This window comes from Falco biarmicus, chromosome 4, assembly GCF_023638135.1.
Source record: "Falco biarmicus isolate bFalBia1 chromosome 4, bFalBia1.pri, whole genome shotgun sequence".
Classification (NCBI taxonomy): domain Eukaryota; kingdom Metazoa; phylum Chordata; class Aves; order Falconiformes; family Falconidae; genus Falco; species Falco biarmicus.
In genome coordinates this window covers 44756797-44871867 of record NC_079291.1, presented here as the reverse complement: position 1 = coordinate 44871867, position 115071 = coordinate 44756797, and the positions used below count along the sequence as shown (strand labels likewise).

Sequence of the window (115071 nt, the reverse complement as noted above, 5' to 3'; positions counted from 1 at the left end):
GAAAAGACCTGCGCTGGACAATGAATCATTGCGTAGTAAAAACAAGCGTGCTCTGTGGAATCTGTACTTTCTTTGTTGCAGCCATTGGAAGTATGTAGTGAATGAAGCAGACGACTGTAGAGAGGAGAACACGTTTTCATGATTAAGGCATGACTGGAGCCCTGGGGAACTGAATCGTATCCCTGCCTTTGCCACAGATTTCCTGTGTGATACTAGTCACTTTGCACATGTGGTTGTTAATTGTGTTTTTCTTGGTGCTCGGTACAGTGGAGTGTAATTTGTAGAAGTGCTGAGCATTTGCAACTGCAGGCTGTAGGCAGCGGGAGCTGTGCTGTGACTGTAAGCACTGCTGTGCAATGAATACTGAGAAATCAGGCACCATGCATCTCAATGAGGCATCAAGAAAAGCGGAGGCAGGGATTACAACGATAAATCTTCATGAGTTCAATTTTTATGGCTGGAGAACAGCTTGATGGGGCTTTTCCTTCTTAAACTTGTCCTTCCTTGTACCTAAAATAAGAACAGCAAATTTCTAGCTAAAGAGAAATTTGAGTATTTGAGAAAAATTGCTGAGTTTAAGATACTTCTGCTAATGCAAGAATTAGACAAGTGCTAAACGGTAACTTCACTGTCCTTCATCTGTCTTGCTTTTTTAATCTATTTAAACGGCGATATTATAGTATCACTGAGCAGCCACTGAAGAGCCCACTAATAAAGCAAGATTGTGAGTACACGTATGTTTTTACTGACTATATGCAAAGCAATTGTTAGGGATTCAATAGGCTCTGTGTGTCTTCTCATAGTCTTAATATTGTACAGCAAATAAACTTTAAAAATACTACACTGTTCTGTTGGTAAAAGCTGAAAAAGACACGTTAAGACACTTTATGGGAAGATACTTAAGAATACATCTGCTTACTCTCAAAATAAAACATGATGGTCTGTGTAATGTGTCTCTTATAAATAAAAAAATACATGAAAAAATGTATCGCATGTAAATAAACAGCTATCCTTACATCAAGATGGGCAAACAAAAAATTAAGTAGCTTTCCTATGAGAAATGGAATGAGAACAGGAAAGCACATAACTTCAGAGATTTCTGTAGTATCAATAGATTTGTCAGCTTAAATATATTATGTCACTCCTTGATGCTGTAATCCAGTTCCAAGGACAATTACAATTTATTTTTTAAGTGCCATTTATTTAGCATGTTTATCATATTTTATTAGAAAACTCAACTATTCTCCCATTAGTTAATCACAGCTTTGTAAAACACTAAATGTGCAAGTGTCTGCTTTATGTAACTAGAAGAGGCCCACTCAGTTCCACCAGAGGTGTTAGTTACATAGGTGACTAGAAAATTACAGGAATTTTTTTTACTTTAGTAATTGCAAACACATACAAAAATGGAAAACCAATTATCTTCTAAATTTTGTTTATTTGAGATGTAGCCTATATTTTTGTTGGAACACTGGGCCATACACTCAGAATGCATACAAGGCACTGGAAGTGGAATTCAGAGAATGCAAATCCACCAAAGCAGTTCAGAAAACCTCTGCTTCACAGACTTCAAAATCTGAATTTACTGGGCTCTCTTGTTTTGGTCCTGTCAGTCTCGTAAGTGCCACAGCTTAGGTTTCTGTGAGTACACCAAACTCCGAACTTCTTGCCACAGCTTCTTGCAGCTCCACTAAAAGACTAACATTTGAAGTCTGCACTATGTTCTGTGAGGGGTTCACTTCAATCCAGGTGCCCTGAGCACATCTACCACTTACTGACGCTTCCGCTTCCAGGAATGATCTCACTCATATCTTGAGCTTGTGGCTACTTGGCAACTGCCTGTGAAGTTGTCTAGTAAAGTGGTGAGTTATGGAGAAATTGGGTTCCTGCATGCTTCAGAGTCCCCACCTTACCCCTTTTAAGTTTCAGCCTGTTTTATAGAAGGGCATCCCATCAGACGGGGACTGTGGCTCCAAGAGGTGCCCTGGGAGAGTGCTTCAAAGCCCTGAACCTGCACGGGCACCCCCAGGCTCCCAAGAGCAGCGGAGGGGTTCAGAAATGCCCCTGCACTCATCATTCCTGTTTGGCAGACTAAAGAGCCAAGCACAGCATGTCTGTATGTGCACCATGGTGTGCTCATGTAATCAAAAAGCAGTAAAAAGTTCTGAGATTCATTTGAATATGGCCTGCTCTCAGTCTCAAATGCAGCATACTCAATTAACACCAAAAGTGGAGATGAAAAAAATCACCAGATCATCCTTGACTGTTATCAGTGTGGCGGACAACACCAAGTATTTTTAATTACTATATTCTAGTTTTATATAGAATAAAATCAACCAGAATTTCATTGTATAGTCTCAATACAGTGAGATTGTAAATCATTTCCCCTCCTGAAGATTCTACTCCATCCTTTAACATGTGGAGTAGTTAATTCCAGTTTTCCTTACTTTAAACTGAATGGAATTTTTGTACCAAATTAGGACAGCTAAGTCCTTCCACGCAGAAAACTACTGAGCTCACTGGATATTTTGCTGTCATGGTGCCAAACCACACAGCAATCATGCTGCAGAAGAGACGCTGCTCTGCACAGTAATTCCATATAGGAATCACTATTGATTACAGCAAGGATACTTTATGGGTAGTGGTAAATTATGAGGTTTCTCTTGTAAGTGAGAACATTGATTTACATGAGTAATGCAAACGCTCACACGTAAGCTGAACTCGAACTTTAACCGTCAGCCGTAACACATCTATTTATACCACAGATCAGTGCTTAGCCACTTATATTTAATTATAATCAGTTGTGGTGCCTCCATTTTCTGTGTTTACTCAGAAAATCACATTTCTGAGGTCAAATGCAATGACATTTATACCATACTTATTTGAAGACATGCTTATTTGTACATTCTGAATGTATCTAAGGACAGAATTTCTGGAGAAGAAAGGATGGGTATGATTCGTCAGTCCTTAGATGAATAAAATTTCACATACATCAATTTTAGTCAGGGCATGTCTGTGCTACACAACACAGTGCTGTGGATAGATAGCCAAAGCAGCTCAAAAGAAGCCAGCCTGGGTAACTGGAAGCAGTTTAACCACATCGGTTAATGCTGCACACTGTCTAATTTACTCTGTTTTTTAGCAAAGTAAATTAGCTTTGGCAAAGCACTGCACAAATAGGCTAGCCTGCTTTTCCCGCCCATGAGCTAGCTTTGGCACCAATTTCTACATTGCACTTATTGTGCAGTATAGCATATCTAGTAGGAGAAACAAAGGACTGCTTGCATAAAAAATCTGCAGATTCGGATCCCCAATTTTTATTTTGCACTTACTCATTTTAATGGCACAAAACTTTTATTAACTCTTAAATGTCACTGCTTCAAGTTTAGTGGTGTTTCTGAACTAAAATATCAAAATAATAAAATACCACTATAAATGAATCACTAAATCATGTAATTTTGGGCTTACCATGCTTAAATATGCTGATATTTACTTGACAGCAGTAGCAAACTGGTAATTGGTAGTAGATTTCTTCAGACTCTTAAGCCTAATTCCTTCTGACCCCTGGCATGATACAAAGACTATCCTTATTTCCAGTATGAAGGCTTTACTAAAATCAGAACAAATCACAAACCTTTTACATTGAAATCTTAGCAGAAAAATGTCATTAACATAACTAACTTACATTTTAGAATGTCACAGGGACTAGATTTTTTGAAACAGTCTGGTAAAAATTAAGTTTAACTGTCTGCTGTCTGACAGTATTGTTGAGGGACCAATTTTTCCTCCCATGAGATCGATGACGGAATTCCATTGATAACAATGGCAGCAGATACTAAAGTCTTGCCATGTATGATTTTCCAGTAGGGACAGAATCCCCCTCCATGTCTGAGAAATTATTTCAAACTACCCAGTAAGACAGTCTTTATGCATCACAATCAGTAACCTTTTAAATACCAAAGCAATAGATGCTAACTTGATATTCCAGGAAAAATTACATTCAAACTATTCAGTCTTACTCTTCCCAAATATAAACAGAGCACACAGGCATGTATTTTGAAAAATTTGCCTGCTTCGCTCCCCAGATTTTACATTCAGATTTGAAGGCTTGCTGGAAATCAACAGCTCTTGTAATAAACTAAAATATTAATTTATGCATAAAGTGGATGCAATAAGAATAGTTTTTTAAAGTAGATAGTTTTGATCTCCATCTTTGCTTGAACTAAAAAATAAATGAAGATCTAACAGGTAGATGCAACCCTTTCTACAATAAAATAACTAACTACCAAAACACAGAAGAGCTTCAGATCCTCTAGAACAACCTTAATGATTCTAAATTTCAACTAAAACGCTTGATTTTCTACAGTTATTACCAGAAGAAGAAATGGAAAAAATCAGAGGAAAAATGTACCCATATGGAGGACTCTAATATCCATGGCACAGATCTTGAGAATAATACCAGAAAATTGGCTGAATTAACTGTATCAGAATGTACACTATGCAAGAAGACATGTATATGTAACACGCATTTCTGCTTCTCTCAATAAAAATAATTTTGATAAAAAGGCAACTTTCCTCCCCAATTGGAAGTTCTACTGTAAAACGATTTGTAATGGAGCTATAATCCCTATTCTCGTCCACACAGGACTTATTTTTCATCCAAGCTGAGTGCAGATGTCAGTAAGATCAAATACATTCTATATACTTAAATAAAACAAAATAAAAAAGCAACTTTCCTTTAATAGCTCACAGAGTACAACCACTATGAAACAGAAATTTCAGTAAGTTATTTTTCTACCAGGCACTGGACTAATGCTCAACCTTGCAACATCCAACTGTTGCTCCACACTAATTTTACAGCCAATTGCTGCTAAACCCTGTAGCGATTTGGCTTTATTCTGATCTCCACTCCTCTCACAATTTCACATTTTCCCATATAATATTACCACACCACCATAAATGATAGAAGCAGTCTCTTCAAAACCAGTGATTGCTCCAAGGTGTTTGAATTTCTGCCTTAAAATGACCTACAAGGAAGAGAAAACGCCCTGATGTCAGTCTTGGCTTTCTTTCTGATTATATAACAGGGAAAAATGATTTGGTGGTTGGTGCTTTTTTTTTTTATTTTTATGTCATTTTTCATAAAAACTATGTAGGGAATTACCCAGAATTACTACTGATAATTGCCTAAGTAGTGAAATGGGACTAGCACAGTAATAACTGGAAGCTGGATACCTCAAAAGAAAAGGATTTTAAATTCTCTTAACTATGTAGTGTCTTCTGCATGTTTGTATTAGCACCTAGTCTGAGAATCCAGTCTTCATGAAACAGCCAGACTCCCTTTCCCGATTAATATCACCATGTTACAGTCCAAAATACTTTCCACCAATACCTCTCATTTTTCCTCTAGGAGAAGAAATCCATAAATGGAGACTACTTATGAAATTCTAATTTTAAAACAATCTCCCTTTCACACTCGCACCCAAAAACAAACAGCCCAATTCTTTCTTCCCTTTTCCCCTTGAAAAAGGAGGCAATTTTTAGAAACCACTAAGAAAGCAAAAGGCATTCGGGCTTGTCAGTAGCATTCACTTGCAAACGGTCTACGTCTGAAAGCTAAAAACACTGTCTTCAATCACAGTACAAGATATACTGTCTGCAGTATTACCTTTATTATCAAGTTATTTCAAATGTTTAGCACCACGGGCTAAATGTATAACTAATGCGTGTAGCTGGCAGTTTTTCTTCCTACATTTCAAAATAATTCTCCAATTTTTGTTTTACTAGCCAGAAAGTCAAAATCTTTCCTAAGTTGCAAAGGTCAAAAGTGGTTCTGGACACAGCAGACTCAAGAGTACGGTGCTCTAATTTGCGAAGTTACCAATCTGTCCATTCCACTTGGCACACAATATTTTGGATAAGTATTCAGTTGTTTATGTTTTGTTTTATTTTAATTGAATCTCTGCTACTAAATACCACTGCTGAAGTTCCATTGGCTTTTATAATATAAATCAGAATGCCTGATTTCCACTGAAGCCTTAAAAGGTTTATGTATCTTTCTGATGGCTGTAGGGAAACAGTTATTAACTTTGTAGTTATAATCCACCTATAAAACTAATTCAACTAACCAATAAGCAAGTTTTAAAAGACATTCTGTAGCTTCTATGAATACTGAATTGCTATACTATTCAAGTCAGAATAATAAACCAGCTCTAGAAAAAAACATTTTATATAAACATCAAAATACACAGACATTCTTTCTCCCTGGAAAAATGTATGCAAAATCTGTAATTTATGCAGGGAAGAATCAGTAAGAAAAATAAAGGGAATCAGCGATTAGTCCCTTCTGCGTGTAAGGGGTTGTACCCATACATGAACAAATTAAGGTGGCTAATGGAGTCAATACTTTGGTGACTCCACCTGTAAAAGTCAGCATTTTAAAACAATTCAAACTTTATTCATATACTCAAATAACTCTACTCCAGAATATCTTTCTCTGAAGCTTCCTCTTTCAGTGTTATTATGTACATGTATTTGAATAGTAGACATCTCAAGACAAAATATTACATGAAGAGGGAACTGAGGTTGAAGATGCAGAAAGATAATGTGGGATTCAAAAAGAAAAATCCTTGAATGGAATTATCCCCCACTAAAGTATTACAAATCCAGGAAAAACAGCCAAGTTTCACTGAGAAGATACCCACCATGTTAAGGCCCCTGATACTATGACCTGTATCTTGTTCTGATGCTACAAAGAAAAAATGTAAATGAATTTACTACATCTTTCAAAATCACTATCTTCTAACCTGGTACTTCAAATATTGTTATGACATAGTCACAGCATCTGGTTACTACACCACACTGATTATTTCTTTCAAATTATACTCAGAAGTAGTCAAGAGACCTAGCAGTAACATAAACAGAAATTAACAAAAGGGAATAAACAACCACCTACAAATAGAGGGAAGCACAGTATAGTAACACAGTTTGTATTCTGAAATATTATATTATTTTGTTAATCTATAACTTATTAACCAGAATATTTTCCTGCTTTATTTTCCTTTAAGAACTCTGAAGTAACTGTCTCTGCCAGACACCCATGCACAACACTGCATACCTCTTTGTCTCTTGCATTGAGTCACATTTGAAAAAAAGTCTTTTCTATTTTTTAATTTCTAGAGCCAAGACAGTGTATTGTACAATGTCCAATCTTTAAAACTCCTCACTTCAGATCATTTGGAATTTTTTAAAGTACCTAATTGCTCAGAAAACAAGATGTAAGTAGGAGGTCACAACAGAGAAATCAGAGACTCAGTGAAAAATTAGTAGTCATTTGCTTTCTAAGGATTAGGTTTTGAACATAGGTTTTCCATCAAATCATGCTTAAAGATTCAAAACATCAACAGGTTCATCATGTCCACTCCCTCTTTTTACCTCATGTAGGTTGCCTCTTGAGCTGAAACCCTGCCTTTCCACAAACAGTACTCCCTAATTAAAAAAAAGACAAACAACAACAAACAATTGATTACAAGAATTTAAGATGCATAAAACTGTTAGTTAACAGCTCTAGGCACCTAAATAGTTCATTTGTACTGATACAAAAATCAAATAAATGCAACACAACTGGATTTTTTAATTTCTCTAGCTAAGCCCTTTTCACCAAACAGTGGTGACTTTTGTTCCTTTTGTGAATGCCAAAAATATGTAAGTTTTGCAACAAAAGCAAGCTAATAAACAATAAAAGGAAATTGACAAATACTATCTTGTTTTCTCCTGATTTCCAGCTTGTCTGACAGATTACCCATGAAGCCAATCAGCTAAACTGCTATGTAACAGAAGGAATAGCTGGTATTATTTACCTTGAATGGCTTTTTTTATATTATGTAAGCCTCTACAACTGTTTTTTACAACTTCTATTACTATTCTACTTCAACAGTCATAATCTACACCCTACTCTACAATAATGTGAGGAAAAATATAAAAGAAAAATGGCTTACACATTCTGGCTGCAACCTTGAGATTGTAAAAAATATTTCCTATTGCCCTTCTCTCCATGTTGACAAATTCTTCATAACCCCCATTTCTTTGTGCCAGTAACAAATGATCTCATCTTTGACTACACTCAGGCACACATTTCACCTACTGTTTTATAAAATGTCTTTTACATGAAAAATGTAAAAGTAACTTACAGTATGCAGTCACTAGTACATAAATGTACTACTACAAATTTACAGAATTAGCCAAATATGGTGCAAATGTTATTTCTGAGTAAGTTCCTCAGTAAGCTACTTTTGAGAACATGACTTTATAGACTAGAACTTTCTGCATGCTGATCTTGAGTTACCAAGAGAATACTTTCATAATTCTTTAAGTGATTACTTTCCCTAACACTTTAGCTTTCAGACAAGATTTTCTAAGACATACATCCATTTATATCTTGTACTAGGAGTATTACTGCTAGGAGGTATTAATAGCATTGATCAATCAAATGTGGTAGAAGTAAAAGGTGGTAGTAAATAACCTTCAGCCTGGCGAAGTAAGGGAGTTACTAAGTGCTTATTTTTTAGTGATAGCTGATGTAAGAATGCATGACTTCCCGTCATCCAGCAAGACAAGCCTGAAAGTAACAGAGGGAATCACCTAGAGCTTAACTACTGATGGAAGAAGTAATGACTTGCCACAGCCAGTATGTGTATGAAAATGTGCAAAAGACCATAGAGCACAGAGACTATGAGCAGACAGCAGGAACAGTTTATATCACATAAGGGAATGAGTGAAAAGTTTTAGCACTGAAGAACGCAGTTCATAGAACCTAGCAGGGCGTAGGACAGGCATGGCAAAGTACTTGTGTGTGAACAGGCATTATCTGGAAGTCCCTGCACCTACCAACTCTGCCCTAGGCTCACTAACCTCATCTGACTTGAAGGTCAGGGAAAGATTTCACGAGCAGTAACAAGATCTGAGTTCTTACAGAATTATGTGCTTTCCCCCTCAATCTGCTGCTGTCCACCTTCTCCATAAAACACCCACTGGGCAAGGCTAAGGTTACTCATGTTATAATTAGCCAGCACGGTGTGAACAAAACACTTGGCTGTCTGGTTGCTACAGATGTGACATGCAGTTCATATGCCTGCCTTTAACTCAGCAAGGTCATTAATTTTGTCTCAATTTAACTACAACAGGTTTTACAAAACTTGTAGGAGCTTCATTACTTCCAAGAGCACAACCCTCTGTGAAACATGGTTCAAATTTTCTATCAGGTTCAAAAATTACTTTGGAAAGAGGAAGAGGATGGGGACCAAAATATAGAGACTGCATGCTATGTATTTTTTTCTTTAGAAATGGAATTTAATTTTATAACAGCAAACTGCAACACTATATGTTTAAATCCTGCAGAAAGCTACAAACTCATCAACTAAAAATAAAAGTAATGGGTTAAAAACTGGCTGTATTACTCAGTTGCAAGGTGACAACAATCCCTAATATGACCTGAAAAACAAGTGCAATCCTAGAATGTGGTAGTTAAGGAACTTCCAAAAGAGATAATATTAATGTTGATGTAATGGGTCCTGGTGAAATGACCTTAGAAACAGAGTCAAATCTATTTAAGAAAAACAAGCTCAGATTAGAACACAGGCAAATAAGGAATACTGTGACAGCAAAAGAAATGAAGTTGCAGGCTGAAACTAGAGGAACCGAATTTGTTTAGACTAGCAAAGTGAAGTCTAAGAGAAAATATCTCAGAAATGGTGTAGAACTGGGGAGGAAAAGTAGCCATTGAAAATAAGGTAAAGGACCAGTGTTGGTGCAAGAACAGACACAAACTAGTCATACAAATCGAGGTTAGACATTAAACCCAATGGTTTTAGTCTTCAGAAGAGTTAGAGCAGTTTTCCTATGAGTACAGCTGAGCTACAAATTCAGTATTTGCCTGCCACAAAGAAGAAAGGGGAAAAGCACCTCCAACCTCTGGACTGCCTATAGGCCTTTAGCTTCTAATACCAGATCCCAGCAGCATTCCTCACTACTGGCTTGCAGAACTTGTTCTGCTTTTTCATTTTTTGAAATCTGTCCCCACGGGAAGTTCTACTGGTAACTAAGCCTCAGCTAGTTATCAAAGCTCCTTTCATGGCCAGTGGAGATGTGTACTCTTCAAGGGCAAATCATCCCATTTATCTTCACCACTGAGATGTCTTTCCTTCTTGCTGTTCACTGGAACAGAGTGATCTCGTTTAGGAATTCTATTTCTTACTCCACCGACTTCTTGCTTAAAATACTCAGCTCTGTGTGAAAACCCACTGTCCTCACTCCCCACCACCCATGGTGGGGGGATACTTTTACTCCCTTTCACATTTTGCTGTTTGCACATTCTGCCCATCAAATTCCACTTTTTAGTAGTCATTATTACAGTAAAAAGAAGAGATTTAATCCCTTCTGGAAATGCCTTCATACACAGTATTCCATAAAGAAAAGAGGAATTAAGCATTAAGTCTTTAGCAAGGCTTTTTACTAAAAATGCTCTTTCATTTTCACCTCATCAAATGATTCATTTTCTGTCTTCACAAAGTTATGCAGTGAAACAAGAAAAACCAATGCTATTCTTAAGTCATTATTGCGCAGACTGCATGTACTTACCCATAGTTACTGCTTGAAAGTTTCAGTAAGTAAAACGTATATGGACAATCATCTTTGTGGGGGAAAAAAAAAAGAAAAAGGTATTAATCCCACACTGTTATTCTTTCAGATACATCCCACATATGTTCCATAGCCTTCCTTGTTATTACAGGGTTTTTTATCCAGCTGAGTTCTCAGTAAAGTAACTCTTGGCTATGTTAACTCTATGGTGTTAAGACAACTGGGTGCTTCTGTTGGACTGCTCTTGAAAGGGTTATTTTCCTTTGCCTTCAGAAGTAACTTCTGCTAGTATGCAACAGGTAACTATTCCTTCCCAGGTCGAATCCAAGTCCAATTTTTACCATCTGATAGGTATTTTGCTGGGCCCAGATAACTGGGCTGGAAGGGGGGTTTACAGGGGGCAGTCTGGGCATGGAGCCCTCGCTGCCCCAGTGGTACAGATGAGACAGGCAGGTGTGCAGTGGCAACTTTATAACTTAAAAACTTATGCAGAGTGATGGCTCATTCACGTTATGACTCAACAATAGGACTGGGGAAATAGTATTTGTTTCCATTCCGTGTCTGGGGTGCTTTATTTGTGTATTTGTAGTGTTGTGTTGTCCTCAGTCTGTTAAAGGACTTTGTTCACTGGCTGTGCCCATACATATTTCCTTTACTTCTTCCAAGAAACACTGATTTCGCATTACATTTTCTTTAACAAAAAACATTTAAAGCATAATCTGTCACGTTGCCTCAAGAACGAAAAGCTGCCAATGTTAACCTTATTAATTAAAGCTGTTTTCTTGCACTGACTGAAAGCTAGTGAAAGGTTTAAGCTATACTGAATAAAATTCAAGCTAAAAAGTATTTGGTGGTCTTCCTTTAAACTCTAGTGTAAAGTAACTCTAATCAGCAGATTATTTCCACGCCAAAAACATATCACATGGTTTATTATTTTAAATATAGCTCCTCTTACCTTCTAACGAGAAACGCGCCGCCCTTTAGCCTCAGCGTCACTCTCCCCACCAGCCCCGCTGCCCAGCTCGAAGTGCCACAGGCCTGACCCCTCCGCCGGCTTCCCGCCTCCTTTCCCGAGTGGGAAACGCGCGTTTCCCACCGTGGAAGCCACGTCAGGGTGCCCCTGCCTCAGCGCCGCCGGGTCTCGGGGGACGTTGTGGGGAGCGGCCGCCGCAGCGGCCCCGCCGCGCTCACCCACCTGCTCTGCCGGGCTCCGGCCTCCCCCGCAGCGCGTCACCTCCCGGGGCGCTCCGCCGCCTGCCGCCACCGGGCCGCCCGTCCCGCGGGGCTGCGCCCTTCCCGCCGCCGGGCGCCGCCTGTGTTTACCCGCTTCTCCCGGTAACGGCTGCCGCCAGGCCCGTCCCCATAGCAACACCATCGGCCTCGGCCCCAGCGGCTATGGCGGGGTCCGGCGCGGCTCTCCCGGGGCAAGGTACGGGGGCTAGCGGTGAGGGGCGGCCATCCGCCGGGCTGCCGGTGTCCCGGGGGGGGGGGGGGCGGGGGCAGGGCCCCTCCCGCCTCCTGCAGCAGCCCAGGCACCGGCCCGGGCTCTCCTCAGGGGCGAGCCCTCCCTATGCCCCGCTCGTCTGGGGGCTCCGGCCTCTGGCTTGGCGGTGGGCCCGACACACCTCTTTCCTCCATTTAAAGAAAGTGGCTGAGGGAGGGGTGCCGTTGCTGGGGGCAGCACGTGTTTGTCGACTTGCACATATGGTTTTTAACAGTGGGGTCAACTTTACAAGAACCAGAGCACCTTTTGTTAATGGCCACAACAGAGGCCCTTGCTGTCAGCTCCCTCAGTTCCTAATAGAGCCAGGAATGAAATAAGATGGAAAAACCTGTGTTTTCACCTGATTTCCCTGTTTAAAACTTGTGAGTTGTCATCCTAAATTCCCTCTTTCTCACTCTGGGAATTTAAACGAGTTAAAAGAACCTAACCATTCCTAGATATATTTATTTCAAATTATAGCAGGCACAGCATATTGCATTTATCATTTTGGAGCTCAGTTTGGTCATTCTCTGACTGTTTCTTTGCTAAGGTGTACACCTTTGATACTAGTGAGGACCATGGGAGCGGCGCTGGCAAGAGCAGCTCAGTGGACAGCTGCTGGTTCTGGACCCGGCACACTTGAAATCACCCCTTTGAACGAATCTCTTTTAAATCAAATTATTAAGTTTGCAGAGGGCTTCAGTACTAGACATCCTCAGGAAGCAGCATTTGTCTTCAGAGAGCCCCTTGAGTGGAAAACACAATTGAACTGTTCAGTATTCGGAGAGGGTTATGATCTCAAGTAAGTCCGAATTGTGATGTGCTTTGAAATGTTGAAGGTGGACCACAAAGCAAAACTGCTCATTTAGCATAAAGAAAGCCTTAGTGGTTTTGGGAGGTTGAAATGGGTGGGGTTTTTACTGATATGTATTGAAAATTTTGAGTTAAAATTTGTAGGGTTTTTTGAGAGTTTCAGGCTACTGATATCTTGGTTGTGATTCAGGCCTGTTTATTGATTTCTACAACTTGCACTGTCTATTCCTAAGACTTTCCACAACGTGTGTCTAACAGTGATTAACGCTGTAACTTCTTTTAGTGTTAGAAGTGGCTCCTGCCTGGTGGGTTGACCCTGGCTGGCTGCCAGGTGCCCACCAAGCTGCTCTATCACTCCCCTCCTCAACTGGTCAGGGGAGAAAAATATGATGAAAGGCTCATGGGCCAAGATAAGGACTGAGAGATCACTCACCTGTTACTGTCATGGGCAGACCAGACTCAACTCATGGAAATTAATTTATTGCCAACGAAAAGTTGGAGTAGGATAACGAGAAATAAAACAACTCTTGAAACACCTTCCCACCACCCCTCCCTTCTTCCTGAGCTCAACTTCACTCCCAGTTTTCCCGACCTCCTCACCCCCAAGCATCACAGGAAGATGGGGAATAGGTGTTGCAGTCAGTTCATTGTGTTGTCTCTGATGCTTCTTCCTCCTCACAGTCTTCCCCTGCTCCAGGGTAGGCTCCCTCCCATGGGAGACAGCCCTCCACAAACTTCTCCAATGTGGGTCCTTTCCATGGGCTGCAGTTCTTCGTGAACTGCTCTAGTATGGGTCCCTTCCACAGGGTGCAGTCCTTCAGGAACAGACTGCTCCAGCATGGGTCCCCCACAGGGTCACAAGTCCTGCCAGCAAGCCTTCTCTGTGTGGGCTCCTCTTCATGGGAACACAGGTCCTGCCAGGAGCCTGCTGCAGTGCAGGCTCTCCACAGGGTCCCAGCCTGCTTTGGGCACATCCATCTACTGATTTGCAGTGGATAAATTGGTTTACCTCAGAAGTTTTCTGAAATACAGCTTAAAGAAATTATATTTGCTTTGTCATATGAAGCTTGAGTAACATTCAGAATTATGCTCTAACACTTGCTGTTTATTTAAGTTCTTATTTTAAAAATATATAATTTTATTTTTCTAGTGGAGCAACTGTTCAGTCTGAAGCCAAAGGTAAAGATGGCCAACCATTGCTTCTCCTCACGGCATCAACTCTCAGAGTTCGGAGTTTTGACCAGCTGTGCTGTTTGCTACAAATTGCTATGGAAAAAAAGTTGAAGGAAGCACAGGCATGCCTTGAAGGTTTTCTTTCTTTATTTATTTTAACTTTCCTCTCTCTTAAAAAAGTGTGTCTTCTCTTTCAATTCATGTTTATGAAATGTGAAGAAAAAAAATTTATGCCTTCATTTTAAGGGTATGAGAAGTTGCTAATTCATGAAGGTGGCTAAGGTGCTGATCCAGAACTTAATGAAATTTCTATTTCTTCTTTTATTTTCACAGAAATCAATAACAGAGAAATCTGTAATAAAGTTAAAATATTCTCATACAAATTCATATATGTTGAGTAATATCCCAGCTATTGCAACAGACAGTAGATTTAAATTTCTGAAAACAAATGTCTTATTGGAGGCTAATAGCAGTTTTTCACATATTTGTAGTTAAATTCTCTTTTAAAATGTTACGTTCTTAAAAAATAGGTGTGTCCCCCCCTTATATGCTTAAGATATTCTTACCTGCACAAGGTTCACCATGAGCACTTTCAGGTCCTTCTCACAACAGCTTTTCAAATGCAGATATGAGTACTTCTGCTGTGTCATATTCAAGTCCTAGATTTTCAAACTGACAAGAAGACCCGTCATAGACTAAACTAGCTGTCCTCCTCTCGTTGGAACTAGGAGGGATGAGGAATGTTCTTTGGTAGAATTACTAGAAATTGCATCTGCAATACTAAGATGTAAATGCTGTGGATCAAACTTCAGGTCCATCTAATCCAGGGTCCTGTCACTGACAGTGATCAACCAGGAATATTGGGGAAGAATAATATGGACAGTATATCATGCAGAGGCTTTCACAGATGTATGGGACTTCATTTGCAGTAACAGAGCAAAATGTTTTTTGTAAAACCCACTGACATGCAGTTATGTCACTGTTTACCAAAAAAACCACAGCTGGCATAGCTGAAGAAGTAATGGGTCCATTGGGAATGCTGCTAGGAAACTTTAAAGGTGTTCTTTAACCCTAAATAATATTTCCAAAATGATCAATTTTCAATGAGTTGAACCCATTGATTTCCTGTTTTGGTGATCAGCCAGGCCTATTTTATGGAAAGGGGCTATTGATAAAGGGAATTATTTAATATTCACCTCTTGGTTGAATAAATCTTAACCTTTGTTGTGAAAAGCAATTTTGTTCGTATGAAAAATTTCTTCTTAATGTTTTCATATTTTTAAAAGTGCATTTCAAATTATAAGAGAGATATGAAAGAATACATAATACAGTAGTACTTGATGAATGTGCACATCATTAAAGTTCTTATTGTAAATTAATAGCATCAAAATTAATTGGCAATTGAGATAAAAAGCGTTTGTCTTGCCTAACAGTTTTTAACATAGTATCACGTTATATTATTCTGTTTCATGTTCACAGCTAACAGAGATCCAATAGTGAAAATTCTTGGCCCTGAATATGGTACTGTTGAAGGAGAAGATATGTCCATGTTGCATTTACTTGACAAAGTGAAAAAAGATGATGACCCTGAAACAGAGGTGAAAATGAAAATCTTTCTTCTTCTTCGTCAGCTGGATTTGCAACTGCTTAATAGTTCTTTGAAACACATTTCACAGTAAGTGCATTTCAAATGGAAGGTAAGCATGGCAACCAATGCATTTATTGTGTTATGGTTAAATTGGATTGGTTTCAACCCACAACATGTGCTTTTGGTGTGACATAAATAAATTTATTGAAATAGCTTTCACTGTTCACTAAGTTATTGAAAAAACATTTTTTTTCTGAAGATTTTGCTGTAGGTGTGGGTATGCAAGAGTGTGCCTGAGAGTGTGTGGGGGTTTATTGCATATATTTTGTGTTTTGGTAGGAAATTGAAGTTATTTGGACAGACAACAAAGTTACAGTTACATATTTTCAAGGAAATTTGTATTTCTTCATGGAAGCATATTAATTACTACATTGAGTCTGGTTTAGAGTTACAAAGACTTCATATCAGCTATGGAACTAAAATTACATTGAACTAACAGAAAAAATTAAGAAAAACAATGGCAAATGACCCATTTCCAGATCTCTGTTGCTACTATTAACACTCAATGTAAAAGAAAAAAATAATGTAATATTCTCTTCTTATTTCTCTGAGTACATCCTTTTGATGAATACATTTTAGACCATTTTCTGTTAATTGCAGAGACGTAAGACTAAATCCAGCTGCTATAGATAATGAAGTGAATCTTCTCAAGAATTTTTCTGGGAAAGGAGAAGATACAGTACTGGAATCACTGGAATATACATCAGGTGCAGATCTGATCATATCTCACATTTATTTATACCCTTATTTGAAGTCCTTGAGTTCTGTGTGAAATTTGCTAAATTAATTTCAGTAATGAAGTGTTTATTTCTACTTTAAAGTTATGAAGTAAAATAAAAAATATTTTCAAGTATGGAATGCTGTTCTTCAGCCTTTACTTACAGAAATAATCTCCCAATTATATGAGTATCTTCAGTGGAAGTAGAGGAAGTGAGTGGAGTCCCTGATCCTAAAAAGTGCTAAGCACAGTTGCAGTTTTTGGTTGGATCAGACCGTGGGTCACAGAACTTTGTATGATAAATTCCTAACAGCAGGAATTCTTACGAGTAAGGCATTGTTTTGGGAATTTGATTTGTATACATGTTATATTAATTATTGAGCTTAATTATTAAAACCTACTTTTAAACTGGTTAAAAATACTAATGCTAATTGGTTACAGATTACATGTTCTCTAATGGATGTCGAGCTCCTCCCTGGAGACAAGTGCATGGCGAAATTTGTTATTTAGTCATCAAACCGCATGATACTGATCCCTTGTATATCACTTGCAGCACAGCAGGAGTCTTTTTAAATGGAGTAAGTAGTAATAAAGGATACCATGGAGTAATGAATATTTTTATGTGCTAAAATCAAAAAATCAATCAGGTTTAGTGTAGTGGTATTGAGGCTGTAAGACCTGCAGAGCTAGTTTATTGGGACAGAAGAAGATGACAAGAGTCATAAATGTATGATAGTTTTCTGTATGTTTTGAGTGCTTTTTCTCTAATTTTTATAGTAGGAGTGTATTCTGTACTGTTTGCTAGCAATGTTTGTTTAGTCTTTAAAAGTACCCTAACAGTCCCTCATACTATTCCTATTCAAAGGTAGTGTAGGACTAGATTCCTCTCTCATGTCTCATTGCTCTTGATCTGAGGTGTAATATTATTGCGTGTGACTAATAGAGCTTGCTTTTGTGTTTTTATAAATGATAAGCAGGTTTTTGTTTTCTTTTCAGTGGAAGCCTTTTAGAACTTATCTATCCTTTTCTACTTTTCATTTTGATTACCTCTTTCGTTACAGATAGCTTTTATTTAGGCATAATAGTCCCTTGTGTGTGTTAAGCAGTGACTGGAGCTCTTCGATTCATTTTGAAGAGAGTCTGATGTCTGTCAGGCGTGACCCACAAATTGTTTTCCTTAGAGTTAAAAACGCCAGGGAAGTTTTGACTTAGCACATTTTTAATGGATGAAGCTCATAAGGCTTATGCTAGTGAGGTCACATTATTTTCTGATCCTTTTAGACATCTGCCATACTGCAGTGGAAGCTCATATTTACTTGGTTGTTTGCCATAAGCCAGAAATTCTTTTCAGTGGAACTACACAATTAACTCATAGTAATTACTTGCAGATTCTATATAAGATCTTGATTATCTGTTGGGATCCATGGAGATGATCCCATGCATCTTTACAAAACATTATTGAGGTTTGATGATCTCTGCTGAGCATGAGACTTCTGTATCTAATTCATGACAATATGACCTCTGTGCTCTTTTAGCATTATTTTGTGATGCAGATTAAATTACATGTGTAAGGCAATACTGTTAATAATGTTAAATTTATTTTTAAGGGTCAGCTAAAGGGTAAAGATGACATTGACTATGAAAGAAAAAGTGATGTATATAAAGATATTGTCACATTTTTAAGGGAGAGGTCACCTAGATTTCTAGAAAATATGGCTAAACAGGTATGTATTTACTGATATCGGGTGTGTTTTCTACTTTGTACAAATGTGCATTTGGATTTATATCAATTTCTACTAAATATGTTCCTTTCATAAACACCAAATACACTATTTCACATATCATTCTATCATACCTTACTATAAGGTTTGATCCAACATGTGAGGTCAGCTTCTAATTTTGCATAAAAAATTTTGCTCATCTTCTGGTGTTATTCTTTATGGAGCACTGGAAATGTTGGAGCAGGGAATTATGATATACTTGTGGAAGAGGTCGAGTTTTTGTGACAATATTTTTCTTGATCAAAACTACTTAAATTTTTATCTTCATTCTTTGTAGCCCAAATATAAATAATAGCCCAACTTTTTTACGGGAGCTGCCTGTTTTAAATATCAGAGCTGAGAGTTAAGCATCCAGCTTACACACTATGTATTGCTTCAGCCCCTGTGAAATGCAAGCAGTTTGGCTTTTATTTAGAGCTTTACATTAGCTAGAATTACACAGTGCCACTACAGTATTAGTTATTTTATCATTCCTGATAAAAACTTTTTTTTTTTCAAATTTCTAATGTGATTATTACAGATTAATAACTTGTTGGTAAAATTCATTACAGACTAAAACCTGTCAGAAGTTTTATTGTGGATATTTATATGCAATTTTAATTATTGCAAGAACTAAGTAATTAAGAGGGAAATTTTCTTATGCTTTAGTTCTGATTTTCTGGAATGTAGGGCTGTAGGGGTTTTTTTGGTGATACAGATTTTTGACAGTTCTTAAAGAGCATTTCAAGTTGTATACATAAATACGGCAGCTTAAATTAACAGTAATGAAATTAAATTTTTAAGTTGTTCTGTTTGAAAGTACAGTAAGTTCCAAACTGTCTTTTATTTATCCCATAGGGAAGTATTTTTTTAATGTTATATCTACCTATTGGTTTATATTTCACAAATGTGGCAATATATGAATGGTTTTAGACATAATTGCTGTATTTTCAAAGTGATTTGGCTTCATTTGATGGTCATGAAAGGTAAAATATGGTAATATTTTAATATTTTTAAATAGTTCAAATCCTAAATGTTAAATAGATTAATGTTAATATTGATAATAGATATAATATAACTTTCTTTACTGATTTTCTGCTCTTATAAAGGTACTGTAGCTAATGAAGAAATTCTACACTTATGAAATAAGAGTAAATAAATACAATTTATCCTATTTTCTTTCAATTGTCATATAAATCACTTGGTATTCCCTGACTGTGTAAATAAGTTTATGCTGAAGAGTATAAATTATACCATTTTAATGGTTTAGAAATATCATATCATATTGTCTTGCTGAAGAGCTGGTTTCGTACGTTCTGCATTCTAAAACTAGAATTTAAATGCTTGAACTCTGAAGAGCAGAGAGAAGCTGTATTTCCAAAGTTGTCTACATGAAATACATTATGACTGGGAATAGTTTTGATTTATTTTCTGAAGAGAGGAGAGCTTCAAAAAGCTCATTACATACACATTTATTGCAAAACCAATTTTATAGTATCTTCTTGGCCTTGTTTAAGCTAGCATTTAGAGTTGCTGTGTTGGCATATAGTGCTGTAGGAAACGTACTTCATAACATGTGCTTAGCTGGTCAAGCTACAGCATCAATTCCCCTGTGATTTGTCTAGTTTATCATGTGTTAAATCGTCTTGTCTAGAGTACACTCTCAGAATGAGAGTATTAGCATGAGTTTATGGTTAGACAGTTGGGTCAGCAAGCCTGGAACAGCTGATTCACATAAGGGACTAGTCAAAAACAGACCATACTGTGACAGTCTCCTTAAAACTGCCTTGAATCAGATACATAAAGGAATGTCTTCACCTATTTGGTAGTGACAGCTGCAATAATAATAATAATAATACTAAGTAATGATCATATGCTGTCTTTCCTGTAAAAATTGAATATGTTCCAATAGAGAATAAGAGTTGACAAGAGTCCTTTCTGTTCTGGGTATTTTTAATCAGCCATGGTACTAGACACAGACAGCTGAAGGATTGGTGGGTGCCACTCAGCTCCATTCTTGTGTGTGACTTGTTCAACAATGTTTTGTCCTGAGAGATGAAAAAAATCGAATGGAATGTGTTTATATTAATTCCAAACTATATCAAATTACTTGGAACTGAAATCTAGCAGTTTATCATAGCCTATTTTCAGGTTTATGTTATTTTTTTTTGTGGGAATTTTTTGTAAATCCTTTATGCAGGGAAATAAATAGTCTTATATAAATGATCCATTGAAAGCAGAATGACTGACTTTGCAATTCTAGATCTTAAAGCTCATTTGGAATTAGGTTCTGTAAAAGTGCTTGTGCCACAAATTATTTAACATATTAGAAATTGAACAACACCCAATATTTAGTATGTTCAGAAAGTTCCCAATTTAGCTAGTTCACCTATTTCAAAAACTTTAAATTGCACACGATAACAGCTACTTTCCAGATTAATGTTTCATTCTTTTAAAGGCCATCTGATTTTGTGCTTATAATCTAATTCTACATTTGATACATACAATTGTTAAGCACAGCATCCTGGAATTGTGCTTATAACTGACAGTTTTAATATGCATTATTCATATAGCAATATGACTGACAAACCATGTCTCCTTCTTTTATTAGGAATATAGGTTTTTTAAAGAACCAACACATGAGAATAATTATCAGCGTATGGAAATAGTTGAATCTAAGGTCTCTGGCCAATCCCAGGACCTTTATAATATTACAGAAAAGAATGTATGTGAGAAAATGAAAAGTTCTGCAGCAAGGAGATCCATGGACAAGAAGAAATTAGAAATGTCTATGAAGTGGAGGAGTATGGGGCTTGCTGCTTCCCACAGATAAGTAGTTATCTGTATAATTGAATTTTCCTATAGATCTCTCTAAACTGTGCTAATGATTGGATTGCATGTTATAGATTTGCATTATTATCTTGTTAGGAGCAATAAAGCAAGATGTACTACATGTTAATTTCTAAGAAGAAAGTATGGACTACCAAAGAGATTTCTCAGTCTTCTTCTGTCACGCAACAATTTTGATGATGCTACATCATTTCCACAGCAAGGCATGGAAATACCCTGCAACAGTCTGCATTATTGGTTCTCCAGGACTGTGATATTATCATATTTTTGGTGTAAAATGCTCTTTAAAGTAAGACAGAGCAGACAGTCTAATCTAAACCACACTTACTGAGAGAGGCGAAAGAGAATCCAGCATGGAAAATCAGGATGACTCTTACTTATACTACGAATTTTTAATGATCTCCTATTATATGAGCCACTCTTCTAGCTCTGCTTAGCAACAGTCTTCACTAATTAGATTATCTCAAAGTTTGGACACCCAGAAATAGAGTATACATAGATTGGATTTTGTTGGATTTGTCATGCTTCCTGATTCTGTGTTAATAGAGGAAGAAGTATCTGAAAGAAAGGTTTTGATTGCCATCCTACAAAAAAAAGTATCTTCTCAAGTCTGCCAGTATGACATGTTGCAAGAAACATTTTCAGGGATTTTTGGATGTGACCTGCAGTCATTAGGTAAAAAAAAATATGACTTTCCAGGGACAAGAGCTTAATGTTTTTCCACAGTCATTGTTGGAGTCTAGATGTAGTGAAATTGGCTGTAATCATGAGTAGTATTCTCTTTTATTGTCATGACTGTGGTAGTATGACCAGTCCAGGCTCAAAAGTACATTTTGTTTTCACAGCATTGTAAACTTGGGACAAAAAAGCACCAGAGATTGTGCCCAGCTAAGCCTAGGAGTCTTCTTGGAATATGAGGAAAGCAAGTTGTGTTGTTGTTGTAGTCAGTGTGAGCAAAGCTGTGGAACAGCTCAGTGTATGTAAGAACTGAATAGACTAGAAGTCTCTGGAAAAAAGATGACTGAGAGACAATAAGACATCCAAAAACTGGAGATAGTCACTGTCCATTTTAATACAAGAATAAAGGGCATCAAAGGAAAATGAGTCAGTGAGACCAGTTCAAAACAAAGGGTACAACACTGCTAAACTCTCAAATTCTTTGTCACAGTATGGTAGAGGCCATTTGTTTTTGTGAGTTCAAGAAGCATCCAGACATATTCATGGAAGAAAAATCCATCCAAAACTGTTAATGCAAGAACATTCAAGTTCACTGAATCACAATTTGCTGAAGAATATTCTGGAAAAAAATAATTTCCGTGTTCTTCCATTGTTCTTCTACCGTTACCTAGATAGCTCCTAGATAGATCCTAGTTAGAGGCGGTATCCTAGAATAAATGGACCTGTGGCCTGTGTGCATATACTCGTTCTTTGTTCTTGTGTCACATACAGCTCAACATAATATAATTTTTATAATATCCTACTATTTTATTAAAGCAAAATTAGTTAAGACACAGCATCCTTTAATTTTAATTAAGTTTATTGTGTAGATTCATAAACTCATATGCACTGATACAATATGTGTCTAACCATAGCTTTTTGGTTCTATGTACATATATATATATTTATTTTTCTTTTAATAAACCCAAATATTTTAGTGACAAGGCCACCAAAAAAGACATTGAAGAAGAAGGCAGAAGTAGTACTGTGTCTCTGAAAACCAAAAAGAAAGCCAGTGGCATTTCTTCTGGATCCGTTAAAATACAACCAGCTTCAAGATGGTATGGGATACTTATTTTTCTTCCTTCAATTGTTTTATTTTGATTTTCTATACCTACAGTAATTACTTAGTATCTGGTAATGTCAATTATATTTTTCTAATTCTGTTATTTAGCAGTGTTGTCATACCTGTTTAAAATATGCATGTTCATATTAGTTTATAGCTGTTTAAAATGGGTGACGCTGTTTATTTATTTTTAGTAAAACATCAGGGAGGTTTGAAGACATTAGTGAAAGTTCCTCAGAGCCTGAGGAAGATGAAGAACAGCCTGTACGTCATCAGGAACGAAGCACTGATTTGCCATCAGAATACTGGGGAATTCAGAAACTCGCAAAGTATTTAAAGGTAAATAAGAAGCTTTGATAATTTTTATATAAAAGCTACTCATTACCTTCTGCATCTGAGGACACCAAACCAGCTCCTCATCCTTTCCACCTTCCATATATTTTTGAATAGCCCTTCCATGTAGTATGTTCAAAAGCTGAAACTGGGACTTTCCTTTCCTATCATGCACGCGTTTCTCCTGCATGTTTTTTTATCTGCTATTTTTGGCTTATATAAACCCTTAGATTAAACCATCTGTTCAGTGTTATTTAAAACTTAAGATGGTATAATTTCTTTATTAATTATTGGGTTTCTGTTTTGCTTTTTGGGTGAAACTTTCCAAGATAATTCTTTATGTGGATAATAACTTTCAAGAGTTTTTATTAAAACTGAATACTTGCCTAAAGTCTTTCATCAGCTATGATTAATGCATGGCTGAAGTAATTCTAACGTGTTCTTGTGTCTGGATAGATGCTGTTAGTGGACAAGAAAATGTATGCTAAACAGACATCCTCTAAAACAAAAAAAAATGTTTTTTTTCACGCACTTGTTGAAAATCTTTTGGAACCTATTAATATAGATATTTAGAACTCTGTGTATGTCTGAAACACATAAAACCCCCAACAACCCTCTACTATTCTGGAAAACTCTAAAACTAATTATACTTTTCCCTCAGGAGAAATTCCTTTACAAGTTTGTGCTGGAATTTATGTACTCTAAGTTGCTAATAAAAGTGCTGGTTTATTTGTTTTTTTGAGTACAGCTACAGAGTATACACATCCGACTGATAAAATGATGGTGCTGGCATTTGGTACAGCAGAAATACTTGTGAAGAATAAGCAAAGCTTTGGCTCCTTCCAGCCCTTTAGCCGCTGTAGAAGAGTAACTCAGTCTTTTGAACAGTTTTCAGTGCACTCACACTGTTTGTTCTCTGTTCATGTATGTGGGACCTATGCTAGTGGTTGCAGCCAGACACAGGAAAGCATGGATAATACAAGTCTCTTTACAATTCTTTGTGCCTTATCTTCTCTAGGCTGAACCTCTATATTATTCTCATTTTGACTATGCTAAAAGAACCCTTTGCAAGTGTAATCTGGCCTATAATTCAGCATGTAACTTGCTCAGCTATCTACTCATGCTGAACACACAATATATACATTTTGCATGATAGCTATTTCTATTTGCATGGAATTACAGTTCGAGGTGATGTTTTCAAATCTTCCAGTCTACTAATAGCTTGCTTTTGCCTGTCTGACAGACCACCTCTGTACTTCTCTGAGAGCTCAGAGAAATAAACATGCGACTTTAGTAAAGACCCAAGGTCCTCCTGGAGAGGATACTTGAAATTCATTACTATTGATGAACTTCCAGAAATCTTTTCATTGGCCCATTTATGCACCACCCTCTTTACCAACAAGGCTCTTCTGGTTAAGTAATTCTCAAACTCCCTTTCCTTTCTAAATCCTTCATTTAGACGTTTAGGTTTTAGTATTGGACTTGATTCAGTACCAAAACATACCTACACTTGCATGAACCCCTTCTGAATAAAGAGTGAGGGTGGCAAATAGGAAAATATTTTTTCATGCTACTCTGTTTTAGAAATGAGTATATTTTGTTCCAGCTGTCAACAAGCAAGAATACTTAATGGCTTAGAACTAGAAAAAGGAAGGGGAGCATTTCTGATCAAATTGTGGGTACTGTTAAGAAGTGTATGTAATACAAAACTTCGTGATAGCAAAAGGTTCTGTTATGAAAACTCAGATGTTCACTTATTCATGTATTCATGCACACCTGAGTCTTACAATAGTTCTTTAAATTAGATATAAATTTAAAAAGTACTTGAAGATATACTTAGAATAGTTCTCTGTTGATTCTTAGCTATGTAAAGCAAGAAATCCCTAGTGTCAGATAAAGCTGAAAAGAGATGCCTCAGTGCCATACCACAGACAGTGGTTGAAATGTTTTATTGATGGAGTGCTGCTTTAGCTTGCACATGGAATTCATTTTAATTCAAGTATAAATACTGCACTTCTGGCCAGACTTAGGAGATTTTTTGGCATTCTTGTTGTTCATGTAGGCAAGTGTTCATGACACATACAACGTAAGAGAAAATAAATTTATGACTATGATATTTTAGTATCTACAAGCGTATTTCTATAGAAGCACAAATTTCAGAGGGTTTGTGTGTCTTCAAAGGGTGTAAACATTGTTTTCACATCTTAAAATATTAATAAAATGCCTTAAATAATAGATGTTTGAGATCCCGAGTTAGAAAATACGATAATTTGTAGGTGCAACCATTTTTTGAATGTCTGCTGAAATATTAATCACAATTCAACAACACTATTAAAGATGAATTTGCAAACACAAAAAACTTCCATAAAACCTGAAAGGTGATAGTTTTTATCCCAATGTTAGATTGTTATTAAAACTTAAAAAGACATTTGCTTCCTGTATAGAGCAAACATGCTAGGTCCTGTGAATTGTGCCTGTAGGCTACGTGTTTGTATACCTTTTCATGGAGAGAAAATTCCAGGGCAGGGGAAATTCCCTTCTGACTTTTTGCCCTTCTCCATTCCCCCTCCTTTCTGGGAAAAAGCAGCCATATTGGAATTGCTCCACTGGGAAGCAGCTGCTTCTGTGGTCTGGCTCTTTGTCCTACCTTCAAGCTTCCCAGGGCTGTGAAACAGAAGATAGAGCATGTGTGCTTTTGCCATGTCTCCCCATCAACTTAAGAATGGGCAGTGACAATAGATGAGTGAGCTTGGTGATGGCATTGTGTTAGGCATCTTTTGGGGGCTAGATAGATAGAATTAGAATGAAGTGTTCTGTTGATGTTTGTAACAGTGAGATTTTCTCAAAAAAGCCTGTTTCAGATTTCACATAATTTATTAAAGTAAATTTATTAGTGCTTCTGAAGTATTAGATTTCCAGGGGAAGGGCTACAGTTTACATGTGAAAAATTTTAGGAATAGGGTGAAGGGGTCACATTTTGCAATGATCCTTTTACTAGAAATGGGGGACATCAGGTAGAAATGCAGAATCTTTGTGGCAGAACTGGGGCTGTTCGCTTGGGAAAAAAAAAAGAGGAAAAAAATGGTGAGAGCTGGGCACAATGCTTTGTGCTGCGGGCTGTTGAGCACTGTTTATTGCCCGTTTTAAGATAAAATTGAGATGTTGAGAGGTGAATTGGGGCTGATGACTGATCCTGGAATAGCTCCAATCTCCAGAATAAGTCTTTTAATTCCTTAAGCCCTGGTGCTGCTTGGTTTTGGTTCCCTGTAAGGGTGTGATTTATATGTACACCTATGCCAGGGTGAGCTCTGGATAGAGTTATGCAGGACCATGCCAGTTACAGTATTCTTCCTTCAGTTTTCTACCTGGAAAGTCATTCTACTTTTGGCTATATTTCAGGGCTACATTAGTGAAACCAGTCAAGTCTCACACTTCATGTAAAATATCCCCTACTTTCCTATCTGTTTTGAATTACTCCAGTTTGAACGACCTCATTCCCAGAACAGCATTATATTTCTTTTCTCCTTTGGAATCATAGGTGGACAAACATGCTGTCTTTCCCCAGCTGTTTTTATGTCTTGTGCCAGGTCCAGGAGTCAGGGAAAGGCTGTGGTACTGCTCAGGAGCTAGGGAGTATGTGCCCTGAGTATGGCCTTCAACTCCAGCTGCCAGGTGCCCGTGTACCCTGGTGCTGCATAGCAGTGGATGGCTGGGAAGGGAGGCCGTCTGTCACGTGTCTTAGTGAAATCTCATTCACTGGACAAGGAGAAGGTTGAAAGAACTGCAGGATACATGGAGTGTATTCAGGTCTGCTCCACAGCTGCATTTTGGCAGGACCTTTGGAAGACTGCTGCGTTCAAGCAACATTTCTGTAGCTGGCAGGGGGGCCCTCTGTATTTGGCTTACATTACATAAAAGTGGCAAACAGACTAGGGAGGCAGGTATGTAGAAGAATATTTCTTCTGGTCTTTGCATCTTTCCTTTTCTTCCTTTCCAGCTCCCTCTACAAGTCCTCACTTATTTCTAGGCAATTAGGTCAAGGAAATGAAAGTCTTAAGAGATCAAAGCTATGGGTGTAGTTCCTACAGTGCATGTGTTGCAGTGAGTATTGGCTGGGCAAGACCTAATGCCCATCACTTCTGCTTCCCGTTTGCAGTGCAAACAGAGCTGAACCAGGAGGATGTAGTGTTGTTGCTGCACCACAGGCAGAGTTTATTTCCTCTTCTCAGGAAGCTCAAATTTATCAGTCAGGGAGATGCAACCGTGTATTGCCTTGCAGGAAAGAATAGTGGATCCCCAGCTGAGCTCTTTGCAAATGGAAAGCACTAGCATTCATGAGGAAGAAGGGCACAGCTTAGAAATGCAGAAAGTCAAATACACAGTGAAATGATGGAGGGAGACTGCCAGGAGCTATGATGCAGGATCTCAAGTGAGATGTTCATGTAGATATTGTTCATAAACAGTATGGGATAGTTTTATTCCCTAGGAAAAGACAGGGAGACATCTGAAGGCTGGAACTCAGGGGCTTGGGGCAAACCAGGGTACAGGAAATCCATGTATGCATAAAGGGCAGGAATGTCCAAACCATTACAGAAACAGGGAACCTATTGCAGAACGTTTGAGGACCAAATTTAAAATGACAGGGGTGTGTGTGTGTGGTTGTGGACTTCTTTTGCACTCTATATACAAGGTTTGCAACATGACATTTCTCTACTTGGAGGGGAAGAAGTAGGAAGTCAGCAACTGCTTGCACACCTTACCTACTATGCATTAATATAAAGTAATGCGCAGTTTATCTCTGAGATGAGACTTGCCATATCTGAGGTCTCAGATTTTAGATATCTGAAAAATAGATACCTTCCTCATAAAATTTAGTGATAGAAAACATCCAGCTTTTCAAAATAAATTATTACTTTCTTTTGGAAACAAAAATTGTGTAGCCATCTCAGCTCTCCTGTGGTTTAACAGGTGGTGTACACAGCAACTCTTTTTATATGAACCAATTATAAATTTATGGCACTTGCAAAGACATTGATATGGCTTGTAGATTTTTCTCAAAATTTGTATGAAATAGAGGATAGATGCAGTGTTTTTTAACTGCGTAATAGCAAATTATAGCTTTCTTAAGTTATAGTGGTGTTGGAAATGTTCCAAATTATTGAGATAGTACTCATTATAGAAATGTAAATCAGCTTAATAAACTGTGCATAGATTAAGAAATTAATTATATTTGGGGATTAGCATAAAAGTAATCCTGTTTTATTCTAAAATGCAGAACCTCAAAAGAGAAATGGACATATTAGACTAAGGAATAAAATGGTCTTCAAATACTAATTTATTTAAAGTGAAACTATACAAGAAGTAATTTTAAACTTTGTAAGACAAGAGAAAATTGTATCAGTGTTACAGTGTACCCACTAAAGTACCAATCATTTGTTTAATTGTATTTTAACACTGCTCAAAAGTTTTGTGGTGGTCATAGAAAAAGTCTAAAATCTATGGTATTTATGGATATTCCTGAACAATAAACTGCACAGAAAACTGCAGATGCAAATTCTGAGAAACTAACTCTGTTTCTTGACTCTGCTTCCATTTCCCCAGGAAGAGTTACTGGTGGGTGGAACTTTAAAACCATAATCAAATACTTAGATAATTAACATGGAAGTTACAAATCTGATCAGATACATAACCAAATTTAAAATTATATTCTGTGCAAAGTTATCGAAGAAATTTATCTGTAATCTCAAAATCTGCCCCTAGACGTGGAAGAGATGGAAATATTAGAATTTTATAGCAGGAACAAAAATATCTAATCTGTGTAGGAAATATATTGCACATTATTTTTTTCTACAATCTGTAAGTAAGAGTTAACTTTTTGTACTGTCACATTAGCAAGGCTTGCATGAGATTTTGGCTATTAAATACAAAATAAGCGTATATAAGTGCATATAAAATATTTTCACGTATAATATAATTTTGCCACTGTGTAATGCATTTTTCACAACTGACCAACTTTGCAGATGATTTACCTGACCTTATTAGTAGAGTGCCTAACAGTAAATCTTTCCTTTTCCCTTCTGGAAGTATATTATGGCGTAATATGAAGGAGGTTATTCAACTGAACTGAAAGATCAAGATGAAAAATAAATTTTGCTGTAGTTTGACTAAATGATAGAGTGCTATTTTTTAGAAAATACCAAATGTATGAGACATAATCATGTGCCACCTGCTAGTGTTTCTAGGCACATGTTTGGCTAACCTGTCAGCCTTGGCAAACCTGTCAGCCTTCATATCACTCTCTTCTCCACTGTTCATGAACATTTCTTGTTTCCATCTTCCAGTACTAGCCAAGATATTTTTTTTATTTCAGTAAAGAATATGATTACTAAAAAAAAAAGGCAATAAAAATATGGGAAAACTGTGTTTTATAGTTAAGATAATGTATTTGTTAACAACCTAGCCAGTGCTGCTGATGAAGAAGAAATCTTTTTATGATAAATTTACTGGGTAGGAAATATTGGCAAATAGTGAACTCTGGAATTATTATTATAATTGGCAACTCTGAAGCACTTGCATAGCTCTCTCCTCAAAATACTGTACAAACAATAATTCCTCATCACAAGAGACATATAAAATTCATAACAGCCAGTTGATTCTTGACCATTAACACCAACTCTGATGAATTTCTGTGTAGTGGAGGTTTCATTAATGTTCTGAGGGTCATCCATTCCTAAGAGTTTCATAGGTGATGAGGTGAAAGACAAGACAGAAATTTAAAAAAAAGGCAGAAAAAAGTAGGAATTCAACAAAAAAAACTGATAAAGAAGAGCTGGTATGTCAGTAATTAAGGGGTGAAGAAAAGATTGTAAAATAACTTATGTTTGATGCTTCTCTTTCTACAGGATTTTATTCTATTGTAAAAGCAGGTAATTAAATTGAGCTACTGTTTTGACACTGTAACTACTGTACCTCTCAAATAATTGTGAATTGCCACAGCTGTCTCAATCTGACTTAAGGCTTTACAATCATGAAGTAGATAATCAAATTGTTGGCTTTCCTGAAGAATTAGAACATGATTGTGTCTGAAAGCTACCAAGTTTTAAGAAGTGAGAACAGCATTCTTCATTGGTTTTAAGTGTTCCACATTGGATGTAAACTTAATTTAATCATAGTTTACTCAACACACAGTTATTTCAGAAGCATGTCTGTGCTTCAGCCATGTCTTCATCTATATTTGTTTTTCATATGCTTTCGCTAAGCTCAGTGTTTAAGTTTGTTTTGTTTCTCCAGAAAACATTTGTCTCTTAATTTCTCATAAAATATTGGTATAATTTTGCTTTTCTTGCAAAATCTTTTTGGCTGGTTTCAAACGACAGTGCCTTTTCTGTCTGCTCAGTGCTTGTGAAGCTTCAACAGTGTGCTAGCTCTGCGATACAGAGGCACAGGTCCTTCCTGGTTGAACCTTACTCAGTTTTCTCCACAGATTCATTTCCACTGGTTTCCCAAATGAGTTGGATCCATTAAAATAAAATAGCTGTAATAACATTAAGGCTTTTATTCTGTTTGTGAGCCAAGTGTTAGGCAAAATCAAAATTGCTTAGGCAGGCCTGACAGAGTCACACAAAGTCAGTAGTGCACCTGTATTATGGGCAGCATATGGCACATCTCCAAGTCTGCAGTCAGGATTTACAAGTATCAATGTTAAATTAAAAAACAGTAGTGCTATTTGTAGACTTTTTTTCTTTGTTTAGTTTAGTTAATCCTGGGCCCTTTTCTCTTTCTCATTCAGTCCTCATTTTCTGCTAAATTCTGCATGTTCTTTCAAAAAATATATACTTTTATTTTCCTCTGATGAAGTGGCCAAAGACAGAGAGAGGCTGTATCGTTGTTCTAGTGCCAAGACATAGAAGTTAATACCTAAACTGGGATTCATCTCACCTAGTTCTAGATGTAAACAGAGAGGTGTTTGTAGATGATCTGGGCATTCAAGTCTACCTTTACGATAAGTGGAAAAAATAAACGCTACCTTCATGATAAGTGGAAAAAAATAGGCACTTTAAGGATATGATTCATCTGGTATTTTAAGCATCTAATTCAGAGTGAGATGGATCACGTTTTCAGCATCATTGTTGACTTGTTCTCAATTAACAGGAATGTAGGATGGCTATAGATGACTCGGTCTTAATTATCAAGGATGTAGGATGGCTGTAGATGAGTGAATTTAGACAGATGACTCTCCCATAGTCTTGTGCATTTGAAGTCATTGGTGAGTGTAATGTGATCTTTTGAAGGCCTACTCTTATTGCAGATTCTTTATGTATTTGGAAATAAGGTTTTATGTGCTTTCTGGCCTTTTTCTTTGGAGTACTTTGTAAAGATCAGTCTTTTTTGTAACAGCCTTAGAAACTAATTGGCAGACCTCAGTTAATGGGAGAATTAATTGATTGGCATCTGCTAGATACCTATGCTCTACCTTTGGCCTAGCCAGCTTGGTGAGTGTGCTTGAGCTTTGTTTACATAGACAATATGTGTGCGATCAGGATCCTATACGTTTATCTTGCTTCTAGTTCTTTAGGCAGATTTCAGTAGACCAGACTTACTGGCCATGCAGAGCTCTTTACTTTCTTATCACCATATGCTGCACTGTATTTGGAGCTGCAAAGTATCCTCACATTTTTAGGTGTTATTCTGACACTATGTTTGTGAACAAAGAGAGAGGCTGTCGGGTTTCTGGCAGAAAAGCAGGAGTAGATAAATACCTGAAAGGAATTTGCAAGGATTAGCTAACCAAAAGAACAGCAGCATGTGGCAGTTTTGTGCTACCTGACTGAGATTGATGTCGTCTGGCAATCAGAAAAGCAAAGTAAAAAATCCAGTAATTTCCACACAGATACAAAAGACCTTATCTGCCTTCTGGTCACTAAAACATACGTATTCCTTTCTTCGAGGAATCATATGAACCTAAGTTACACACTGTTCTGAGAAACAGCATTTTTGTTCTCTTTATCCAAGAATCACCTTTAAGGTTGTATCTTGACCTTCTGAGTTACTTTTGCCTACATTAGCCCAGCTAGCTGTTCTTACCTATCTGTACTGTCACATAATACATCCGAGAGCTTGTTTGCTTGTTCTTCCTGCAAAACAAATTTAGCAATATTTAGTACTTTTGCTGAAAGAACATTTTTTGTTCAGTTGGTATCTTTTAGGAGGGAGACTGCATAGGCAGCATAAAGGGCATCTATATGGGATGTGAGGGGAGCATTGCTCAAGGACACCATGAGCCCCAAATGTTCATTGCTCATGTCAGAGACATTTTGAAGGTGGTTGAAGGATTACTGTGGGGTAAGTTTTGTCTCCAGGGCTTGTGATATGTAGCATCACATACAACTTCAGCCAGAGGCTGAAGGCAGAAAGGGAGGAGAGAACACTAATAAAGACTAACATCAGGTGGAAGCCTATGTAAAAAAATGTTTGCAGGTAACTGCACTCAGATATGTAAATGTAAGGAGATAGCCCATTTGTAACAGGACAGCACAGGACTGCAGCAGTTTTAGAGTGAACAAAGTTAGTCCTGAATGCCATGCTCTGATTTCATTGAACTTGATAAAAGTGCTTTTTTCCAGCCTTGCAGAGGTTTTAAAGTCTTCACCAGCTTTGTTGAGGACACAGTATCCAGATACTTGTATAAAATCGGTCATCTCATGGTGAAACGCCTGACCATAACTCTATTCAGTCTGCAAGAGCTGGAGGCATTGTATTGTTTGTATAGGCACTATAGACTCATGACAGTATAGGGTATTCAGACATGCCAATAGCACAGGTATCTTACCAGCACTGATGTCCTCTATGCCTGATGAAGACCTGGGTGTGGTGCACACACTCAGTGTGTCCTGTCTTAGTGTCCCATGATGATCCTCCAGGCTCTGAGTTACTACAGAGAGGCTAGTCTTTTTGTATACATAGTTACTATTCCTTTAGAGCAGGCAGCAAGTCTTCTTTAACCTCAGAATTTAAGATGTTTTGTCAAGCTGAGTGGCATTGGCCATTTCTGATGCTGGTCAGGCAGGCCGAGTATGATGACGTTGCACGCTACTATTACAGTTACTGTGGCAGTGGAGTTCCCACCCCAAAAAGATCGTTACTTGGTGGTAGAAGTTAGCATGACTATTGCTAGAGGAAGTTTCTGACCTTTTGGCCACAGATGTAGGCATGCAGAAAGCTTTGCATTTCAAGACCAGAGAGCACTGAATGAAAATACTCTCCTACTGTGTGGGACTTACCAAGTGTGTTAAGTCTCTGTCCTCCAAAGCAACCTCTTCTGAAAGTGAGGAGAGGGAACAACAGTGACAATTTCAGTATGTCATGATCCAAACAAACAAGTGAGCAACCTTCCTTCAGCTAAGGCTGAAGAAATGTACAGCCTGTCCTTTTCAAGAACATGGCCCTGTCATCAAGGGTGCTGAGGTAAATTCCCTCTTCAGAGAACCCGTCTGTTTTGGTGATAGTGGCAGCTGAAATCAGTGTACTGCTGGAGAGGTAAGATGGTGCCATGGAGGGTGGCTTCTCTTTAACAGGGAATGCTGGAAGGTCACGGTTTGTGCATTAAGTAAAGCATTTTGCAGATGCTAAAAGGGCCTGTCATGGCGGGCAGAGGAAGTCTGGGATAGTTGCTGAAGCTGAGTTCATTCATGCTGGAGTGTCATTGGGAGACTGCGATGTGAGTTGAAGACAATCTAAGACTTGCTCTTTAAATACAGCTACTTCAAGGCACTTTGCCAAATGAGCTGATGTCTGAACTCCAGCACAGCTACCAAAGGTACTACAGGTGGCCTGTGGTAACTAAAACCAAAGCCAGAGCTAAAACTCAGAATGACCTCAGTGCTCACACATTCTCTTGAATGGTAATGTTTTGCAGTAACAGTAGTTTCTAATGGATCAAATAGATTAAATCTCAAATTAACATCTGTTGCAGTGATCTGATCTAGAAATCACAGTGGGATCGTGAGTTTATCGTGCATATTACAATCTTTATTTTTCTCTCCAGATTTATCTAAGGTTGAAAAGATTGTGGTTCATTGTCTTTACAAAATTGTCCAGATGCAAACAGGGAACAAACACACTCCTAAACTGAAAATTTCACAAATAATAAGAAGATAAACTTGCACTGTTAAATATTTGTACTACCTTGGCTGGGGTTTCTGTGGCTTTTTGGGTCAGCATTTCACTTCTTTCGAGGTTTGAGGTTTGTGAAGTTAGGGGGAAGAATATGTCTGTGCATGAACTACATTGACTCTTACCTCCTTGCTAGTAGAGTCCAATTACCATGAATCGGAAAAGGAAAACTAACAGAACTGATACATGTCTTGGGAAAGTTTTCAAGAGAGAATCAACAGTGCCTAACAAAACCTTCTGGATCACTCAGAAAATAATAGACTTATTCTTTTGTTTAGAAACTAATTTATTTTCAATTTCATAAAATATGGTGACAATTTAAACTCTGTGTCAGGGTCATAACATATATGTCACTTCTGCCGTTGTGAAGGGTCAGGGTCAAGGTATTAATCTGCAAGTAAAGCTATGCACCTTCTGTACATGGTATTAGTCCAATGTGAACATTTTGGATCTTGTGATGCCTGTGATTTTCCATTGGTTTTACTTGTATTAATCTGTATGGTTTACATACTGCTAGGCTGTAGCCAAAGAACACCAGAAGATTCAGGAAATGGGGCAGGGAGTTATTCCATAACTCAGTTGTACTTGTCCATAATTCATCTCTTAACAAGTTGCAGCTTGTATGTTTTATAAACTAAAATGAAAAATTTCAACTCATATTTAAACCAAAACTCAGAGTGTTTAGAGGTTTACTAGCATAGAAAAATTGCCTTGCTGAAGATATTATACTGCAATAGTTAGTCTTTCATTAAGTTTTATCAAAATTTATTTAAATTCTGAAGTATTCCAGCAGAATATTACAAAATGGCCCGTGATCTGAGAGAGTTAAATAAAACAGAAAATCAAAAGTCACAAAGGTGTAAATTAAGAATTCTGCCTTTTTATACTTTACCACTTGGTTTGGCTTTTTTGTTTTATAAAAATAGCAATACTTTAATAATATTTTGGGCTGGGACTTAAATAGGTTTTTTTTCTAGGAGTTTTTGCATTCCATTAATGAATTTTAATGAAATAATTTCTGGTATAACAATAAAGGTTTCTATAATTTGACATACTTTCTTTTGCATATCACATAAAACTGTTTTGTTCATTCAGTATTTTCTAAAAATACATTGGCTTGGTATGTATGGCCTTAATTTGGTCAAGTATGTTGTGATTGCCATTCAGATTATGTATACTCATAATCAAAAGTAAGGTATTACTGTACATAAGAAGTACAAAATTGCTCACAAGCAGCAACTTTCTTTTCTGTTATTCAGTCATAGGCTTACTACCATAGACATGCACATTAAGTTATCTATCCAGGACTTGCTTAATACAGTAAATAAAATGAACTTTTACTATGGCAAAATAAATTTCAGTCATAGGTCTAAAAAGAAAAAAAATTATCATTGACATTGCCATGCAGAGTAAAACAATATTTCATTTTCTGGATACATTCAGTTATATTCACTCTAAATACAAATACAAATTAAATAAATTAATTTAAAAAACTCTAAATAGGTACCATATTTATAGAGATGTTTGTGAGCCAAAAGCTGTATAATTTTCATTTTGTTTAGTCTTGATTTCTCTTAGGAAACTTAAATGCACTGTAACTTTATTAATAAAGTTTTATCTTTTTCTATGCATGTGCATGCATTTTACTACAAATTGGGCAACATGTTTGGAATAATCTTCTTTACAGTCTTGTTAGTACTTTTATTACTTCTACTCCAATAATGCCTTTGCATTTCAGTTGAAAGTGGGGAACAAAGATACTGGGAAAAGGCATGTGGCCAACAGCAGGCAGGAATTTCGTCAAAGGACTCAAGGACAGCTGGTATCCTGAGTCCAGCTATGGTGCCTATCCCATAAAACCATCCTTTCTCTAGTGTTAATTGTGACAGGTGTCTGATACAGGTCTTTGCTGTAGGAAGATCAGTCAAAGTGGCATAATTATGCCATATATGATGTCAGAGCATTCAAGCAAAAGGAACAGGGTAATGCATACCATAAAGTGGACTGTACCAAGTTAGATATTCCATAGGTCTCCTGTATAGCTCCTGTACAGTCTCAGTTGTCTGATAAATTAATGTTTCCACCTTCTGACAGATCATCTGCAAAAATTTTAATGGTGTTTATCCTTTCCAGAGATGAGTCCAGAGGAAATGTTGTGTCTTTTTTTCCTAGCCTACTCAACTGACATCATAGTTTCAAAATTTAAAGCATTGTATTGACTAGGAAGGGTTTTATTTAGGAGGAGACATGGGATATTGAAATCTTAAGCCTGTATATTTTATTATCTGTTACCTGTACCTATGATCTTATTTATCTATTATGGATCATTCCTTCTTTTTTTTTTTTTAAATTTTAAATTTAAATTTTATTTTTTTTTAAAAAAAGAAGGAAATATCTAATCAAAACCATTTCATATTTACAAAATTTCATGGTAACAAAAGTTCACAATACCCAAATAACAGATAACAGAGCTAGAGCAGAATGCAGGAAGTTATTTACCCTATCTGCCTTTCTCCAAAATAGCATTGTAACTTTTCTTTCCTGTGATGGAGATTTAATAACTGCTGTAAGCTGTGTATTCCAAAATTCAGATATTCTTACCATTAAAAAAATGTTTCTAATACCTAGAACCCCATTATTTCCTGTCTTACTCACAATGGACCTGGAGAACAGATGATTGTCTCTGTAGCTGTTCTTTAAACCACCTTCTTAGTCTCTTCATCTTTGGAGTAAACACCTCCAGTTCCTTCCTTTTACCATGTAGATTATGCTTTTGAGATATTTTGCTGTCCTCTGGTCTTCAAGTTGGTCAGTGTCTTTTTTGAAGTATGATACTTAAATTGAACTTAGTACTTAATGTGTTTTTTTCAGTACCAACTGAAGAAGGATGATTTCTTGCATCTTACAGGTAACAAATCTGGTTATAAACCTCTCTGTAAAGTTTGCTTTTTTGTCTGACAACACTGTGATACTGATAGGTAATACGTATGTTGTGTTCCATTGTTAACACCAGGTCAGATTTTTTTCTGCAAATCTGCCAACTAAGCATGGTCTTTGGCATCAGCCAATTCTCTCAGCACCATAGAGCAGATTCCATTAAGCTCAGCTAGTATGAAAACAGCTAAGTTATCTAAGTACTTATTGACTAGTTATGTCCTTAGCATAAGCAGAGTGTTGACTATGTCATCATTGACATTAAGTATATGTTACTAGTACATGGTAAAGACTAATGCAAAAAAAAGGGCTCATTAGCACTTCTAGCTTTCTTGGTTTCATTTGTTGAAAGCTTGCCATCGACTAACAGTTTTTTCTGCTTGATTATTATGGAAGTATCAAATAAAATGTTTGGTTTAACTTGTATGTCCCTTGGTAGTTACATTTTGGGTTTGGTCCTTCTGTGGTTCTTTTTTTTTTTCATTCTTAGTAGTTATTTGATATTGTCCTCACTCTTTGTATGCTCCCTAAGTGTTAGCCAACTGAAGAGCTCATGATTTTGCCTGATTAATCTCTTTCTATACTTCCTGTTCTTCATCCTCGGTGAGATTTTTGCTTTTGTACCTGATAAATATTTTTTTAAAGGCACCGATGACTCTTCTGAGCTTTATCTTTCCTTCTTTCCCATTATATCATACCTTCTGGTTTCCTGAATTTACAAAACAACAATGGATGAATTTCTGGCCTCCTGCTAGCTTTGATTTAATTGCTATTTGATACACTGCCGTTTAAAGTCATTGGTGTATCTGTGCAATGACCTGGGCAACTGACCTTCAAGCTGTTGTGACTTATGTTGGGAATCAAGGTGGTTTCAGCTGCTTTAGGAGGTAGTGGTTGCAAAATAAGCACAAAGCCATCTTTGCCAGTTCTTTTCACTGTAAAATTCATTTAAGAAACTTACAGAGAAAAAAAGGAAATGCTTAAGAATATTAAAATATGTCCCTATAGCTAATTTTGGTTTTTTCTTCCCACTGGAACTCTCTTGTGGCCTAGGAAGCCCTAGGATGACCTTGAATACTAATTTTACTAAGTAATAGCACCAGTAACTAAGTGGTTAGCTGTTTTCTGTCACTGTTGTTGTTACGGAGCCACTGTAACTTGAGATTATAGAATCATGGAATGGTTTGGGTTGGAGGGGACCTTTAAAGATCATCTAGTTCCAAATGCCCTGCCATGGGCTGGGACATCTTTCACTAGATCTTTGAGCAGTGTGTGTCACGCATGCTGTATCTGAATGTTTTTCTGCCAGAAGGTGTCAGACGGTACTTGAATACTTCAGAAACAGTATCCAGCATTCCCTGTGATCGTAAGGAAGAATTTCTGAAGGCCCAAAGATTTTTAAATAGACAAAGACAGGACACTAAGCAAGCCAGTGAAAAGGGGCTCTGGATGCAGCCAAAAGTTAGCGCATCTTTCATCTTGCTGCGCATTCAGAATGGACTAGCTGATGCATGTAGTCATATATGGAGAAAATAAAGATGTTTCTAATATAGTGGTGACTAAACCTGTGAGATTGGACTGACAGATACCAAATTTACATACAATCTTATAGTCATCTAAAACAACTGCCTCTGTATACATACATGAAAAGTTTTAACTATATTAATCTGTGCATTATTTTATTATAAAAGTGGTCTGTTAAACACCTCAAAAGTAAAAGCAAAAGAAAGCCAGGCTTTGCTACACATTATAGTTCTGTAATTCTCATCAGTGAGCTCTGAGTATCATTATAGAGACATTACACATACGTTGCAGAGAAGATGTTTTACTGATAGTGTAGCAGTGGTACTGTTTTATTTTCATTTAATTTGTGGATATATATGTTATACCACTATATAGGAAGAGGCACATATTAATCTAAGTCTGTGTTTAATTTCAAGCCTTAAAATTGGTTGTTGATCTGCCAGTAGAGTTTATTTTGCATCCAGCATATCAGATTTCAGATGGTATAACAACTTGATGTAGATTTTATGTCAACTTAATGGAGAGATAACTACTTCCATGCATGTTAAAATCTGTGCTGTAAGTACTGCAAGACTTACTGTAATAATAACCTCAAGAAGCAAAAAATAATTGTTGAAACCATCGGTAATAGTTCTTATTTTGTAGAACTGATGCTTCAGCACATATGAAAAATATTTTATTGTGGTTTTACTTTAAAAACACTTAGTGTGCATTTTTTAAGCTGAAAAAATTAAATGAGTGTATATTTTATATACAGCTTTATTTTTTATTGAATATAAGACAATTAAAAGTTGTTTATTTTTTAAAAACCTGGTCTCTATTAAATGTCATATGCCAGTCATTATCCATGTTGCACATGTATTGTTATACATGTAAAATAAGTGAATTATGAATTACTATGTTATGTATAAATGTAGTTTCACTGTAGGAGAAGCACTCCTCAAAAGAAGAGACATTGCTTGTCAGGTTAGCAATATACTTCTTACATTTATATAAAATAATAAAAAGACAAGTTTTCTCTTTAAAGACCCATTGCAAAATTTTTATAATACAAAGCAAAGTAAATCTCAAAGACTAAGCTATATGAAGAGACCACAAACTTCATAAAATGACAGCTGTTAGTCCTTTTGAGCTACAGAATATCCTGTGTAAGTTTGTAATTATATTGTATAGATTTTTTTAAAAAAGTTTAGATTTTGATATGTGTGGATAAACTGATTTCTCTAGGAAAAAATTGAGAAATATATAAAAATATTTTATTAACTAGGACATATTTTCAAAATAGATCAAATTATGTTCTTAAAGCAAGACATGTTTCATTTTCTTCTGAAGTCAAGGTGGTAACAATGATTTAAAAAAGGCAACATAAAAAATTGTAGGAATCTTCCTTTAGGACATTGTATGTTACAGATGTTAAAAAATTATATTTAACAGTTTTCTGTGGGGAAATTATGTGAATATCTATTGTTACAAGACATTTTAAGTAAAAAATCTCTATGAAGCACCATCTACATACACTTTGTTGATTAGCAGGTGCATAAGGTGCAAGTTACTGATCTGAAACTATATGAAGTGTTTTTCTCACATTCCTTTTGGATGTATTTTCTCACTTGCAATTCTCTACTACATTTATGGTATCTGTTGTAGAGCATGTTAAAGACATTTTTACTTTGTCTTAGTGTTTCTGTTTACCTCTAAGAAATATGCTGCTAAATTTGTGGATCTGTTAGATCTACTTATTAGCAGACATTACTCAGTTTTTCAGTATTCTGTATTTCAATATGATGTGCAGAATTTACCAAAATATTTTCCTCTGGAAAGGGTTGACTCAAAGTCCTTTACAGTTTCAAAACTGTTATTTGAAAGAGATGGACGTGGGCAGTACAATTCAGATCTGGGTGAGAGCCAAAGCCTCCTTGGAATTCAGAGGCATGTGGGAGGTGGATACTGTAGTTTGATCTGCTGGGTGAGCTAAGTTGTAACTTCCACACTAGCACCAGTTGGCATCGCTCAAGCATGCTAGCTTCTGTCGCAGCTACATGGTAGCTCAGCACTTCTAATTTCTGTGCAGCTGGGTCCATCCTTGATTTGATTAATAGTAAATCTGGACTATAGGTTCAAAAGAATCCTTTGTTATCATACGGTTTAACTTTCTGCATACCATAGGGTGTATTCTTTGATCTCTTTCTTGCTTTCAGTCTAGTAGCTGTGACTGAAATAGAGCTTATCTTTTAGTAAAACATCCAATCTTGACTGAAAAAATTTCCACTGCTGGAAAACTTATCATCACTCTGAGTAATTTCTTCCAAAGGATAATTAACCACACAATGGAGATCTTGCACTTTATTCCTCATCTAAATTTTAGTACCTTTAATTTCAAACGAAACCTCTGTGCTAGACTGTAGAGCTCTCGTGATCACATTCCTATTCCTCACAGAGAGATATTCACTATGAATAAATCATACCTTAATTTACTTTTTAATAAATTAAACAGTGCTTTTCATTTCTGTCTTAATGCAACTATTTTCCAGGCTTGCAGTCATTTTTATTTCTTTCCTCTGAATCATCTCCATATTTTCACTTTCCTTCTAGAACTGTGAAAAGGAAAATTAGACACAGAATTTCAGTAGTAGTTGAACGAGTGCCTAAAAAGACAATACCTATGTTCCTATACAGTACTTTGAATTCTACATCCCAAAGTTCATCCTTTTAATCAAATTTTACACTGTAGTCTCAAATTCCTATTCAACATCCCAAGTCTATATGCTCTGATTTCCAGGACAGAACTCCTACATTGAGCTATATCCTGTTTTCATTGTTTTTAAGTGTATGACTTTAATTTTAGACATAAAAGAAACTGTATTGGGCAGATCAAAAGACTGTATTGCAATAACCTTACTGCAACAGGAGGGAGACATGATGATTGGGATGGGTTTTTTTCTGTGGTTAATCTTTTGCAGTTCAGATGTCCTGACCTCTAATTTACATGGATGTCGGAAACTTGACGGCATAACTTACAGTAGTGTGAAACTCTGTTCATATTCTATCAAGACAGAAGAAACCCAGAACCATAAATGAATACGCAGGCAAAGTAAGAACAGGGCAAACACACAGCTTTCTAATACTTTCCAAGCTACCACTTGTTTTTAGCCCAGGGATCTGAAAATTGAATGAGATATTTACGTTTTTACTGACCTTCAGTGACAACTTAATTTCGCAGAATCCTTTCACAACTAGTTCCACTAGTCTGTTACTTCATTTGAAGAATCAACTCCCTTTATTTATTTTAACCTAAATCCTATTATACTTCATTATTAAAAGGGATTATATCCGTATTAAAAAAGAGATATTGGGCAGTCAATCCCTATCTATTGTGCTCAGTGCCATCCCTAATACTGTAAACAGGTGGTGGCTTTAAACTAAAAGAGGGTAGATTTAAATCAAGTATTAGAAAGAAATTCTTCACTGTGAAGGTGGTGAGACTGGAACAGGTTGCCCAGAGAAGCAGTAGATGCCCCATCCCTGGAAGCATCCAAGGCCAGGCTGGATGGGGCTTTGAGCAACCTGGTCTAGTGGAAGGTGTCCCTGCACATGGCAGGGAGGTTGGAACTGGATGATCTTAAAGATCTCTTCCAAGCCAAACCATTCTATGAGTCTATCATATCCCTCAAGCATCCCTTTTCTAAATTAAGATACCTTGGGTTATCTTTGCTGCTCTTTGCTGAAGGTTTTTGAGTGCTATAGTGACCTTCCTGAAACTAAGGCTGCAAAACTGCATGAAGGTTACTATGGATTTATACTGTTGTATAGTGACATTCTCTGTTCACAGTTTTTCCCAATGAAGTCCTAATATTTCATTTGTTTTTTGATTACCATCTACCCTAACCTCCAGATACCATTTCTGATTTGTAATGGTCAGCTGAAAAACTTATCATTTCATCTATGGAGTTAGGATTGTTTTTTCTGATGCGCATGACTTCTCATTTTCTCATTTGCTGTTTTATTGCCCTCTCAATCTTAGAAAGTTCTTTAGCGGTTTGTCACAACTGGCCCTGAATCATAATATCATCAGCAAACTTTGTCACATAACTACTCCTTTCATATTTCAGGGTATTTACGAGTATGTTGAATTGCTTAACTTCCACACAGATCTGTGGAACTCCACGAAATCACATCCCTTTATTGAACTGACTTCTTGCTCCCATCCTCAGTTTCCTATCCTTTAGTCATTCTTTTCAATCAATGCAATAACCTTTCCTCTTATAATATAGTGGCTTGGTTTCTTTAAAAGCTATCAGGGAGGGACATTGTCAGAATCCTTATGGAGTCCAGTTAGACATAACAACTAAATCTCCATTACCACAAGCTTGGTAAATTCTGTGAGGTAGGGCTTCTCTTAACAGATCCACAGTGACTCTAAGTATATCATACTGTTGCAAGAATATAATATTTAGACAGATATCTGCTAATTCTATTCTTTATTGCAGTCTACCAATTTGTCCAGCACAGATATTTGGCTAAAAGGCCTTGGATAACTGTTGAACTCTTTTCAGAGTTGACACCACATTCCCAGGACACTGGTAACAGGACGGTTTGAAGCAAGAAGATACATGCCACTTCTACTGAATCAACTATTTTATCCTGTTTCCTTTATAACTCAGTTGAAAACCTTCTAATCATGGCAATTTGTTACTGTTCATAATGTCAGAGTTTTTTTACACTGGCTTCAGTTTCAGAAAAATCCTCTGAAATGTCCACAATGGAAGATTCCCATCAGAATCAATTTGGTTTCTTCCAGAGTGAATATGAATGCAAAGAATGCAGATAGCTTCTCTGAAATGTCTGTGTCTTCACTGTGTGTTCTTCTGCTAACTGCAAACACTCATTACAAAACTCATAATACTTGACTGCCCAGTTTACTGGTCCGTTCACAGCAGGCCATGTTAGTCGTTTGTCACCTGTGCTGTTCACTCTCATGTCAATCTTTACGCCATTTGCAGACTTTATCAATAATTCTGTTTCTTACTATGTCTGCATTATTTAACACCATAGAGTCAAAATAATCTTAACATGTTTCTTTTTTAGTAGTAGTTCTGCTAGTATTGAAGAAGAGATTGTTTTGTATTAAATGCACTTTACACATTTGTTAATGACTTGCTTTATTTTAGGGAGGTAATCCTACAGCTACTGTAATTGCATTGTGTTTGATGAGAGATTTCAATCTGGCTCAAGAAACTTGTCAGTTGGCCATCAAAGACCTTGGATGTCTTGAAGTGTTAATTAATTTACTCGATACAGAAGAAATTAAATGCCAAGTAAGTAGCTTTGTCAAATAGAGAAACGAATATGCTTTTTCTATTAGAATATTTTTTCAGTTTTCAAAGTTATATAGTATAATGCAAATTGATTTCTCATTTCTGTATTTTCTTGATTTCAAGGATTTTTTAGATAAACATAAATTTCCTTGATTTTCAGTTTCCTTCTTCTGATTCAATTTAAAAGATAAAATGATTTGGATAAACCAGCATGTTAAATACTTTTATGTATACTTAAATAATGTTTAACTTCTATTATTTTCCATTATTTAGATTGGTTCATTAAAAATCCTGAAGGAAATTAGTCAAAATATACTGATCAGACATGCAATTGCAGATCTTGGGGGCTTACAGATCATGGTGAAAATACTGGACTCTCCAGATAAAGATCTAAAATGTTTGGCAGCTGAAACGATTGCTAATGTTGCTAGATTTAAACTAGCACGAAGGACAGTAAGGCAGCATGGAGGAATCAAGAGATTGGTAAGCAGACATTAAAATTTGTACCCTTGTCTTATTTTTGTCAAAAATACACATCACGTGTTGTGTACATGATTCTTGCAGTAGTGTTTACCATCATTAAAAAGCAGTATAATACCTAATCCCTTCAGATAATGAAAAAAAAAGTGGTTTTTTTTCAGGTTGGGCTGTTGGAAGGTATTTCAGTGGGATCAACCAGTCCAACACTATACCAAGCAAATGATACTGAAATAGCACGCTGTGGGGCTTTGGCGCTCTGGAGCTGCAGCAAAAGCACCAAAAATAAAGAAGCAATCCGTAAAGCTGGTGGCATTCCATTGTTAGCTAGATGGCTCAAATGTTCACATGCAAACATCTTAACCCCAGTAGTGGGGACACTACAAGAATGTGCCTCAGAGGTAAGTAAACACCTATAGCTAAGTAAACACATATAGCTAAGTTATTTCTAATCATTAAAACAATTGGCTACTAAAAGGAAGCATCACATTTGTCTGTCATTTAAATCAGGGCCATTATCACATCAGGAGGTGGATGCTTTGTGTGGTCAAAGTATTTTTGAGGTCACATCTTGTAAGGAAGTACAGACCAGCATGTTTTATTTAAAAGACTAGGGGTAGTTTGTGAAAGAAGATATATAGAAATGAAATCCCTAGTCAGTTTCATTTTTTTTCTCATTTTTTTTTCATCATACTTGACAAATTTGGCAACTTCAGATGCTATATTCTGGTTAATCAGTACAATTAAATTCTACAAAACTAACCTACAGGTGTGGCCAAGGTGTTCCAATACAGTGCAGGGCAGTGTGGTTTACAATGTCCTTGTGAATTGCGTAAGATGGTGTCTGATCAACTGCAAAAAGATGAATATATGTGATTCCGTTTTTAAATTTGAATACAAGTATTTTTTACCACTGCATATAAGATGAGAGGTTATTTCTCCGTTTGTAGAATCATATTTGAAGTTAAAGTGTATTGCATTATGGCCAAAAATATACATAAATTCTCTTGGTGAATTTAAGACATGTAAGACATGATTTTTCAAAAGATTTTACGTTATAAAATACTTTGTATTTTCAAAATTAGCTTCTTGAACTACACAAGTTTATGCATGCTCCACGAGACAGCAACCCAGCAGGTTTTAGCTTCAGTAAGTCTATATTGAGAAGGTGATGTTTTTGAGGTTTTCTCATATGGCCAGATTTGGAAATAACACTAAATGGATCTCTTACACAGATGTTTCCCATCTCTTAAATAATGGTCCCCTGTTACAATGCCTTTGGGTTAAAATTTGGAAGAAAAGATCACTAAAAAATTTCAATTCTTAGAACATGTTTTTCTAACTTTGTTCTAGGAACAGATCTGTTGTTTTGGCTGCTGGCTCTTGATGAAATGAGTGGGTACTTCTTGATCCCATTCTGAAGCACCTTTTTTTTCCTTGGCTCTGAGCAGGGAGTCTGGACACAGTTCAGAATATACTGAATTCTGTTTAAGCCAGGTGGCTACAAAATAGAAATTGCAGCACCTGGTTTTACAGGTGATTTGAAGAGCACTGCAGAGAATTTATGTATCTGATTAACTTTGAGAACATCAATAGTATTTTCAAGGCAATGCAGATTACTTGTTCTTAAAGTACGAAGATTCCCAATATCAAAGCCTAGAATTGTGACTGGTGTTATTTGTTAATAGATAGGATTTAAAAGATTCAGTTTATCTTTTTAGCCAAGTTACAGACTTGCAATAAGGACAGAAGGAATGATTGAGAACCTTGTCAAAAATCTGAGTAGTGAACATGAGGAGCTTCAGATGCATTGTGCAAGTGCCATATTTAAGGTAATTGTATTATTATAATCAGTAGATCACAGCCAGGATTAGCCCTTTGGTTTTATGTGGTTGTCATTTTTAATATTTCTTAGTTTTACTAGTTCTCTAATGTGTAAGAAATTACTTCATGAAAATGTTGATGGTCTTTGGATAAATCTTATTAGAATATTTTAGCTGCATATTTAATACTGTAATTAAGTTTGTACTTGCTGTTCTTGTGTGCAAGCCCTGAATTGCACAGGTAACCAACAGAGAGAGGCGAGGTGTACTGTGCAAAGAGCTACTTTGGGTTTTTATGTTTGTTTGCCGACAAGGTGGACAATGTGACAGTATAAGCACTGCTGCATATACAGCAATGGTTTACTGTCTACCTCTGAGTTGTTAGCATATTCAGATACTTTAATAAAATACTTATGTTTTCTTCTGTATTAGCTTTTACTAGTTATAACATAATACACCTAGCTTTTGAAGACATAATTTTGCACATTTTGCATTGTACATATGTTTAATTTTTTTGTATAGTGTGCAGAAGATAAGGAAACACGTGACCTTGTTAGACAGCACGGAGGTCTACAACCATTATCTGTTCTGCTTGGTAACTCTGAAAACAAACAACTTTTAGCAGCTGTGACAGGAGCAATCTGGAAATGCGCAATCAGTGGAGAAAATGTGTCAAAGTAACAATTTAATTTTACAAACATATATTGCATTATCATGTTTTGATTTTATGGGCCTCTATTTAATTTTCAAAATTGTTGTGCCGTAATTCTTCAAAAACATACTTTATAATCGGTTGGGCTTTCAACTTAGGTTTTACAGTACTTAAAAAATTGTCACTTTACCTCATCAGGATACAGTGGAGACAGCGTTAAGTTCCTAGAGTCTTAAGAGTCAGTGGGGACAATTGGTGCCTCTAAAGAATAGTTAAGATGTAGGGCGCTGAATCAGGAGGTGTACTAGCACATACTAAACATTTGACTCATGGGCATATCTGATATCCCCACTCCTTTCTGTAGCTTACAAACTGGAATCACTGCTGCATGGTAGAGAGAGTTAGCACACTTAGCTTTAATGTTTTATGTCAAGAGAGGTGGAGACCAAATTATCTCATTCTAGGGTAGATATCTGATACACATTAGGTCCACCTACTTCAGCAATATACTGCAATCTAGGATAATTAGCGTAGATGCCTCTCTCCTTGACTATACAGGGGGCTCAGAAAAGTAGCTTAGTCTGGACACCCAGCTTCTAATTGTGTGGAATTAACTGGTGAGAGTACCATAGGTACTACAACCTCTTAGTATCAGGATCCTGAGTGATTAGCTGAGAATGTGACAGCAGGCATTAGCATCCTCCACCTTTCATGAAACAGCTTAATGACTGAGAATAATTGACCCCCTCATCTAGAATTCAGTTATCAGATTCATGCACCTTACCTCAAAAAAAAAATAATCCTGGAGTCTGTGCTAGGTTTCCTGCTGAACTTAGGCTGCTCTGTGCAGAGGAATGTAAGATTCAGAGGCTGGAAGGAGTATAAGTAAGAGGTAACCGCTTCCTGCAGCCCTAATTTTAGTGTACTTTGCTAGACAAGCAGATATGCTGGATAAAAATCAGAAAGAATTCCAGTAATAAGGGCTTATAGTCTGGCTTTTACTGTCCTAAATGAGTTCCCAAACTGCTGGTATACCGAGCTGTGGTCTTTACATACTCCACTGATGTCCTATTGCTTTTTGCATTCTTGATTGCACAGTAACCTGGCTTTTCAGAAGGAAATCCTTCTTTTCTGTGGGCTTTGGGTATCTGCACAGAGGCATCCTGTTTCTGGATCAGTCAGTGACGAGATGGACTGAATGGCGCACTCTATACTACTGAACAGGGCCAAACCTTTCAGGTTCAGGCACTGTGTTTTGATTATCCATCCTGTTTAACTGCTAGCACAGTCCTTTACACAGTTCGGCCTGTGCCAGCAAGCGCTCTCCCAGACAATGCCCAGACACTCCTTAGGAGCAGTGCAGGCAACAGATTGTTCCTATTAGCAGAATGGGTGAGCCCACCCTGAATTGTGAGGATAAGAGACTTCAGCCATGTGGATGCTATGTTGTACTTCTTGTCCTCAGGCCTAGAGAATGAGCCCTTGCCTGTTTTATTTATTAGTATAGCTGTAGCCAGTAATTCTGTCCAAATGCAAACAGATTTTTGCTGGGCTACTCACATGTCTTTGGCAAGTGCTTGATGCTCCATGAAGGTTACTAGCCAGGCGCAGCTCCAGGCTTGAGCTGAATTCATGTATTATTCAGTGCTGAGTCTGAAGCAGTAAACCCTATCCAAACTGAAGGTGGGAGGGCACTACGGAACAGGGAGAGAGGATAATGTGAAAACATGTGAGGAGATCTGGAGGGATGAGCTTGAGTCTGACATGAGGGTAAAGCTAAAAGACCCTGCTGGTTCCTGTAGGGCCGCTTACCTTTGAACTACTCCACGGTGTTTCCTATACCTGAAGTACATTGCTGAGATGTTGTACTGACTCAGCAACGAGCTGATACAGGTGTCTGGACGTGACTAGCTCAGATTCCAGTTTGCGTGCAAGCGGCCTTACTTCTTCTGGACACAAGATGGCCCGAGCCAACAGCTTTGTCAGAGTGTAGCCAGCCCGTTGCAGAGCCAGCTTATATAGTTCTATCTGTGAAGCAGTTGATAGGCAACACAGATAAAGTAGCCAGAGAAAATCAGGGGGGGCTTAAAATTATTTGCTTGCTTTATTGCTCTTTTTTCATGCTGTTGATGGTTTCTTTTGAAAAAAAAATAATATTGTAGGGATACTTCCAAATTATAGGGAACAAAGAGAGGAAGATTCCTCTTTAAGCAAAAGCTTGAATGATGAAAAATGAAAGTTCCTCATTTCTCAGTTATTTTAATTGTTATACTGATAAACCAGCTTGGGAAGTTTTAACTTTTATTGAAACAGTTCTAGTTTTGCCATCAAAATCTCAAAAATACTAATTTCTTTTGTATGAAAGAAAAGGCACATGTACAACTGATTCCCGGAAAATACAGAGTATTTGTAGCTCAAGTAGACACTTCCAGAAGCTAGGGACTGCGGGGAAAACACAAATGAGAACTCTGTACTCTTTAGGGGAGGAACTATGTGTATTTACATAAAGCTATAAATCAAAGCATAACCATTAGATAATATGCAGGTTACATCTAGCTTGATACACCAAGTAGAATTGTCAAGTTGTATCACAGAAAATGTATGAAACAAAGATACACTATTTGTTAAGTATCTTCCAAGTTCTGAACAAAACAAACTTGGAAGATTACCCCAGTACTGAGCAATAAAGTCCTGTTCTGAAAGATGAATTTCTGAGGTCTAGCATGCACCTGTTTGTAGAATAGGTTGTTCAGGATTTTTAAAACATATTTCTGATTTTCAGTACCAAAAGTGCTATGAAGAATGAGGGAAGTATTAATAATAGCAGTCAACTCAAATTTCTGTCCACTGATTTCTTAGTTTCAAAATGGAATCTAACACAGTAAATAGAAGTGTACTAGAACTGTAGGTCTGACCTTATGAAAATGTAGGTATTAGGCCTGAACTAAGTGTAGAACTGGTCAGGGCAAACTCTCTAAAGGCTGACATTTAGTGAAAAGTAAGGGTGATCCTTTGGTCCAAAGAGGTGGAGGGGGGTCTAACACACTACTACTCCAGCTATTGCTAGCATGGCAGGAAAAAGTGCTGGAAGTTAGGATGCCACAGTACTTGCCAGTCTTCCAGTATGTTTTCAACTATTTATTGATGTTGCATGAACATGTCAAGTTTTAAAAACCCCACAAACTACTCTGCAGATTTAGATAGCTAAATTAGACAAATGTATATAAAGGTAGAGTAAGAAATCATGCTGTATGTCACACTTTCAAGAATTCATTGGAATGGTTTACCTGTACTGTGATTTCTTCAACAAAATAATTTACATACATAAATTAAACATTGTACTTAAATTATAATGATACTTTAATTATAAAACTTATCACAGTAACATACTGAAACTAACAACTTTGGGTTTATTGCTGTCCTTTAGATTTCGGGAATATAAAACTGTAGAAGCTTTGGTAGGGCTGCTTACTGATCAGCCTGAAGAAGTCCTTGTAAATATCGTTGGAGCACTGGGAGAATGTTGCCAAGAGCCAATAAATCGAAGCATTATCCGTAAATGTGGTGGAATACCACCTCTAGTGAAGTACCTTACTGGAACTGATCAGGCACTACTTGTGAATGTCACCAAAGCAGTGGGAGCTTGTGCAACAGAACCTGAAAATATGATGTAAGCTATTCATATTCATAGCATTTTAGATTGGAAAAAAAGATTTTTTTAGTAAATCTGGCATAAATACAGTCAATTTTAATCTGACTTAAAAGGATATTTTACCTTTTGTTTTCTACAGGGCTTTATGGGTTAGTTACTTCCTACTGTAAAATGTCCTAAATAAATAAGTATTTTTAAAAATCATGAATTAAATACATAGAATGTAAAGATTTTGCATTTTAGGGAAAATCAGATAAACCTTTAGTAAATTGCTTTTATTAAAGTTAAAACTGAAAGTTACAGAGCATCATTTTAAAGTGCTGCATGATAGGTATCTCTTTTGCCTTCTCCTTTTACATATGTTCTCAAATCATAAATAATAGACTAAGTTAGAGAAAGTAATTCTAAAAAGAAAGGTACATATTTACAGTCATGAAAAATAATTTGAAAATTAGGAGTATTATTTGTATTTTCTCTGGTTTGTCCCTCTTCATCATTCCTTCTATGAACTCAGACTTTTTTTGGACCTTTTTCTCCCCTATTCCTTTGCAAAACCAAAGAAAAAGACTCTTTTTACAGCTGCTCTCTTTGATTTTGTGACGTAGGTTTGTACAACTTACAAAGATCCTTGAGTTTTATGATTAAGTGTTCCAGTTAAATGTTGAGGTCGGTATTTGCTGTGCTTACTGTGCTGTTCTCTTACAGGGATATTTACCTCAAGATTCTCAGCATATTTCCCTCCTTATGTATAAGGAAGGTCAGAAAGAGAGTTTTATTAAGCTCCTCCTGTTCTGATTTGCATAATTCACTTGATATTCATATAGCACTGCAGGGAATTCTTTTCCTGAATAGGGCTTTTGTTTTCATGCTTTGGCTGTCACCCAGTGGCAAAAGGCTAGATGGTACACAACTGTAAACATGGGTTGTATGAACAGTTAGTAATGTAGCATAAAAGTATAAATAAATGAAATAATTTTCACGACATATCTCACTAAAAATCAGACTTTAGAGTAATGTATTAAGCTAACATAATTAACATTGGACATCAACTGTTAAATTTAAATGCCAATACGTACAAATTGATATTTATAAAACCTCAGACATACTCCAGTACTCAGGACTGTCACTTGTAACAGCCAGCATGGATAGCTTCATAGTGGAATATGGTCAGTATAAGCACAAAACATAACACAAGTTGCTGCTAAAATTGTGATAGAATAAAGTCCATCTTGTTTCTAAGAAGGAGAGAATACAGGTTGTTTGGGAAAAAATTGTATAGAGTTTGCAGAGTGGAGAAAGGAATAAAATGTCTAATTTGTTTCATATAAAAATATTCTCTATTGAAGGTTCTCAACTTTTAAAATGTTTTTAAAATATTTAAAAATATTAACAAATAAGCAAGATCTTAGATCAAGTAGAATATACTTTTTAATATTACAAAAGAACTGTTACACAGAAATTATTATTATTAGTAAGGCTGACATGTACACGATGTGTTGTGCTAGTTAGACTCGTAGAAGAGATAATGCTGCTGTCTTTTCTCAAGGCACGATTCATCCAGGTGTGGATAAATTTGATATAATCCAGCAAAATATTTAAAAACAATGCTGAGTTAAAACATTGACACCTGTGCAACCATTTACATTTAAATGATTTGCTTGGTTGAGTGTTCTGCCTCTCACAGGGTTAAGAGCACTTAAGAGCACCACCCACCCGCGAAAAGAAAAGGGACATCCATTCCTCTCCTTTCTCCTCCTCTCAGAGCTGTACAGCAGGAACTGAAATTGTAGGTTGTCATCCAGATTGCTCTTCTCCTTTTTGGGAAGAGTAAGTCACCCAGTAGTATCACTTCATTCCATTTACAGAATTTGGGACTAAAACACTAAGTAGCCTTGTTCAAAACTACTGTGGAGTTCATTCTTTTTCTGTTATCATTTTCTGAAGTTCTTAACCAAAAAGACACATCCTAACAAGGATGTGGAGATGTGCCAAGATTGTCTTCTAGAAAGAAGGAAAAGCAAAGCCACTTGTAGCTTCAAGGTAGTAGAAGTAGTGACGAAAGCTTCCCACTGAAGCTTGATACTTAGCTGTTTCTGCTCTTCCTGGTTCACCTGCCTGGATCCCTATTACATTCCTTATTTCTTAATCACTTACTCCTCCAAATGGCTTGACAGGTTCTAGGAGACCAGTTCTTTTCTACTAATAGCTTTTCTTCTGACAAATTTGGCTGGCAGGTCTTGAGGCTTGTTTTCTTTGTCATCTGGTACAGACAAGCACTGTTTAAAGAGTTACTTGGTTAGTTTGGCACTACAGAAACTTGAAAAACTATGATGATTTTTCTGGATTCTGCTATCGTTGACTTTCATATATACTGGACACCCAGAAAAAACCAAGAAAATTGAAAGGGAGTGTCAAGCCCTCATAAGGACTGAGAATTTTCAGATATATTCTCACATTTCATTAGCTGCATGTGTGTTTAACAAAGTGTGGCTTAGAGACTAAATATTCAGTTGAGCAGTCTTCTATTTTGAATGTGGTTATACTTGCAGCAGGTATGTGGAAACCATACAGGCTGAGAAAGATTCAAGAATATGTAATGAAGAGGATGGAATTAATATAAGGAAAAAATATTATTATGTATTATAAAAAAGAGTGTGTTCTGCTGCAGTGCAGTAAACATCTGAGGGAAATATTGTATGTTTATCATACGTTCTATTGAGGAAGCCTGCACTGACAGAGACTAGTAGATCAGCATAGGTAAATCTACAGTTTCTATATGTCTTTTATATATTTTATCTCTTCTGTGTTTCCTAGTTGACACTTCACCTTCTACAACTACTGAGCAGAAGGTACAAGTGTTACTTTCCTGCACTGAACCTTTACTTGAAGGCAACTTCAAGCAATTAAGTGATTCTTATTGACTCTATTGAGCTATGTAAAATAAAGAACCACAGCCAGCTTCTCCCACAGCAAAAAAATAGTTGACTTATCTTAAAAAAAAGCACAACTATGTGACAGAACGTCTTTACTATTATGTGGACAGCATGATGCTGTTCTACATATTCAGTCTGCCACATGGCCACTGACAAGAGATGCTGCTCCATATCTTTTATGTATATTCGTCTTTTTCAGGAACTTTTTTCAAGTTACTCTTTTTCTCTTACTGAAAAACAGAGGACTAGTGCTTATTCTTTTAACTGCCACTAGATTTTCATTTGCCCTTTCCATTTGAAAACCCATACACTTCATCTCTAACATTCAGACTGAGGGTTTAGAATCTTATAAACTAAAATGTACAATTATTTTAGCCAAACAGATGGAGTTTGAGTCATTGGTACATAATATTATTTATCAAAGCAGTCCACAGAAACTAGTGAAGGTTTTAAGAAACATGCTAAATTGTGGTTTCAAAAAAGACAAGATTACATTCTGCCAGAATTAAACTCTGTAATCTTACCAGTGAGCACAACACAGAGTCAGTATAACTTTGTTTATTTACATTTGTATTTGTGGTCTAAATTGGCAGGCAATTAAACTAGAGTTCTCAAAAGTTCTGGCAAATAACACTGTAGCAGAGAAAGATGATAGATATGACAAACAGATGTCTAGGCTGTGTGTGTGTGTGTGTAAGAAATTCATGTCAAAGTTTCTACTGGAAATGTTCAATATCAAGTTTGAATTTGAAAGAGAAGTACTATTTCAGATTAACAGCTTTGCTAGTTTCAGATACATGTAAAAAAGCAGACCATATTTCTAGACCTGCAACCCATGTCTTGCACAGACATCTCATGATGTTCAGTGACGTCATGATATGAAGGTTCTTAAATAACATGAGAAGTCTTTATTATAACAACTGTTGACTGTAAACAGCCACAGAATTCATTCAAAAAAATTATCACCTTAAAATTATCTGCACTGGTCAAATAGCAAATACCAATTCACTGCAACCTAGACATTCCAGTAACTTCTGAATGGGTTTAATTTCATTAAAATTATTTGTCCTTAAGACATGTTCTATAGACACCATACATCAGCTGTTCTGTGGATGAAACCAGGAAGATGTTTTGCTCATACACATTGCAGTTGCCTTTTTGTAGGAGTGATGTCGGCTTCATACCCCTTCATCTCTGCTCTAATCATGACTGGCCTGCACAGGATGGGAACACCTCTTAACTCCAGCTATTTCTTTTGGTTGTTTTGGGGAACAGAATAATCTAAACCTTGTTCTAAATTGTATGAGTGATCAAATAAGAACAGTTGACAACAACGCACAGGGCTTTGATCAGGAGAGGTGGCCACTGGCCATCTTGGTCCAGGTCTGTTGTGAGATGCCTCTGCTGTATTAAGGTATAGAGCCACAGTGGTTCAGAATCAAGGCTTTTGCTTCTGAACTCTGCATATTTACATATTGTTATGGACTTACAGTGAAGCACCAGATGGCAATTACCTATAATAAAGTTTACATTTCTATTTTGAGTGACTTTTATGCCTGTTAAGATTTTGATTATTAATAATGTTCTGTACATTACACATATGCAGTTCAGCTATTCTTTAAAAGCAGTTAAATATTTGAGCTTTTAAATGTTAAATATTAAGATCTTTTATATAAACTAGATAGCATATTATTTCAGCTTTTATGAGATTCCCTTCAGCTTTCAAAGAAAATACTCTGTATCTTTATTAAAATACCTGTCCTTTAACAGTCCCATGAGTGGTTGCTTAATCCAGATTTAACTGTAGTTTAATTTTATCATCATAATGTCAACAAGTTACTATAAAATATATCGTTGAAGTGACTGTAACCACAGAGTGACTAATGTGCTAACTATGGATGAATACAGAATTGAAAGCTAACCAAAAAAAATATTAACGTATATTTCCTTGTATTTACTGTGGTAACTAGCTGTATTACAGCATCCTGCTAATAATGTTATAAATTTGGGGAAGAAAATTAGATACAGAAGCAAATCAGAATATTGTTTAGCATTATGCCATCAGAGATGAAATTTTCAAGATTACAGGTCTATTTTCCCATCTCATTCTCTGTTTATTTGTAAAGAAATCTAAGTGTGTATTTTTGTCCACTTTAAAAAGGCATTTTCACATAGTAAGGAAACTAATGTCTAAGCACTTTATAGAGGAAACATTTTTCAGGGCCATATATTTTAGTGTTCACTTTGTTTTTATAGCAGATATGCTCATTTAACACCCATTGTCTTCATCTGTTATATTGTGCAGTGAAACCATGGAAAGATAAAAAATTGAACTCTTTAGCAATGCTTTCTTAATTGGCAAATATATGTTCTTGGTAAGATGAAAATAAAAGGGTTTGTGCCTGTATGGTAATTACACAATAATTCCTCTAGTATGAGAATATAAGAGCATCCTTTCTGTATGTAGAGTTCTTTTCATTTGAGTTAATCTAGTGTAACTGAGAGAAAGCAGTAATCAGCGATGAACAATGTAATTTGGAGATTGGTTTATTTAGTCCATGCTGGTTTTTAGTTTGATTTTGTCCACGTTGAATAGGTGGAGGACTATTGCTTTCAGATATTCTGAGGTGTTCTGTTGAGTCTAAGACAACGGTCTTTCTTGTCTTCAAGCAAAAGGCAAAAGTCTCCTTTAGAAAATGAACTATAGAGTGAGGGTAGCTTACCTTGAAAAGCTGAAGAGAAGGCAAGAAAACTGAAAAGAAAATGAAAGTAAACTTCAAATTGAGAAGAAGGCTCTCAAAAAAATAGAAAGGAAAAATAAATCAGCCTAGAGGTTGGGGTTTTTTAAGTGTGGTGTAAAAATCTGAGCTCAGTGTTTGGCTTCTATCTCTTGGTTTTTATATACTGGTTGGAGATGGGTCATTTGTATGTAGCGCCTCTTGGGAGGAAGTACCTTGTGTTGGTAAACGGTCAGTACTCCGCTTGACTGGAAGAAAGATTCATGGATTCTTTTTTAATTAATTCCAATACAGGAAAAAATTCCTTGTGCTTTCTGACAGGAAAGTAATGTTAAAATTGCTTAAAAGTGTTCAGGGTTTGGAGGGTTTTAAAAGCTTGTTTTGAAGCTTTTACTTAAGTCATCCTTACTATGTGAATATATATCTGTAATTGTGTAGTTTGTGATCATGCTGTTTTATTTTGTTGTGTTAGAACTTCTGAACTTGTCCTTTGATGATTTTCTTGGAGTTGAATTGTAGTTGAGTATGTAAAATAAGCTGTATTAAAACTAGCAATTCTTTAAAATCTTGGTGCCTTAACCATAGCTTTGTGCAAAAAGTATTATTTTGAAAAACATAGTTGTTTAACCAGTTTGCATAAAAACGTTATGAATAAGATCCTTGGTTATTTTAGACAGAGTTAATGTACTTTATTATTTTTTCTGCTTCAAATGATAGGATTACATACAAAGCTGATTTTATAATTAGTTTAAACATTTCCTGGCAAACCTACATATAGTGAACACAAATTAGGTGTTTTATCTGATGTTTTTAAGCCCAATCTGTATTTAAATTTATCTTGTAGACTCATTTTATACAATTGAAACTTTACTTTTGAGATTACACAGTTAGACAAGGTGTACTTACTTTTGTTTATCTTCAGCTCATTTGCTTGGGATTTAACATATCTTTTTGAAAATAGGCATGTTTGTAAAGGCTGTTAAGTTTTGTTTGACCTTCCTTTCCATTTAAGGTATTCACTGGACCCTAATGTGAAGTTATGATCCCCAAGCCAGATTGATTTTTAAACATAACACAGATTGTGTAGAGATGATTCTGATGATAATTCATTTCCAGCTAGTCATGAAGATACTTTGATTATGGTGTGTTTAAGTAATTGTAACATAGTGTTCAGTGTTAGTCTTGTTGGTAAGGAACACGTGGGAAACAAGTTACACATTATTCGTTCCCAACAAAGGATGCACTGTGGTGTGACCATTTTAATTTCTAATGCTAGATTAGAAACATAGTATTTTAAAATATGTCATAGAGTAAGGTAAATACATTAACCATAGACTGAATAAAAGGTTAAGTACATAGTTTGGGCATAAATATTTGTTTTGGAAAGTATTTGTTACTATATGAAAGAAGCCAGTATGCTTGAATTCAGATTTTACTTTGCATGCAGATCGTTAAAAAGTCACATGCTTGTTTTCACATTTATATGAGTTCTGGTTATAATGTAGTTTACCTTACTTTATCTTCTATAAGAATTTTGATGATAGTGCTGAGAAAAAGGTAAATGACATTAATGAGATTTAGTTAGAAAACATACTCTGTCTTTACATCATTTGTTCACACCCATCTCCTATAGTACGCAGTTTACTGAATAAATTGATGGAGATTAGCTGACAATAAACCACAAGCACTTACATAAAGCAAAACAGTATGTTAAAGAAAATCATACCAATATTTCTTAAAGCAGTGCTCCAAACAAACTGATATAATTTAAAATTGTCTACTCCATAATTAATTATCTCTTTTATTGGTCTGTGTCTGCAATAGGATAATTGACCGTCTAGATGGAGTTCGTTTATTATGGTCACTGTTGAAAAATCCTAATCCAGATGTTCAAGCAAGTGCAGCTTGGGCTATTTGTCCTTGCATTGAAAATGCTAAGGTAAGAAAGAATTTAAAGTAAATATTTTTGTTATATATATATATCATATATAATTTTTGTATTTGTGTGATTTCCAGAAATACTTTGCCATTTGCTACTTACACTCACTTAATTTCATTCAGTTAACTGCTAAAACCATGTTGTATTCACTTTTCAAAAGTGAATAGTCCTTCATCTAGCACTCATTATAGCATTCTGTTTTGCCTTTACAGTGCTTACTGTATTTGGAAAATATATTTTAATAACCTATCGGGTCTTGGACTTACTGTTCTCAAACAAAGCATGCTGAAAATCTGACACTGCTGAAAACAGAAAGCTTCTACTCACAGACTATGAATAGCACAGGTAGTTGTAGTTGTTCTCCGCTATGAGGTACTTCAGCTATGTTCTCAAGAGACCATCATTTGGTTTCAAAGCATTTCAGACTCAGTGCCAATGTAATCCTTAGATTTTCTACTCAGACTGCCAACAACAAGTGCCAGTTGTGAATAGTGGTTGTTGTGCAGGTCAGTTGTGCACAGAAGACTGAGCTATTCATTTATTTCATGTCAGTTTCCAAATAGCGATAAAATGGTGAGTATAAGCTATAAGTCATTTTCAGTGAATTCTTACCTGTGGTGGAATAAATGGGAAAGGTTTTGTTTCTCATTGGAAGTTTCCTAGAAATTTATCCTTTATCCTTGTACAGCAATATCTTCCCTTTCTAATATACCTCCACATTTAATACTTCTGCATCTTCTCTTTACTGTACCACAAATAGATATATCTCTACATATAATACGAGATCATGACTGTAAAAAACGGAAGTTCCTTCAAAGTGCTAGATATCCTTAGCATCCTTTGCAGGCAATGTTTCCTGTTTGAAAATGAGCACTGTATGGTTGCTATTCGTTTATATGGATGGATAGATGTAGATACAGATATATGGATGAAAGTATTGTGAGAATATTTGGTCTTGATTTTTGTAACTTAAGTATTTTCAGTTTCTTTGCAATGATTTCTGCAATGGCAGCTTGCTTGCTATTTTTCAGACATGCTGCTTATTATCTTGCCATCTTTTTTTTTTTTTCTTTTTTTAATGTACACTCTAGTATAATAAAGTTTTTTGTTAGGTGGTGGTGAAGTGTGTGCATGTCTCCTCTGTCAAGATATGACTATACCTGCCTCTCTCTTGAACAATATTGCTGTAGCTGAATATTAAAATATTACTTTATCTCAGTGCTGAGGGAATAATTATTATGTGTAAGACTGCAACCTGTATTGCCAGAATAGAACTTCACATTATTAGACCTTCCACTAAAAGCAGTTCTTCAGAAACTAAGGGGCTAGAGGACAGCTACTGAAATTATAGACTACATGGATTTTTTTCTTGTTTTCTTCCCTGGGTATTTGATGAGCATAAGCTATGTACATCCTTAGTTTAGCTATCCTCCTTTCATCTACCTTGGCTGCCTGCCCAAATGCTAATCTGTGACCCCAGAAAGAGTTCTTTGTGTGAGACTGAGGCAAAGTGGCACACTGAAACAAACCTACCAATAATACCCTTTCCTCTGACACTGAATGGAAAGAATTATGTATAAAGCAGCGATTATAGCCACACTGTGAAAGTGCAGTAACTATTTCTATCTAAACAAAATTTTGGCTTTTTTATTCAAAGTTAGTAGTATTCAACAATTCGATCTTCCAAGAAGCAGTTTGGTTTATGCAGTGCTTGATTCAAAAGCAGTAGTAAGTATATGACTTTAAAAGGATTATGTATGTGCATTCTGGCTTTTCCAAGCCTGTACTTGGGACTGCAAACTATGTTTCAAATAGCTGTAAGCTTGGAATCTGGATTTGTTTTCTTTTTGTGTTCTTTTGTGGAAACTGTAGTGGCTCTCTTCTGCAGTGTGGAGGTTCATAGATGAAATAGAACTTGTTAATATTATCAGAAACAATTTTTTTATAACAATGTAGTGCAGCATCCATTTTTCTGCACAGACATTTCTGTACATCCAACTTAAAGTTTATTTTCTATTATATTTTTAAAATCTTAGAAGCTAATCTATCATACTGATAGGGCTTTCCATGCACTTACTCTCACCGTCATCTGTTTAAGATTGGAAAGTCTACCACTTCTGTTTTACCATTGGGGTATAAGAGTCACAAAAGGTCAGGACTTGAATTCTCCAAAAGTTTAGTGTCAGCCAGTTTTGAGCTTTTAGGTTAACTAGTTTGCCTGCTGTTCAACAGGAAGTTAATTGCAAAGGGAGCAGAATCCCAAGTTCATGTAACCCAAGATTATATATGTCAAAGGTTACATTACAGTAGCTGGTTCAGAGTACTTCCCATAGAATAGAATTGTGTCAGTATGTTATAGCTAAGTAATATTGTTTATTACAGCAGTATGATATATAGGTAAGTGATATTTGGTCTATGACAGATTTAAGACTTTTTAAATAGAGGATATACTACGCCAGTATTAGTACTAAATATTTTTAGCCTTAAGAATTTCTTGTAGAGTGAAGATCTTACGGGTAGGCTGGCAGTGGTATAATTTGGGTGGTAGAACTCTCCCAAGAAAATTTGCACAGCACCTGTGAGTGCTACTTGTGAGTCTTAGACAAATATCTCATGATTTTGTATAAATTAGTTCATACATTTCTTTAAAATATAAGACTTAAAGAGACAAGAATGTAATTTATTCAAAGGAATTATGTTAATAAAACCAGATTCTTATTAATTAGTTCCTTACTTCCAAAAGAAAAAGTTACTACTGCAGGCACATTGGTAATGACAGAGTGTAAGTGCACTGTCCAAAAACCACAAATGATTATGAAAAATGGCTCAGAAAAGTCTGCTCAACTCTGTTGATGTTGGAACGACTATATTTGGTTATGATGCTTCTTTGAAAAACAGTATTTTTGGTGTTCTCCGAATGTATTATCAGCCCCAAACAGAAAAAATTAGAGAAATTCTACAAAGATGTTATTTGGGCTATTATAAAATTCAGCCAAAGGTATTGTGCCAGTAAAAGCAACACTGCCAGCTTGAGTTTGTACAAAAATACCTGTTTCCTCACAGAGCAACATTTAAATAGAATGTCTTGAAATAAAATTAAAAAAAAAAAAAAAAAGAAAAAAAGTTGCAGCGGTTATTTTCCATCCTTATATTTGGTAGAGTTTTGGGTGCAAACATTAAAATAGGAATGGTAATGTCAGGTATTGTCTTTTCCTTTGTCCTTTGCCTGTGCTTGTGTATCAGCTTTGAACTTTCAAATTTTCAGTTTTAGCCTTCGTTACAGCTACAGCTGTAAAGGCTTTCTTAAAGAACTTCAGGAAGCCACCTACCTATAAAGTCTGTCAAAATAATGTAAGTAAACAGTATAAAACTGGTTATTTGAGAAAAGAGAGAAAGTTATTCTGTTTTCTTAAAATGTACTTGTAAAATGACATCTCAACTTCTCTGATAAAGCATGATCTTTTTACCCCCTCCAAGTTACTGCACCCTTTTCAGCTCTGCAGTGGAATTTCATGGGTGTGATGAAGGACAATCAGCCATCTAAAGCTGTCTGTATATTTCCTGCATACTGGGGAAGAGAATGTCCATGCTGACACAAAAAAACCCCAAAATTAAAACTAAACCAAGTTTAAGAGGGAAGGGTCATGAAGTGGGTATGTGTGAAGGTCAAGTAGTCTTCACTTACACAAAAGTATTATATACTGTGGAAGTGAATTCTACTGGAGCCAGCAGTCTGGAGTTAACCTGTGGGTGGAAAATATGCTGCTGATGACCCATGCTATTTAGGATTCTTACACAGATTTTGCTTGTTATGGAAATTTTAATGTAACCATGTGTATAAAACCACAGAAAACATTTCTTTACTAAAAGTAACAAAGAAATGTAATTGAACTTGAAAATTCTTCTGATATTTAACAAATAGTAAAATAACTTGCTGTTTTAAATGAATTAAGATGCTTTGTTTACACATTTTACTAATTTAAAGCTTTAGTTTATAAAGCTCAGTCATGCCCCATAATGCACACTGTTGTTCATTTGTGTTATATTTTAAAAATTTTACTTAAGTAGTAACTATATTTTTGCTTACGTACCATTCTTTGGTTAAGCCTATAATGTCAAAATTCCCTACTTGAGTATGTACAGCATTTTCCAGTTTCTTTGTTTTCCATGCTATGCTTCTTGCAATTCTATACAGAAATCTTGGCAGTTCAAACGTAGTGCTCTTATGGCTCTCTTTCCATTTTCCTATTTGTTTTCTCTAGACATTATCATTTTTAGCATCAATCATACCTACTTCTCTATATTTGATCTCATTTTTATGCAGTTTTTAATCCCTGATATCTGAATTTTGACTTTCCAAATTTTTAAGTGTTTGTTGTGAACTGAACTTCAAAAGAATACTGTAAGAGAGAGAAAAAGGAATTTTTGGCTTGCCTCTCAGGAATTCCAGAGCACCAGGGTACTTGGAGATTTAGGAAGTCTGGGAAGCCCGACCTGGCTTGGTGAATCAATAGCTGGCTGCCATGTTTGCCAGGGTACAGGCAGAACCAGCCTATCCAATGATTCTTGACACAGGCTGCCTAGAAGTTTAGTGAATAACCTTTCAGGAGTTGTTTGGGCCTCCTGTAGACATGTTACCCTGAAGATCTGAATGAACTGACATAAATTGCCCTGAGGTCCTTTAACGCTGACAAATCCAGTAGGGTCCTGTTCCTGTAAAACACATAACCTGAAAGCTGAGAAGCAAAGGGAAACTAAGAGTGTAACTCCTGTCTCCCTCACTGGGGAGCCTCAGGTCCTAAGTTCCATGCAAAGCAGCTGCCTGAGAGCTTGGAGACCGTAAGAAGCCAAAAAGCTTAGGAGCTCCTGGAGACCTGGCTTTCCAGCTGTTTGGCAGCCCATCAGGCAAGGAGTCAGGGATTCTATGAAAACCAGAAGCCAAGCAACCTGGCAGGCTACTCACCAGCCATCTGGCTGACAAGAGTAAAGATGAAGAGGCACGTTGGTAATGTAGCCTGCCTTTCTGCCTGGTTTCTGTCAAAACTTTTCAAGAAGTAGTTGTGTTCTTATGGAAGGTTTTGGTTCCGTTCCATTAGCATTTTCTGATAGAATACGGTTCCACTGGAAAATATTTGACCAGCTTTCCTTGTAACTTAGTTTATAATAGCTACACATGCTAGTCAACAGCTTGTCATGTAGCTTTTAAATTAGGCTTGCTGATTAGATTTTTTAAATCTATAAAAAGTTTAAACCCCACCTTCCTCACAGCTTTTCTTTTTCATCTCTTCTTTGTTTTTCCTTCTTGTCCATCTCACTTTTTTCCTGTCTTTACCCTCTCACTTGCCACATGGGACCTCCATAGATTTTAAGGCAAGAAAAGAGTATGGAAATCATTGTGTCTCATTTGCTGCATAACATGAATCAGAAAATTTCAAGCAATCATTTTATCTAGCACAGAAGCTTTTGACAGAACTATAACAGATTTTATACTTCATACTTGTTCTGATTCTCAGTTGTCTGCAATGGTAAGTGGTACAATGTGATATGATTGCCTTCTGGTATACCACTCTAATTTATGGAACCAAGCCAGAGTTGTAAAGATGCAAACAATAATTGTTATAACAGTTTATTAGTTTCTGTTCTCACTGCATTGATTGTTTACCTAGACTGTCCTCAGAATATTCCAATATTGCTGTCTTGCATCTCTACAGTATTAAACTACATATTAGTGATGACTATCTCATAAACATTAATAATTATAAAAAGTTTGCCTAGACACTTACTTGGATTCAATTCCATCCAAACCCAATGGAAACAATGTTTACTTTTCCCAGTTATTCTATGTTATCTGTTTCTCACACTTCTGTTATAAAAATGCTTTTCAAAATAATCTAAAGCAAATCATGATGTTTTCTTTGACTGTGGCCTCAAAGGACTCTGATGATAGTAGTTTTGCTGCTTTGAAAAATATGAGGATTTTGGCATTTACTCAGGACTGAACATCAGTGAGAGTGGTGAGGAGGGGGAGGAAGAGTAGGTGTAGTCCGCCAGACTGAAAAAATAAGAACACTAGACAAAAGGACTACTAGAAGCTGCATGAGTGACTATGTAGACTTCCCCCCCAACACACACACAGTCTTTTAGAGAACATGCATTGCATGCTTTTTTGGTCTTTACGTTTGACTAATGGACTTTGCTTTTGTTTCTTGAAACTATCAATAGCAAGATGCTTGCCAAGTGTTTAACTGTGCATTGATCAATCCCTGAAGAGCCAGGAGTAATAAATTCTGCTCTTCCAGGCTACAGAGTAGCATTGGAGCCATGTTAAAGCTACTCTGCTTTGCTGCTGTGGCTTTAGCTGCTTCAGTGAGGTAAAGAGGACAGGAAAATCCATGCTGATTGTCTGCTGTTTTTTTCCTAGTGCATTACATCTTCCCAACACAGAAGAAAAGTTGTGAGATGTAGTGAAGTAGTCTCATCTGAACAGGATGTTTCTTTGTCTGTTCTGCTACAATGGAAGCCTCCACAGCTGTATAGACAGGAATAAAATTAGCCTTTATATATATAAAGTATTTTGAGTAATATTACCTCTGAGTTCTTTAATAAGAAAAGTGAATAGAAACTTCATTATATAAACTGTGTGTTTTCCCTTTTCACTGAACGGCTATAATACAGAAATTTATCTGTTGCATTTCTTTATATTGAATTCTGAATTGGGTTGTGCATTATGATAAGTTATTTGGTTGGCAATAGGAGATGGAAATGGACAGCTTCCTTCATTAAAGAAAAGGTAAAGATGACTCTTGATAACTAAAGTTTATTTGCACAGCCATACCATCACTTTCTTGGGCAAAAGCAATTCAATTTGACAAATTAGCTTTGACACCTTAAGCTTTTAATGATGTTCTAAGAGTGAAATACTACTTGTTTTCAGTGGACAAACTTTTATTTTTCAAGTGGGGTATTTTATAGTTAAACACAGTGTGGTTTTGTAATAGGGTGTTTAGCTTTAAATCTTTCAAATAAAGAACACAGTATTCACTTTGGAAGAAATAAGAAAGGAGTTTAGTTACAAAAGAATTCAGTAGTTCTTTTAAAAGAACTGTATGTCTCAGCTTAAGGCTGATGAACTTTATTTACTTAATGAAAATAACCCCAAAAACCCATATAATATGATGACAAGAGAACTCAAAAATCCCAAATGTTCTCTTTGTATAAATACAGCAAAGATCAAGTGATTTTTCCAAATCTATCTTTCTGCAAATATTGTAATGTGCTCTGCTCCTAATTAAAAAAAGAAAAAGTGTAAAGCTGGTTTATTTCACAGTATTTCTGCTCTTGGCAGAACCCAATGTAGAAGTGAAAAGGGAAAGTTAACTAGATTTTCTTAACAGTCATGCAGTTCAACAAGATAAAAATATATGAAGAGTAGCAGGTTGAGGCTTTTATTAGCACAGCAGGTAACTTTGCTGGCTTCAGCATCTATGCCAGATAGTTAGGGGTTTTAACTGCTTGAGATTGCAAACTCTTCTCTTTGAATCTAATTTTTAAGTAGTATTAATCATACTTTCTGAGGATGAAAACTGCTGCCCGCTAGTTAGAAGATGTGGTCTTGTGAAGTCATGAAAAATCCTGTTGTCTCTTCCTGTCTGCTTCAGCCACTTAAAATGTAGTCTAACAATCCATATTTTTTCGTAGCTTTTACCTCAGGTTAAATATTACATTAAAAGGTATAAGAATGATGAAGACTTAAAATCAAGATATTTCCTGATAATACAGTAAAATGCTCTTTCCCCCCCCCTCCCCCTCCCCCAATTTTTTCTTAACATTTTTATTGCTTCTTTAAATGTCTTTGCATTTAACCTCTCGTTTTGTTCAGCTGAGGAAATATTATTGTTAAAACAGAAGCATCCAACCTATCATTAACACATATACTCAGATGTATACAATAAAATTACATTTATCAGCAATTTTACCAATATTTTTATCTATATAAAGACTGTTTCTTAGGCTTTATTTTTACCATTCCTTTTTTTTTTCCTGCCTAAGTTGACCTGAGTAGCCTTGTTAGGACAACTAAGAAGTAAGGTTTTGTCATAATATGTATGGGAGGAGTAAATTACCTAAATTCACTTAAATGCATTTGTCTTTTCTTTCAAGTTGTTTTTTATGTAGCTGTGTTCTAAGATGTTCTCTGAGCTTTTCAAAACACTGGAATTTTGTTGAATAACATCATATGTAACATTAAAGAAAGTAAATGCAGTTTAATGGCTATATTAATAGATTAGAGTTTGCAGTATGTAAATGCTAAAGTGTAGTGTAGTCTTGGGCTGGAAATGGAACACTTTCCACTTCAAGTTCAATATCAAAAATATATTATTATGTAATAGTATAATACCTAGATGTTAAAACAATGCCATTTACATATCTGCAGTGAGGTTGAAGGACTACAGGTAAATATGAAAGCTTAAAATGACAAACCCTTTGGGTTAAGTCACACAAAAAAAGTTGCATGTCAATTAATTTAGAAGGTGGAATTTAAAGATTGCATTTTTTTCTATGTGAAACAAAAAGTTAAAAAAATATTTCCAAGGCATGCTATATATGATTTTTCTTGTATTACAAAAATAAGTATAGGTTAATATGCTTGAGAGTATATGGAAACTAAAATCACAGAAATTACTTTAGACTATATTGTATGAACAGCAATCTGATCATTAATACAAGTATACTCAAAGAACATTGATTAAAAAGAATTAAATCCAGACCTCTGTAATCACAGGCACAACTCCATATAATTTCTTCTTTAAATATTAAAGTATGGCAATTGCATATAATAAATACACATCTTTCAGTAAAAAGGGGTGGGGGGAAAGCAGATATTTACTGTAGAAGGCAAGTATGTAGTTTTGCTAAATGATACCAAAAAGAATGCATTTGTTTTTATATTTCTTTGGGAAATAAAAGGATCTTGTACGTAACATAATGGATTTAAAAAGCTCTCATTTCAGTCCTTTCTGCTCATACTTCTTCAAATTTCTTGCTGCTTTGCTTTTCCCTTTGTCTTGCACAGACCACCAGACTACACCCACAATCACATTTGGGAAACTTTCCTGACATGTGGTTTCTGCAGTTTCACTCTGTTTTTCATCACTGGTAGAAGATTCTGTCCTTGTATTTAGCTGTTTTCACAGATGATTACTGAAAGTCTTTTTTTCTGCCTGCTGCTGAATTGTTTATATATTATTCCATCAGTTTAATTAGACCATGCTCCTTTACAAAATGTAGAAAGTATAAGCTTCTCAGAAGAGAAATTTAACAAGTAGGGTTATAATCACCTAGAAAGAAAATATGTACAGGTAGGAAAATATAAAATATATGTATTAGTTCATTAAGATGGGATACAGACTATCTTATCTCTTAATGAAACATCTTTCAAGAGCATGAATAATAATGCACAGATATCTGAGCCATGCAGAAAATCAGAATCTTTTTCGTGTATAGCAGGCCCCTTTCAAGTCTTAGGTAGTTTACTGTAGTTTACCTGTTGCACAAAGCCTTTCTCATTTCTTGAGCCAATATTTAGACACAGGGTAATGCACACCTCTGTAGTAACTTTCAAGAAATTGAAGTAAATGTAAAATATTTCATTTTCTTTCCTTCTGCTGTGTCTGATCATTTAGCTGTCTAGCCTCTAATACATACCAGGTAAGAAATTTCTGTGTAGAAATCATTCTCCGTAACCCGTTATCTACTGCCTTTTGTCAAATTTAGAAATTTCAAGACAGACATGAAAACTGATACTAAGAAATATTGGTTTTATTCAGATGACTGTAGATACGTTTCCATTGTGGTATGCATGCACTAACAATGATAGAGAAACATTTATGTTAGTATATCCATAGGAAGCACACTGTAAACCCACCTCCCTTTACATACAGGTCACATGGTGATAGATGTGGCAGAGCATCAGCTTTTTTTCCATTTCTTTCAGCTGCTTTTCTAAGTCACAAACCTGTATTGTCCTCCTTCTGCATAAACATTTAGATCTTCTTTTTATTTCTGTACAGACCTCTGTTATTTGTTCATTCTGTTTTTTCTAGGACTTCAGCATGAAGTTTCCTCTTGGATACTACCCTTTTCCCACATGCTGTGGCTTCTGGTTTTAACCCTCACACTATATGACTTTAACCTCTCCCTTTCAGTCTCAAAAATTGCACTGCCTGTGATGGAGAATGCTTTGTTCCTGTGGGCTTACCCACTGCTTTTGCTTGGTTTGAGAAGAAACATCACAGCTAAGAGTTCTGTTTGGCATTTAGACCCAGAACTAAAAAAGATGAACTGTAGCATCTTCTGGGATTTTTGTTTACCAAGTCCATGAGCAATTTGATGGATTTGCTCAGCAAAGCTAACACAATACAATTGGACTCTACTATGTTCATAAATCAGCCCCCAAAAGAAGAAATAAATAGAATCAAAACCATTCTTAGTCTCAGGGCTGCTCCCTAGCCCTAGGAAAGTTCATATTACCCATGTTTGCACTTCCATGAAGTCCTAAGACCTTTGAGTCCAAAGGGGTTTCAGGAGAGTGGTAGTTTTTATTCAAAAGTCTCCTATTGACCTGCTGAAGGAAGCAAATTAAAATAATTCCATTTGCAGACCTTTCTTTCCATCTCTGCACATTTACCATCACTGAAGTGCACAGGCTAAAATTTCTTCTACAAAGTTACTGTTAACCATTTGGCCAGTCACTTTTACTCTATCCAGTGCAATAGTGGTTTGACACCAGGCCATCCAATGCTACCTGCAGATGTGCCACCACGATGTCACCAAGAATCCTCTGACCTGTTTTCATTTCCTATTTTCAGTACCCTTTGTGAAGGATATGATTTGGGCGCTAATGGCATATTTCTAGTAAGTAGTTCTGTAAAAATTAGATCACCATAAAAAACCACCTGAAGTTCTTGCCCACAGTGGTTTCTGACCTGTATCTGTTTCATAATCAATAGTTATGTGCTTTTCCCAAGTCTTGCATTTTTACAGAAACCCATGTTAGCCATAATTAAGCCATTCACTAGTTTCTATATCCATTGGACAAAGAACTTTAAGAAAACCAGTCATCTTTCCAGATCCACATCTGAAAGGTTGAAAATCTAACAATGTTGGGCTAGATTACAGATTGTATAAAGAAGTCCTGATAAAACACAAATACTTATGCTTAGTATAGAGGTCCACTCAACTAGAGTAACGGATGGGCCCAGTCAAGTAGAAATGGCGCTTTCTCCAAACCACATTGCAATACTTGCTAACCTCAGGTTAGACACTTGAAGTTCCATCCACCCCTTGTGGATGGAAACACACATCATTGTGTTTACAACGAAGTTTCTGAAAATGATGGCGCGTTGTGCAGTGTTGTCTTTCAAGCTGTGTGTAACTAGGCATCCTGAGAACCCTTTCTGGATCGTAGTTAGCAAAAGGTTGCTTAGTTACCCACAGATGGAATCAACATGTAAAAACTCATTTAAAGAAGTACATGTTTTTCTATTCTGGCGTTATTTCTGTCCATGAGGAAACTGAAAAGAGATTGTCTAAAATAATGTAGTATTACATGGTAGAACATCTTATCAAAGACAGCGATGCATTTCTTTTCAAACATCTCAGCTTAACAGAGTGCAGTGAATCTGGGCGTACAGCATTGGTCAGTGCCTGTGTAACTTAATCAGTTAAGAATTTGTGCTTAAACAAAACTTAGATTTATACCCTGTGTGCTTTTAAGGGTACATGAAGTACTGTATGCTGCATGTCGCTTTTCCAGATACTGCTAGTTTGTCTTTGCTTGAGGCAACTGAATGAATTCCATACCTGTTAGTTCAGTCTCACAGTGCCAAAACTGCTGTTTTCCTGTTTTATACATTGACATGTAAACGTGTGCTTCATGATTTGAGTTCACTAATAAACACAAGAGTGATTATTCTTGTTGTCTTTCTCTAAACCCTTTCTAATTTTACTATAACTTTTTCAAGACGGAAAAGATACTGTATTCAAGACCAAGGCACACTTTAGTTATCTATTTCTTTCCTAAGAGCATACTTAGACATTTTTCTAGAGTTGTGTTTGTGTCCTTTAGTCATATTTTGCGTTGATTGTTCGTGCTCAGAGGTGCACCTTGTTTTCCCACAGTTGCTGTCATGACTTGTGTAACCTCCCCTCTTAAATATTCCTGGATACTCATTTGCATTGAAACAAGAAAATATGCTTTGTCTTAGCTGTCAATGTAGGAAATCGAAGACACTTATTGGAGCCTAAAGGGGAGTCTGTTGCTGTTTTAAGATGCCCTAAGGTATGTGAGACAACCACCTGGCCAATAAGATACAGCGGATAAGGAGGACTTGCACCCTTCTGGAGTGACAGCTTGAGGCTGTAAAGAATACCCTGTGGTATCTAAAATGACACTAGATACCTTTATTTAGACATTGAATTTCTGCCTAGGTGGTGGTGTGTAAACCAGTCTAACTCTCATACATCAATCAAGAGACTGCTGAGTTCTGAATTAGCCTTATTTCTTGGTGAAGACAACACAGCAGTAGCTGCAGTTTTGAATAATTATGTCATGCCAATCTCTTTTTTTAACATTTCCATGTAAATACAGATTGAATATTTAAAAATAGTGTTTCTTTTGATTCTTATTTAGGATGCTGGGGAAATGGTTCGATCCTTTGTTGGTGGCTTGGAACTGATAGTCAATTTGCTAAAATCCAAGAATAAAGAAGTTTTAGCAAGTGTATGCGCAGCCATTACAAATATAGCTAAAGACGAAGAAAATTTAGCTGTTATAACAGATCATGGAGTCGTCCCTTTGTTGTCCAAACTAGCAAACACAGTAAGTAACATCTAAACATATTATGCTGTATATATGAATTTCTTATGTCAGACTGCATTATACCCAACTAAAAGGTTATAACAAGAGCAGTAGAATTTGCAGCAGCTACTAGGAAGAGCTGTAGAATCCTTCTATGAGGTGTATATTGGACATGAAAGCACTCTGTGGCTAAATTGCTTAGGAAGATGAGCTTCATTTTCATACTCACTGTTGTTGAATATTGCTTTTGAGAGATGCAGCTGCTGTATGAAAACAGGCACAAAGGGTCGAGAGAGCAATAAATCTGAACCATGCAGAGAATCTCAATGGTGGGTCTGTATGTTAAGTTTTAATGCTTATCTAATTTCAATTCAGTCTAAAAGCACCTCTGAAACAATATAAAAATTCACAGCACTTACAAAGAGAATAAGGGACTGCCTTACAGCTCTCTCCAGTTTTTAATTGTACTGCAGTTAACTTGGCAGGCCTTAAAGATGTTTGAGAATATAATTCTGCTTTCATATGAAATTTTTGTTGTATTACATTGCCTTTCATTATTTTTTTACCTTCTTCAGAACAATGACAAATTAAGACGTCACTTAGCAGAAGCCATTTCCCACTGTTGCAAGTGGGGAAGCAATAGAGTTACCTTTGGAGAGACCAAGGCTGTAGCTCCTTTAGTACGTTACTTGAAGTCAAATGATCCATCAGTTCACAGAGCTACAGCTCAGGCTTTATATGAACTTTCAGAGGATCCCAACAACTGTATCACCATGCATGAAAATGGAGTGGTAAAGGTAAGATGGAAGGTTTTTCTTATTTGGAGTTCAAATTATTGAAGGGGTTTGGCATGGTCGAAAGAAGACATCTTTCATTTGAAATAGTTCTTGAATATTGCTGTGTACCTTGATTTTTCTGAATTTTATCCTAAAAATCTTTGGTTAAGTAGTGAATTAGGGACCAGTATTTTAGTGCTAAAGATTTTACAGCTAGGTAATGCTAAAGATTTACAGCTACATATTGGGAATGTAAATATGATGCAGACATTCACCTCTAGAGTACTTGACTCTGACCTAGGCTGGTAGTGACATCACATCAGCGTTTTTCATTCTCAAGTGACTTTTGCAAAGGAAGTTGGGTCAGCTTAATGGATAGTTGCCTACAATGAAGAAAGACACCTAGGAACTAAGTGTAACTGGATTTTGGGGTCAAATTAAAACAGAATAATACTAAAGCTTAGGGTTTGGAGCTGTTTCAGTACTTAGTAAAGCAGTTCAGGAGTACTATGTTCAGTACCCCACTTCAAGAAAGATGTGGATTAGCCTGAGCAAGTCTACTGAAGGGCCACCAAGATGGTAGGGGACTGATGCACATGACTTGTGAGGGAACTAAGCTCATCTAGCTTTGAGAAAGAAGGCCTTTGGGCAGTGATGCCTAACAGCAGCCTGCCAGTTATCTAAGACAAATTTATCAAGGCAGCAAAGTCAAGTTCTTTACTGAAGTACATGGTAGGAGGACAAGAGGCAATCAGTGGTCATAAATTGAATCTGATGGACTGGATATAAGAAAAAAAGTTCTACTGTGTGAAGCACTGGAATAGTTCCTCAGAGAAGCTGTGGAATCTCCATCCAAGTAAATTTAGAGACCTGACTTGACAAAGCCATCAGCAACCTGGTCTGAATTCAGTGTTGACCCTGCTTTGACTAGGAGATTGGACTAGATGACCTCCTGAGATACCTTCCAACCCAAATGATTCTGTGATTCAGATAATCTGATTTTTATCAGATGGAAAATAATGAAAATAATAAGAAATATGCAAAGTAATGATTGAACTTTGCAAACCACTTCTTCATTTTTTTGGTATAATTAAGCAGTATTCTCCAGCTTCTCAGTGGACTTTATTGAGCCATACACAGCATATTCAGTTAGGGAAAACAGCCATAGTTGTGATAGTGGGCTTTCCGTTTAGTATCCAGAAATAGTCACCATCTAATGTGGCAGAAATCTTCTTCATTATACTTAGATGGGTATCTCAAAAGGAATACCATCAGAGGAACAGATTTAATCACTGTTTTTTAGATACTTAGGGAGATGTGTAGGATAAAGTGTCAGAATTCCACCCTGTATCATTCAAAAATGAAACATTCATTCCATGAACAGAAAATAATCTTGAATTTTAGGTTAGGGCTACAAATCTGTGTGACTAAGAGATGCAGTGCTATCCCACACACCTATTTCAGAATTCCATGAGGTTTGACTACTTCTCTGTAGTTCATAAGATCTCAGGTTTTGGGGGGAAAGAAGTCTGTCTGCAAACAAAACTGGTTCTGTAATGAATCTTTAAAATGCAGCCAAACCTGATCAAGAATTAAGAGGTTAAAGAGCATTAAGATAAAAACACCCGTGACTGCACATTGCCATGAAGTACATGGAATAACTCTTCATACCTGCTAAGTATCACAATATGCAAAAGTCTTGGGCAGGATTTTTGGAAGTGATTCAGAATTCAGCGAAATCACCTCTAACCTTAAAAGGCTGTGTTGTTTATTCATGCAATCAGCTGTTTAGTTTGGTAGACTGCAGTCTCTTCATAGCCAGAAAGTGACATAGCCAAAAAGAAAAAGCCAAATACATTGATGGGAAAAATAAATATTATTCCTTACTGCCTATTTTGCCTACTGGCAGTACAAAATTAAATATCCTTGGAAGACACTAATTTATCTGAAGGAATAGTTCTTGCAGAACCCAAAAAGCAGAAATAATGGAAGTCTGGTTACCGGAGTGTACTTTCAGGTAAACTAAATCAAACCAGTCAGATGGTTGGTGTCGTCCATACCAAAGACTGTCAGCCAATCCATAGTCAAATGTACTGAATAAGTGTAAATCGTAGAGATCTGTCCAGCTCTTCAAGCAAACTGCCTTCTATTCAGTGTCCTACTGAAGTCAGTGTAAATAGTGTAGAATCTGAAGGCCTAAGGTCATGCAGCAAATGTGTAACAATGAGGTATAACAATTTACAATTGTAAGAAATCCACTCAGGTGAAGAAATTATTTAAACATATCCCATAATTAGTGCTGAGCTACAAATAAGTAGGTAAGCTACATGGCATCATCTTACTCAGCACCTGCAGATATTTCATTTTTCTATGTGTTTGTGTTCAGTTACATTCAAGTGAACATTCATGGAAGTTCTTAATTACAAATTTGCAGACATTTTATCTGAAGAATATGAAAGTAATTATATCTAAACAAATATTCTTCACAATTGATAGTTCTGTACTGTGAATTATCCAGATATTTAAAAATAACATTTTATGGAAACTTTGTTCTAACATAATAAGTATTAATGGAGCTGTTATTAGAGCTTTATTCCTTTAAGTCTTTGAGAAATCCGTAACACAAGGCAAATTGATGTAATAGGTAAGTCTATACAGCAGGACCCTGGGGCCGTTCCCAGCTCTTAACTCCAAGTGCATAACCTGGCCACATACTGATTGTACATTAGGACTAAACCTGGATGCATACATTCTTGTCTGTGTTAAAAAAAAATGCAGGTGCAGAACTGGAACCACAATATGTATGAACAACTGGGAACCAGAACTGCAAGGCATGTTGCAAAATGCATTTGCCCTTCCACTAGAATATAGCCAGAGAGAATCCAATACCAGTGTACGTGTTGAAGTTAATGTGGCTCAGAGATCCATGTTAATAAACTGTGAAAAACCTAGACCTTGGCCTGTTCTCCCTAGGCCATAAAGTGGCAAAAATGGGGGGTGTGGGGTCATCAGAGCAAACTCTCTCAAGCTATCTTGAGCTTTCTTACCTGTCTAGCTGTGGTAGTGTAGAGCTCAGTGTCAGATGATTTGCCTACTATAGACATACCCACTTGTGTGTAGTTTAGCCTTGCCCCTGTTTTTCAGGGACTGGAATTCTCCCACCCACAAGAGGACAATATCTACGGTCATCTAATATTTCTTACCCTAAATAAAGCCTGGTTTACTTAGCAGTTATCCTGCTGTGATATTTCTAACCACTTTCTAATGTTTATCTATTGTGTTATACCTAGAATGGCAAAGCAGCACAGTGAAGCAGCAAATGGGCCTTTTTGGAGGTTTTATTAGACCAGCGAGACATACTAGTTCATATCCAGTGAGGATGCCCATATAATAACTGAAGCGTGGTAGGCAGTCTGGGAAAATATGTTCTGTTGGACCTGTGATAGTTCCTCCAGATGTGCTAGTCCAAGCGTGTTTGTTCTGTATTGCCAGAGCTGAGCAGACCATGAAGCAAATCACCACATGCACCATGACAGCTCAGGGCACAGCTGGCCAATCCACCAACACTTATGAGCTTGACTTCTATGCTGGCACTGTTGGGATTACCATCAAGCATCAATTAGTGTTTGGAAGAGCTAAAGAGGCATTCCCAGGTGGCAAGGGGAGTGGGTGGAGGAGATTTAGTTGCTCAGATGGTGAGAGTCAGTGCAGGACTGAATCCAGCCTGGTCTGTTCTGTTGGTCTGCCTGGCGCAAGGGAGACAGTAGTTGCAGCACTATGTCTGTGCTGTTGGTGTCTTTGCACCATGCTCCTCAGTGATGACAGCATGTCTGGGTGTTTTCATTCTTCTAGCCTCTCCAGTGAATAGTTGACTGCAGGCATACTTTATATTTATGTAGGGGTTGTTAAGTACAGATTTTTCCAGGACTAATCATATTTTTGCTTCTGAAAAATTTGTCTGGGTTCCTTTGATATTTTTTCATCCTTTTACCAGATACCTGGTGTTTCAGTAACCGTGCCCAGTTGGATTAATGTCACAGCTACTGTAGTTCTGACTAGGTTGCAAGACATGCATATTCTCAGGTGTTTTTCAGTACATGTTCATGTGCTATGTTCACATGCACAGGAAGTCTGATGCTTCAGGAAAACATTTACTCTGCATGAGTGACAGTTGCTGAGTGCTTGCACAGTTGGTCAGAGACTTTCTCAAAGCATCAGACTTTCTACCATTCACTACACAATGTGCATATAGATGTTTCTGTCCAGGAAACCAGGAATAAAAATATATAGGGAAAGAAATTTCAGCCAGATTCTCATATTTCCTTTTGCTGCTGCTGCGAACAGTGTTTGCTAATCACAAAACAACAGGTATACGCACACAGTTGTGAGAGAAAACTGGCGTTCCAAGTTTTCACGTATTTGTAACTACACCCAAAATACATTCAGTTTTCTCAAGCAAGGCTATGTGACAAAAAGGTTGGGAAATAACTGGTGCAGGTCAGCTGCCATGTGAAATTCTGAGTACACAAACAGGGTGCTTTTGGAGGAAGTTTAGAAAGGCAGTTTCTGAAGTTTTCCTTTTATGTTCCATTCCACACTCAGTGTTCTTAGGAGTGGGAATGGAACAATGGTTATGACCTGTGACAGATGAATCAATGCTTTCTTTCTACCAAGCACCAGAAAATATTTCCTCTTTCTGAAATAAAAATTCATGGCTGTGCTGGAAAAGAGATTTGTATTTTCAAAGACCCAGTAATGATGTATGGGACACTAGAAAGCAGGAGAAATTTTTAGACATCAGACTACAGAACCTGAATCAGAACAGGAACCTGAATTCAAGATTGGAGGTAGCTGTCCACAAATCAAGGGAGAAGAGAATTTCCATGTGGGATTGGCAGTTTATAGCCAAGATAAGCAGGAATACCAGGCAACTTTCTTCACACTTGGAGTCTGTCACAATTAGAAGGAAGAGAAATAGGAAAAGTCACAGACAACTGGAAGCACCCAGCCATTGCCACATTCTTAATGGAAACTGCAGAAAATCTCTTAAAATGTAGTTGTTGCAAAGCACAAAGATAAAGATTTTTATAGGGCTGCTGTTTTCAGGTTAATTGTAGGTTAAGACTGTTCTGCAGGGCACAGGCAGATGAGAAAGTGTAACTACTTTAGTAATGAAAAGATGATCTAAACATGCTTTAAAGGAAGAATTCAAGTCATCTGAAGATCCTGAGAGAATACTTAAGTAATTGTCCTAGAAACCATGTTGCCATGTCAAACTAACACGATGCTTCTCTATGTTACAGACATGCTTTTTCTTGGTTATGTTGGCAAGCTGTAGGTTGGGATATGCTTCTGAAATGAGTGGGGATGGTGGTGTGCATAGGCATTTATGAAACTGCTCATAATGTCTTCTAAAAGGCTAGAGATCTTAGGAAAGATTCAGAGTGTATACAAGTGAAAAACATGTGACTGATTATTCCTGGTCATTCTTACTTTGCAAATGAAGAAAGTTAAAAGTTGATCTATTGTGGAAGTTGATTTCTGACTTTTTAAATGATATAAAGGATTTGGTTTCGTGGAATATCATTACTGTTTCTGTGCAAAGACAGCTTAGGAAGTTTGAATGGCTTCATGACTACAGAGTTGAGACGAGTCTTTTATTATGGGGCTTAATAAGACCTCTGAGGAGATTATTAAAGTAATGAAAAAAAGTAAGAACAAGGGAAAATAAGCACCCAGAATCAGGCTATGGAAGAAAAAAAAAACCAGTATCAGTGGGAACTGCTGCACCCTAAAGGGACTGAAGTAAATGTGTATGTCTCTGAACAGAGAAAGGAGGCAAAGTAAATTAAAAGGAAATACAATGTTGATGAAAATGGAACTTGAGTCATTCTGGTTGGTGAAAAGTTGGCTGTTTGCATCCCATCATCAAAGTCATCATTCAACTTTAAATGTTTACATTGTGGACATGCCAATCTGTTATAGTCACCCAAATTCTTATAAGTGTCAAGGAAGAGGAATAGATTCTTTACTGTGTTTCATCATTCATAATTTGGACATTTGTGCAAAGATAACACACCTCAGCCTCTATTGGCCGTGTTTTCTGGTCTCCTTTGCCTATAATGGGAGTGCAGGTTCAAAGGCCAGATCTGCACATCTACAATGTATCTGTGTTTAATGGGGTGAATCCCATCCCAAGGCAGTGGAGAACTTGTTTAAATGAATATACAGTCCAGTTCATTATTAGAGAGGAATGACAGAATTCTGAATAATAGTGCAATCAGGAAAAGCTATTTAAAAATGTATTCTTTTCCTACAAAAATACAGATGAGATGCATTTATATACTATGATGGTTCAGCAGTAACTGAAGCACACTTTGAACATGATCTAATAAAGCCAGATGTTTTAAATTAGTGGATCTAACTAACTTGAATCCGGGGATTTTGGAAAAGCTCTTTGGAATATTAAGGTTGGAATCTTTTCATCTGACTTTGGCCATTTAGGTATGGAATTTAAAGTAGTCTAAACCAAGATGTGTTCTGTAGTCAATGGAAAGAGAGGGAGGCACCTGCAGACTTGTCCTACCTGAAAATAGATGTCCAAGATATCTGAGAGGAACAGACTCATAAAGTGCCTAGTTTTCTCCACTTAATATAGAAAGGACCCAAGTGACGAGCTCAGACTAAGTAGCTAGCTTTCAGACAGCTGAATTTAAATTAATATCCTCCTGAATGTTGATTTTCAACAAGCTTGCGGTACAGGGGAAGTTGCAGGGCTGGAAGAAAAGTAATGTGCCAATATTTAAAAAGCCTAAATAAGATTATAGTCCAGTAAACTGGACACTGTTCTCATGTTAAATAATCATAGGTACATACATTATAATACTAGAAGGGATCGTTTAGTGATCTAGTCTGACTAGCCTTGCTCATACAAACCAGAGATGTTGCTTCAATTTATTTCTGTTTGGAATAGAGTATATCTTTTAGGAAAACACTGACTCTTTACTTAAAAAATTCCAGCGATGGAAAATCCACTAATGCCATCATAATTTGTTCCAGTAGTTAAATACCTTCCCCATAAAAACATTTGCATCTTATTTGTAGCCTAATGTTTGTCTAACTTTATCTTATGCAGTTACTTAGATGGTACTGTTGCCTGGTAAACTGAGAAGCCTTACATAACTTCTGTTCTTATATACATTCTTACTAAGATCAAATTACTTGTCACATTGTCATCTTTTTAATTAGCTAAGCAAGTGTAATCTCTGATGGAATTTATGTCTGTTTAATTCTTGAATTATATTTGGGTGTTAGTTCTGAATTTTTTATTTTTGACCTTCCCTTTTGGACTGAATTTCAAATACTTCAAAACAGAATTCAGTATTCCATTAATATCTGCCTGAATACTTAAAACAGGTGAAATAACTTCCCTGTTTCGATGTAAGCTCTGAGCATCAGAGAGTTTCATTACTTTTGTTTGTCCATAGTATTGCCCTCGAAGCTCATAATCAGCCAGTTTTCTACTCTGATTTCCATATCTTTTTGGAAATTGTTCCCCAGGTTAGACCTCTGCATGCTCTAATCTTGGCCCTCATGCACAGGAGTAAAAATTAGGTAATACTGTTAATGGAAATCACCAGTGAGTTTAGATCTTGTGGTTTAAATTGATTTTTTTTTTCAGGAGATTGTATCAGATTTTAATTGTTGTCAATATACTTTATAAATGTCAGATCAATTAGGTCTCATTTTTTTAAGAACAATTCACAACTTAAAAACTGACAAAATGTATTCAAGCATTTTGTTGTTTTAGAGAGGAAAATTTTACGAGACCAACACACTGACTCTTAAAACAAAATATTGCCCTTCCACAGTGGAGGATTCCAGGTTTGGCACAGATATGATTCATTAGAAAACTGAAGGAGTTCGCTGGCTGAGAAAGTGGTAAATACTTTTGAATTATGTAGACACAAATAAATCAAGGTCTGTGAAAGGAATAGCAGAGGCTTTGATTGTGAAGCTAAAAACCGCCTGTTCTACTTGCCAATGAAATTCTACATTTGCAAGTACCTGATCAGATGGTACATGAATATTCTAAAATATGTAGGGAAATCTTTCCAGTGAGGTCATTTCCAGTATCTCATATGAGGATCACCTGATATTTTGACTTAAGACTTGTGCCTGAATTCTGAACTAATTAAATAATAATAAGTAAAGGTATTTATTTTTCTATTTATTCATTTATTTCTATGTACTGTGATGATACTTAAAGCCATTGATCATTGATAAGTAGTTCTCTTTGCTAGGCAGTGGTGTATACCTACATAAGAAGAAGAAGACCCTAGTCAGTTTAAATGTAGCGCACAACAAGGTGGAGGTGAACAAACAGATAGCAATGGAGTGATAGGAAAAAATATATAAAAATATTTTTACTGATCATATTTGATAGTTCAAGCAAACCAACTGCTAATTCATAGCTGCAACTCAGTTACCGTAAGTAAAACATAAATGCCAAATACTGACTGGAAGCTTTTTGAGAAAACCAAGGACCACTGGATAGTAGCCGGTCACCCAGACATTAAGGCACTTCTGCTGTGTGGGAATCAGAACTAGTGCTGTTGGCAATTTTTTGCATGTGTGTGTCTATGCTGAAGGCTACATGAAGTCAGAGTAAATTAGCCTTTGTTGAGCTCTGCATTGTTCTGAGCTGCTTTTATTTGTTTAAAGATAGTATTGCTGTGCGGCACTATGAACAAGTCCATTTTCTCCCATTCTTTTTCCATTGTATATGCAGAACTAATTATTTTTGGGCTAAAGGAACCATTAACTTAATGATTACAATACATAGCTGATATGCAGAAGATAAGACTTTCCATTCATGTTCTGACATTATTTAGTATTGAAAATGTCTATCCAACCTACCAATGCATAGAACTGATCTTTAGCTTTACTCTGTGGGCTAGTTTATTGAATTATATGCACAACATGGAAGTGCTCTTTTTCTTAATATTAGAAAGTATTAATAGATGCCTTCTAGAATATCAGTTTTTGTAGTTATAGGAACTCCACCAGGGATGCTGGAAAGCTAATTTCAAGTGCTTGGTACATAGGGCAGGCAAAGCAGAGACTCATACTCCTAAGAATGGGTCTTGATTTGTATATTCATATATTTTAATATATATATATATAATTAATCCATCAAATTTATTCCTGTTTTCTCATCAGATTATAGCCTCAAGAGCTGCATGAGGGTTTTTTCAGTTTGTTAATTTTTTTCCTAAGAAGATGTAATAGCTATAATTTATTTTCTGAATTCTATGATGAATTTATAAGAGGTATTTGTGCTTTCTGAGTTCTGTTCTTAGTAGTGGAAAGGTTAATCACACGTAGGCTCTTCCATTCCCTTGTAATAACCTAAGATATAAAACCAGTTGGTTTAGCCATGATTTATGAAAGTTATTGTGAAATTTAGATTTAATATTTGGAGAGTTCTTTTACACTTGTTATGATTGCATTAAAAAATACATTTTGTGTATTTTATTGTGCAGAGCTTCTAGAATATTGGTCATTGTTTGCTAAAGTCGTAAATCCCTACCAGAAATTTTGGCTAACGATTTTATGTGAAAAGGCTTTCCGAAGACCAACTTTGTGAAATTAATAGATGTGAATTACAAAATATGGAGGACAATTACTAGAAATTTCTACTGAAAACATTCTATAAACAACTTTTTTCCACAAACCATATATATCTGAAGTTTAGAAAATGAAATGCAAAAGCATTGGTACCTACTTCTTTTGGAGCATTTGGCTGTGGGGTTGGTTGGTTTTTTGGAGGGGCCTTTGGTGAGAACATTGAATACGGAGTGTAGATTTTTAAATTATTAAGCAAGGTTTAAGGTAAGGTCTTCATAAATCAATCCAAAATATTTCGTATAATATCTATGCAGTAATATTATCAGGGTACAATAGCATGTATTTGCATATTTCCATATTTGTATTTTAATTTTAAGTTTAGAAGAACTCACTTTTTAGCTGTCGTGGTTGGCTCTATTCAGGCTCCACTGTTCAGGCTAGACATACAGCACGTTTGGCACATACTCCAAGCTGTTGCCTGTTAGTTTTTATAAATTAGTTGTTACAATTCTTGGACATCAAGAAAGAGGGCACTAGATGGCAAAATTTCTGCAGGTCTGTTGTCTACAGAAGGTATGCCCAGTCCCTTCACCCACAGAGGTACTGATCTCACCACACTTTAAAATTTCAGATGTAAGAGGTTCCATAAACTAAGTCCAATACTGGCATATTTTGTTTTATTTCAGAAGGATTAATGAAAATTGTCAATGTTGCAGCACTGCAATTTCTATTGTGTTAGCAACTGCCAGGTGTGAACATTTTCCTTACAGTTTCAGCTCCAGGAAACAGAAACCAGTAAGCCTTTACCTTCGTAATAGGCAAATTTTCACCATTCATAAAATAGGGGTACTTGTAAAACATTTTGCTTTTGCACCATTGCCAAAGGTAATGAAGTTTGGTTCAGTGTAGATTAAGCCTCAGACTTTAGATTATTTTTCAAAATTTCACATTACTAAAGTTTATGATACATAGCAAGTGTTCTGTTAAAATCTGGCTGATCCTGGATGGGAAAAAACCAGCAGCCTAAAGGAGATCAGCTTATCGTTGCCCAAACTCTGTGCTTCAGGAGACCTCTAATTTAGTAACGTTTGGATAACAAACCTAGAGGCTGGCATAAAGCTCCTCTTGGCACATTTTAAACATCTTTTAGTCTTATAAAAAGAAGCTTGTCCCACTAAGCTGTAGGTTTCCTGGAGCTGTTTAACAGTAGCTGTGCCCTGCAGCTCTTTTAGTGATAAATGAGCCTCTTCAAATAAGTGCAAATGCAGCCAACTGTGCAGAAGGAATCATTAAAAAAATTTGAAATAGACATTTTTGAAGCTTAAAAATGCACAAACAAAGTATGTTATACCAAAAATATATGCTGCTGCTTTTAATGGAAAAGATGGCTACTGGTTAAGTCTTCCAGCTTCAATAGGTGTGCCAAAAAGCCAAGGAATCTGGCAGAGTCCATAGATAGCAGTTCCATCTTTCATCTGTATTTCTTTTCTGTATTTATCTTGCTTTAGAAAATGCAGAGAATGTCTTTTCCTTCCGACCTGGCACTATTTCCAAACCACAGAAATACACAGAGCAGCTTCTTGCAATTGTTTAGCTCCCTGCACCAGTCTTATCCTTGTGACTATGTGAAATGTTTCTTAATAATTTGGCAATAATAAGAAAGAAGATTATTTAAATATTTTTACATTTATGGAATAATACCTTAGCTAAATCATCAGGTATTAAAATTTACTTTCTTAATTGAGAGATACTGGGCTTAATGCACAAGAGCAGAATGCCAGGTGATTATTTTTGGCATTCAGCTCGTCAAAAATAGTTTCCTTGTATGTAAGAAGCTATTCACAGAAGCTGAACATAAGAAATACCAAGAATATACACAAATATATACACACACACACATGTGTATACATATGTATATGTATGTGTAAATAGAGGCTGAATTGTCACTCAGGAATCCTTAATGTACTGAATTATACATTCATTGTTGTCATCTATGAAAACTTCTTTTTTTTTTTTCTTCCTGTAAATCCATCACTCGGTTCCAATTGGCTCCAAGCCCTGGTCATTGTAATCTCTTTTATGTCGCATTGCAAAGAGAACTATGCAGTATCTTTTAAGTAATATGGCACATCTTATTGCTGTTACTTTCAAGGTAAAGATGCTAAGGAAAAGTCTACTTGCAAACTATTGATTATGGGATGGGCTCTAGTATTCATGTTCCTAGTCAGTGTTCTGTACTTTGGCATAAAATCTAAAGACCTGACAAGGTTGCCAGGCAGCACGAGGCTGATGAGAATTCTCTCCTGACTTGAGTGAGGGCAGGGTCACGTTATGCATTGCTGATGCAGTTATGATTATATAATAATCAATTGTATGCAAAAGGTAGAATGTGTATTCTCCTAGACTATGAGTGAAAGTCCATACAATTTCATTTTATTGGATATTTTGCTTTATTTAATTTTGCATTTATCTCCAAGGATGATAATTGGCCATATTTACCAGCTCCTAATCAGTGCAGGGTCTCTTGCCACAGTTTATGATAATGTTTAATCTCTGGAATTTTTGCAGAAAATACTAATGTTAAAGTAAGAAAATGTTAGCCAATAACACTGCTTAATTACCAAAGGAGTCTGCTACACGCAAATTATGTGTTATCTTTGGATCTGAGGAAACTGGGAAGCTACATAGAAAGTGACTGTAGGTTGTATCGAGTCTATTCACTGCATTTGTGTTGAAATTAAGTAAACAAACCTCTCCATGATGTAGAACTAAGAATGCAGGCGCTCATAAAGGTGCTTCCATACTCCCATACATGTATGACGGTTCCTTCCAGATACTGAACTCAGGCTAAGAAATGTAATTTAGGGTTTTATGGCATTATAGAAAGGTTAGAAATCTCCAGAAAGTATTTAGAATACCTAAAATCAGAATTGCCCTCTGGAGTACTGTTGTTCACTAGTTTTGCGACTGTCTACCTTGACCACAGGTATGTGGGATGAATCCAGGTTATTTGCTGGTTTTATCTCTGTACATTGTATCTGTGAAATCTGCACAAATCCAACAGTCATTAGACTGGATTAACTCCTTTGCAGAATTCCAAAGAGAGATAATAGCTGAACTCCAGAGGCATTGGAGCATTGGAGAGGCTAATAGAGTGTGTATGTGTCCAAAGAAGGCCTGTCATACTTTTGTACTGGATTTGCTGGACATTCACTGTATAGAGAATATTTTATTAGTCTTTTGCTTCTCAAATAATTTTGTTTTTTCATCAGTTGTATAGTCTATTCATGTGCAATAATCCTGTTGCCATTTGGAATTGACCATGTTTGGATTTTTTCAGCAGCACTCTTCACCAAAAACTCTTATAGAAGTTAAACTGCTGTATGATGAGAAGGCAAAGTCCTAGAAAGGATAAATAATTCGTTAAAAATGAGGAATCCAAGTGTAGGAATTAGGATCAAGTTTTGCAGCCAGGGGATCTTGCTATTCAGTATTTCATAAATGATAATGGGACGGGTGGTGAATGGTAAGTCTGCAAACTTTGCTGACAATAAAGTGCTTCATGGCAGTAGAGACAAGAGCCAGTTGCGAACTGTGATTCACAGTGCGGAGCCATGGAGGTCAGATCTCCTGTGCAAGTACATCCCAGCTCAGTGCAAAGTTTTTACCTTTCATGAAAGCACTGGATTTACTACACTGGATAGTATTGCACACTACACGTGCAGCATATGCAAAGGGAATTACAATAACTACCTGTTAGAACTGAAAAGATGTCCATATATTTGGGCGAGGCAATAAAGTCCTCACAAACAATTTGGACAGAAAAGTTATCAATGTACCATACAGCTAGGGATACCCTGAAGCCCTGACTTTGATCTTGGGTTTGCTTCTTGTTGATCAGACTGTTTCTGTAATCCTTCTGCTTTTCTTTTCATAATCCAAGAATTCATATAAAATTTGAGGTTAAACGTAAGAGTTATTTATCTTTAATTTTGTGTTGACTTCCTGGCAAGTGGGCGTGGAAGCTGATACTTTGTTTAATTATTCAACATCAAAAATGCATACGAGGGAATTGTATTTTGAGAAACCGCTCTTTGACACATGCCAGTATTCTGCATAAAGATGCTCCTGTTCGGGAAAGGATGTTAAATTCCTTAATTTTATCATGATTCAAACACATGAGACACTGTTTTCATGAAAAAATAGCCTCTTTGAGTTGGGAACTGATGAAAAAGAGAGTACATTCCCCATGTAGGAGTAGTGCTTCGTCTTACAACGGCTTCCACATATTGTTATGATTAGATGGCAGTATGCCCCAAGTTTACTCACCCAAGAATGTCCAGCATGCTGTTAATGTTCTTGTGCTAGCATTCGTGTTGTGAAGTAGTATTTTAGAAGCTAGTTAACCAGCCTTTCCAACCACTGCATCCTACCTGAGATGCCAAGTAACCCCCATACTGAATTGAGAATATTAATCGTGATTCTTTTTACCTTTTGCAGTAGTAGCATTCAGTTAGAAGGCCCACATGAATTTTTTCTTTCTATGTTAAAGCATAGAGTTGCATGGTTTTAGGAAATTAATTTTCACATCTTCCCCCGCATGCTTTAACCAGCTCTAGCAGAGCTTTTATACATGTGCTACAACCTCCACTTACTGAAGCACAACTATAATTTTCTTTTTATAAAACTAAAAAAGCCCAATCAAATGAATAAGTGAAAAACATCCCCAAAATTTGAAGCTTGGAATTAAAGTTGAGCAATTACTTAATAAAAAAGTGGAGGAATAGACCTTTGCTCTAATCAGAAGAAGGTTTTAAATTTAACTTCTATTAGTTAAGTTTTCATTCTCTACTTGATAGCTACATCTTTAGAGAGGGAAGGAAGCAGATCAAGGGCTCTAGTATTTCCTTGCTGACATACACAAGTTAGGCAGGCAGGTATTATTGCTTGCTTGCAGGCTGCAAAGTGTCTTTAAAAATCTCTGATCTCAGAAAGCTTCCAAAATCCAGCAGCCACTCAAGCAGTTTGTGGCCAGACTGAGTACCTTGAGTGGTTTTGGGGAGTTGTTTTGCTTCTTTTTTAAAAAAATACCTGACTTCACTCATGATGGGTTGACCTTGGCTGGACAGCAGCTGCCCACCAAAGCTGCTCTATCACCCCCCCTCCTCAACTGGGCAGGGGAGAGAAAACACAATGAAAAGCTCGTGGGTCAAGGTAAGGACAGGGAGGCCACTCAGCAGTTACCGTCATGAGCAAAACAGACTCAACTTTGGGAAATTAATTTATTGCCAATCAAATCAGAGTAGGATAATAAGAAATAAACCCGAAACCTGAAAACACCATTCCCCCACCCCTCCCTTCTTCCCAGGCTCAACTTTACTCCCATATTCTTTACCTTCTCCACATGAATGGTGCAGGGGGACAGGAATGGGGTTTGCAGTCAATTCATCTCATGTCTCTGCTGCTCCTTCCTCAGGGGGAGGGCTCTGCACACTCTTCCCCTGCTCCAGCCTGGAGTCCCTCCTGTGGGGACAGTTCTGCACAAACTTCTCCAACATGAGTCCTTCCTGTGGGCTGCAGTTCTTTGTGAACTGCTTCAGTGTGGGTCTTTTCCACAGGGTGCAGTTCCTCAGGAGCCTATGGGGTCACAAGCCCTGCCAGCAAACCTGCTCCAGTGTGGGCTTCTCTCTCTGTGGGTCCCCAGGTCCTGCCAGGAGCCAGCTCCAGCACAGGCTTCCCACGGGGTCACAGCCTCCTTCAGGCATCCCCCTGCTCTGGCGTGGGGTCCTCCGTGGGCTGCAGGTGGGGATCTGCCCCACCATGAACCTCCCTGGCTGAGGGCACAGCTGCCTCACCGTGGGCTTCACCAGGGGCTGCCGGGGAATCTGCTCCGGCACCTGGAGCTGCTCCTGCCTCCTCCTGCGCTGACCTGGTGTCTGCAGAGCTCTTGCTCTCACATGTTCTCACTCCTCTCTCTGGCTGCAATTTTGTTGTGCAGATTTTTCCCCCCTTCTTAGATACGCTATCCCAGAGGTGCTACTACCATCGCTGTGATGGGCTCAGCCTTGGCCAGCAGCAGGTCCATCTTGAAGCCGGCTGGCATTGGGTCATTGGACTTGGGGGAAGCTTCTAGCAGCTTCTCACAGAAGCCACCCCTGTAGCCCCCCGCTACCAAAACCTTGCCATGCAAACCCAGTACACCACTCTAGAGAACTATACGTAAATTACAAATACTTCGGTTGAATGTGACCTGAATGGAGTGCTAATTCAAGCCACCCCTTATCTTTTAATCACAAAAAAACCCCAAAGCCTTTATCTGTCACAAAAAGTGTGCATGGTAATGTTTTTCCACAGCACAGACTTTAGACTTGGTTTTGCACACAAATTTCCAGTACTAGTAAATACATTTTATGATGACTGCACCAAACTCTGTTCATAAAGAAATGCTCAAGTGACTCAGAAATTTGGGGTGATCATAGGAAGTTGACTCCTCAGTATAAAATAATGTATTCCTTATATTTGTCTCTAATAACAAAAAGCAGTTTGCCAATCTTGAAAAGTAACTTCTACTCTGCATTCATCGTTGCTTTTGTACATTTAATTCTCTGATATTACACATTTTAATCTCTAGATATGAATGAATCATATCTATACTAGGTATACTATAGACTAGGACTATACAAAGACCTTTGCCCATGGACAGCCCCAGATCATTTCTTGTTTGATGATATTCAGAATTCCTTATTTGTATGAGTAAGGCTGAACAGTGTTCATACCATTTATGCATTTATTTATGCCATTTTCTAATTGTAAATTTTCTAGTACATTTACTAGTCTAAAACCAGACTGTAAGTTGAAATTACCACTCATCTTCCAGTTTATGTAAATGTATGCACTGTTGCCACCCACACATCTAAAAACATGAGATTATAGATCTGTCTTCTTGTGTGCCACAAAAAAGAGCTTCAAAATACCTTGGCTCGTTATTTGAAATAAATGCTATTTTATGGATCTACAGTGAGAACATCCTGGGTTTATCCCCAGACTTTGATATGTAAGGTTTACTAGCAAAAGCACCCCACTGGTTTTGATTATAATGAATGAATATAGGCAGGGAGACAGACACTTTAGACCATTGGACCTAAAGCTATATTAACTTTAGAGATCAAAATCAGTACTTGAAATTGGATACAGAAGAGAGTTTGAAGTCAGTTCATGCATACCAGTAGATCTAACATGCTTTTAAAATACTTTTATAGTCAGATTTTATACCCTGTTTTCAGCATATAAACTGAGATAAACTCGAGATAAACATTGCAAAATTTGTCACTAGTGTGGAAACTGTGGTGTCTCTTTGCTGCAGTTCAATGTTGTCTTCAAAGCCAGACTAGTTATAGTGCAATTCAGGAATATCACACAAACCAGAGGAACAAAATGCAGAATGTTTTCAGGGTATTTCTGAGAAGTCAGCCAGAACCCTCCAGTATGTGAGGGTTAATGGACAACTTAAGCCTCTTTTTTTTTTTTTTTCCTCTGACTTGCTGCTGATAGGTTATTTGCAACTGCCCCTTCTTAGCTTTTGAGTAATCTTCATATGACCGCTAGAGATAGACAGAAAGAAAAAATGTTAAGTGTTCATATTGATAGTAAACAAATTTGGAAAACTAAAACCGAATTAACAGTTCTTTCTCATGTTCCTGTACTACCTCCTCAGTAATATTTGGGAAGGAAAGGCAAGCTAAAAGTCATGGTCCTGTAAAATGAAAAAGAAAGCAAAGTGTGAGAAAGCAGGCAAGTATGGAAAAGAAGCAGGAAATACAGAGAGGAAAGACTGATTAGGCTGGCAGCAATGTAAGGGGAGGATAGTCCCCAACACGTTACTAAGCCAAACTAAAGTATGAAAGGAAAGAAACATCCATGATGTAAGTTTACTGGTTTGAAGGTCCATTACATGTACGAACCAAGCAGGGTCCTGTTTAAATCTTAATAAAATTAATTTCCAGTGAATTGAAAAAAGCTTTGTTAAACTGTCACTCTATTGAGTTTACAAAAAAGTTCTTTATTCTCTCTATCCCACTAAAAGCCTTTTATATGTTAATCTTCTTTTGAAAACTACAATGAAATAAAAATAATATAGTGAAATCGGTTCAAATAAAAATGTGCTGTAAGACCCTGGGCTTCATCACTTCTGGATTATCAGATCTGCCTATTGCTTTTTGTGGGATGAATTTCATATCCCGTAAGACTTTTTGTACATTGGAATGTTCATGATGATTGAATTCTTTCTTAATATTGCACCGAACATCTTACAGCTCAATGTAGATTCAAGCTGTCCGCCTTTAAGGACTCCAGTTGGTTACATATAATCACACCTTTTAAACAAAGATTAGAAATCATTTCTATATACTGGTTTTATTTAGCTACATTAACTTTGCATGGTGTGTTTATATTTAGTTAGATTTACATCTGAAATTGTTGGAATTATCCCACTGAAGTCCTGTAAGTAACAACTTGAGATGGGTAAATCTTTAAACTTAGTGCATTTTAAAGTGTCCTGCAAGTTTACAGTTTTTAAACTATTTCACCATTTAGCATTTTGTTCATTTTGTCCTTGTCACTTCAGAGATCTCCACCCATTTATTGTATCTTCGCACGTAGAGGGGCATCCTTCTCTAAATAATTTTATGATTATAAGAAATAGACAATTAATACATGTGAGGTGGAGAGAGAGCTGTAGGGTTTATACGTATGTTGTAGATATATAAAAACTTGCAAGTATGTGTGAGCACCATACTGTAATTTCATTTAGGCATTCAGATTATGTATTTCTCCAAAGTAATGCAATGCAACATTTAACCTTATTGGAGAGTATGAGAACTATGTTTTTATTTTATGTTTTATTTATCTTCTCAGGAGTATTTATTTTCAAGAGTGCTGTCCCCATTGTAGTAGGCACAATTCAAATGTGTTGGAGAAATACAGTCCTTGTGCCAAATACCTTTCAGTTTAGTTCTAATAAAGGAGGTGACTAAACCGAACAGGCAAAAAGGGACAGAGAGCAGGTACCAAAAAACAAGAAAATGAAGCTGTACCTGGAAGGGTTTTAAGCTTCAAATCTGTCATGGTGTAAATTCAGTTGAAGTTCACTGAAGCTGTGTTTTAAAGAAATAGTAAACAACTCATGGTAAGGCACCAGTAATCATATGTTCAGGATACTTCACTGAATCTGTTGAGCCCTATTCTTCTTTCTCCCTTGTTTCCCAGCGGTTTGTGGGAAGTAGCTTACAAACAGCTGTTTTGTCACAGACAGTCGCGTAGTCAAAAATAATGACTTGCTAAGGACAAGTCACCAGTACTGAATCCTGAGACAGGTGAGATGGTTTAATACCTGAAAGTGCAGCACAAACTTCAGACAAGTTTGTTCTCATCCTGATGTGTCCAGCACCTGTTTGCAGAAACTGTCCAGGTTTGCTTACCCCTGTACTCTTTCACTGTTTTTTTGAGAGAGGAAGGGAAAGGTGAGAAAGAAGAGACAGCTCCTGGCTAGCCTGCTGGCCACCACATTCAGTTGTACCATAGCCCAAGCTGCGTCCTTTGGACCACATCATCCCCCCAGCTACGCTTGAGTGACTCCAAAAGGTTATGATCCTTTTTCCATGGCTGCCAGGAGGGAGATGTGTTTCATGGGCGAGGCAAGAGGAAAGACAAATAAGAGAGGAAAGGAAGCCAGGTGCAAGCTTCCTAGGATTTTTCCCACCCCAGCCAGAACACTTCAGGTTCCCACCTCTTTATGTTCAGAGTGGGTGAACTAGGCTGCACCAGGGGTTGCTCTGACTTTAGTCCCAGAGAAACTTTATACAAGAAGGAATCAGCACAGTGGGTGTCTGCCCTGCCCATCTTTTGCCTTTACTGGAATTTCTTGGTACTGGATTTTGTACGTCTGCTAGCTCAGAGTGTTCCCTGCCGTGCAGGACTTTACATCTGAAATCTATTCTCTTTGTGCCACCTGAGAAAAACAAAATTAACAGAAAACACCCCAGAACTTAAACAAGCATCTTCTTAGGAGGCTGTGCATGGTACATGTCTTACCGTTTCACTCAGCTGAAAAAGGAAATAGGGAAATTGGCCTGAATTTTAGTTTAGAAGCGGTGACTTAGCTTAACCTTCATTATGCTTTGATTGCGGAGTATGTTTTATTATTTATAATTTAATTTTATGAGAAGTATTTTCATAGGAATATGTGTAACATAACACCCAAACTAGGTGCTTTAATATTTTCCAGTGTGCAATATGGTGTTGAAAGTTAGATAATGCTGGCTGGATCTAGGCTGATACTTTCTTGGATAAGCTTCCACCATATGCTTTTATTTAAAGTATTTTTTTCTTTTAGGTTAGATTTATAAAAAGCATGTGAAAAATGTCTTTTTTGGAAAAGAAGTGTTACGCAATTAGAAGATCACAGTGCTAGAAAATTAACATCCTTTAGGAAATGCTGCATGTAAAACAAGTCAGATACTAAATACAAATTTTTAAAAACAGCAAGTCCTACCACCAACTGGAAATACTATGTCAATCTACAAGATGTTGTATTGAAGTAAATGTCTTTAGTTCCAGGAATTTTAAGCTCTATGTGAACTCTGACTAGCTTCCCAATACAGATACGAATCTTGTTGGAGGAGTTTGTCCATATTTCCTTCTGATTAGAAAAAACCCAATAAAACCTGTTTTACAGGGCAGAAAATCTAAAGAAGCCAGAAATATAAAGGCATTAAATACTTTTTATAGTTACTCTTTATTCATCTTTTTGCTTTCATGTTCACAGGACTCCAGAGTGTTGAATAGGCTGATCTCTGCTCTTTCCAGCAGCATTGTTCTACACTTTCCACTGTTTTGGAAAACTTGTTGTAGACACATCACATGACTAACCCCTTATTTAAAGATTAATACATTCAAAATGATATTCTTTCTGAAAACACTTCCTATGTGTACTGCTTCCACCCTCTGAGTCTGGAAGCTGCAATGACTGTGACTAAAGGAAAGTGAGTACTTCCAAATCATTGTAACCAGTACACAGAGCATTGCTACCATCTGAGATTTTGTCAGATTTAGGGTTTATTGGTACAAAACTTGTCTACACTTTTTCTGCTTTCAAATCCCCTTGTGCTACTTCTTTTACAGAAATGAGAAATTCTAGAAAGACATCTTCATAGAAAAGGGAATTACTAGCCCAGGTTTGTTACTGTCTTGCTCATCCAGGGATCCATACCCATTTTGAAATGACACTTCTGCAAGTTCTTACATTGATGCTTGTGTTACCTTGTGTTCTAAAGAAATAGTAAACATCTTATGGTAAGGTACCAGCAATCGTATGTTCAGAATACTTCACTGAATCTTTCAAGCCCTACTCTTCTTTCTACTTTCTTTCCTAGCATTTCATTTGAGTATGTTTGAAATAACCCATTTTGAATTGGTTATTTTGTCATGGTAAAGATACTATGTGGAAGGAAATGCTTTCAGACTGTGGAAGGTAGCTTCATTCATGATGCATGACTATGCAAGCATTATGGCTTATTTCCTTACCTCTTACTACTGCCCTGAGGAGCAAGGGCATTTTTGTTACATCTTTGGTATGCCAGAGAGTGTAAGACTCAACAATAGGAGTTAGCAAAGCATGTCTTCAGAGCAAAATTCCTCATCACAGTCTGGGGCACTATAAATTGGTCAGCCTCACATTGATCTCTGTGGAAATTGCAGAGGGAGTCCTCTTGGAATGCTTTTCTGGGCACAAGAAGGAGAAAATGGCTGGGAACAGTCAATTTAGGTTTGCCAGAGGTAAACCTGATTGCCCTTTATGTGTCTAAGTTTGTAGATGAGAGGAGAGCCATGGATGTCATTTACCTTGGCTTTAGCAAGGTTTGCAGCTTCCCACAGCATACTTCTGTCCAGGTTACAGTGTGTAAGAGTCCAGATGTGTGAACAACCAAATGGATTAAAACTGGCTGTGTGATCCAGCTCAGAGGGTATAGTTCATGGGTTGTAGGCTGCCTGGAGGCTGGTGAGAAGGGCAGTGCTGAAGGGCTCGCTCTGTTGGGACCTGTCCCATTTAACTTCTTTCTCAGTGACCTGGGGAAGGCAATGGACTGCTTACTCACAGGGTTTGCAATGATGCCAAATTGCAAGTTGGGGCAGGGGGGCTGTTTTTGCTACCGTGAAGGGAAGAGCTGCCATTCAGAGATACCTAGGCAGGGCTGGAGCGGGCCAACAGAAACATTGTGAAATTCAGCAAGGACAAATGCAAAATCCTGCATCTGAGAAGGACTTGCACTTCCACTTGCCCTTGCAGTGATACAAGCTAGGGACTGACTGGCTGAGGAACAGCTTTACTGAAAAGGGTATGGAGATTTTGGTAGACGGCAAGCAGAACATTAGCCAGAAATGTGTCCTGAATACATACTGGGCTGTATGAGCAGGAGCACACCCAGCAGATTAAGAGAAGTGATTGTTCCCCTTAGTATTCATTAGACCACACCTAGAGTACTGTTATGGGTAAACCATAATAGGTTCAGCAGAGGACCACCAGGATGATCAAGAGCTGGAACACTTGACCTATGAGGAGAAACTAAGGAAATAGGGCTTTTTCAACCTGGAGAATAGAGAGCTTCAAGCAGACTCAACAGCAGTCTTCCAGTACCTACAAGGAGGTCAGTCATCAAAAAGATGGCGCTAGGCTTTTCACAGTCATGCAGGGCAAGAGGATGACAGACAACAGGCATAAACTGAAACAAGTAACTGAATGCAGAGAAAACCTTTGTCTCTACGAGGACAGTCAAACACTGTAATAGGTTGCCCAGAGAGGTTGTGCCATCTCTATCCTTGGAGGTTTTCAAGATCAGGCTGAATAAAACGCAGCAGTCCAGTCTAATGTCATACCTGACTCTGCTTTGAGCATGACATTGGGCTAGAGAACTCCTGAGAGCCCTTCCATTCTGAACTATTCTATGATTGTGCAATCCTAATATAGTATCACAATTCTGTGCTATTTTAAAGCTGAGATAGTAATAACAAAGTCTTAATTGTTCTAATATTTAAATGATTTGGCTGTGCATTTCTCTTGCTTTTGGAAACTAGAAATGCTACATATGCTCTGTACGTTCTCCAAACAGCTTGTATTTGTGCTTATTTGCTAGTATGACGTGCTAACTGTGCAAAAAAATTTGGACTCCTGCCTTAGAATATAGATACCTGCCAACAGAAAATGAAGGCTACGTAGGGCTGCAAATGTTTTCTCTGTCTATGGAAAGGGCCTCTTATGTGCCAGAAAGAAGCATTTATACCACACACTTTTTTACTGCTTCTCACATCTGTTAACATTTACATGTGTCAGAAAACAATACCTGAACAGTAAAGGGAAGGGATACATGAAGTTCAAGGTCATTGCGTCAAGGAAAAGGACATGTTATATGGCACTGGTGCATTCGAATAAAAGAAGATTTCTTGGATTTGTCAAATATATCTAATATGTGGGTGTAGTCTGTGTATACTATCTGTGAATCCATAGCTGAAATGGACAACCCAAATTGCCAGTAAATTGAACTGAACGCATGAAGGGACAAGGAGTGGCCGTCAGGAAGTGAAAGAATTATAACTTTCTTGGTATATACAAAAAGAATAAAATTTATTTTCATTTAAGGCAGAATTTACATCAAAATCTTCAGTTATATTCCTAAATATGGAATTACCTACTTATATTGAAATATTTTGTGTTTTCAGTAATCTTCTCTTCAGCTGTCTTCCTGTTAGCACAAAAGGAGTAGGTTACCTGGCAAATGCTGCTGTATATCCTCAGTCCTTAGAGTCCTTAGAGGCAGCTACTGTATTGGACTGTGTTTCCAAGAATATTTCTTTGAAGTCGTATTGTGAAAATCCTGAGACCAAGTGTAGTACAGGATTTTGTATGACAGGGCGGTTCTTACAGATGTTACCACTGGCAAGTGATTTAGAAGAATAAATTAGAGAGCAACTGATCCTTGCTCCCCTGAACCCAGAAGGAAAAAAAATCAGTATCTGATACCTTTATAAAAATTGCTGGTTGCATTGGTTGCATTAGTACCACTAATTCTTTAGTCATCTGTTCGGGTACTTTGAACCAGTGTCATGTAGTATGCTGTTCTTAGATGCCTGATTTTCCAAAATGCACCTGTAACAAAGAGAACAGACCCACCGCTACAGCCATTGTCATGTCTTTATATTAAGCTCTCCATGGAAAGTGACAGAAGAATACCTATTTTCCTAAGTCTTCTGAGCCTAGAAAGAAGTGGTTGCTAAAAGAAGAAATAAATAACCTAAATAAATAGAGTCCTATATTAAAGGCAAAGACCTATTTTTGCTTTTTGCTATATTTCTACTAAATAATGTATCTCCAAAACATTTTTTTTGTGATGAACTTCTGCCCTTAGGCATTGATAACAAGCCTTATGCTGAAATTATTATGAAAGTTTGAGTTCCATGCTTAGTACACTGAAAAAGCCTTGCATTAGGTCTGTGCAGATGCAGTGAATAATCACATAAGACATATAGTTTCCTTGCCCCCAAATTGGAAACTTACAGCTTTACCAAAACCACCATATGAATGGTATGTTCATACATATTTTTGGTTTTGAGTCAGGGATATGAAGGATTTATACCAGTTTTCTTCTGTAAGTTATACAAGAAAGTTGTGAGGCACCTAAAGAAACGCTTTAAGCTGATGAGAAATCAGCTGGTGGAAAATAGCAGGGAAGAAAGATTTTCATCTAGCAATATTTCTTAAAAAAGAAAAAACGTTAGGCATCTGATAAGACTTGGGTTCTGGCCTTTGTGCTTTGTAGAGCAGCTTTATCATTACACAGAGGCGTAGTCTTTGGTCTTGCTTCCAGTTGAAGTCGGTGGTGAAACTTCCACTGACTCCTCTGGTTGCTGACCCTGGCCCAGCTTTTGCATGCAAATACAGTAAAAGAAGATAAAGTTTTCTCATATTGTTTCTTCTCATGTCATTTTAACTCTGGCATATCCTTTCAGGAGTGTTCATAGAATTCTTATCTAGCTACTTGTACATAGACATCTGATTGCAGTAATGGAAATTCGAGGAAGAAGAACTGCTAAAAAGTTTATCATCGATGCCTAATTTGCATAATGCTCTTTTTGACACAATTCAGGCCTCTCACAGGCACTCTCGCAAGTTATATGCAGGGGTCAAAGGGTGAAAGGTGACTGGCAAGATGCTTGTTTTGTACATTTGTCTAACACAAATACTTCCTCAAGTATAAAATGCTTTGATCTCTCTAAGCAAATGCCATATGTGTGCAGCTGTGGCCCATACCTCACGATTGCTAGAAGGTTAGAAAAAGGTAGCATACGAATTTGATGTCTGCATTCAATTTATGCTTTTATATTTAGCAGTTCATAATTTTGTGTAATATTTTAGCTGTATGAAAAATATGCACCGGAGTTGAGTGATAACAGATTTCTCTGTGGTTTGACTCAACATTGTTTGGGTGAACACAGAATCCTAAGTATTGCAGACTGAAAATACAGGTTTTAATTAGAGCTGTCTGAGCTTCAAAATACCTGAGTGCACATTAAGCTTGGCAGATTTTCAGAAATCTGGGGGTTGCATGGAGCTGATTTAAGCTAAGCAAGAGTTCAGTTTTCCAGCATACATTGCATTTGCAGTTGCATCACTGACTTGCAACACACTGAAGAAGTGAGATCCAAAACCATTATTAATGGTTTTCTGATACGTAAAAATGTTTTATCATCAAGGCCTGTCTTATGGTATATTTGTGTTGAACAGTACCTTACCTCAAGGGAATTTTCAGTGAAAAAAACTGAACAGCTTCCAGTGTAAAGGAACTACTCCACATGACTGAAAAGCTGAACCAGCTCCAAAAGTTTGGCACCTTCCTTGAGCTTATGTTTTTTTACTTTTACATGCAAGACTGATATGCCCAGATCTGTATACCTCAAGCAGTTTAACATGAGTCGTTTGCTGTGACAATAAAGAAACCTACTGCAGTCAATGGGACACAAGGGTCCATTCATATGGATCCTGTTTCATGATCAAGGCCAAAAAAAAATGCATGGCTTTGTTTATTAAAAATCTTGAGCATGTACAAATATACTAGTATACCTTGGGAGGAAAGCCATGATTTCAAGTGAAGCATTACTTACAAGAAAAAAATCCAAGTCACGACCAATAGGCAGGCATGATACAGCAAACAGAAAATCAGACATGAAAATATCATCAAAATACCTGTTCAAAGGTACAAACATGATAAAATACAAAGCATTGTGTTCTATGGGTATCTTAGTACGTATTAAGTATGCAAAAGTTACATATAGAAGTTTACATATACACTTGTTAATACGATTTTTAGTATTATGTGTGTGGCTAATTCATGCAATTGTTCTAGATGTGATTTGAATATTATTTAAATAATAGCACACATTTTGTTTTCTGTTTCTCTTTTGTATTTTTGCTAGCTCCTACTGGCTATGGTAGGCTCTACAGATGAAACTCTGCAGGAGGCAGCAGCTGGTTGCATAGCAAACATTCGCAGGTTGGCTCTAGCAACAGAAAAAGCAAAGTATGGCTGATGCTTTAGCAGCTTTTACCAACACACTCGTTTTGCAATACAGCTAAGTTTAAATACACGATTACTCCTTCTAGCATCCGTATGTCGTAGCAGAGCTCATTTATATGAGGAAAACCTAATAACAAAAATAAATCTGTGGAAAGTTATGCTTGTTCTTACATTATCGGTTTGTCATGCCTAGGTTTTATAAAACCCCTAGTTTTGTGTATCTTTTAGTATTACATCTTTCAAAAGACTATCAGTTAAGGTATTTTCTATATCTTTTAGTATTACATCTTTTAAAAGACTATCAGTTAAGTATGTCAAAGACATTTTCTACAATTAATATACTTGTATTTGAAATACATTGTAGATATAAATGGTTTTGCTTATCTGTGATGTTACAATAAATTTTCCTTCACTCTGTGTGTGGTTTTGCAGTGATTTATGAATGTCTTGAACAATTCCCTTTGTGCTAAACTTGTCCAATCATCCTGTCATTATGTTTTTGCCTGTTTGATCACTTGCAATTCACAGGAGAGGACAAAATGCAGTTAGATCAACCTCACATCTGGTGTTATATAAGGACTGCAAACAGCTGTAGCAGTAGATATCACTCCAAATTTCCTGTTTCTACCAACATCCGACAAAATACTGCTTAATTTTATAAGTAGCTGGTGAAATGTGTTTTAATTAACATGTGTTTTACTCAAAATTTACCAACTGTAAATAAAAAGTAGGATATTACATTTATTATCTTAGTGTGGGGTTTTTTTTCATCTTTAAACTGAGGACAACATTGTATAGATGTAGTTACTTTATGTTTCCACATAAAATTATGTTCAGAATTAGAGTTGCTTGACAAAAAGCACATAAATAATTACTGATATTATAGATTACAGACTCACTGTACGTACCATACTCAACAAATAATACTAAGGCATTTCCTTGAGAGACGTAATGTCTTAATTACAAGCACAGACTGCTGACAAAACTGAAAAAACCCAAATGTTTAAATAACTTGTGTTTGTCAAGTACTCATTTCTGAGTGATTTTTTTACTTCCCTTAATAATTAACAATTTTCTTTTTTTGGAAGCAGTTTGCAATTCCATTATTTTTCCTCTAACTAGCATGGCTACTCAAGGCAACTAATTTTACTCCTCACAGAAGCTTCTAAGTAAGACATAACACAAATCCAATTTTTTATTTCTGTTTTTTCTGAAGCAGATATGAAGGCTCATGTAAAATCCCATTTTAGAAGACTGATGCAATTCTGAGAAAGGACGATTGCATTGGGCCCTTAGGGAAGGTATAGAGAATATTTTAAAGGAAACCTTTAATAAATATGGATAGGTGCTGACAGTGTGGAGATCAAAATATTAATTCATGCAGCATTTTTTGATCAATGCGAACACCAACATAGTCATGTGGTCATCACAAGTTCCATCAGCAACCGGTGACAAAGCAAATGCTATTTTAGGTATTTTCCAGCTCTGCCCCGTAGGTCCAGTATGTTATTTTGAACAAATATATCCATATTTTTATACTGATGTTACCGCTGTAGTAGTATCATATGCTTCATTGCTATACCCAAAAATACTTCTAAAATGCTGATTGCCAAATTCATTTGGAAGAGGGGAGGCTTGATTTTATTTTTGTCTTTTCTGTGAGAGAAGCTGTAGATACAAATAGTTTATCACAGTCTTGCTTATGAATAATACTTGAAGTGATGGCTTATTTTTCTAACTGTTGAGGGGAAAAAACTCCCCGACAGTAACTGTTATCCTTAACATGACCTCTCAAGACACTCTTGACTGTTTAGCATGGATTTCAAATGGAGTAAGTTCTAAAGAAAACTTAATTTTATGATGCAGGTGTCAGGGCAATAAATGTAATTTTCCTGACAGTGCCATGGCCTCAGCTTGCCACTCTCACTCACGCTGGTAGCCCTTACACCTCAGAATAGTTCCTCTGAAGTCTTTATTTTAAGACCTCAGACAGTCAGTCCCTGACTTAAGCTGACTTATTTGTGCTGTTTTCTTTTCCTTTGCCGTGCCTGCAGTTTTGAAGTTCTGTACAAGGAGAAGAAATGTTGAAATCAATACAGATTGCCACAAAAGCAAAGGATCAGTATTTTAAAAAAATACATCCTTTTTGGCCCAAACTGGTGGATTCTGTGTAATTAATTTAAAGAGATTTAGTTGTTGGAAAATGAATAGATGAATGAGATCCCTGCCCTCTCTGAGTGGTGCAGTACAGCATGTACATTTGAAAAGCTTCCCCTTTTCTCTGCAGAGCTGCGTTGAGTTTCACACCACTGCAGCCCTCTGAAAAGGGATCCTCACAAAGCTGGGTCCCACTTGCTGCTCACACACCCCTCCTGGCAGCGCCTGCCAACCTATTCAAGCCCTGGCACCAGCTCGAGCAGCCGCAGCCGCCCGGACCTGGCATTCCCAGTGCATATAACCGGGCACCAGCCAGCTCCTGCTCCCTGGCTCCTGCGCCTGGAAGGGAAGTGCCTTCACTCCTTTCTATTTCCACCAGCTGCTACTTGTCCACATAAACCTGTAGCCTCTTAGGGAATGTGGTTATACCAAGCATGGGAGCTCAATATTAATGTTAAGCACAGAACAATTTGATGTACTACTTCAATATAAAGTCTTATTTTCGTTGCAAACAAGAAGCAACTTAAAAAGGGGGCTCGGCCTCTGTCCTGTTCAGTTGCCATCGCCTGCTCATCCGCTTCCTCCTTGTTTTCTCTATGCAATTCCTGTGTTTTCACAGACTTGCAATACAGGTTGGTTTGTTGGGGGTTTTTTCCAGTGTATTTACACTGATGTTACTGTCAGCAGGAAGTATCCATCACTTTACATAATTTCGGGAGCCAGCTCCCGGCTCTGCACAGAGCACCGTGCTCCAACTGGAAGCTGTAAAGCCAGGCCTGCTCCTCACTGGCTGCTCATTTTCTGCTTTGTTCCTCATTTTCATTAAAATGTCAGAAAACACAGAGGCCAAGAAAAGTTGTCATGAGAAAGTGTTGTTTTGAGTATGGAAATACTATAGTTGATGAGAAAAAAAGCAAGAGAAGAAATCTTTCACCTTCATGCAATTATTTCTGGAACCTTAAAGGCCCACCATGTCTTTCAGTCTGTGTGTCTGTCAGCGGCAAGATAGCTTTTCTTCTACCACTCCGTGACTTTATGATTTATTGCTTGGTGACAGATAACCATTATCAATAATTTAATTGCCCCAGGATGTTCACACTACACATTTGAATCTGGGATTTATGTTCATTTCCTCTTAATGTTCATGCTAATGACAAGTGCATGTGCTCTGACACACAATATTGTCTCCAAGTTGTTAGGGAAATATAAACTTTACGGCCTGGGTGCAATGGATCAGTCATATATTAGGGGCTTTGTTATTCTGTCACTGAAACTTTCCTTTGGTGAGTAAATGAGCTTGACATTCACAGGGCTGTCTTGAAATTTGACTCACCAACTTGCTTTAGGCTAACTGATGGCTTTGTCTGAAAGCATGGTACCCCTTTCATTCCACATCTCCTAAAATCAATCAAATGAGCTGCTGATGCTGGGGGTCAGATGTGAATAATCCCAGGGGGGCTGAACTAGATAAGTTAGTTTAAGAATTTCATCTCTTAATAAGTTAAATTGTTGTTCCTTGCGCATTTCCATCAAAATAATCTTTGTTTTACACATGACAGCAGGATGACTGTGATGGAAACATGTCATGTGTTTCTTCAGCAGTGGTATTCAAGTTTCCATGCAGGCTGTTTGCAGAGCTTATTTCCAAAGTCAGAAGCTGACTGCTCCCCAATGGTAAATTGTGGTTTGTCTCTTCTTTAGCCACTGAAGGTTTGCCACACACTGCTCAGGATCCAGAACAACAGGAGAAACCAATGCTGCGTCTTGGCCACTTCTCAACTCAGACAACCTTCTGCAGTTTGGTGACCTGACACGGGCCAGGACCAGCGTGTCTGCAGCTGTAGCCATTGCAGGGGGAAGTTACACTGCACCATTTCTGAAGGAATTAATTTTACCAGTTATTGTTCCCTCCACTGCTTAAACAGAGATGTTCCTCAATGCTCAATAGCTTGCTGCTTTGGCTATTGAAGCCAGCCAAAAGACACCCATTTTCATGAGTCTTTCTGCTGAGCGCAGTTTTACATTGTAATGTGTGCTTGTCATCCCTTGCCCAGTTATCAGTTCAGCAATACCCATGACTTGCTGGGAAGGATTTCCATGGACAGCATCACCATGGCTTGTGTTTATCCTCTCGACTTGTTTCTGTGTTATCTGCCAGACACCTTTCAGTTGGCAAGTTCCTCTCTCTTTTCCAGTTGTTGTCATTGGCAGGTTACATGTTTTATCCTAGTCTACATGGAGCACAGTACCCTTCAGCCTCTTGATCTTTCTTTTACAACTGTAATCAATTCTACTTTGAACACAAATGTTTTCTTTCTGAAAGGCTCATAAACCCACATAAGGAATCTTTGACTTTGCCTACCGTATAATATGGCCTAATCCTATCACTTTTGCAGTTCTTCAGTGGCACAAAACCTTCCTCACTAATTTGATGTATTTTCTTTCATCATTTGGGAAACCTGACGTAGTGGCAAGATAGTAGTTGGCCAGTCAAAACCTTTGCCTGTTGCCATTTTGAGCGTGTATTGGAGAAGCACCAGAAGAACGACATTATACTAATGCTGAACGATCAAACAATAGGTCATAAACCAGCAGTTTTCAGCCAACTCCCCATTGCAGCAGGGTCCTGAATGCCTTTAAAGCTTCTCCATTCTTCAGTAGGTGAGAATCTGCCTAGAAGCTTTTGAGGAGCAAAATTGTTCATTACAATCCTGGTGGTGAGGTTTTGTCCAGGCATGCTGTGACACACCCCACTTCTCCAAGGGGCTTGGTGAACGCAGGAGAGCAACGCAGAGCACCTGTGGTCTGGTGGGTGCATCTGGTAGCAGGACTGTGCTCCAATGGCCGAGCCTTGAACTGCACCTTCTAATACCCAGATTAAAAAACTAGGGACTCGTGTACTGCTTCTGAGGAAAAAAAAGGCTTTAATAACAGTGGTAATTAAAAAAGTTACAGATGCTGATAAAATTAAAAACATATGATATGGACTGAAATGATTTAGTGTTGAAAAATGTTGGTTGATTCAGTAGTAGTTAAATTTCCAAATAGCTTGTCTTGAACAAGCAAAAAGTTTTAAGTATTTGGCTATGTGTCTTTTTAAAAAAAAAAAAAAATGAGCACAGATCATGTTGCTGGTTGCTTCTACCACAGACTGGTAAAGGCTGCGCTATAAAATTAGTGCAGTAAACCACTCGTCTTTCCAGTTGCCGCATTCCCTTCTCCAATTGACAGCCTTTTGGGGCCTCCTTGGCTCTTCAGCAGAAAGCACCAACTGCAGTTCTGTTGCTCTAATGAAAAAATAACAACAACGTCTGGGAAGCCATAGAATGATGCAATAATCGTGCTGCTCTGCTTCCTTTAATGTGATGAAGCTTGCATATTTGCCTGGCCCCAATGTTTTACTCCTGCCAGTATTGTACTGTAAAGAGACTTGGCAGAACACGTTCAAAGGCTGTTCGTGGTTTTTCACTCAGCATTAAACCTTCCAATGACGGAAGGGTGGGGGAACACATATTGGGACAAACAGACACTCAAAAAGTAAAAAAAAAATTAAAAGAGAAGGAGGCTGGTGGTAAGATGGTCAGCAGTTTAGTAAACCTTGGTTGTAGGACTGGCGTTGATGAGGGCCAGGCTGAGACCCACTGGGGGACAAAACCACATATTGAACCAGTGGGTCTTCTCTGCTTGCTTTTCAGAGGGCAATCAGTCAGCCCACAGGAAAAACAACTAATGTTCTGAGAGATCAGTGTTGCTTCAGTCTGATAGCCAAAGTTACACTGCCCTTGATAACTGCACGCGGTCGCAATGGGTGAGATAGTGCAGAGGCTCTAGGATTGCCACTTTTTGTGCTGTGTTTGCCCAGTATATGGAAAATTCCTGTCCCCATGGCTGCCAGTCTTGCTCTGCAGTCCTTCATTGAACTCACTTATGGCTGACTTTCTTTTTTAATTACACCAGTTGGAAAGCAAGACTACCTAAACCTTACCCCTGTGTGAGGTTAGGCAGGAAAATACTCAGTGGAGCTGGAGCAACTCTTGGAGAGAAATATTCCATGTGCACTTGCAGATGAGGGACAAAATACATTCAGAAGCAGAAGGTATGGTCAGTCTGATGCCTCCCTCCAACTCGTTCCACAGCTGTCTGTGGTGGGATGTCATGTAAAAGGAAAAATATTTGGAAAAGCGGACATCTGTGGGCCAGCCTTGGTGTGCTTCCCAGAATGTAATGACTAGGTGAATGTTTTTCAGCACAGCAACTAAGGCATATAGGTGACTGCCAAGCACTGGATCTGATGTGGCATGAAGAGGTACAAAACAAAGAGGAGTGATTTCTCTGAAGAAACTGAGGCCTAATTCTTTCCAAACTTCAGCATTAAAAACAAACCAAAACAACCCAAACCAGAACTCTTTTCAGTTCCCCCATGTTGCTTTTCAGATTTTTGCATATCTTTGAGACAATTCCATTGCATGGACATGCTCTTTTTCACCAGTCTTGGGGTTCTACAAGTACCAGTGTACAAGCATTACTGTCAACATTTCTAAATCAACAGTTACTGAGATCTATGTTACGATATGGTGGTTACTGATACCTAATTACCACTTAATATGTTCTGAACTTTGTAGGAATGTGTAGTAGAAAAGACTTTAACTTCTGTTAGAGCTGAATTTGAATCATGTGTCTCCTCTCCTATGTGACTGCCACATCCACACCCACCATCCCAAAGAACTGAAATGTATTTCAGCTTTAAGAGGAAAATAATCTCTACTCTACCATGTACATTCTTGCTCCGGGAGATGGTAAGTGCAGGCTCAAGTGCCCCACAGTACCCTCAGACACTCTGCAAGCCTCTGAGAGTCTCCATCAGAGAAAGCCAGTGTGAGGGAGGATGCTCATGGCCTAGGAACAGCTATTCCATATCATCAACAAACATTACAACTAGGATAAAATGCAGCTGCGATGCTGGGGCTTCAGAAAGTGCTGGCCGAAATGCTCAACTCCAGAAGCAGCTTTAAGGATGCGAAGCATCTTTCTGCAACCCCAATTATCCCTCAGAGGGCTGAGATCAAGCACAGAGGTTCTCAGTGGGGTTTGCCTGTGCCACCGGCCCCACTGGAGAAGTTAGCATCCTGCAGCAGGGGCCTGGTAAGCAGCTTGGGCTCAGGGCTTCTACTGTGCATCTGGTGGGGTGTGCGCTGGATGCAGAGAGGCATATATTTTCATAGCAAATCTAAGTGGCAGTTTAGAAAAGCTGACCCAGCCAAAGAAAACCCTGGAAAACTCCGCAGAATGAAACAATAAAACTGTCTAAGAATTTAATCCAATGAGAAAGTTAGTGATTGTCAGAAGTCCACCAGATTTACATTTCTAAAATGAAACAGGCTAATGAAGTAACAAGGTTGTGCTTCTATAATCAACTAGTAGCAGTTTTACAAAGCAATAAGAATGTGGAGGGAATTCAGTTACAAAAAGTGGCTGCCACCTGTAGGTACCCCTTCAAGTTTTTAAATGAGAAGGTTTGTGGGAAAAGAGGTGAATTCTCACCTTGCTGGGGCAGGTAATGTTTTGCATTGGCCAGTAGCAAATGTGATTTAGGCAAACATTTCTTGAATAACTGCAAACGAAATGATGACGAAACAGCTGAGTGAGAGCCTAAGGGGGCTGTGGGCTGCTCCTGCTGAGCTCCTGGTGGCTGAGGATGTGCTGCAAGCCAGGCCTGCTGCGACCAGAAGCGGTTCCCTTGGGCAGCTCTGGGCAATAAGTAACAGCACAAAAATCCAAACATGGATTGTAGGATATCACTTCTGCCCAAGGAATAGTTAAGGGGAGGGATGGGGGAGTCACTTCCAGTGATTCTCATGTCTGCAGCTGATGTGCAGATACCCAGTGTGCTCCAGCCCTGGGAGAACCGGCACAGCATGGGCCCATGCAAGTGCAGCTGCTTCCTCAGCTGCAGGGAGAGGTGCTGGTCAGTCACATTGCTGTGTGGAAGGTGAGGTGGAAAGAAAGGTTTATTATGGAAGGAATTCATTAAGAAGCAAAGAAACACAATTTAATTTCTTAGCTTGATAAATGCAGATTTTAGGATGCTGCACAGTGGAATGGCAGCCCAGACTGCCAGGATACAAAGCCAGCTCCTCTTCTGGGGAATCATTCCAGCCAACGAGGGGCATGAAACAGTGCTGCTTCTGCTCAGGAAAAGGCCGTGTGCCCTATACTACCCTCACACTCTTCCCCTTTCCGTAAAGACTCAAAAGTACATGGTGTCCTGCTATGAGAAGGGAGCTCCAAAAAGCCTTACAGAATTTTTTTGTGCTGTAGGGATCCCAACATGATCTGTGAGTGAAATGCCCTCCTTGTGTCACAGCATTCACTGGATTTCATGGGGATGCACCTCAGGAGGGCATCCCTCCAGCATGTCCAGACCCTGCTGCAGCGAGACCTTGAGCTTGCCAGCCCTGACAAGCAGCTGAGCCACGGGGGAAGCAAGACCACTTGAAGAATGGAAATGTGCATTTAGCTGCACGGGCTGTCTTGCCTCCAGCTCAGACTATTTCCTTCTGTCTCAGTCTGATAACTGCAGTCTCCCAAAACCTTCTCAGATGGCTGCTGTCTTGCAGATCCCAACAGAAGCAGGGTGAAAGAAAGCTTACAAAAGGCTTGATATCTCTCTGAGCAGTCTCAGTCTCTGGTAGATTAGCAATGCAAACAAACGAAGGCTTCTTGGAACTAGCCAGACACTTGGCAAACCCACGTGTTTGTGACTGCTACCTTCATTGGAGACAATTGACATGACTGTGTCCTTTCCAGGCATTTTGAGCATTTCTGTATTATCAGCCACCTGGTCCAGGGCTGCAGAGTCCATCCAAGGGAGGACTGAGGCATGAGGACTGCTTGAAGCAGCTCCATGGGCAAGAACCTTAAAAAAACCCCTGGATCTTTTGTGTAAGAAATCATATTCTTTGGCTGGTTTGTAAATGTTCATTGCAAACTATCTAGCGCTGCTGCCAGACAGAATTACCTTAACTGGGACCTTATGGCTCAATCCATGGAGAGTCTCCCACATAAACATAGGCAGGAGTCGAAGTGCCTTTTTTTATTGAGCGAACGCTTGCAGCAGGCCCAGGCGCCTCATTCACAGCCTTTCACAAGACAGTGGCTGTGACATTAAAAAGGGTTCCACAGTTGAGTTGTCTGAACTACGGGAGGCCCAGAAGCTATGCAGAGTGTCCTCAAGGGCTTCTTCAATAAAACCAGCAAGGCCAGCTGTGCACTGCAAAAGGCCATCTGTTCCCCCCAGATATCCACACCCCAGCCAACGGAGGCAGGTACTATAGGCCGCTGAGGAAGGATCAACAAATGTTGCGAAGGAGGTTGATTTTCAACTCCAGTAGTTTGTAGCCAGGTGGGTTTAGCCCTGTTATTGTCTGCAGAAAGGTGAACAGCAAAACCCTTTCCTAGGATTTGCTCCTGAAGTCCCCTCTTGATCTGAGATCCTGGAATTCACAATCCTAGACTGGATCTACAAACCCTGAACTTGATCCCGTAACAGGCCTGGCAGTTCATGGCTTGCCAGGCAGGTACCGTCACATTCCGATTCACCCATCTGGAGTAAGACACCAACACCTCGGCTGTCCTCGGGGACAGTCTCAGCTAAAAAGCAGAGGTCTCCTCTGGTTGTGCAACCATGGCCTGGCCCACCACACCTGACGGGGTGACAGCTTTCTAAAAAAGACCAAGGGTGTGAGACCTGGGCCTTTGCTGCTGCCCTGGGCAGTCTGAAGTTCTGTTCGCCTTCCCTGTGGTTGGAGACTAGTTTACAGGCAAAGTGCCTGGCTTCTCATCAGGGAAAAGCTGCCGGTGGTGGCGAGGTGCCCCTGCAGGTGCGGTGTGGACAAGCTGCTCACCATGTCCACATGTTTCTTTCCTTACTGAACCAGTGAAGAGAAAACATAGGCAAGCAAGGGATGCCCTGGTCCATTAACAGGGGCTGGGATATGCCTTGCTGCAGCCCGATGGAGAAGGTAAAGTCCCACAGGGCTTAGCTGACCTCCACAGCACCTGGGGGAGCACCCCTGTTTGGACACCCGGAAAGCCTCGCTCTGCAGAGCCCGCCATAACCCTGGCTGCTGCCACCATGACTGGTGCAGGTGGGGTGGCTCTCTCCAGGAGGGGCCAAACCACTGTCTGGGCAGAGCACAAGGTTTGACTATTGCTCTCAAAAGAGGCAGGAACACTTCACGGCAGTGCTGTAAGTACTGCTGTGGGCACTGCCAGCACGGGGTGGGCACAGCACCAAGCTCTGCCCCGGCCCTGCCAGGGCTGTCCACCCAGGGCACATCCCACGCTGCAGGAGCAGGCTGCAGCCTTGCTTTGTGCTTGCACCTATTCCCAGAATTTACCCTGGCAGCTGAAGCAGGTAACTTTATACTGTTTTGCTACTTTGTGGAAACACGGTGAGGTGACCAGCACCTGAATCAGTTGACAGCTTTGAAGGAAACAATTTAATTATGCAAACCTGAAACTGATTCTGTCCTTAACGCCCTGGGGCACGTCCTGGCTGATGGCAGCTGTGGTCCTCCCTGAGCATCTGTGGGCAGCTTCTGTCCCAGTCCAGCGAACACTTACTGGATGCTTAATATTATACAAATGAGGAATGCTTGCAAAGCTCAAGGGACAGCCAGCAGGACAGCCAACATTTATGCGCACAATCAAATGTGCAATTTGGGTCTAAGCACTTTGTCATATTCTTGGCCTGTGTTAAAAAAAAAACAACAAAACATGAAAACCCACATATCACATTTAAGCTAACAATGATTTACTAAGAAAAAATACTGACAGATTTTTGAAGTACTGAAAGGGTTGAAATAGTCTGAATAGAATAAAAATTGACACAAATTTTTACCACAATGCAAAAGGAACTTGAACTATTCTAATAAGAGTTTGCTTTAATGTTCGTGCATGTCTTCACATCCTGCTTTTGGCAATGGCCAGAAAAGTACTACCGAAATACTGTGAGAAAAGCTGTTCTCATGTTATTTCTGGCCCTGCTGTAGTGCATGAAATCAGGACATCTCATGAGAGAGACTGATATTCAAGATTTTCAGTCTATTTTTCAGACAAAAAAGTCTGAATATATATCTAAATTTCTGGGGTTAGTCATGGCTAGATCTCAAAGCAACAAGACAAGTATCCCTGAGGTCACAAGTCAAATAGTTACAATAAAGAAGAAAAGATAATAGTTATATTCAAATAACTTGTAGGAAAAAAAGCCTGCAGAGCCAATATTCATTTATCATGCTAAGGTGGATGGCTCCTCATTCTCAGAATAACCCTTATTGCCATTGGGGAAATTCTGAAGCTCATTCATAGGGTGGATATGGGTTATGATCGAACCTAAAATGCTTGAAGACACAGGCAAGTGTCATAGGACTGGTACTGTGTATGTGTGTGGCTCTAATCTGTGCAAAAATCATTTTTGATAAACACCTTCAGGATCCAAAGAAATGAGGGCTCTATGAACTATATGGTTTCTGGTGCCCCTGCCAACTTCGAATAAATATTCTGTGTGTGTAGCCAAGGTCTTAGAGAATGATTTCCTGAAAACTACTTACTTTAGAACCAGAAGGAATTAATGAAGATGTGCCAGTTATTTCCTTCACTGGCTTGCATGCCTCTGCCTCACCAATAATAAATAGTAACAGTTTGTGCATGAGTTATGCTGCTACACCTCATGTTTTGCACCCTGTAGAACCCATCTATTCTGTACACAAGCAGGAAAGCACAGAGTATGAGTTTGTTGCCTCTCCTTGGGTATCGACATTTGAGGCTGGCAATAGCTATCAAATACAAACTGCGTTTTGAGTCTTTGGCTGTAGCCTCTGCTAAAATAGCATTTGTGTATTTTAAAACTATTTACAGAGATTTAACTTCAGTTCTACTAAAAAGGAGATAATACAGCTATCAGCACTGTTTAAACAGATTAATATGACTGGCTTGCCTTTTTAATCTCTTTGAATAAACAGATTTATTATTATCAGAATTTTTTAAGAAAACTAAATCATTAGAGATTTATGAATTATCAATTATGTAAGAGCTAGGGCAAATAAGGAGATGTTTTTATATGACTGCAAGCAATAAGGAAGGAGATTTTCAAACTCAGGCCAAAAACATTAATTGCAAGTCATCTTTAAAAAAATCTTTCTGCAGCCTTATTTTATCCTCAGATTTTCTCAGGTTTCCTCTGTGGGAAACCAACCCACTACTGGGTGACTCCCAAGCAGAGCCAGAGAGAGTGAGATCCCACGTCTTGGAGGGAGGTATCCCCAGGCAGCTCCGGGTGCTCGACCCTGTACTGTTTTTATAGAAACTGGCATTAACTTTGAGGTTGTCCTTCAAGACACAAAATCCCTTCAATTACATCCGTGTTGCCGAGGCAACATGCTCTGACTCTGCCTGTCCTCTCTGGGACCCAACATCTACCAAAGGAGCTTCTGGACAGAAAACCATCAAAACCCTGACTCAGTTTCACAAGGTTTTATGCCGTGCAAGCAGCCAAGAGACAGGATATTTTGGAGGTTTTTTTTATGCAGTAACTGGAGGGCCATCAAACTGAAGCATGTTATGACTACTTCTCCCTGTTTAAAATCCTAAAAGTCAGCCTGAATCTTGTCTCCTCTCTGTCTTGTCTCCGGAAAATGCCTCAGATTTGGGGTTGAAAGTGAATACTCTCTGGGCTGACGTGTTGGGAGCTGCTACCCCGCACAGCGCTTTGTCAGTACAAAGGAAAGAGGAAACGTTTCTGCTGGTATTATTAACATGTCAGTAGCACTGATAGATTCCAACTGAGATCAAGCCCTCTCGTATTAGCTGTGTGCCAAAAACAGAGTAGGAAGCAGAGAAAGAGGAGGAAGCGTTATTATTGCCGTGTTACAGCTGCAGAAGAGAGGCACGGGGATTGTGAAAACCTCGAGATCACACAAAACTGCGTGTGACTCAAGTGGGGAATGGAGTCAGCCCCTCACAGCTGCCCCTTCTGTCCCCTCAGCCCATGCGCATCTCCCCACCTTGCCAGGTTCATTCACATTTTGGGGTATTTGGGGATGCTGGAGAGTTTGGGCTGGTAAAGTAAGTCCCAGGGGACAGGTCCCAGGCAGATGCCACGTGAATTGTCGTGTCCCTGTGCATTACTGCACCGCCTTTGCTCACACACAGAGGCGCATCATCTTTTCTCCCTGCCCAGAAAAGACAGACTTACTTGAGAAAAAACTCCTCATGATTTGAACCATTCTGCAGATAACTATTTAAAAATATGGGTTGACTGCATATATATATATGTATATATATATATTGTGTATATATATCTGTAACACTGAAGAATATTGATAGTAAAAATACCTGACTTTATGCTTTCCAGTGGAGCTAGATGGGAAAACAGGAATAAATAGCAGGGAATTCAATAACAGAGTGTGCGGTGTTTATTTTTGCACTGGTGGCTGAAGAAAAATGAGAATTATAATTATTTTTATTATCAACTGTTTAATATTTATCCTTAACTTTTCAAAGCAGTGATTTCTGCAATATGACCTGCAACCATTAATGTTAAATCCAAACAAATCCACGTTCATTTTTCAAATGTAGAGCAGACATCAGCCATGCAAGATACTACATCAAATGGAACTGAATAATTCCCTGGCCAGTAAAGGCACCAAAGATGTGAATTTCCTCAGATAATATTAAATACAGATTTTAAGACTCAGTTAAAATAAACATGGTTATGAAAATAATCAAATACATAACATAGCAAAATTACTGATTTAAATTATATTGATACATTACACATAATGAAGAAAATCAGCCTATTTTGGGATGTTTCAACTCCTTTTTGTAGAGAAACAAGAGATCACGTGCATATTTAGGACTTGACTCTCTAGCTTGGTATTCCTTGGGGTGAGAATGAGCAGCAGAGGAGGGAGGATGCCGACTGGAGGAACCCACACAGCTTGGCTCCACAGAGAACTGAAGAAACCAGGTGGCCCACAAAAGCCACGAGTGGGGTGTCCTGTGGGGCACACACAGATCCCACCTGGGTCCTAAGAGCACGAAACAGAGAACGGCTCACACGTGAATGAAGCTCAGTAACAACAAAGCCTGATCTTAAGCCACCAAATCTGTCCCAGAGCAAACTGCAGAACTTCTCCTGCTAGCCACGTTTCCCCCTAATTAACACTGTGTTACATACTGTTGTCACTCCCAGGAAAAGCACACGGTCCCTTTCTGGAGCCCTTTTCCCTTGTGGCTGGTCACAGAGCCCTGACAGAGCCTAATTTAGAGGGCACTGGGAAAACACAGCTCCTGCAAACACCAGGGCCCTCCTCCTGCCTGTGTCCACTGCACCCAGCAGCTGAAGCACAGCAGAAACCCTATGGAAGATGCTTTGGATTATACAGCCCTGGGGATGGAAATCTAAAAAAGACAATAAAAAATGGAGGTGGAACAGAGCGGCAAGGAAAAATAAAGCCCCTGAGCACCAGTCAGGAGCTTGTTTTTCTGACTATTTGGTGGTGGTGGTGGGTGTCACAAGGAAGTAAAAAGAATTGATATCTAGTCCTTGGTTGGAGATCTTGCTACATTTTTGTTTCTTAATTCTTAGGATGAAGCACAACAAGAAGATGTAGAACAGAATGGGGTCCTCCACTCTCCTAGGTGAAGCAGCAGGTATGGGTTGGGGTTTTTGTTCTGGGGTTTGTCTGGGGCTTTTGCTGCCACTAATCCTACTGCTTTTCCCAGAGTTTGAGGGTGTCACCAGGGAGACCACATCACAGGGCCTTCTGCTTCTTTAACAGAATCAGGGGACAGCACTGCCTGCCTGCCACAGCTCCCAAAGAGGCACGTGTCTCCTCCCCACGTTTTCTAGCCCAGCTCTCTGCTTTCAGAGTGGCCTTGGTGTCCCCCCACCTGACAGCCATGTGTAAGGCCAGGTTCGAGGCACAGCTTCACAGTTAATCTTTTCCTGAAGCTGAAGTCCTCTGGCCACTTCCCCTTGTCGTGCCATAACTCAGGCTCAGTGATTTCATCGCTGAGCTGAGCTAGAAGCCAGATGACAAAATATTATGTCGTAGAACATGAGTCCACTCTGCAACCCAACCTGCCACAAATAATGTGCAACCCTTGCTGTTTTGTGGAAGACAAGAACTGGACCTTCACACAAGGTCATCTCCCACTTTTGTACAGTCTGGTGCGGTTCTCAGCTTCCTCATCAGGTGAAGTCTGGTCCATCTTTCTGCAGCATTCAGCAGCCTGTAGACAGTGGACCAGGTCCCTTAAGGAACACCTTTTCTGGATGTAAATGGTAAGGATATATCTGAGTTGAGCACTGTTGTAGTGCTGAGTGCTACACTGGAGCTACGGTCTGTAATTTTTTCCTGGAAGTGACTTGAACCTGGAAGTGAAACCAGGGTTTGGTTAATGGTCACATCTGCCAGGCTTCAGGATGTCCTCTTGACAGCCTCCCCATTTCACCTCCTTGCTGTTGTTGCCCTCCTTGCTCCTCACAGTCTTTGGCCCTGTGGTTTAACAGTATTACCTGCCACAGCATCACCAGCCATCACCAGCACCACCAGCCACAGCACCACCAGCCAAGCTGCTTTAGGGGTGGTCACACATGATGTTGGTGCGTTTGCTTCCTGCATCCATGTTTCTATTTCAGCACGCCTTCTTAGCAGTTCCTCCAAACCAAATACCCATAGAGAACAGAATTAAACACACATTTTATCTTTCAGGTGCTCCTTCACTGCTATTGAGAAACCTTGCAAGGCTCATTTCTCCACAGCACGCAAAAAGGCCTGTAATTAGGTGGCAACTTCAGAGCCTATCTTTGCTTTCTAGTAGAACAGCATAATTTTCTCCCCCCTTAGATGTCATATGCCCAGTATGATGACCCCACTGCTCCCAAGGAAGGAGCACTGAGCCCCGTTTGCTCTAAGCTATTCTAGGCATTGGTCCTGTGATATGTTCAAGGGCGACAGGTCTTCCTTCCTTAGGATTATATTCAACAAAACTCCATGTAAAGAGATCTAACTTCTCCACTGCTTCATTTCACCCCAGTGCTTTGGGGGTTGCCAGACTGAGCAGGAAGAACCCCTGCTAAGCTGCAGCTCTGCCAGCTCCGGCTGCCCACAGAAGCAAAGCAAACCCCTTGAGGCACCATTGGAGCCAACTTCCTTAGGCAGGTTCATCCGTACCTACATGTGCCTCAGGACTTCGCTCACTGCTGACCCAGCTGCTGCCATGAATGGCAACAGGTCCCTGCAGCTGCTCTCCCGGCAAGGGTGGCTACTTTGCAGTGTAGATAACACCTCATTTTGCATAATCCTAAACAATTTCTCACCTACCCAACTTCTCAGGCCCTCTGACATACATGGCCATAGTTATTTAGCAGCCTAGCATTCCATAGAGCAGAGTGTACCAGGGACGTGAGGAAATTCTTTGAATTTCAAACATATATGTTTACTGTGAAGGAATCCACAGCTGGAGCGAGGAGCTGTGAGAATGCAATGCCAAGGAAATGTTTGCTGAAAGCATTTAAAAAATAACCAGAGTGCAAAATAAGGCACAAAAGCAACATTTTGCTGGGAGTGCAAACCAGAATTGAGGACTGTATTTAGGAGCATAGT

The 115071-nt window shown here is 37.8% G+C and overlaps 1 protein-coding gene across 1 annotated transcript; it reads left to right on the top strand.

Annotated features, from left to right (window-relative positions):
• Positions 1-11648: 11648 nt before the first annotated feature.
• ODAD2 (outer dynein arm docking complex subunit 2) lies at positions 11649-98904 on the top strand. Its single transcript, XM_056336482.1, has 20 exons — positions 11649-12064; positions 12669-12920; positions 14082-14239; positions 15584-15779; positions 16353-16459; positions 16912-17048; positions 18078-18194; positions 20842-21059; positions 22721-22858; positions 23058-23202; positions 43995-44141; positions 44415-44624; positions 44783-45019; positions 46340-46450; positions 46964-47118; positions 50521-50763; positions 58241-58355; positions 71047-71235; positions 71790-72011; positions 98142-98904. Exons 2-20 carry the CDS (start codon positions 12697-12699, stop codon positions 98253-98255), a joined length of 3183 nt encoding a protein of 1060 aa, XP_056192457.1. The 5' UTR covers positions 11649-12064; positions 12669-12696; the 3' UTR covers positions 98256-98904.
• Positions 98905-115071: the final 16167 nt, after the last annotated feature.

Excerpts from the sequence above, each read along its gene's own strand:
- ODAD2 (XM_056336482.1), top strand. The coding sequence starts at position 12,697 with ATGGGAGCGGCGCTGGCAAGAGCAGCTCAGTGGACAGCTGCTGGTTCT. Across the intron at positions 15,780-16,352 it reads TCTTTGAAACACATTTCACA|AGACGTAAGACTAAATCCAG; the intron begins GTAAGTGCATTT and ends TGTTAATTGCAG. Across the intron at positions 47,119-50,520 it reads AGTGGAGAAAATGTGTCAAA|ATTTCGGGAATATAAAACTG; the intron begins GTAACAATTTAA and ends GCTGTCCTTTAG.